General features: G+C 50.5%; 5 protein-coding genes and 1 long non-coding RNA gene across 8 annotated transcripts; 2 read left to right on the forward strand and 4 right to left on the reverse strand.

The window, feature by feature from the left end:
• Positions 1–9,230: 9,230 nt before the first annotated feature.
• Positions 9,231–22,571, reverse strand: LOC122207121. Its single transcript, XR_006196666.1, has 3 exons — positions 21,891–22,571; positions 18,168–18,275; positions 9,231–10,135 (listed from the first exon to the last, which is right to left on the reverse strand). It is a non-coding gene; the product is annotated as an uncharacterized LOC122207121 (long non-coding RNA).
• Positions 22,572–30,550: 7,979 nt separating this feature from the next.
• Positions 30,551–71,994, reverse strand: IGF2BP1 (insulin like growth factor 2 mRNA binding protein 1). Of its 2 annotated transcripts, none has more exons than XM_042915135.1 (15): positions 71,741–71,994; positions 70,448–70,508; positions 46,413–46,461; positions 45,829–45,880; positions 43,465–43,528; positions 41,572–41,853; positions 40,508–40,642; positions 39,735–39,857; positions 38,295–38,430; positions 36,897–37,019; positions 36,446–36,562; positions 35,785–35,859; positions 34,603–34,734; positions 34,241–34,354; positions 30,551–32,398 (listed from the first exon to the last, which is right to left on the reverse strand). In XM_042915135.1, the coding sequence occupies exons 1-15, from the start codon at positions 71,913–71,915 to the stop codon at positions 32,306–32,308; spliced, it is 1,731 nt and encodes a 576-aa protein (XP_042771069.1). In that variant the 5' UTR covers positions 71,916–71,994; the 3' UTR covers positions 30,551–32,305. The 2 variants fall into 2 exon arrangements, with proteins under 2 accessions (XP_042771069.1, XP_042771068.1); XM_042915134.1 differs by having other exon boundaries at positions 36,446–36,565.
• Positions 71,995–94,225: 22,231 nt separating this feature from the next.
• On the forward strand, positions 94,226–97,841 carry LOC122207197 (gastric inhibitory polypeptide). The gene is made up of 4 exons (XM_042917073.1): positions 94,226–94,449; positions 96,086–96,232; positions 96,843–96,935; positions 97,624–97,841. Exons 1-4 carry the CDS (start codon positions 94,364–94,366, stop codon positions 97,826–97,828), a joined length of 531 nt encoding a protein of 176 aa, XP_042773007.1. The 5' UTR covers positions 94,226–94,363; the 3' UTR covers positions 97,829–97,841.
• Positions 97,842–103,342: 5,501 nt separating this feature from the next.
• SNF8 (SNF8 subunit of ESCRT-II) lies at positions 103,343–112,587 on the forward strand. The gene is made up of 8 exons (XM_042914842.1): positions 103,343–103,489; positions 103,859–103,909; positions 106,777–106,915; positions 108,700–108,804; positions 109,450–109,522; positions 110,463–110,604; positions 111,480–111,554; positions 112,357–112,587. Exons 1-8 carry the CDS (start codon positions 103,436–103,438, stop codon positions 112,492–112,494), a joined length of 777 nt encoding a protein of 258 aa, XP_042770776.1. The 5' UTR covers positions 103,343–103,435; the 3' UTR covers positions 112,495–112,587.
• A 1,427-nt stretch (positions 112,588–114,014) lies between these two features.
• On the reverse strand, positions 114,015–128,820 carry UBE2Z (ubiquitin conjugating enzyme E2 Z). The gene is made up of 7 exons (XM_042914841.1): positions 128,389–128,820; positions 126,305–126,377; positions 124,178–124,365; positions 121,994–122,105; positions 118,985–119,097; positions 118,456–118,546; positions 114,015–116,081 (listed from the first exon to the last, which is right to left on the reverse strand). The coding sequence occupies exons 1-7, from the start codon at positions 128,703–128,705 to the stop codon at positions 115,911–115,913; spliced, it is 1,065 nt and encodes a 354-aa protein (XP_042770775.1). The 5' UTR covers positions 128,706–128,820; the 3' UTR covers positions 114,015–115,910.
• Positions 128,821–135,201: 6,381 nt separating this feature from the next.
• On the reverse strand, positions 135,202–138,292 carry ATP5MC1 (ATP synthase membrane subunit c locus 1). 2 transcript variants are annotated; one of them, XM_042915346.1, is made up of 5 exons: positions 138,200–138,292; positions 137,599–137,646; positions 136,632–136,709; positions 135,758–135,936; positions 135,202–135,423 (listed from the first exon to the last, which is right to left on the reverse strand). In XM_042915346.1, the coding sequence occupies exons 2-5, from the start codon at positions 137,635–137,637 to the stop codon at positions 135,309–135,311; spliced, it is 411 nt and encodes a 136-aa protein (XP_042771280.1). In that variant the 5' UTR covers positions 137,638–137,646; positions 138,200–138,292; the 3' UTR covers positions 135,202–135,308. The 2 variants fall into 2 exon arrangements, with proteins under 2 accessions (XP_042771280.1, XP_042771279.1); XM_042915345.1 differs by having other exon boundaries at positions 138,130–138,207.
• Positions 138,293–140,233: the final 1,941 nt, after the last annotated feature.

The following is a 140,233-nucleotide window of genomic DNA, read 5'->3' on the forward strand; positions in this document are numbered from 1 at the left end:
GTGTATTTCATCCTCCTTTTGCCCCAAACTCGCTGCCTCTTTCTCAGCCTCCCGCTTGCAGCCACAGTCTGCCTCCCTGAAGGTCCCCTCTCTCTCCCTGCCTAATGGTAACCCTTCCCCCATTTATTTCTCCCTCTGGAACACGGCCCCCAACTGCCTTTAGGGAACAGGGCCGATGACCGATCTGGCTTCTTCAAGCTGATAAAGGGACGGGGCTGGGGGTACGGCAGTCAGAGTCCACCCAAGGGTCGGTGGAGTGGTTTAAGGTATAATTTTATGGGAAGGCTGGCAAGCAGGAAGCGGCATAAACATTAGTGGACATAAAGAGAAACACGCACACTAAAGGTGATATTGACCAACAAGATGACATCTCTGAGATAATGTCCCCAGGTTCCAAACCAGTTCAGCAATCCAGGAGAGACACGAACTTTCTCCAAGGGTGCCCGAATGTCATCTATTCGTTGTGAGACTCTGCGAGAATTATTAGTCGTATTGAAACAACGTTATGTGAGGGAATTTCTCATAACCTAGGGGATGGAGGAGCATAGAAGACGTGAGGTGCCCTCAAGAAGGCTGGTGATGGGGGCGCCTGGGTGGCTCAGTCGGTTAAGCGTCCGACTTCAGCTCAGGTCACGATCTCATGGTCCGTGAGTTCGAGCCCCACGTCGGGCTCTGGGCTGATGGCTCAGAGCCTGGAGCCTGCTTCCCATTCTGTGTCTCCCTCTCTCTCTGCCCCTCCCCCGTTCATGCTCTGTCTCTCTCTGTCTCAAAAATAAATAAACGTTAAAATTGAAAAAAAAAAAATGCTTTAAAAAAAGAAGGCTGGTGATGGATAAAAGCCCAGAGGATAGAGAAAGGGGTCTCCCGGTCCTAAAGTCTGTTGGCTCGGATAGACGAGCACAGAATTTTTTTCTTTTTTCTTCTCTTTTCTTTTTTTTTTTTTTTTTCCAGTCCCGGCAACGATTTTAATCAGGTTTTTCTGGTTAAACGTGAATAGCAATATGGCATGCGTTCCGGGTGTGTAAATGAGCGATCTTTATTGGGCCAAGAGCATTTTTTTTTTTTTAAGCAGCGCCCTGCGCCCTCCCAAATCAGCCAGTTCAAGGGACCCCTCAGCGGGCATTGCTGATAAATTCTGCAAAGCAGTTGGGTTCAATCTGTGTCTGGGACCTTACAACCCGACGAGTGCAAAAGCACATGGAGTTGTTCCTTGCGTACATTCTGTTTGGATGGTGAAACTCCCGTGACAGGCGAACAGGAAAACAAAAGTGAAAGAAACAAGAAGACGAGGGGTTCTGCACGCCTGACTGGAACAGGAAAGACTGGGGGTATTTTTCTCGTCTCGTCGTGGGCAGGACCGTCCTTTTCCCGTTTCTAGGCTTGAGAGCCGAGGTTCGCAGCCGGGAGCCAGTCGATTCTGCAGGGTCCCTGTTCAGGCACCGCTTGCAGCCGAAGGAAAAGTTCTCCGACGCTTGGACGGAGCGGACGTGCAGGGCTGTCTCGGCCAGCGAATCAGCCGCAGCAGCCAACGGCACCGGGTCTTTCTTTCGTGTTCGCCGGGTGTAAACATCAAAGAGTGCGAAAGCATGGGAGGGAAACACTAAGAGCCTCCGGACGTAGACCAAGCACACATCTGATGTTTACGGGGAAAGCACGCAGGGAAGATGTGAGGTTCCAAGGACTGCTGGGCTATCACGGTGGGGCTGGTCCCTAACTGGCTCCGGGAGGCTCTCGGGGCTCTGGCCCTCCTAGGGCTATCGCGTTCGACGGCCGCGAGACCAGAACATCGCTGACGTTTCAGCAATTACCCCGTTCACCTTCCCAGGCCTTATTACCATGCACTCTCTAGAAATAACTCCACGCAGAGCAAATACCGGGAGCGTGGTATTGAGTGAACCAGCCACAATTACCATCAAAGCGGCATAGGAGGGTCTCGTCTGTGTTTAGAACCCTTCACCCAGTACCCAGGGGACCCCCCTTCTCCCCCGCACGCCGCCACCACCGGCTCCCAACTTCTGCTGTGCCAAGGCCCAGAATGACCTCCCCCTCCAAAGGACACCCTAATGGCCTTGTCCGCCTGTAATCTGACTCCGCGGAGAATACTACCCAGTTGTGTTAGTCCAGTAGCGAATTCGAAGGCTCCGTGCAGACCCAGGTGGGCAGGTAATCCGCGTCTAGAACTTGTTTGCAGTTCACTGTGAGCGTACTTTTGACCTTTATACTTTATAAAGGGGTTTCATTCAACCGGGTGACACTGTGTAAACCTCAGGGTACCTGATACAGTAGGGCTGAGTCGGGTGCTTGGTGGCACTGTTATACGTCCCAGGTCTGGACGCAGCAGGACTAAGTAGAGGTGGTGAGCCTCAGTGGAGTTCACCCTTGGCCTTCAGATTGAAGCACAGGTAAAGTTCTGGGAGCTTCTGACCACGCTCCTTCATCTAGCATAGATTCAGTAAACAAGGGTCTGAGCTGCCCCGTTATTCAGTGTTGTAGAGACACTTAGCTTATATACACGATCTCAGGAGCCCAAGTTCCTTCCAGCATTCGGGCACTTACAAGGAAGCTGCTGGAACCCCAGCCAATCTGTCCACCTACCGGATGACAGGGAGGAGATACACTGAGTATCTGTGAGGAATTGAAATCCTCCCCAAGAGGGGCGCCTGGGTGGCTCAGTCGGTTGAGCGTCCGACTTCGTCTCAGGTCGTGACCTCACGGTTTGCGGGTTCAAGCCCTGCCCTGGGCTCCGTGCTGACAGCTCAGAGCCTGGAGCCTGCTTCCGATTCTGCGTCTCTTTCTCTCTCTCTCTGCCCCTCTCCCACTCTCCATCTCTCTCGCGCAAAAAGAAATAAGCACTCAAAATATATTTTAAAAAATAAACATTAAAAACAGTTTTAATAAAAATAAAGTAAAAAAAAAAAATCTTCTCCAAGAAATAGAGACTCTCAAAAGTGTGGCGGGAACAGCTTAGAAATCGTATTTAGCTTGTATAACAAGAAACCCAGAGGAAGGTCATCCAGAGCTGGGCTGGTGGCTTTACACCAGGGACCCAGGCTCGTCGATACCTCATTGGCCAGAATCAAGTCACATGACCGCCCCTACCTTAAGGTAGGCTGGGAAATGTGGTCCTCTGGCTGAACTCACTGACACCCTGAATATATCAAGAGCCTATGATGAAAAAAGAAAAGGAGAACGACTATTGGAAGACACCCAGCAGTCCCTGCCATACCCAGAAATGACTTTGTCCCTTGGACTTGGGGTGCACAAAACACGGAAGAGGTAGGAACCTACACTAATTTCCTCAATGGGAAATGCCTACTTGTTGCCCAAGGCAGGGCTTGAATTTTGACCTCACCCTTTTCCTATAAGGCCAAGTATATAAATTTCCTTGATTAATAGACTAAGTTTGCAACGCATACCTGTCACAGCTCCTCACTGACAAACTAATATACAAACGGGTTCAAAACAGGTAGTTCCTGAATAACTGCAAAAGAGGCAACTGTAAGAAGACACCCTAGGGGCGCCTGGCTGGCTCAATCAGAAGAGTATACAACTCTTGATCTCCGGGTTGTGATTCAAGCTCCACATTGAGTGTAGACATTGCTAAAAATAAATAAATAAATAAAAAAAAAAATTTTTTATTTTAGTCTTTATTTATTTGACAGAGAGAGAGGAGGGAGGGAGACACAGAATCCAAAGCAGGCTCCAGGCTCCGAGCTGTCAGCACAGAGCCTGACACGGGGCTTGAACCCGTGAACCGTGAGATCATGACCTGAGCTGAAGTCAGACGCTTAACCGACTCAGCCACCCAGGTGCCCCCAAATACTATAAAGCATAAAAGGAAACCCAGCACCATGAGGGACAGCAGATGCAACCAGTTGTGAACTAGAAAGAGGAAGACAATTTTTTAATTAAAAAAAAAATTTTTTTTTTTAAAGTAGGTTCCACACCCAATGTGGAGCTCAAACTCAACAACCCTAAGATCAAGAGTCACATGCTCTACTGACTGAGCAAACCAGGCAGCGCTAGAAATAGGAAGACAATTTAGAATAGACTTTAAAATAAGTATATTTGCATTTTTCAAAGAAGATAAAGAAGACATTGAATCCTTACGATAAAGCCAGAACATCATGGAAAAAACAACAGGCAGATTTGGAAACGATTCCAATAGAAAGCATAAGTGGGAAAAGGCATCAAAATGAAAGCCAGTGGAGAGAGAAAAACAATTTGGACTCAGCTGGAAAGAGATTCCATGAACTGGAGACTGAAGACAGACCTGAAGAAATTCCCGAAAATGCTGCATAGAGAGTTAAAGAACTTGAAAGAAACTGCAAAGTAGGTTCAGCGGCATGAGGGTTAAGGAAGAAAATCCAGAAGGCATCAGATGGGAATTCTATTAGAAAAGAATAGCAAAGGGGCGCCTGGGTGGCTCAGTCTGTTAAGCATCTAACTTCGGCTCAGGTCACGATATTACAGTCCGTGAGTTCAAGCCCCGCGTCCGGCTCTGTGCTGACAGCTCGGAGCCTGGAGCCTGTTTCGGATTCTGTGTCTCCCTCTCTCTCTCTGCCCCTCCCTCACTTGTGCCTTGTCTCTCTCCCTCAAAAATAAGTAAACGTTTAAAAAAAATTTTTTTTTTAAAGAGAAAGAAGACAGATCAGCCTTGGTAATGGGAGCCCTTGCATAGCTGCATCCCTGCCATTATGTCTATTCTGCTCATGGGCCCACTGGTGAGCACTACAGTGGGGAGGGGGAGGATGGAAGGACAGAGGCTGCCTGACATCCACTGAATGACTTAGTGTATCCACCCGGCTGTTGAGCGCCTCTGGGGCGGATGCTCTCTGATGGTTATTGATGGAAAACACAAACCTAAGCACACTAATGCCTGCCCCCATGGATCCATGCACACGTGACTTCTCCAGACCTCCTCTCTCCAGCCTTTCAACTCCGCTCCTTCCGAGCCCAAGACCATTCAGCTGAGAGAGCCAGTCTTCATTATTCAGAAGCTCACGTGTATCTTAACCTCTGACCACTTTTCCATCCATACTAATTTAATGACTATGTGAGGACTCAGGAAAAAACTAGGATGCTGCCATGAAGATACAGCCTGTATCAGTTAGCTGTTGCTGCATAACAAACAGCTCCAAATTGTAATGGCTTCAAACAGTAAGCATTTCTATTTCTCATGATATTGTGGGTTGATAGGGCAGCTCTTCTGGTCTGGACTGGGGCTGGATGATCTAAGAGAGCTAAGAAAGCTTCACCTGCATGCCTGATCACTGGCAGGCTGAGTGGTCTAAGGAATCCTTGGCTGCAACTGCTCTTCTCTGCTCCATCTGGTCTGTCAGTTTCCAGCAGTTTTCTTCCCGTATGGCAGAGGGTTCCTAAGTTCAGCGAAAGCCGGCCAACCCTTCTCAAGTCTCTCCTTTCATCACTTTTGCTGATGTACCATTGCATAGAGAAAGGCACCTGGCTAAGAGCAGATGAGAAGGGAGAGAAATAGACTCTATCTCTTGAAGGGAGGGTAGTCACAATGCAAAGGGGCGTGCCTACAGCCACTGATGGAATTTGTGGTCATTACTGCAATCGACCACAAGGCTTTAGCACAAAGACTAAGCCCAGGGGATGGCTGTCACACCCTTTTTTCGGCTGCTGAAAGGATTAAGCTGGTGCCTGTAGATCCATTCAGCTAGACAAAAGAGTTCCTAGAATGATTAACCGTAAACCCACAGAAGCCTGATAGCCGCTCTTAAGTATCTGAAATTAAGTCTAGAGAGAAATGCAGGAAAGAATTGTGGGTGGGGCGCCTGGGTGGCTCAGGCAGGTTAAGCATTGGACTCAGGGTTTTGGCTGAGGTCCTGATCCACTCTTGTTTTGGTTTTGGCTCAGATCACACCTGATCTTGCGGATTTGGTTTTGTAGGTTTGAGCCCAGCGTCCGGCTCTGCCTGCTGGCGGCACAGAGCCTGCTTGGGATTCTCTCTCTCTCTCCCTCCCCCTGCCCCTCCCCGATTCACGTTGTCTGGATCTCTCAAAATAAATAAACTTAAAAAAAAAAAAAGAAGAATTGTGGGCATTGCTTTTGATCCATGAAGTTGTCTGAAATGAAAGACCTAGAAACTATCCAGTTTTGAGAGAACTACGTTGGCAGACTGTCCCCCACTCGGACTGAAAGGTTCTGGAGATACAAAAGGACCTCTGTGCCCCCAATTTTCTACAGACAGAAAGGCGGCTTAAGAAAGCTTCTCCACCAACACAGAGGGCATATTTTCAACGCCCTCTTGCAATGTGACCAAGGAGGAAGGCGAGAAAGGAAGGACCTGGTGAGTACTGAGGGGGATCTAACAGGAAGGATGCTCAGGTAGTAAACGCTCCACTGAGGTTCTTTGCTACACTCCTTGTATTTGTCTTCTTAGGACCTTTTAACACCGTTGACCGTTCCGTCTTTCCAGGAATCTAGTCCTCTTTGGGCTTCTACTGAGCCACATCCTTCAGATTTCCCTCCTACATCCCTGCCAGGTGCTTTCTAGTCTCCTTTCCTGGCTCTTCTTCTGCTCAAAGCACCTTCAAGGTCATTCCTGAGCCTCCCCTCTCCAGCTATACAGGACCCGACACCATGGCATTGAAGACCATCTCTGGGCCGGCGACCATCAAATAAATCTCTATCTCGGCCATTTCCCTACACTCCAGACTCCCCAGTGTTCTGCAATCCGGTTCTGACGCTAATCACCCGGAGTTAGTACACACATTCCACAGGTTTAAAAGCACAGTCGCCAAAACCTTCGCTTCACAAGCCAAATTCAGGGGTACCCAGACCACCCACACTCTGACCAACTGGGTACACATTCAGGGGTTACCATTGCCCCCCTCTTTCAGATTTGATAATTTGCTAGAATGACTCACAAAATTCAGGAAACTCTATATACTTCTTATCACAGTTTTGTTACAGAGGATGCAAATCAGAACCAGTCAAATGGAAAGACATACAGTGAGGGGCTTGGAAAGGTCTTAAGTGCGGAATTTCTTCGTCCTCTCTCCACGGAATCAGGACACTACCCTCTCAGCACGTTAATGTGTTGACCAACCAGAAAGTTCAATGAGCCCTGGGTATGCAGAATTTTCACTGAGGTCTTATTACATAGGTAGGATGGATTGATACATTAATCATGTGGTTGCATTCATGATTTGGCCTCCCCTGCCTGGAGGTGAGGCTCAAAATTCCAACCGTCTAATCCCATTTGCTCTTTCTAGCCAGTCCCCATCTGAGTCATCTTGATGTGAAATATTGGGGTCCAGGAGTGAACAGCTAAGGAAAAATTCTTTTGGGGCGCCTGGGTGGCTCAGTCCGTTAAGCGTCGACTTGGCTCAGGTCATGATCTCGCGAATTTTTTATTTAAAAAAAAATTTTTTTTTACATTTTATTTATTTTTGATAGACAGAAAGAGACAGAGCACAAGTGGGGGAGGGGCGGAGAGAGAGGGAGACACAGAATCTGAAGCAGGCTCCAGGCTCTGAGCTGTCAGCACAGAGCCCGACGCGGGGCTCGAACTCACAAACCGCGAGATCATGACCTGAGCCAAGTCGACGCTTAACGGACTGAGCCAGCCAGGCGCCCCTTCAAAGGGATTTTCATATATTTTTTTAAATTTTTTTAATGTCTGTTTACTTTTGAAGGAGAGAGACACACAGTGTGGGGGTGGTGGGGCAGAGAGAGAGGGAGACACAGAATCTGAAGCAGAATCTGAAGCAGAATCTGAAGCAGGCTCCAGGCTCCGAGCTGTCAGCACAGAGCCCGACGCGGGTCTCGAACCCACAAACCGCGAGATCATGACCTGAGCCAAAGTCAGACGCTCAACCCACAGAGCCACCCAGGCGCCCCAAGGGATTTTCATATGTTAAAGAAGACTTACAGGGTCCTGGAGGTGAGGCGAATGTCAGGTTGAGGTCGTCTTTTGCCTGGAGCAAAGCATTAACACCCAGGCAGCTGAGTTCCTGGGGGAAGGTCACCCTGCCTGTCTCCAGTACTTGTCAAGGGCTGCAAGTTTCATTTTTTTTTCTGTATTTCTTATGCCTTCGTTTTCCACGTCAGTCTCACACTAACTCAGAAATGGCCCAGGACTCACAAAGAAAATCCCGTCACTTGGGAAATCCCAAGGACTTAGGGGATACCTCCCCGGAACCACAGCCAAAGACCAGCCAAATTCTTTATTCTACACCACTTGCACATCCAGCTATCTCCTTGACACAGCTAATTGCCTACCCGACATTCGAGAGTCTAGAAGGCATCGCAAGCTTCACATACTGAAAACAAATCGGAATTTTCCCCACACTGGATCGTCCCCCCCGGTCTTCCTGGATTCAGGAAATGACATGCTCTTTCAACAAAGTTCTCGAGACAAAAATCTGGGGATCGTCCTTTATTCTTTCCTCCCCCTACTCCCTGGTATCTGACCTAGCAGCAAGTCCCAAGCCACGCGACAGACCTGTTCACATCGCCTCATTGTCACAGGTGCTACTCTGGCCCACAACACCATCGCTTGTTTCCGGTCTGGTTTACGCAAGTGTCCCAGCCGGTCTCTTTGCGTCTTCTCCTGCTTTCCAGGCCATTCTTCACATCGCAGGGTGAATCGGGTGATGAGACTCCCCTGCTTAAAAACCGTCCAGTGTCTCTCACTGACTCGGAATAAGGCTTCCTACCATGGCCTGGGTGATCTGATCTCTGGCTGTTTCTCAGACTTCAGCTTCTATTTTCCCACCACCCTTACTCCACTCCAGGCCCACAGGCCTTATCTCATTTTTTCAAGCACATCGAGTTCCTTTCCCCTTGCAGCCTTTATACCAGCTGTTCCCCGGCCTGGAATATTCTTCTTCCAGGTCACACGGCTGCCCCTTTCTGGTCACTCAGGCCTCAATTTAATGTCACCTCCCAGGACGTGCGGGTACTCTTGATATTAATGTGTTTCCCTAATCATACCCTGTTTATTTTTGGATAGCACTTATCACTACCAGATAGTTATTTCTTCTTCTTCTTCTTTTTAATGTTTTTATATATTTTTGAGAAGAGAGAGACAAAGCATGAGCAGGGGAGGGGAAAGAGAAAGAGGGAGACACAGAATCAGAATCCGAAGCAGGCTCCAGGCTCTGAGCTGTCAGCACAGAGCCCGATGCGGGGCTCAAACTCACGGACTGTGAGATCATGACCTGAGCTGAAGTCAGACACTCAACCTGGGAGCCACCCAGGTGCCCTCCGGATATTTACGTGTTAATCACTTTCTTTGTTTATTACTTCCTCGCCTCCTGCAGAATGGAAGCATCAGGAGAGTGGAGATCTCATTTATTTTGCACTATCCTATGTCCTCAGTACCAGTGCAAAGGCTGGAACATAATAAGCATTCGATAAATGAGTGAAATTAGGTGAGTTATTCTCGCCCAACTTGAGGCGGGGCTAGTTTGCCCGGAATAAGGGACGTTTTTGTTCTGGAACAACATATATTAATGGATTAATCGGCTAAGGCCATTATAACAAAATGCCATCAACCGGGTGTCCTAAAGAAAGTTCTTTTCTCACAGTTCTGGAGCCTGGAAGTGTGAGATCAGGGTACGGGGATAGTCAGGTTCCTGTGAGAGCTTTCGGCCTGGCTAGCAGACAGCTACTCTCTCACTGCGTGATCACATCACGTCTCATTAGGGCACTTATCCCATCTTAAGGTCCCCTGTCTCATGCCATCATCTAAACCTAACTACTTCCCCCCAAAGCCCCGGCTCCAAACACCATCACATTGGAGGTTAGGGCTTCCTTTTAGAGAGGACACAATTCAGTCCATAACTTTGCTTTTTTCTGTCCTCTTGTTTTCCTGCAAGACCTATGTATCTCACCGATATCTTGGTGGTTTGTGATCCCCCCAAAAAAAGAATGTTTTGGGCAACTGAGAAAGGACCTGGGTGTCTTGAACTTCTTTGATATTTACTTGGGCTTTCGATCTCCGGCTGTATTGTATCCTTTGTCATTATTCCATCCTATGTGAGTATACTTTGCTGAGTCCTTCCGATCTGACCTTGGGAATTGCTGCTTCTCCTTCCTGCCGAGCCACCTGTTTGGCCTCTTCCGCTTCTGTGAACTCCTTCCCGAAGGTCAGATGCGTCTAAGGGGACAGAGGGAGCGCGAGATGAGGCGGCGGGATTGTTCAGGCAGCGCTGCCGCGCGGGGCCCCCGTGGCCGCTGGAAGGAAGGGGCCAGGAATGGCTCTAGCAGCTGGAGGCCTCTGTGAGGCCAGAACGTCCTTCCACCTCCACATCCGGGTCCAAACCGAGGGCACACCCCGGAAGCCTCGGCTGCCTCCACGGCTCCCGCACGTCCTTCTGTCGCCCTCGGCGAGATCTGAAGCAGACAACCACCCGTGGGCACCAGAAGGCACCTACTCAAGTGACCACCTCCCAAGGGGAGGAGGCTGCGGGTTCTAGGACCCCCGTCCTCCGACCAGGGCCCATCCTTTGATGGCCTGTTGGAAGCCCCCAGAGAGGCCAGATGGAAAACTGAGCCCCTGAGAGCGAAGGAGGCAGCCGGTTCTCAGGCATTCAAGGGCGTGACGCTCTCCGCTTATGGATTAACCATCCCCGTCTTTCGCACGGAAGCCCCACCACCAAACAGGAAGAAAATGAGAGAAGAAACTTTCCAAATCATGATTTTGCAAATCATAGTATTCCCTATGTGTGAGTGGTTCTTAGTGAAGAATTTAAAAGAAAGAGAAGGTAGGCAAATCTATTGCTTAGGGTGAGCATTTAAATTTCTGATTATCCAAGGCCTCCCCTAACAACATGCATAACTGAGACTTGGCTAAAATAAACATCCCTGATGATAGTGCAGTCATAGATGGGTAGACGATTCTTAATGCCTAGCTTATAGCAACTTACGGACCAATCGAATTTTTTTTATTTTTTTTAATGTTTATTTACTTGTGAGAGAGAGAGACAGAGACAGCGTGTGAGCAGGGAAGGGGCAGAGAGAGACGGAGCCATAGAACGTGAAGCAGGCTCCAGGCTCTGAGCTGTCAGCACAGAGCCCGACACAGGGCTCGAACTCACAAACGGTGAGATCATGACCCGAACCAAAGTCAGACTTAACCGACTGAGCCACCCAGGCGCCCCTGACTGATCTAATTTTTTATTAAAGGGGGAGATAGCATTTGTTTTTCTATCAAATTCCATTTGCTTTGTTTCTTCCTTCCATTCTCCTAACTTCTGCTTTTTTTAATTTAATCTCTTCACAACTTCCACCAAAGACTAAATCTCGGCCCCTCTTCTAGAATCTTTGACACCTTTAACCCCCCAAACTACACCTGTTCTGTTCTATCTGCCCAGTTTCTAGACTTTTGTTCAAAGTCTGAGGAAGAAAATCCCATCCTGAGAAATGAAAAGCGAGGCATATTTAAAAAAAAATCGGGGCGCCTGGGTGGTCAGTCAGTTAAGCGTCCGACTTCAGCCCAGGTCACGATCTCGCGGTCCGTGAGTTCGAGCCCCGCGTCGGGCTCTGGGCTGACGGCTCAGAGCCTGGAGCCTGCTTCCGATTCTGTGTCTCCCTCTCTCTCTGCCCCTCCCCGATTCATGCTCTGTCTCTCTCTCTCTCAAAAATAAAAATAAACATTAAAAAAAAAAATTTAATAATAAAAAAAAATTCTCTCTAGAAGGGCCAGCGGAGGGCAGCAAATTTCCCATAAAATCTGAAGTGTTTTTATATTTTATTTTATTTTATTTTCATACATATGGATTTTTGTGGTCAGCCTGGATTGTGCCCTGTACAGAAGGAAGAGAGCTTGGCAAATAGTCTGAACTCTTCTAGCAGTAATGCTACATACACTCTAGGGATAAAACTGAAAACTGAAATAGACCCATTGTAACAAAGCCTGAAACCATGCCTCAGCAAGACAGGGTTATCTATCTTCCTGTCTTCCCTCAGGAAGTAACTTAACTTCCTGCCAGAACAAAATGTAATATTCTTTTTTTTTTTTTTATTTTTTTTTTTAACGTTTTATTTATTTTTGAGACAGGGAGAGACAGAGCATGAACAGGGGAGGGTCAGAGAGAGGGAGACACAGAATCTGAAACAGGCTCCAGGCTCTGAGCTGTCAGCACAGAGCCCGACGCGGGGCTCGAACTCACGGACCGCGAGATCGTGACCTGAGCTGAAGTCGGACGCTTAACCAACCGAGCCACCCAGGCGCCCCGCTTTTTTTTTTTTTTTTAACGTTTTATTTATTTTTGAGACAGAGAGAGACAGAGCATGAACAGGGGAGGGTCAGAGAAAGGGAGAAAAATGTAATATTCTTTATGGGAAGATAAAGTAATTCAGAACCTCTACAACATAGTACCACAATGTCCAACATACAATAAAAAATTACTGGACATGAAAAGAAGGAAAATGCAACCAATAATCTGCAGACAAAAGAGCCAATAGAAGAAACTTCTTCCTTTTGTTTGTAGCTACTTCAGACAATTTCTAACTCCGTGATAACCTAGAGCTCTCTTTTTACACTCTGAGCGAACTCCTTAACAACTTTATACCTGGTTCACACGGTATTTTTAAATTATTATTGAGGTATATTTGATAGACAACATTATATTTGTTTCAGGTATACAATAGAATGATATCTATCTATCTTTATAGTATATAGTGAAATAATCACCACGCTAAGTCTAGTTAACATCTCTCACCATATATAGTTACACAGTTTTCTTTATCTTTTCTTTTTTTTTTTCAATATATCAAGTTTATTGTCAAATTGGTTTCCATTTTTTCTTTATCTTTTCAACCACTGGTGGACACCTAGGTCATTTCCACCTTTGGCTGTTGTAAATAATGCTGCCTGGGTAGCTCAGTCGGTTAAGAGTCTGACTTCAGCTCGGGTCATGATCTCACAGTTCATGGTTTGGGCCCCGCATCATGCTCTGCACTGGTGGTGTGGAGCCTACTTGGGATTCTCTCTCTCTCTCTCTCTCTCTCTCTCTCTCTCTCTCTCTCGTATATATATGTGTATATACACATGTGCTCTCTAAATAAAAAAATAAATAAATAAATAGGGGCGACTGGGTGGCTCAGTCGGTTAAGCGTCCACCTTCAGCTCAGGTCATGATCTCACAGTTTGTGAGTTCGAGCCCCACATCAGGCTCTGTGCTGACAACTCAAGAGCCTGGAACTTGCTTCGGGTCTATGTCTCCCTCTCTCTCTCTGCCCTCCCCTGTTTGCACTCTGTCTCTCTCTCTCTCTTTCTCAAAAATAAATAAACATGAAAAATTTTTACAAAAAGAAGCAAAATAAATAAGCTTAGAAAATATTTTTTAAGAAAAATTTTTTTAATGTTTATTTATTTTTGAGAGAGACAGAGACAGAATGCGAGTGGGTTAGGGGCAGAGAGAGAGGGAGACACAGCATCCGAAGCAGGCTCCAGGCTCCCAGCTGTCAGCACAGAGCCCGACGCGGGGCTGGAACCCACGAAAGGTGAGATCATGACCTGAGCTGAAGTCGGACCCTCAACCGACTGAGCCACCCAGGCACCCCAAGCTTAGAAAAATTTTTTTTTTTTTTTTTTTTTTCAACGTTTTTTATTTATTTTTGGGACAGAGAGAGACAGAGCATGAATGGGGGAGGGGCAGAGAGAGAGGGAGACACAGAATCGGAAACAGGCTCCAGGCTCCGAGCCATCAGCCCAGAGCCTGACGCGGGGCTCGAACTCACGGACCGCGAGATCGTGACCTGGCTGAAGTCGGACGCTTAACCGACTGCGCCACCCAGGCGCCCCTAGCTTAGAAAAATTTTTAAGAGACAGACTGATGCTTGCCAGGGTGGGGGGTGGGCAAAACGGGTGAAGGGGATCAAAACATACAAACTTCCATTTTTTAAATAATTTCCAATTATAAAATTAATAAGTCATGAGGATGTAATGTACAGCATGGTGATTACAGTTAACAATAGTGTGTTGCATATTTTGAAGTTGCTAAGAAAGTAAATCTTAAAGTTCTCATTACAAGAAAAAAATTTTCTAATAGGAAACAATGACATGATGCTTAACATCATCAGCCATCAAAGAAATGCAGATCAAAATCACAGTGAGCTATGACACCCACTAGCATGGCTATTATCAAAAAGACAGACAATAGGGGCGCCTGGGTGGCTGAGTCCGTTAAGCGACCGACTTCGGCTCAGGTCATGATCTCGCGGTCCGTGAGTTCGAGCCCCACGTCGGGCTCTGTGCTGATGGCTCAGAGCCCTGAGCCTGTTTCAGATTCTGTGTCTCCCTCTCTCTCCGCCCCTCCCTTGCTCACGCTCTGTCTCTGTCTCAAAAATAAATAAACATTAAGAAAAAACATTTTTTTTAAATTTATGAATGCATAAACAAAATGCACTGTATGGCATATTCATACAGTGAAATATTGTTTGGGAATAAAAACAATGATGTATTCAAAAGATATAGAAATATCGAATCATTATGCTGTAAACTCGAAACTAACATAACGTTATATGTCAATTACATCTCAAAAAAAAAAAAAAGCACAGGCATACCTCGGAGATATTGTGGCTTTGTGTGCAATAGCATTACGTCTAAAAAAAAAAAAAAAAGGACACATCTTAATTTTAAAGTGCTTTATTGCAAAAAAAAAAATGCTAACTATCTTTTAGCTTTCAGCGGGGTTGTGATCTTTTGCTGGTGGAGGGTTTTGCTTTGAGCCGGACAGCTGGTGACGGATGAGGGTGGCAGCTGCTCAGGGCTGGGGTGGCTGTGGCAATTTCTTAAAATAAGACAGCAAGGAAGCGGGCTGTGTCAACCGACGCTTCCTTTCACGGGTGACTTCTCTGCAGCGTGCCGTGCGGTGTGAGAGCACCATCCCCAACAGAACTTTCGAAATTGTGGAGTCATGGCTTTCAAGCCCTGTTTTATCAATGAAGTTCGTGTGATATTCCAGATCTGGTGTTTGTCGTTTTGACAGTCTTCCCGCCATCTTCGCCGGGAGTCGGGTCCATCTCAGAAGCACCCCCCCTCATCTGTTCAACTTAGTCACGAGATCGCAGCAACGTACTCCCATCTTCTGGCTCCCCTCCTGCTTCTAGTTCTCTTGCTTTTCCACCACGTCTGCAGGGACTTCTTCCACTGAAGTCCTGAGCCCCTCAAAGCCATCCACAAGGGTTGGAATCAAGTTCCTCCAACTCCTGTGAATGCTGATATTTTGACCTCTTCCCGCAAACCACAAATGTTCCTCGTGGCATCTAAACGGTGAATCCTGGGACACCCGGGTGGCTCAGTCGGTTGAGCGTCCGAGTCTTGATTTTTGGCTCAGGTCATGATCTCAAGGTTGTGGGATCAAGCCCTATGTCAGCCTTTTTGCTGAGCATGGTGTCTGCTTAACATTCTGTCTCTCTCTCTCTCTCTCTCTCTCTGCCTCTGTTCCTCTCCCCAACTCGTGCTCTCTCTCTCTAAAAAAAAAAAATTAAATGGTGAAACCTTTCCAGAAGGTTTGCAATTTACTTTGCTCAGATCCATCAAAGGAATCACTATCTAGGAGAGCTGAAACCTCACAAAACGTATTTCTTAAACAACAAGACTTGAAAGTCAAAATGACTCTTTTATCCAAGGGCTGCACAATGGATGTGGTGTTAGCAGACATGAAAAATCATTAATCTCATTGTACATCTCCACTGGAGCTCTTGGGTGACCAGGGTGCATTGTCAAGGGGCAGTAATCTTTTGGAAAGGAACCTTTTTCCTTTCCAACGCAGCAGTTCTTTAAGTGGGCTTAAAATATCCGGGAAACCATGTTGTAAACAGATGTGCTGTCATCCAGGCTTCGTTCCATTTCTACAGCACAGGCTGAGTGAATCTAACGTCATTCTGGTTTTTTCTGTTTTGTTTTGTTTTAGAGAGAGAGCACACACGAGCAGAGGAAGAGAGAGAGAGAGAGAGAATCCCGTGCGAGTCGATGGTCAGCACAGAGCCTGACTCGGGGCTCGATCCCACTACCTTGAGATCATGACCTGAGCCGAAATCAAGAGTTGGAGGCTCAACCGACTGAGCCGCCCACGCGTCCCTTAACATAACTCCTCAGGGCCCGAGGGTTTTCAGAATGATAGGGGAGCACTGGCTTCAGCTGAAAGTCACCAGCTGCGTTAGTCCCTCACAAGAGAGTCACCCTATCCTCTGAAGCTTTGAAGCCTGTTATTGACTTCTCCTCTCTAGCTATGAAAGTCCTCTTCCTCCAAAGAAGGCTGGTTTGCCTCCCATGGACATCTGGTATTGAAAATCTGGTATCAATAATTATCTTAGCTAGATCTCCAGAATCACGTGCTACAGCTTGTACATCAACACGTGCTGCTTCACCTTGGACTTTAATGGTATGGAGAGGACTTCTTTCCCACGAGCCAACCTCTGCTCGCCTCGTATTTTCCTTCCGCAGCTCCCTCACCTCTCTCACCCTGCACAGAACTGAAGAACCCTGGGGCCCTTGCCCTGCATGAGGTTGTGGCTTACGGGAATGTTGTGGCCGGTTTGATCTTCTCTCCAGACCGCTAACACTTTCTCCATTATCGGCAATAAGGCTGTTCCACTTCCTGACTCCCGTGTTGACCGCAGCTGCCACTGTTCATTTCCTTCCAGAGCTTTTCCTCGGCATCCACGACTTGGCTAACTGTTTGGCACGAGAGGCCTGGCTTTCAGCCTATCTCGGCTCTCGGCATGCCTTTCTCGCTGTGCTTAATCATTTCCAGCTTTTGACTTAAAGGGAGGGATGTGAAACTCTCCCTTTCCCGTGAACCCTTAGAGGCCACTGTCGGGTTTTTAACGGGCCTGACTTCCCTATTGCCGGGTCTCAGGGAACAGGGATGCCTGCGGATTAAGTTCACTGTCTTACATGGGTGCTATTGGTGGTGCCCTTAAAACAGGCACAGTAAGTGACATCAAAGATCACTGGGCAGACGTCATCGTAACAAACATATATAACCGAAAAAAGTCTGACGCGTGGCAATAATTACAAAAAGGTGACACGGAAACACAAAGCGAGCGAGCGCCGTTGGAAAAAATGGCGCCATCGGCTTGCTCACTCCAGGGTTGCCACAAGCTTTCACTGCAAAAAACGTGGCAGCGGGGCCCCTCGGTGGCTCAGTCGGTGAAGCGGCCGACTTCGGCTCAGGTCACGATCTCGCGGTCCGCGAGTTCGAGCCCCGCGTCGGGCTCTGGGCTGACAGCTGGGAGCCTGGAGCCTGTTTCAGATTCTGTGTCTCCCTCTCTCTCTCTCTGCCCCTCCCCCGTTCATGCTCTGTCTGTCTCTGTCTCAAAAATAAATAAACATAAAAAACAAAAAACGTGGCATCTACAAAGTGCAATAAAACGAGGTATGCCTGTATTGGTTTCGTCTACAACCTGAACAAACCTCGAAAACACTGGCTAGGTGAAAGAAGCCAGTCACCAAAGGCCATAGCTTGTTCGGTTCTATGTCTATGAAATGTCCACACAGGCAAATCTAGGGAGACAGATTGGTTGCCGGGGGCTGGAGGAAGGGGGCAATGGGGAACGACCATTAACGGGGTTTCTCTGTGGGGGAGGGATGAAAATGCCCTAAAACGGGGCTGCGGTGATAGATGCTGAACTCTGACTGTGCAAAACCCAAGGGATTACACACTTCAAGTGGGTGAATTTTATGGTTCAGGATGATATGGCTGAGTGGAATTGTATTTCTTTTAAAAAAAAAATTTTTTTTTTAACGTTTATTTATTTTTGAGACAGAGAGAGACAGAGCATGAACGGGGGAGGGGCAGAGAGAGAGGGAGACACAGAATCGGAAGCAGGCTCCAGGCTCTGAGCCATCAGCCCGGAGCCCGACGCGGGGCTCAAACTCGCGGACCGTGAGATCGTGACCTGAGCCCAAGTCGGACGCTTAACCGACTGAGCCACCCAGGCGCCCCTGTAGTTCAATAGCGTTACCGGAAAAACCAAAAAACCTCAAAAAGAAGCAACGATGGCCTGATAATATACGAAATAATGCTGCGCCTCACAATCGATGTCATCTTATTCGCAATCGATGTCATTGATTCAGTAGGGCGTTTGTTTTCTTAATTATCAAAGCGATCCTTTGATAACATCCACATCGTAGAGGCCGTTATTCGCGCTAACGAGGGTAGTATTAATATCCTTACCTTGTAGATTAGTGAACAGTCATTTTCCCGGATTTGAGGTCAGGTCTGTACGGCTCCCACGCTCTGCCTGCGGTGAGTGGGGAGTGATTGCAAACCCCAGGTTGGTGCCTGGCAGGGAGAAGGTTGTGATCAGAGGAGCTGAGGTCAAGGCTGAGCCGACCAGGAAAGTAGAGCTGATTTTGACCCCAGGAGTCCAGGTGGAGAATTAGGCAGGTGTTGGTTTTTCCTAAAACATGGTTCTTGGCTACGGGGAGGAAAAGCAGAACGAGAGGGCTACTTATGTGGTTTGGGTCTCCTACATTCTGGCCCTCTTCCCCAAACTCACAATGGAATGACTTATTTGTTTTGTTTTCATGTTTATTGGTTTTCGAGGAGGGGGGCGGGGAGCGCGAGTGGGGGGAGCAGCAGAGAGAGAGAGGGAAACACAGAATCCAAAGCCGGTTCCAGGCTGGCAGCACAGAGCCCGTCCAGGGGCTCGAACTCACGGACCGCGGGACCATGACCCGAGCCGAAGTCGGACGCTTCACCGACTGAGCCACCCAGGCGCCCCCTTGAATAACTGACTTCAGTGGGAGGTACCTTCCAGGGAATTGCCACATGCAGAGACCGAACCCGTCTGAAATCTGTTCTGCGGGGAGGTGACCCTCATCTGGCCGGTTAGTTATCATTTCTGGGTTTTCCCTTTTCGGGAGTCCATCCGTCTTTCAGGGCCACCTGCCGCCTGGGGATGATGCCAGCTTGAAAGGTCCAGCGAATGTCCCAGGTGCCGCCCACTGCTGGGTACTTTTTGCTACCAAGGGTTGTGCTCAGGAAGCCCCAGAACGTGACGCAGCCCATCTAAGAGTCCCTGAGTGATATGACACCCATTTCCCATGCAACTGACCTACAGCCTGGACCTTCGATTCGTTTTCTCCCCTGCAGCCCGAAGGGGGATTTACCTCAACCCGTGTCTGGGCCGCCATTTGGGGGGAGCTAGTTGCCCAGGGGCTGAAGTTTTCTGGATTTAATTGTCCCTGACAGTTGGTGCCAACTGTCAGTCCGACCCCCGAGTGGCTACCTCATCATCTGGGTGCTTACGTTTTCCATTATAAATCCAGGCTGAGGTCACGGTGACTCGGAGGGAAGTTACAGCTTTCCCTTCCTGTCGCCCACGCGGACCTCTCAGAAAGCTTCTCTCGGGCAGGCCAGTGCTTCCTCGTTGAGGTAAAGACCCACTGAGATCGGGGCCCTTGTAGGAGACCCAAGAGAGCTCCGTCGTCCCCCTCCCATGGGAGGACAGCTGGAAGACGGCTGTCTAAACCAGGAAGCTGCTTCTCGCCAGACACCCAAGCTGCCTATGACTTGACCTTGGACTTCCCAGGCTCCCGGGGAACCAGGACTGTGCACAATAAATTTCCGTGGTTTATAAGCCACACCGTCTGTGGTATTCTGTTACACCAGCCCAGGGTGACCAAGACATTCAGCTTTTGGGGCGCCTGGGTGGTTCAGTCGGTGGAGCGTCCGACTCTTGAGTTCGGCTCGGGTCATGATCCCAGGGTCGTGGGATCAAGCCGCGCCTCAGGCTCTGTGCTGAGCGTGGAACCTGCTTAAGATTCTTTCTCTCTCTCCCTCTGCCTGCCCCCCCCCCCCACCCTGCTTTCATGCTCTCTCTCGCTCTCTCCCTCAAAAAAAAAAAAAAAGAGAGAGAATCAAGCTTTTGCTCCAAACCATCCCCAATGTTCCTCCCTTCCCACTCATTCTAAGAGCAGACCCTAGTACAGCTCTGCATAAATGACTGCCCTTGACCACCAGGGAGTATTTGACCTACAGTCACAGCCACAGGTTGGAGGGAAGGAGTTCTTCTCTCTTGTGCAAGAGGAGGAACAATTATGAAGCCCCTCCCCTTCATCTGTAACTCTAGCCAACCCAAAACATTGGGGTCTTGGGGCCACAGTAAAGTACCACCTGTCCCCCTTGTCACCAAATGCTTCAGCAACCAGAGTCACCACCATCCAAACATCCTAACCCATAGCTGGTGAATTGGGCTGCAGGGTCTCACCTATGTCTTTCCAAAAGGACACTGCGATCTCCTCAACTTCCAGAAGAAGAGGTGTTAAAAATCCAATATAACCAACTTGTCAGGGGTAGGTGGGCCAAGCCCCATGAAGTATGGCCTCTGTATGGGTTCAATGGCATCCTCCTAAATGATATGGCCACCGTGAACCTTAGAATGTGACCTTGTCTGGGGGCATCTGGCTCAGTTGGTTAAGCGTCCGACTTCGACTTAGGTCGTGATCTCGCATTTGTGGGTTCGAGCCCCGTGTCGGGCTCTGTGCTGACAGCTCAGAGCCTGGAGCCTGCTTTGGATTCTGTGTCTCCCTCTCTCTCTGCCTCTCCCCTGCTTATGCTCCCTCTCTCTCAAAAATAAACATAAAAACTTTTTTTATAAGGGGAGCCTGGGTGGCTCAGTCAGTTAGGTGCCCGAGTTCAGCTCAGGTCATGATCTCACTGCTTGTGAGTTGGAGCCCCGCACCGGGCTCTATGCTGACAGCTCAGAGCCTGGACCTTGTTTCGGATTCTGTGTCTCCGTCTCTCTCTTCCTCTCCCCCACTCATTCTCTCTCTCTCTCTCTCTCTCTCTCTCTCTCTCAAAAACAAACATTAAAAGAAAGTTAAAACAACAACAACAAAAGAATGTGACCTTATCTGAAATAAGGGTTTTTGCGGATGTCTGTAAGTATCTCAAGATTACATCATCCTGGATGAGAGTGGGCCGTTAAGTCCAATAACGACTGTCTTCATAGGAGACAGAGAGACAGAGACAGAGCCACAGAGAAGACCATGTGAAGACGAAGGCTGAGACTGGAGTGATTTGTCTACAGGCCAAGGAGGGTCAAGGACCGCTGTCAAGCACCGGAAGCTGGAAGAGAGGCGTAGGTCTAAGGGTCTCCAGAACTGACCTACTGACACCTTGATTTCAGACCTCCGGCCTCCGGAACCGTTTTAAGCCACCAGCTTCGAGGGAATTGTAACAGCCTCCCTAGGAAACTAATAGAGCCTCATTTTTTTTTTTTTAATTTTTTTTTTAACACTTATTTATTTTTGAGACAGAGAGAGACAGAGCATGAACGGGGGAGGGTCAGAGAGAGAGGGAGACACAGAATCTGAAACAGGCTCCAGGCTCCCAGCTGTCCTCACAGAGCCCGACGCGGGGCTCCAACTCGCGGACCGCGAGATCGTGACCTGAGCCAAAGTCGGCCGCTTAACCGACTGCGCCACCCAGGCGCCCCTAATAGAGCCTCTTTACAGCAAGACACATAGGCCAACTTTGACCAACTTCTGCTGAGAGTTACAAATGTTGAATTAGGAACATGGAATTTTTTACTTTGTAAAAAAACAGCCGCTTTCCCTGGACTGTCAGGGAAACTCACTGTTTCAAGACACTCTCCCTGGCCGGCAGGCCTCGAGAGTTGCTGGGATTACTGGTTGTGGTCGCTCCCCCTGGCAGGCAGCCAAAGCCATGAAGACTGGGATCTCTAACTCGCCAAACAACAAGGCATCATTATAAAGACAAGAAATAACAAGAGTTGATGAGGATGTGGGGGAAAAGGGAGCCCTCGGATGCTGCTGGTGGGAATGTACATTGGTGCAGCCACTAAGGAAAACAATACGGAGGGTCCTCGAAAAATTACAAGTACATCGATCATACGATCCAGCAATTCTAAGTCTGCTTCTGGGTACTTACCCAAAGAAAGGGAAGATGCTAACTCGAAAAGATGCACGTATCCTTACGTTCATTGCAACGTGATTTCCAACAGCCGAGATATGGAAGCAACCTGAGCGTCCATTGGTGGATGAATGGATGAGGATGTGATCTGTATCGGCAACGGAATACCACTCGGCCACAGAAAAGAATGTTGTCGCCATTGGTGACAACATGGATGCACCATGAGGACATTAAGCCAAGTGAAATACGTCAAAGATAAATCACATATGATTTCACTTCTACGTGGAATCTAAAAAGCGATCCGAACAAACAAAACTCAGAGACGCAGAGGATACAGTGGTGTTTATCAGAGGGAAAGGAGGGAGGGGGTGGGTGAAAAGGGTTTGGGGGGGGGTCAACCGTATGGTAAGGACTTACTGTGGCGATCACTCTGCAGGGAGTATACACGTGTCACTCTGCTGTGCCATACGCCTGAAACTAACATAACGTTATATACCAATTTGACCTCAATACAAAATAAAGGGGCACCTGGGTGGCTCAGTTCAGTGAAGCGTCCAACTCTTGATTTCGGCTCGGGTCACGATCTCACAATTCGTGGGTTCGAGCCCCGGGTCTGGCCATGCACTGACAGCGCTGAGCGTGCTTGGGATTCTCTCTCTCCCTCGCTCTCTACCCCTCCCCCACCACGGGCAAGCAAGAGTGTACTCTCTCTCCCTCTCTCAAGAATGAATGAATTAGGGGCGCCTGGGTGGCTCAGTCGGTTGAGCGTTCAACTTCGGCTCAGGTCACGATCTCTCGGGTTCGTGAGTTCGAGCCCTGCGCCGGGCTCTGTGCCGACAGCTGGGAGCCTGGAGCCTGCTTCCGATTCTGTGTCTCCCTCGCTCTCTGCCCCTCCCCTGCTCATGCTCTGTCTCTCTATCTCAAAAATAAACATAAAAAAGAATGAATAAATAAGTAAATAAATATTATATAACTATACATGTTTATTATAGACAAATAGAGCAATATAATGTACGATGGAAAAAATAAAAACCTTCCTATGCAGAGATTAAAAAAAAAAAGATATCATCATAGACTGAAAATTTTGGACACCCGAAGAATTTTCTAGCACTTTGTGTACATTCACAGTACAGCCTGTGACACATTTCAGTCCCAGTTATGACAGTTCACACTGTAAATGGTCTGGACCCTTCACTTGCAAAGTTACTTTATCTTTACCTCGGCACCACCCCTCCTACTACCTCCCACCGCTTTCCTGCAAGTTTTTGGCCCAAATCCATTAGGTGTTTAAAAAAAAAAAAACAAAACAAAACAGAAACACAAACCAGGGAGTTTTAACACAGACACTGTGGGAATTACGCAGCAACTTGCACAACTTTGCGCTTCCTTTTGGGTTTTGTTAATGTTTGTTTACATTTGAGAGAGAGAGAGCACGCATGAGCACTGGAGCGGGGGTGGGGGTAGGGGAAGGGAGAGACAGAGACAGAGTTTGAAGCAGGCTCCAGGCCCCGGGCCATCAGTGCAGAATCCGACTCAGGGCTTGAACTCATGAGCTGTGAGATCATGACCTGATCTGAAGTCGGATGCTTGATCGACTGAGCCATCCAGGCGCCCCGCACTTCCTTTCGGTTTTAAGTGGCCATCAACTCAGCCTCAAACTCACCTTTAACACCTGAAAGCACCGATCCTCCCTCTCGCCGCTTGACCTCCAAACGTCTATCCACAGGTGGTATTAACCATGAGGTTCCAGAAAGTCCTATACGCCAACCTGACCCACGCAGTTCCCGAATAGGTAGGACACCTGCCCTCTCGCCCACGACTTAGGTGAGGGCTAAGCTACCAGACCCTGGGGCACGTGTAGCACCCCCTACCCTGCCATGCAGCCTCCAGTCTTTTAAGGGCACCGTACCTTCATGGGCCCCACACCGGGCACCAAAGTTGTCAGGCTCGTGCACACATGGGAAGGCAAGGCCAAAGCCAGTTCTGACCGATTCGACCAGGAACGATACAAAAAGCCGCTTTTGTGCATTTACCACTGATTACTTACACAGATGGTGAAAAGAAGGGTGTTCTCGCAAACCGTCAGCAGAAGTAGCTTCCGTGTTTCGCCTACACCAGCGAAGGTTCCTCTTGTAGAGATGGGTGGTTAGCTGTACTGGCAAAGGTCTGGGTTCTAGAATCAAACGCTTTGTGGCTTGAGTAACATAACCTGTCTGATTTTCGGTTCTGTGTATAAAAGGGGAGTGACATTCATTTCAGGATTGTTGGGAGAGTTAAACACGCTGTCACGTAAGGCCCCGAGTGCCTTAAATGGATGTAAGCACACTGTTGATTCCAACAAACGTTGGCCATTATCAGCAAAGTGTCCACAGGGCTTCATCCCCGTGTTTCAGCCACCTTAAATGATTTCAGAAACAGGGCAGGGAACAAATAAATATTCACCTCCTGCGTGAAGTTTCCAGCAAGACTGGAAAATCATGTCCCGACATTGATCTCCTTATGTGGGAGGGCACAAATAACCGCCAACACTAAACCCAGCCTAAAGACTTTTAACTTATCCAGATCCACCTTAATTAAACCTTTCGCAAACACGATTGGATTTGGGGAGCCAGGGTGGCTCAGTCGGTCGCGCATCCCACTCTTGGTTTCGGCTCAGGTCATGACCTTACGGGGTTCGTGAGTTCGAGCTCCGCGCTGACAGCATGGAGCCTGCTTGGTTCCCCCCTCCCCCCACTCTTGCTCTCTGCCCCTCCCCCACTCACTCGCACTCTCACTCTCTCAAAATAAACTAAAAAAAAAAAAAAAAAAAGATTGGGTTACGTAGGGAAAAAAAGAAGAGATGTGGAGAGAGAGGATTAGGAGAAACGACAGGTATAACCATTCTTAGCAAATGTTCCCCACCGTCCCGGAGTGGGGGGAAGTGAAATCTTCACAGATCTGCCCAATACCCAGGACAGACATAAGGAGGAGGGACAGATCATTCCATTCTTAGCGTGTCCCCTTAACATCAGACTTCACAACACCATTAACTGGCGCTAGACCCATCTATTCAGGGTCCAAACAGCCCTAGGTCTGAACAGATGGCCTAGAACGTTTCTTTTAAGCATGGTATCGCCCTGTACCATCAGGTCATCTTTGAAAGATGTCAGGGCAGAAAGGGCTGGACCAAGAATCCGGGGAGCCACGCTTGGGAGTCTAGGTTGTGTCCCTCCACCTTGCTGACATTCAGAAAGGAAACTAGGCGAGGGCAGGGTCACGGTAGCTGGTGACGGAAACCCGGAAGGAAGAAGCCATTTGCGTAATTTTTCTTGGGGCAGGGGTCAGGAAGGGTAATACCTCTTCCTGACCTCCAGAGCCACCGAGACTGCTCTGCACTGATTCTCCAACATGCACCGATTCTGCAACACGGCGGAGGCCGTATTCCAACATGCAAAAGGCGTTAACAGCAAGGCACCATCTAAAGGCCACTCCTTGTTGGCTGTCAGTGAATTTAAGCAAAAGGCCTCGTCTGCATTTGAGTGACTCTGGTCCCTGGGAACCAGGACTCTCAACACTGAAGTCGGCTGCTGGAGGTCTGAGCATCTCCGCTACCAGACCCCAAAGACCACCACCACCAGCTCCCCCCCGGCCGAGATGACACAGACACACACGCGCGCGCAGCTTTCGATAGAAGTTTCCTTTTTATTTTTGAAATTGAAACAGCAGAATGAAGTGGTCTGTAGCTTAAACAACCTTCATGGGAAAAGCTGGAGCGCCCATCCAGCAAAAGAACAAATTCGCAAAGTCTGAGTCAGCTGCCCCACCTCCCCCGACAAAGCAAAGTACAGATTAAAGGGTGGGAGAAAGGGTACAATCAAAATACCGTGGCGATGGCTGGCAGACTTCCAGCCAGGTACAATTTTCAAAGTGGCCGCGAATTACAAAATGGGATAGCACAGTCACATGCAGGAGCCCCTTCCGGCCGCCACCAGGATCCGCATTCCAGAAAAACACACTTTCCACTCTCCTGAGTTAAGAGGGGTCTCAGGACTGGATGCGAATTCACTTTGCGCTGGGGAGGGGGCTCCTTTGACTTATTCTGGTTTCCGGGACCAGGAGGAAGATGCTGGAGCAAAGGGGAGCATCCAAGTGGCGACAGAGGATGTTTATTCATTATGCTAACTCATCATCTGCTGAAATTCATTTTGAACACCTTTACATTGCAGTGGGTTACATAAAATGTACACGGAAGTGTTACAAGTGGCCTCCCAACCCCCACAGGGGGAAAAAGGTGAGTCAAGACTTAAGCACCCCAACACACACACACACACACACAGTCTTTATTCTTGCTGGGGGGACGGAAGTCACCTGGCCGGGAGGGTGTCAGGGGGAGGAGCGCAGGTAAAACTCACTGGTGGGAACAGGGTGTAGGGGTGGGACAAGCCAGGGGGGCAGACCGTGATCGCCGTCCCAGTTAGGACAGCACATTATCTTAAACAAGTGGAGAAACTCGCCAAAGAGTGAAACTTATTTACGGGGGAAAAAAAGAGAAAAGTCTGGGGAATTAAAACAATCCAGTGGTCACTGGAAAATGTCTCCCTCTTTCTTTCTTTCTTTTTTTTTTTTTTTTTTTGGTTTTTTTTTTTTTAATTTTTTGGAAAGTATTTTTAAGGTAATATTTTTTTTTTTTTCCTTTGGAAAAAGAAATCTTTTTCCCCCCCTAACCTAAGCAAGTGGAGTTGCCACTACCTAATTTATCTCTATTGTCTTGCTAAGAGGTAGATAAAACAAAAGTGAAATGGGGCTTCTATGAGGAGGTCCATTAGAGGGTGGGGAGGGGCTGGGATCGCCCAGTGGACTCCCCGACTACAAAGACGCCTGAGCGACCAGAGGACCGGGGGCCTTGGACTCTCTCAGGGCAAAGGATCCCGCACCACCTCTTCTAGAGCCAACTGTCCTCCCCCCTCCCCCCCCCGCCCCCCCGTGCGAAGACTGAGGACACAGCGGAGGCGGAGCATCTCAAAGAAACCCTGTTGAAGAGGTCTTAGCTCTGGCTTCCCCAGGCTTCCTGACGCTAGGGCTGAGTGATGGGTTCCAGGCCAAAGCCCCGGATTTCACCTCCAGCCAGCCTCTCTGGTCCAACGAGATAGGCTAGAGCAAGTGAGCGGAGGTCAAGCCGGAGGGAAAGGGGTGACACGCTGGACCCCCGGGCAAGGAAGGCGGAAGGGGAGGGGGGGACCTAATTGCCAGACCGCCCAGCCCCCTGGACAGGGGTGGGGGGAAGTCCTGGCAGGCCTGCCTGTTCCTCAAGAACAAACCTTTTTTGTGGCACAAGCCTCAACTCACTTCTCCTGGCTAGGATTCATACCCTTATGCACGAGTCCCTGCCCTCGGTTCCAATCTTATTGTAAGGATTGAGGTAGTTAATCCATTTCTACTCGTAGCATCCATCACATGTGGTAACTCGAAAACACACGCTCCCGAGGAGCTTCCTGCTGTTTAAGAGAACGAAAACTTCTTCCAATGTCTCGTCAGTCCGGATTCAACCACGCTAAGACACCACGCTAACGGTGCCCACATCAGGCTGTGCCCCAAGGAGGTGCACGGGCCCAAGGGTCAAGGTTGGGATCTGGCCCTCGCCCTCTACCTTCACCTTCGGTCACGAGGCCTCCTCCCTGCCCTGTACCCCGACAGAGAAGCCTTATGTATCCAAAGAAACCGAAGCTTCCAGCTGGCGTTACTCGAAGTCTGGGTACCAGAGAGACGTTTCTGCGTCTACGGCATCGAGCGTTTGGAAGGGAAATGGCTTTATGTCCCCTGGCATGGAGGTCTCCCATCTTCCTGCAATTACCGTGGTCAGGCTGTGCTGTCTTCCTTCCACCAGTTTGCAACAAACAGGCAAAAAACAGTGGCGCGGTTTGAATGTCAAAGCCACTAACTAGGGTCTCCCCGGAAAACACTTCAGGAGAATGAAAGCAGATCGCCTCCCCGCTCCCCGCCCCCCCCCCCCCGGGTGGGAGGTGGGAGGAAAGGGGTGACTAGAGGTGCCGGCTTTGGCTTCGGAGTGAACTGGAAGCCTGGGCGGTCCCTCTGGGGCTCTGTGAGGTAGTTACATAGCACTGCTCGTTCCCAGTTTGGCAGAGGGTTATGTCTGGGGTGGGAGGAGGGGAAGGCACCCTTGAGAGCTAACTGAGGCCCCTCCTCGCTGCCAGTCTGCCAGGCCTGAAGGGAACTCGCCATGCTATCTCTGCGGTGGGGGCAGGGGACAGAGAGCAGTCCCACGTGGAGGAGCCCCAAACTTCCCCTCCTTCCCCAAAGTGCAACCAGGAGCCAATGGACCCCTTTCTCAGCTCCCTACCCCCTTGGCAAGTTAAGCACCGCCCCCACGTCCCCCAGGAGCCTCAGAAGGGAAGGGACGGGTCTTTAGCTCGCACTGTTTCCAGGAGCCCCTCTCAGAGGGCCCAAGTATACGTTGAAAGATGGCTACTGCTTGGCTTCAGAAACGGCCTCTCTCAGCCCCCGTCTGTCTGTCTGTCTTTGGCACAGAGGAAAACGGACACAGAGCCACCTGGAGTGTTCCCCGCAGTGCTCTCTGGGTTTTACATGGGGTCTTTCCTGCCAATAGTGAGGCATACCTAAGAATAGCTCCCAACCACCACCACCCCCCCCCCCCCCGGAGGTGGAGAGCTCACGGGAAAGGAATAAGGACTTGACAAGGACCCAGGGGAGGGCAGGAAAGGGCAGCAGGAGATAAAACTCTGTCCCTACGTATGGCTCTCTCCTACCCAGACCCTTCTGAGGAGCCGAGTCCACAACCCAAACTGCAAAAGGCAACCAGACCCTAGAGGGGATTAAAGCCATCCGGGTGTAACTGTCAGATGCAGCTTTGAAGTTAAGTGAATCAAACCATTTTGGTTTTTTGTGTGTTCCACAGAATAAAAAATATATCCTAAAGAGATGGTCCTTTCTTAAAAATATATATGTAGCGCACACACACACACACATATATATATCTCTCTCTCTCTCTCTTCAGTATAGAAGTGGTTTTCTAAAAGTCACTTTTCTCTGATCATCCAAATCTCCCAAGTGCTTTCCGCGTTGACTTATCTCGCCAAGGACGGGGAAATGGAGGTGATGTGCAGGAGGGCAAGGCGCTGCCCCAAGACCTAGCCTAAGGGTCAAAGGCGGGCCCACCAAGACAGGTCCCTTTATCCCGCTAAACTTTAACCACCAAACCATATTCCTTCTGCTTCTGATAGGGTAACTTTCACAACTTTCCTGCTGGGCAAATGTCAGCGATGAGTGGAAGCTGTGCCTAATTCAACTAACGTCTGACAGTCCCTCGCCACACTTCCTGGTCTCTTCCGGGAGCTGAACCAGCCAAAGGAAAAGGACGTGGGCTTAAGGTGTGACGGGAGCAGGATCCCAAGGAAACTGAACACTGCAACAATCACATTTCAGGTACTGTGGGTGGTTTTTTTGTTTGTTGGTTTTTGTTTTTTGTTTTTCTGCTGGTAGTTTGAACCGGATATTAAAGCATGCTTGCTGCTGGAAATTCGCCTTAAATCACCAAATGGCCGATGTCTGAACGTTATCTGCTTCATTTTGGGCTAAAGCATATAGAGCCAGAGATGGAAGTTGGGAGACCCTTTTTTTGTGGTTAGGGCAGGTGGGAAGCTCAATTACAGAGGCCTGATATCACCCCTAAATGCTCTCCTGCTTCTTCCTCTCTTCGGGGTAGACAGTTCTGGAGGTTGTAAAGGAATGTCATGGGGACGCAAGGATAAGACACGAGCGAGGCAGGAACCTGCCCCCCAGTCACATTCCCATACCCCCCGACTGCTTCTTGCACGCACCACCCTAAATCAAGAATTCCTTTAGGTTTGGGTCCGCTGTTAGAACCAATCAGATCAATCTAAAGATGACAGGAGACGAAGGGGCAATCATCTGAGTGTCTGTCTGCTCCTTGGTCTGTTGACGCAGACCCAAAGGAACAGCAAGATGGGACTGAAATGAAAACAACACCAAAAAAAGAAAAGACTGCAATGACAAACCAGGTGGACCTCTCTGAGGGTAAGAGAGCAGCTGTGTCTCTTCCACCAACGGAATCTTGGCTCCCATACTTCTAGAAAGAGAAATAGAGGGTTTTTTGTTTTTGTTTTTTTAAGTGGGTATACTTTTTAGATATTATTTCACTCCTCGATAAAACGGAGGCAATTATTTAAAAATATCTCAACAGCACCACTGGTGGGGAGAACTGGCTGGGATGCCCTTTAACCAAAAAGGGAGAGAGGAGACGCCATGAGCAGGTGGCTGGGGACTGCTGTTCGGCCACCGGAGGCCCACGGCTCTGCTAGGTCTCTGAATCCCCAGCAGGCGGGATTTCCCAGGAGAGGCCAGTGGCTTAGGAATCTGGGAGTCAGAGATCAGGGCCTCACCCCGGGCTCTCTCCACCTTGGGCCGCTGAGCCCCAGCCTCCTCCCAAAGAGCCAGCCCCTGCTGCCCTTCCCATAGGGCCTGTTCTCCATAGAGAGATCCTAAAGGCTTACACTGGCTCATGTTGTAAGAAATTATGAAACATAACTTTCTCGTTTTTTTTTTTCTTTTCATTAAAAAAATAAAATATTCAAGACTATCAGCTTCTCTTTTGCTTTGCTTTTCTTTTTTATATAAAATATCAGCAAGCCGCAAAGAAAAAAAAAAAAAGGTTAAAAAAAGGTGGGGGGAACAAAAAGGAAAGTAATTGCTGAGGTAACTTCATACCTTGAGGTAGTTTACTTCGCGCACAGCATTACCTGACTGACTCCGCCCACGTGTCATGGTTGTCTCGTTGTTACTACTGTTGTTGTTGCAGTGTCGGAAGGAGGGGACTCCACGCATGGGCTTTTCCACATGCAGAGAGGCCTTCCTCCCTTCCCAGCACACTTGATAGCATTGTCCAAGGTAGCTAACTAAAGTGCACCACCTGGCTGATATGCGTTGACAATCAGTATATTAGGAGGGGAGGCCCAACCTCATTCAACTGATGGCTGCTGTCTTCCACAAGGGCTGAACTTCCAACGGGATCTTACTGAGCCTGGGAAATTAATAAATTAAGCTTATTTACCCCTTTGTGCATAGGGTTGCTGGTATTTTGAACTTTGTTTTTAGGCACAACTTTTGTCATGCCGGTGATTCACGGAGGCAGAAGCCATCGGTTAAATCATGCCTCTGGGATAACAACAGAAGCAAATACTCTCCCATTTACTGGATATTCATAACGTACGCCAGACGGTGGACTTCAGCTTCACCGGGAGCTCGGGGTTGGGTTCCACATCCCACCTCCACCAAGGGAACAGTGCCGTGGCGGGGGAGTGCCCCACAACCCCTGCCTCTGGGAACCAGCCCTTATAGGAGCACACGGGCTGGAGTGAGGGCACAGTGGCAGCCTTTGGGGCCACTCAAGTCCTCCGTGGAACTGAGACTTTATCAAGGGGAGTTACGTCCCCTTCCCAGTGCTCATATCCAATCATTAAAATAGACTTTAAAAAAATATAAAATCTGCCTGAGAATGGTGGGAATCAGGGACAGTACAGTGGTCAGCCCCTACCCTGCCGAGCATTCACTACCGCCCACGTGCACCTAGATGGGGAGAAGGACGTGAATGGGGCAGGGAATCTCAGTGGGGAAGTCCCGACAGAGTGGAGAACATTTTCATCGCGCCAATTTTTCAAGATGGCGATCTGGACTAGATCAGCCATAAGGGCACTCCTTTTAAACGTGGATTACTATACAGTTTAATCACATTTCTCCCCCGTTCTTTATTCCTTGCTGTTCCTACCGGTTGGTTAGGGAAGGAGTGGACTTAAACTATAGATGCTGGTGTGTCTTCTCCTCTGAGTCAATAACGTAAGCAAAACAATGCACTGGTTCCCACCTTTTCTGGTAGCAGTACAGATAAAACAATTAGCGTGACTTCAGGAAGAGGCTATATAGGAAGAGGTTATGTCAGGGCACGAGAGTAGAGGTATTTTAATCAACGAACCAAGTAGGAGAAGGCTGGAAGGATTTTCGGGTTGAGAAGCAAACCATCCTTTGAGGCTGATTAAAACACCCCTCTGCATGATTTAAAAACCTGAAGGAAATTTTATTTCTCTTCCCACTGGGGCCTGACCCACTCTCTTGGTGGGACCTGGAGAACTTACTTCAACAATCCACGTTTAAAAGCACCCTGAGCTAGAATTTCCACGGTGACACCCTGAGGGGCGGGCAGTGTCGGGCCAATTGGTTGGGCGTGTGGGGCCGAGGGATCAGGGTTCCTCACTGGAACGTCTTTCCTCAAGCCAAGCGGGCAAACCTGGTCTACATCCCGGCCCAAGGGTCCCTGATTCCCACTCATTCTCAGGCCTGCTGGGGAGAACGCGCTCTCGACTTCAGCCCGTTGTCCTTGAGTCGCCGCGAAGGGAAGGGGCTGGTCACTTCCTCCGTGCCTGGGCCTGGTTACTCTGTCCCTTTTGGTGCAGCTGTTTCACTTGGGCCAGGATGTCTCGTATCTTCCGCTGGGCCATCTGTAGGAAAAAACAGACGAGCGGCAAGAGTGAGGGCCTCCGGTTAACAAAGTTGCCACGCGTACTGCGGAACCCCGAATCAACCTCCTGGAGTCGCCAGGAGCGTGTGCTCCCTCGGAGGGTCATAAACTTCGGAGACCTCCTCCCCACTGACCACAGCCCCACCACACACGTCGACGTTCCCAGGAGAGAGAACGAAACGTCCAGAGACGGATTTAGAAACCAGCAGTGACACCGAAGCCCCACCGTACAAAATGGATCGGTGTCTCTCCCCTCCCCTTCTCAAAGGCGCCTTCCCCAAGAACACGGTTCCACGACGGAAATCAACAGCACAATGCGACGCCCGGAACCGGTCGCCAGAATCGCGTCCTCCCACCCACGGCGTGCTTGGTTTCTTGGTTAAACAGAAAGGTGGTCTAGGTTGAGGCAAGACGGTGGACTCCCTTTTTTTAGATCACTTCCTATTCGGTCAGCCCCGAGCGGACGGCTTACGTAGCTTTTCTCTCTACTCCTCATCCCAACAGATGAAAACCATCCCCGCTTCGGTACTGAAAACCTCCTGGCCCTGTGCATCCTTGCGTACGTCCTTTACCCTCTTAAGCTCACACCCCCATCCGTAAAATGAGGCTATCGTGGGGCTTACGCGAGTTAATATATGTCAACCACACAGAATGGTGCTTGGTGCAGCAGACTCGGCCACAGACGCTACCGTTCATACTTCTCAAAAGACGGTCCCAGAAAAGTCAGCCAAAGCCATACGGCGCAGAAGACCACGCAAGGGGGGTTCGAGTTCCAAGGCCACTGCCTCCAGAACCCACGTTCCTGCTGCTGCACAGCCACACCACACTGGGAACCAAGAGCCCGGGTTCCCGGCTCCCGTACTGCCTTAGACAGTGTCGGTCGGGCCACAAGCCTGCTGTGAAACGTCTGTCCTCTAAGAGGAAGGGGTTGCGTCCAAAGGCCTCCGTACCCCTTCCGGTTCCGACACTGGAGGATGTTAGGAAAACCTCACTCCCTTCCGGTCATCCTTTGCCTGACTTTTCAAAGTACGGAGCATTTGACCCCGACATCCACTCTCCTTTGCAGGCTCTGGGGTCAGTCCCAATGCTGGGCAGTGCCGACCGGCTCCCTGGAGGTGGGGGTGGGGAGTTCTGCAATGGGACGGTGGAAGGACTGGAAGCAGGGATGGAAAAGTCATTGTGAGAAAGGCTAAGGGACTGTACTGGGGAAGGGCCATCCAGAATGTGGTTATCGGCATTATTATTTCACAAACAAGACTTGGCGGGGGAAGGGGGTGATACCAATTTCCTTTCTCATCCTGTGCACAAGGTGTTAGCGAAGCACTAACGTTAGACAACAGGAAGACTCTTAGTTGATGACCAAGAATATAGAATACATACTGGCTATTATATAGGATATATATCATACATGTAATCCTCAGACCGCTCTCCCTACAGCCTCAAGAGGAAATAAGACATCTACACGTCACACTCCTACACTTAGAAAAGAATGACCCAGGGGCGCCTGGGTGGCTCGGTCGGTTAAGTGTCCGACTCTTGATTTCGGCTCAGGTCACGGTCTCACAGTCTGTGAGTTCGAGCCCCACCTCAGGCTTACGCGACAGCACAGAGATGGCTTGGGATTCTCTCTCCCCTCTCTCTGCCCCTCTTCTTTCTCTCTCAAAACAAATTAAAAGGAAACTGAGCCAGCCCGGAGGCAGGCAGAGTCCACCGGATTCATCCAGGCCATGGAGGTCAACATCTGGAGTCTTCCCTCTCTGATCCCCGGGCTCCTGCCACCCTCCCGCAAAAGGGCGGCGGGGGGGGGGTGTGCCACGTGTACCTGGCTGGCATAGAAATGCCCGATGATCTTGACGATGACCTGGTCGTTCTCATCTGGGGTCTGGTCTCTGGGCACCACCACCTCGGCTGCTGTCAAATTCTGCAACTCGTTCACCTGCATGGCCAGGGGTGAAGAGAAGCTCAGGGCGCCATCAAGAAAGGGTGGGGTTGGAGGGAAGGACAAGAGGCAAATTGCTAGCAGGTAACTAGAGGACTCCAGAGCTGGGCTGTGGAGGAGAATTAGGTCAAGGAGCACGTCGGGAGTCCTCAGGTTGTGCGGGGTAGGGGAGAGGGAAGCCAGAGCAGAGCTGTCGGGTTTGAGGACAAAGATCCAGAACTTTCAGCCTGGCCCTCAAGGCTCACCGTTTTGCCACCTTTGCCAATAACCCTGCCGGCAGCTGACGCTGGCACCCGGATATGGGTCTCCAGCTTTACTTCCTCCTTGGGACCAAAGAAGTTCTCCTCCTTGAGTTTTCCATAAATTCTTCCCTGAGCCTGAGAGGAAGAGATCCTTGTTAATCAGCAGGCCATACACGCGACGAAAAGGGAAGCGAGGTAAACAGAGACGTCCGGTCCCCAAGCTCCAGCCCCTCCCCTGCTGCCCCCCAGGCCCCACCCAGGAGTAGATCAACCATCTACCCAGGCGACCGAAAATGCCACTGTCGTGGCATTGACCTGTTCCTTCTGATTGCTTGTAACACTGGAGAGCCGGGGCAGAGTTAACTGAACCCATACCTCCCAGAACAATTCATAAGCTACAAATCCCTATAGGGTCTGGGATGACCCCATTGACTCGAATGAGGCCGCAGAGAACAGGCTGTGGGCCGCTGCACACAGCCTAAAGAGCCTGTCCCCATTCTCCATCCCTGCCTCGGTCAGGATGTGCTCACTGTCGGCTCTTGGGCTATGTGACCAGAATTGCAGGCACTTAGCGATGGATACAAAGGAGAGAAGGAAATTTGGCATCAAAGGTCTACCTTTGATGTAACTAAGGCAAAGCCCAAGGAAGAAGCCAAGCCCTAGGGTTTCCTTCTGTCCCGAATTCCTGTTCACCTTCAGACGTAAAGAAGGAAACAGAAGTCAACAGAAATTAAGTGTGATGCCCAACTGGAAGCTGCACTGCAATGCTTTATCCTGCAGGGGCACCTGGTTGCCTCAGTCGGTAGAGCGGGAGACCCTTGATCTCGGGGTCGTGAGTTCGAGCCCCGCGCCGGGTATAAAGATTACGTAAAAGAAATCGGGGCGTCTGGGTGGCTCAGTCGGTTAAGCGTTCGACTTCATCTCACCGTTATTGAGTTTGAGCCCTGCGTCCCGCTCGGAGCCTGGAGCCTGCTTCAGATTCTGTGTCTCCCTCTCTCTCTCCTCCCCTCCCCCCTCACGCTGTCTCTCTCTTTCCCCTAAATAAATAAAAACGTTTTGAAAAATAATGTTTAAAAAAAGATTACTCCAAGAATTGGATAAAAACCGTTTTTAAAAAGCGTGCGGATCTGCACTCCCACCCGGCCTCAGCTCCCGGGTCTAGCTTGGAAAAACAAAGATGAGAACCTTGAATTGGGCCTCCGGGGGTCCAGTGATGATGACCATACGAACTTTGGAGTCAGGAGTTTCGGGAGGAGCAATCTACAAAGCAAACAGAGGTGGTCAAAGAGGCGCCCCCTACCGCCCACACTTCACCAGAGAAGGATCATTGCGTCTGACCAGCTCCTCTAAGACCACAGATGGATTCAGGCTTGTGAAACTTAACCGCTTAGTTTCACTAGGAGAGATTCTCCCTGCTCTCTGCCCTGGACCCTGGCCGACCAAGGTGTAGAGCCAGCCTGACACTTACCAAAGCAAGCACTGTGCGCCAGGCGCCCTGAGCCCGGGGCCTCGGCTTCCACAGTCGTGAGCAAACTGGAGGCCGAGGTCCTTGGCTTAGGGGCGGGCGGGGGCTTGAACCCACATCAGTCCGTGCCAGAACCCAAGTTCGCTTTCTACGCTGCAACACCCGCCCCCTCCCTCGTCTGAGAGCCCGGAAGCAAGGAAGACCCTGGCAAGGGGAAAAGCAAAGGGGGGGCTGCGATCCCTCAGGGGAAGAGGCCCCGCCCCAGGGCTGGCCACCCGGGGCCTCGGGAAAGAGAGGTCTGAGCCCTCGGCAGCGAGCGAGCGAGCAAGCGAGCGAGCGCTCCCCTCCTCGCGGGACCCGGAGGCAGGCAGAGCAGGTCACCTTGATGGAGGCGCTGGCGAAGCGGGAGAGCTGTTTGATGTGCTGTCCCTTCTTCCCGATGATGGCGCCCACGGCCTGTGCGGGAATGAACACCTGCACCATTTCCTGCTCCGGAGCCTGCTGCCAAGACAGGGGGTGCCGTTAGCACGGGCGAGGGGTGCAGCCCTCCCGCACCCCGGGCACGCGTCCTCGAGGCAGAAGGGCGCAGGCAGCGGGCGGCCAACAGGGGCTACGCCCTCCCCGGCTCTCCCTCTGCCCAGTAAGGACCGAGAAGGCGCCATCCACGCAGCGGGGCACCAGCGGCCGGGAGTGCGCACGAGGGGGGCATCCCAGACCTCCCTTCCCTCTCCCTGCAAATGCATCCCCAAGCATCGGGCCCCCACGGGGGGTTGGGCCCGAAGGGAGGCCACAGAAGGGCCCGGGGACCCCTGGGGTGAGATCTTGCACCTACCATAAAGGAGCTGTACGGAGCCGCTCCAGTGACGCTGCTAGGCGGTGGCGGGACCGCGCTGGACGAGGCTGGAAAAAGACCCACGGCCGCCAAGTTCAGGCCGGGGATGAGGTGCGACTGCAGCTGGGGAAGGAAGGTGAGGAGGAAGAGGTCAGCTCACCCTGCAGGGGCCTGGCTGAGCCCAGAGGCGGGCGGGGTGGGGGGGCCAACACAGGAGCGCTGGGTGCTGTACCTGCACAAAACCGGCCTGTCCTTGTGGTTTTCACACACGCTCACGTACACACAGAGCGTGGACTTGTGAGCCGTGGCACATTATCCCTGGACTAAGAACCGGCCACCCCCCCCCCCCGAAGGGTCCAACAGAGCCTCAGATGTCATCACCCCCATCTCTGGTGGTTTACCCCACTGAACCCTGCACTGGAACATTCCTATGAGAAGGCACAGCGAGGACAGATGTCCATTAACTTCCAGGACTCACCTTTCTTCCCGTACCCACCATCCTCCCTCCCCTTTAAAAATCAGATGACGGGGGGGGGGGGGGGGGGGGGGGGGGGGGGGGGGTGCCTGGGTGGCTCAGTCCGTTAAGTGTCCGACTTCGGCTCAGGTCAAGATCTCACAGTTTGTGGGTTCAAGCCCAGAGCCTGGAGCCTACTTCAGATGCTGTGTCTCCCTCTCTCTGTGCCCCTCCCCCACTGGTGCTCTGTCCCTCTCTGTCTCTCAAAGATACATAAACGTTAAAACAAAATTTACAGCCTGTTCATCATAAATAAAATAAAATTTAAAAATACGATAAAAATCAGACGATGGGCTCTGCGCTAACAGCATGGAGCCTACTTGGGATTCTCTGTCTCCCTCTCTATCCCTCTCCCACTCACACAGTCTCTGTCTCTCTCAAAATAAATAAATAAACTTAAAAAAAAAATTTAGGGGCACCTGGGCGGCTCAGTCGGTTGAGCATCCGACTTCGGCTCAGGTCATGATCTTGTAGTCCGTGGGTTCGAACCCCACACTGGGCTGTGCCGACAGCTCGGAGCCTGGAGCCTGCTTCGGATTCTGTGACTCCCTCTCTCTCGCTGCCCCTCCTCCCCCTCTCGCGCTCTGTTTCCCTCTCTCTCTCAAAAATAAATACCAAAAAATTTTTTTTTGATCAGATTAAAATAACGGACCCTTCTCCTCACCGAACTACACGCCGACACCAATTGTACAGGAAGATCACGGACCTTGAAGCCCAAGAGGGGACCCGCCCCAGGAATCCGATAAAGAATCTCAATTAATTACACTTAAAAGACTCTGAGGAATGGAGGTCCAAAAGCACGTGGCCTCCCCACCCCACATGGAGACCCCCTTCTGCCGTGGCTCAGGCTCGGAGAGCGGTCAGCAGGGGCATGCGGCACTCACGCTCATGGCAGCCACGTCGTTCTCGTAGGCCTCCCGAACTTTCTTCATGATCTCCTGCTCGGCCCTGCAGCAGTTCTCAATGGCCCCCTTCACGGTGATGGTCCTCTCGGGGTTGTAGAGGGTGAGGTCCTGCAGCCTGGTGGGAGAGCAGAGCTGAGTCACCCTTCCACACTGACCGGCCGGGGCCAGGAGCAGGCCCCGGCTCGTAACTAGCCACAGAAACCGTGTCTGCAGGCTGTTTCACTTTTGGCAAGCAGCTCCTGGTCTCTGGCGTTCGGTCTGGAACCCAGGCCGGGGGCACGGTGCCAGGGAGAGGAAAACACCCCTCCATTTGCAAGGGGTCCACTCAGACAGGTTTTCACCACCGGTAAAACCAGGAAAGGAAGATGCTCAGGACCGGAACGTTCCCCCGTGGTCCAAGGCAACCCACTTCCTGTGCTTCTGGAGCAGAGCAAGTCCACAAGGCACAGCGCTCACCAAAGACCCACCTAATCGAGCTGCTTGGCCTTGTTTCTTGCCGGAGAGGCAAGGCCGCTGCACAGGGAGAGCACGCGCTCCGTCCCCGTTCAGAATAGGACCTAGGTCGGGCCCCTTCTCAGCCTGGCAGGTAGGTCTGAAACCCCGAGGCCCTGGCTCCTGGCCACAGGCTCTCTGAGACGCAGGCCAGAGGGCTGAAGGGAGGCACTCCCACACCACCAGCCCTCACGGAGAGAAATGCTCTCTGCCACTTCGCTGACTACCCTTCAGTAGGCAGAAACCACATCCAACTTGAGGGGCCAAGTACTGAGGCTCAATAATGAAATACTGCTGACCCGGAGCCCCTGGGGCATCCCACTCATAAAGAGGCGCCTGGGAGGCTCGGTCAGTTGATCGTCCGACTCTGTGACTGGGGCTCAGCCCCACATCAGGCCACATAAGATTCTCCCTCAGGGCGCCTGCGTAGCTCAGTTGGTTTAAGTGTCCGACTCTTGATCTCGGCTCAGGCCATGATCTCACGGTTCGTGAGTTCGAGCCCTCTGTGCTGACAGCACAGAGCCCGCTTGGGATTCTCTCTCTCTCTCTCTCTCTCTCTGCCCCTCACCTGCTCGGTCTCTCTTTTAAAAATAGATAAACATTACAAAAAATACTCTCGGGGCGCCTGAGTGACTCAGTCAGGTAAGCGTCAGGCTTCGCCTCAGGTCACGAACTCGCGGTTCGTGGATTTGAGCCCCGCGTCGGGCTCTGTGCTGATGCCTCGGAGCCCGGAGCCTGCTTCAGATTCTGTGTTGTGTGTGTGTGTGTGTGTGTGTGTGTGTGTGTGTGTGTGTCTCTCTCTGCCCCTCCCCCGCCCATGCTCTGTCTTTCTCAAAAAAAAAATTTTCAAACAAAAATCTCTGCCCCTCTCCCCTGCTCGTGCTCTAAAAGTCCTTTGATAAATAAAGAGGGAAATGAGAGCCTTACGAAGAGATGGTGATTTTCGTCTCGGTGTCCTGCTCCACTTTCTTCAGGTTGCGCCCTTCCTTGCCAATAAGCCGCCCCACAAAGTTATTATGGGCCAGGATCTTCAGGGGAACCTCGTCGGCCCTTGGGAAGAAGTGAGGGGTAAGAGATCCTTAAATGGCAGGCCACGCTCAGACTCGATCATCCTGCCCCCACAAGACGTGGGGTTTCCAGGACAAAGCACGCGACAGAGTTACATCTTAAAAGATGACGAGAACCAGCACAGCGGTGGCTGCTGAGGGCTACGGAAATGTGGGAGTGGGGCTGGGCTGCCAAGGGGAAGAAGGACAACCAGAGCGATGGCTACGCTCGTTACAGAAGTGGGGCGATGGCTTCGCAGGTGTATGCCTGTTAAACTCATCCAACCGTATACTCGTGTCATCGCGGACTACCGAATTCCAGGCAATTAAAAAAGAAATAAAAAGAATGAGGTGGGTCTAGGATTACTGATCCACATTAAGTGCAACAGCCAACTGTAGAACATGTTCATCAGGACCCTATTTGTGCTACAACGTACGTGTGCACACATACACCTGTGCACAGCACGTCGACGTACAAACACCCGTGAGTTCACGGGATCGCTAAGAGGATACGTACAGGGTGTTCCTTGTGGGAAAGAGAACCTCGTTTCCCAGTTTATGTCTTATTTATCGCCATTCTTGCTAACAGTTCGTAGTTGGGGGCGGGGAAGTGGCAATCCTCTCGTTACAAGACACGCCGGGCAAAAGCCTTACGTTTTGGTGTCCTTTGCTTCCTTATGCATAATCTCCAAGATCATCTTACACGCAGAGGAGCAGCCCTCGGGGGTTGAGTGGACACTGATGGCCTTCTCCGCAGCGCCTGCATTCTCCTTCCTGTGCACGTCGATCCTGAGGACCACAAGGTCAAAGACGGTTAGGCGTCCCTGGTGAAACCCGGGGTCGTCTTCGCACTCCTGGCCACCTTTCCTCAACCGAAGGTACAGAAGGGGCCCTTGGAACACGTCCAAGTGAAGAATGGGAGGGGCAGAGAAAGGGCCAGGGAAACCCGGCCAGCCTGCTGCTCCGGATTGTGTCTCAACCAGGAGGTGGGGAGGGACAACGGTGGCGTCTGGGGTGGGAACACGGGGTTGGCGGATGTCAGCCCACGGCTCTAAAGCTGCACTTCTCCCTTAAATTCTGGATCCCCCCCCCCCTCCACCGCCCCGCGTACAACTATAAAAGGAAGGCGCACTGTCCCAAATTAAAAGTAAATAATAAAGGATGCCTTCGCGTTAAGGACACGACGTGACCCATTCTTTTCCAGAGTATGCTGATCAGCCATAAAGATTAGAGAAGAGGGTCAACTATACGCGACTGGAAAAAAAAAATTTTAAAAAGGGATTAGAGGAGCAGCCGCGGTGGATGGGCGATGGGGCAGTATCATGACCTGTTACTGAGGGCCGACTTTGGCCAGGCTGCCCAGCCCTCCGGCCACCAACAGGCAGTACTGAAACCACAAAACACCAAGGAGGGGCTGACTCACAAAGACTAGGTTTGCTTGATGAGACTTTCCTACAAGAAATTACAGAACCCCTCTAAGGTCTGTGCGGCCCAGCCGCTGCCACCAAATGGCCCGCCCCAGGCCTTTTCAACCCCCTCCTCCACCCCTACCGGCCCCTGCCTTCCTAGGAGGCCGTGACTGGAAGCAGCGACCCCCGAACGAACACAGAGAAAAGGGAACGCGTTCCAGGCGACATTTCCTAAGAGGTCAATACTGACGCTCCTCGGTGTGCTTCCCGGAGGCACCCGACCTCCATCTCCCAGCAGCCAAGACTCACTTGGACTGGGTCTGTTTCGTGATGTTTCGGATGGTGGCCCCCTCCTTGCCAATGATGGCACCCACATACTGGGTGGGCACCAGGAGCCGCAGGGGTATGTCCACTTGCTGCTGCTTGGCCGGGGCCCCCGCCGCCACAGGGGAGCCCTGGCGGGGCTGACCCCGAGAGCCAAAGCCTCCTCGGCGCCCGTTCTCAGGACCCTGTGCTATCTGCTCGTCGGGAATGTAGGAGACCTTTAAGGCGTGGTTCTCCAGCTGGTGGCCATTCAGCTTCATGATGGCTCTGGGGACAGAGGGAGAATCTACCGGTCACACCAATCCATGCCAGTCACAGCAAATGCCCTCCAGCGTGTAAAGCACGCTGGGTTCCAAACTGGAACCCGCTAAAAGCCAGGGAGATGACCACGTGCCCCCCCTCCCCTTTCCAACCTCCACCTCAGAGAACTTTCCAGGCGAAATGGCTGATGACATCGAAGGGAAACCTACGTAGGCGGTTCCCATCGGGCTTATGAATTTCAGCCACATAATAATTTCAATCATAAGACTCATGTGAGAATCGCAGGTCGTGATGGTGAATAAACGTTAACAGATAGAAACAGGATGGCACAAGAGGCTTGTTTTTGCAACTGCTGAGTCTGGCACCTCCCATGTTTGAGGAAACCGTACGAAAAAAAAAAAAAAAAGAGAGAGAGCGAGCCACAGTGCCCTGCTTACCACTTGGAAGCAGGAGTTTAAGTGTATCTGGAAATGTCTGCAAACCTGGGGTGTTCTTCACCCCTGTGCAGGAAGACGTGCTCCATCCAGTCCCACACTGGCTGACGCAGGTTAGAAATCTCAACAAGGCAACAACAGCCAGAGGAGAGTGTTGCCGTGACGTTCAAAGCCAGGCTAAGGACCATACACTGGCCACAAGGGGCAGTAGGGACTTCCAGAAAATTCTGAGCCGTCTGAGCCGATGAGCCAGCCAAAAGGAAAATGGGGGCAGGACGCCTGGCTGGCTCAGTCGCCACCAGAGTATGCTAACTCTTGATCTCAAGGTCATGAGTTCAAGCCCCTCGCTGGGAGGAGAGATTACTTTGAAAAATATTTAGGAGCGCCTGGCTGGCTCAGCTGGAAAAGCATGCGACTCTTGATCTCAGGGTCGTGAATGCAAGCCCCACGTTGGGTGTAGAGATTACGTAAAAATAAATACACTTTTATAAAAAATAAATAAAGAAGAAAAGACAGTGGTTATTTGAGGAAGTAGTGGCATTTTACGACGTTAACACTAGGTTGGAGGGCACCGAAAAGATAAAGGTGGCCTGCCGCAGGAAGAAGAAAGCCACCAAAAGCAAAATGTGGCAGAAGGCCCGTAACGGGTCGGATATAAATGAGTACATGCACAAAATGTACAAACTCTGTCAGCACCCGTGGGTGAGAAGTGTAATTGCTCAGCCCAAGGGCTTAAGGAGCTAGAAATCGTGGGTGTGACGGGACAAAAAGGATCCTGCAAAAGGCATAAACTGGGCTCGTGGCATCACCGCAATAAAATGTCTGCCCCCGCCACATCAGAAGATGAACAAATCCCTTTTGTAGAGCTCGCAGTTCCTCCCGACTACCACTGGATGGAGCCATCAACACAGCAAAGGCCCTCTGCAGTTCCAGGGTATACCTTTCCTGGGAGGTCTTTGGGTCCGTTCCCTTCCATGTGTTTGCTATCGATTCCTGAGTTTCTGAGTTTTTGTACCTCTGAGATCCCTGAACCAACAGACAAGAGTCTGGGATTGGCTATCACCATAACCGAACCGAAGGAGTAACTCCCGCCTGCCAGGACCCCAACCCTGTGGAAGCAGGGGTACCTGGCTCCCAATACCCCACAAAAGACCCTCCCTGCCCCACTTTCCGGCCCACTCACTGCCTGGTCTGTTCCCGGTTGGAATAGGTGACATTCACCACTGCCGTCTCACTCTCGGTGTTCACTGGGGGAGCAAAACAGAAGCCAAGGTTAGAGCCGTGAGATCTGGAGATGCCATCAATGAACCCCAAGTGTTAAAAGCTCATCTTTCCAGGTTATGAGAAGTTACATGTGTCATGAGAAGGAAAGAGCTGAATGACAAGGCAAAATACTTCCCCTAATTTAGGCCCCTCTCACCAGAACTGGAAAATTGAAATTAACCTTTTTTTGCATTTTCCTTTCTGTGTCTTCCTTTGATTGTCCCTACCCAGCCCCTCAGAATCTGGGCAATAAAAGGGTGTGATCAACACATCAGCAGTTAGGCGGCAGGAAAACACAGACACAGACACACACACACACACACACACACACACACACACACACACCTGGCTTGGGATACAAATTTATTCGCGGGAAGTTAAACTAGTTAAAACTCCACACACACAGAGACTGGCAAGCCAATGCCTGACGGGGCATTCCAAAGATCTTGACAGGGGAAACGCACATGCAATCTATCATGACTTCATGGCACATGCCATTAATCCCATCAACGTCCTAGGCTCTCATCATGAAACCCCTTGGTCTTCATTTGATCACCATATACTCTTTCCTATGGGAGACTGGGCTGGACGTTAGAATTCCAGGCAATCCGGGGACATACTTCTCATTTTAAATTAATAAAATTAACCTGTCTCGTGCACCACTGTCTTTTGATTTGGGGTCTCCTGGGCCTGCTCAGCCCTGGGGTGGAGGACACTTGACAAAAACCACGCCTCTCTCCCAACCATGCTGAGAATGAGTCAGTGGGCCACAAATCCTTAAAGCAGACCACTCTTTAACCCCTCTGGCCTTCCTCCACAGAGCTCTCCCACCACAGTGGTGAGGGAGATTCTCCAAGAATCATCTTTCCAGTTAAACTGACACACAGTCATGAATGAAACCAACGAAAGTTCTGCCTTCCCAGAGCTTACGTTCCAGCTGGAACAGACATCAGTAAGCACAATAAGCAAATTCTACGGGAACATCACAGATTGATCAAGGCCATGGAGAAATGTAAATCAGGGTAAAGGAAGCGGTGGTGAGGGGTAACGATCTTAAATGCGGTGGACAGAAAGGAAAATTGACACTCGAAGACTCTGCTGTCCAGCAAAACCAAACATTTCCCACTCTCTTCTCTCCTCCAGGTAGCAGGCGTCCCCTCCTGATACAGTTCCTTGGGTCATCGCTCCCTGGTGAGCCCCACACAGATTTAAACTCATGTGGGCTCCTGCCGGGCTGCCCGGTGAGGCTCACGATGTGCTCCCAAGCCAGGGCTCCGTCTTGCTGTTTGTCCAGGAATAACTCCGTCATTAGTCTAACGCATGAGCAGTACCGGACAATGGTTATCAGTGTGCCCGGTCGTGTCCTGGCAAATATTTATGATAAAAGGGCAAGCTACAGGATCAGAGCAGGAGATCCTGTTTGATGGGCCTTGACCTTGGTACAGGCACATATTTCCATCTAGAGTGATTTCTAGCTCGCACCTTTCCATAGAGACTTGAGAGGAAATTTTAAATCTTCACGAGCTGATGATGCACATTCCTTGAAGAACTACAAACTCAAATAGTATAAGCTTTTCTATTGGCCAAGCTCTACCATTATATGTCCAACCAAAATCACTCCACATTTTAGCTCATTTCGTCTGAAACTTATTTATAATCTTAAACAATGGAGAATCCTCAGAAATCGTAGCCAAATGTGCTCTGACCAAGACTGCTTTCTTATTATTTCTGCTGTGGGCCCACTCTTGAAAGACTATGCCTCCCCATCACTATGTGCCAAGTAATAAATCCTCGGCTTTTTTGTGTTTTTTTTTTTTTAATTATTATTATTGACCCAAGACATGCACCTGACAATCAGAGCTTCTAAAAAGAAACCACCAGTTGACGGACGAGTCCAGCCGAACACAAAGAATCACGAAGCTTTTAAAGTAAAAGGGCTGCAGACATACTCAGGCCGAGCACACAATTTCCATTCTTAAACTACGGCTTTTAAAACAGCGGGACCTCATTCTACTGTGCTTGATCCCTATGGGGCCTAGGGACACCATGCTGGAAATGAGCCACCTTGCTCACTCACAGGAGAAACCCGTCCCAGAGATAAACGGCCCAGTCCAAGCTAGGAGAACATGCCCACAGCCCCTGTGTGGTGTATCTCCCTCCATGCCATATTCTGCCTATCTTCTTTCAGTACACCAGGCAGATGTGGTCACGGAAAAGGAAGCAAAGAAGATCCCCCCCAACTCCCACCCTCCTTCCCCGCCACCCACCCCCTCTGCACTCTTACCTTGCTCGCAATTCTCCACTGTACCATATTGGGCCAGCAGGCTATCCAGCACCTAGGAGCACAGAAAAGGGAGGAAGGCTACTCTGGGCATCCCAGGAACTGAGACAAAGCCAGCCCCGAACACCCCTCACCCCAAAGCACAGTGGCACAGGCCGAGCCTTAGATGGGGACTGAATACTACCCGTTCGGCTTACCCTTTCTGGGGTATCGACACTAGCAGTGACCTTTCGGGGTATCTTTACAGAAATGTGCTTGAGCACAAAAAAGCATTTAAGGGCCGTTCTGGAAGTGGACTTGGGCCGCCAGGGTCCCTGAGTCAATTTCTGCCATCATTAAGTTTGGGGCCCGAGGAACATCCTACCCACCTCCATAATGCCTCTCACCACAGGGCCAAGCCCAAAGGGCTAACACTGGTAGTCCTAGGCTGAGGATGAGATCCAAGCAACCTTCCTCAGCACTAGCAGCCCTGGCCTACCCCCAGGCCGCCAGGGAACCTCCCCAGTCGTCTCTACCAACTCAGACTGACCAGGACTTCCCTTCCAGTCTCCGCTAGCCCACCCACTGAGTCTCCCCCAATCACTTACTTCCCAACGAAGCTGGGGTGGGATATTTCGAATCTGGATTTTCCGACTCCTGAAATTAGAAGGAACAGGATTAGCGACGGCTCCGGATGCTTCAGGAGCCTCTGACCTCGCAGTGTTTAATCCCTGCCTCAGTCTTTAGCTCCCTCCCTTCTGTTCAACACCAAAGTCTGAGAATCCAAGAATGATAACCTTTGGGGATACAGAATTGGTGCAGGGGTGCCTCACTCCGGAGAGTAAATTATCAGCGTTACCACAGATGGGAAACCTGAAACCAGATGCCCTAAGCACCAGGGCCGCGGAATTCCCTAAAACTCACATCTGCTGTGTCTATCCCTCTACTGAGGTGTTACTGATTCTTTTCTCCAGTAAGCGTCTATTACCTCCCACTCCGTCTCAGGCACTTGGAAGGCAAAGCTGCTACAGAAAACATCAGTCACTGATCTGCTACCTATTTAATTGCTGCCTACTTCGCGCTGGACTTTGCTCGAGATGCTGGGGACTCGGCGATAAACAAAACAAAGTCCCTGGCCTCAAGGTGCTCACCATTTATTAGGGGAGACATACGTGCAGCCAAATTACAGCAGGATAATAGTGCGGTCGTCAAGTGGTTTTTATACAGGTATGGATTTAAATCCGTATTCCACTTTTAACAGCACTGTTCTTAAAATTTGACCTCTTTGAGGCTCACTTTTCTTTCTTTGTAAAAGGGGAATAATCCCTATTCACAGGGTTTAAGGTGCTGTTAGGTAATATTAGAGCTTAGCAAAGAGCTTCAAGTACTCAGAAGTGTTGTAACAGAGGCATCTTGGAATGCTCCGGCCAGAACGGTTAACACACAACACATCATCACGACCACTCCTCCTCCCAAATGACTACACCCTCTCCTTCCCAGCTTTCAAATACCTCTTAAAAATGTAGTATCCCCACCACCCCTGCCCCCCCCCCCCCCCCTGCCCACGACACCTGCAGGAAGGCTTTTAGGTTCAAAGTTGACTCCCAGGGCAATTAACTGCTCACCACCCAAATCAATGCCCTAATCCCTGGGCTTACAACATTTCAATTGACTTGATCTTCATCGGTCAACTGTCATTTGGTCTTTGCATATATCCTGGATCACAAACTTAGTTCAGGGACAAGGTCCAAGGAAATTCTAACGGCATGAGGGAAAACTGGCCTGGGAAGCAAGAAAATCCAGTTCTAGCCCTTAAATTACCCTGACTGGGTCTTCAACTGACTAAGCCAAGTAAGTTTCAGGCCTCAGTGTTCCTAACAAGGCCCATGTCGGCTCTTGCCAGGCTGGGGGGGCGGGCGGGAGTGTAAACACATGGGAACAAGAGAAAGGATGCTAAGCTCTAACTGAAATGGTTCCCTCTTGGCTCTGTCCTGAGCCAGCTCACTCACCATTCCATCCCTGTGACCTCAAAGTGTCTTCAGCTGCAAAATGGAAACCAAAGGGTCTCTAAGATCCCTTCTAGCTATGCAGCTCTGAGCACATAAAGTCTTTGTTGATGAAATACACTAAGGAAACCTCTCCCGGGGACGAAATAACTTCAGGCCAAAGGAGGACAGGTGTTGAGAATCAATGTATGGCTTTCTCGATTGATTGGTTCGTGAACCTGACCTAAAGTCAGACAACTATGCAGGACAAAAGAGTAACCGTAAGAAGTAAGTCCAGTTCTGTGGGTCCTCAGATCGCACACCGGACCGCCTTCTTTGATTTCATTCATAGGCAAAAGAGGGAGCCCCACGGTCTCTGCCCCCGCGAGGGATGTCCCATACAGCACTCATTTTGTGCCCAAATGGGCAGAGAAAACTCAAGAACCCTCACAGTGCAAGTCCAACTCTTGGAGGGTTGAGGTTACACCATTCAAAGACTGAGGACACTGATCTAGCCCGATGCCAATGACAGGAGTCACTCAAGCTGAGGGAGGAGGCCCTAACAAACTCTTCTGGATGGAAGAGGTGGGGGCTGCCTGCCTGGGAGTTCAAACCTGCAAGGGCTTAACGCAACCCCTGTGCAGGAGCTCAGTTTGAAGATGGCTCCTTCGAGAGGGTGCCTTAGTGTAATCTCAGGTCAAAAGTCAAAAGTACCCTCCCCCCTCCTCCTTCAAACTCCCAGTTTTAGGGGCTTTCTTTTCAGGGTAGGGAAGAGTTGGGGAGGGGATGAGGTGAGGAAATCAAATCTCGGTTTGGGATTTTAATCCATATCCTGAAAGCAATGGCAGTCTGGAATGTCTGGAATGTTCCAGGAGAAGGAGGGGGAGGAGGGCAGGGCCACACGACCAATGAAAGAAAAGACCTCCTGGCAGCCCCCTCCCACCCCCAATAGGCAGGGACTCACCCACCCCTCCAGGACACCCTGCTTAACTCCCAAACTATGTAGGCCTGATGCAAGCTGGGCCGGGGCAGTGCGCTGAGGGCTTGGGAGTCCATGGAAGAAGCTAAGAGCATTTGATAGGGTACTTCTTTGCTCTGTACCTTGGTTTCTTCCTGTGGAAACTGATGAAAGCTTTTGTGAGGGCTTAAAAGAGACAAGGCATGTGAATTGGGGCACCTGACTCGGAGGGAGTGCTCAATCCCTATCCAGGTCCTCAGGAGCCTACAGGGGTCCAGACAAGGATGGGAGGAGAGCGGCGGGTAGGGCCGACAATGAGCACTCAACGTGATGGTAACCGTTTTAAGTCTTCAGGTTGCCGTGCTGAGGAAATCGTGGGAAATACCATGGCCTATAGTCCCACTCCCCCGCCTCCCTTGACAACTAAAGTTCTAGTTCGGCCGAGGGACCCACTCACATTCTAGAGCATCAGCTCCCACTACGGTTGCGCGGTACCTTTACTCTACAGGCAGCAGGGCTCTAGAGTCTGAGCGGAGCCTGGAGGGCCTAAACCCCAACATCGCTTGTTCAGAAAAGGCCAGAGAATGCCTAGAGGTACAAGAACCACCACCCGTCCGTCCACGAAGGAGCTGATAAACCTGTTGAGTGATAGCTCTTGGCAACGAAGGCAATGGTTTCCACCAACCTCATTACTTCCCTGGGTGCCAACACCCTGTGGCTTCTGACCTCTTTGCCTGCCCGGATCTGAAGGCATTGCTTGCCCTGACCATGTCCTGGGGCAGCTCCCAGTACAGAGCAACCACAGGGGATTGATTTCTCTAATGGGGGTGGGGGAGAGGGGAAGGCCACAGAGCCAAGTGACCATTTCTTTCTAGCCCTGGGAAGATTCCAGGAGAGAACGGAGGGAGAGAGCACCCATTCAACAGTAGGCGTAGGAGTTAAGCAGCAAACCAAGAATTTCAGGAAGTACAGGAGCTGGGTATCAGGAAAGGGATGTGGTTGGGACTTCTCCCTGGGAAGGAAGCTCTCCTTTTCTCCTTTTCACCTTTTCAGAGAAGTATACATGGGGAAGGAAAACAGGTCAATTAGGGAAGGGCCTAACACTTGAGGAATACTTGAAAGATTCCAAGCTGAGATTCTGCACTTGCTAGAAGACTCCCATGACCCATGATGCTGGGGGTCCATGGCTCCCTTTTAGAGACCAGGGCCCCAAGAATGGGAGATTGATTGAGTATCTTGGCCAAGTCACACAGAGTCAGGCTTTGAACTCAAAACCTGTCTGATTCCCGGCTCGGTGCACTGTCCCCTGAGCTGCTGTCTTGAAGGAAGAAAAGGAACAAAAAGCCTTTGCCAAAATACAGTCAAAGTTAGGCCGCGGGACAAATTAAAAATATTCGGAATTCATACAACACGGTGAACAATGGGCCTGGCTGAAGTGGGTACTGTTCTCCAATAAATCAGAACATTCCGCCCGTAATTTCTTGAGCTTAGTAACTTTCCCTAGCTGCGTATTTCCGTAAGTGGGTGAAGTGATCCTATGGCGTAATTGAACACTGACTAGATACTTGATTACACTATTAAGAACTAATGATTCTTCAAGTTCTCATATTTAAAAAAAAGACCGTTACAGATAAAATAAGGTGTCCAGAATTTGCTCCAAAATAATCAGGGGATGAAGAAAACACTGATTAGATAGGAGTTGGTAATTTTTTGTTTGTTTATTTATTTACTTAGAGACAGGAAGAGAGAGAATCAGAAGCAGGCTCTCTGTTGCAAGCGCATGGCCTGATGCGGGGCTCAATCTCACGAACCAGGAGATCATGACCTGAGCTGAAATTGAAGAGGCGGACGCTTAACCAACTGAGCCCCCCAGGCGCCCCACGGGTTGGTAATTTTTTTTTTTTTAATGTTTTATTTATTTTTGAGACAGAGAGAGACAGAGCATGAGCAGGGGAGGGTCAGAGAGAGAGGGACACACAGAATCCGAAACAGGCTCCAGGCTCTGAGCTGTCAGCACAGAGCCCGACGTGGGGCTTGAACTCACGGAACTCTGAGATCACGACCTGAGCTGAAGTCGGACGCTTAACCGACTGAGCCACCCAGGCACCCCTTGGGTTGGTAATTTTTAAAGCAAGGTGATGGGTACACGGGAGATTTATTACGTTATCCTTTCTACTTTTTTGTATTTGTTTCCCATCATTAAAATTGTTTTTTAAATTACTCTAGCTCACCCGGCTTTGTTTTTTAATGTTTATTTATTTTTGAGACAGAGAGAGAGCACGAACGGGGCAGGAGTAGAGAGAGGGGGAGACACAGAATCTGAAGCAGGCTCCAGGCTCCAAGCTGTCAGCACAGAGCCCGACGCGGGACTCAAACTCATGAGCCGGGGAGATCATGACCTGAGCCAAAGTCGGATACTTAACCGACTGAGCCACCCAGGCGCCCCATAGCTCACCCAGTTTTAAAGTCACAGCAGGTTCTAAATGAATGCATCCAACAAATGAGGTTTTCCAGTTGGAGTTGTATTAGCAAGAATGCGAGCCTTGGCTGTGAGCCTGCGGAGGACGGAATGGGGGCTCCCTGCAGGGCAGAATGCACCCTAGGTATAAGGAAGAACTCCAAGTCTCCTGGAGAAAAGCTGAAAACTGCCCCAGGGAGTGTTGGATTCTTCTTTCCGCCCCCAGAGCCACAGGGGAAGGTGCCGTCTTCAGTCAAGCAGATGACCTCACCCCTCTCTAGGAGGGGTTCCTTTAAACCAGGGTGGGGTCAACCAGCGGAAGGTGGGGGGAGGGAAGCAGCAACAGGTTTTGGAAATCGTGTCGAGCTCTGGGCCCCTTATCAAAAGTCAAACCTGGACTTTCATCTCTGCAGAGAACCAGGATTAAACTGGGATTTCCAGATTAGATCCTGCACCTCTACGCCTCCCCCTGGCTGTGATTTTCTGACTAACAGGCTATGTGGCCTTGGGCAAGTCAAACCTTCAACTCTCTGGACCTCAGTTTCTCACATCTGGGAAACAAGGATTCGGATTAGCCTTTTACCGAGTCTTGTGTTCCCCAGACGGGGATCAAGTCGGTCCACCTGTAGGAAAAGGCTTTCTTAATCAGAGGAATTTTCTGGGCCCTGATGGTCTTAGGGTAAGTGGTTCTTAAGATGCCCCCCTGCCTTTTTTGAGACTTGGTTTCCATCAGGAATGTGAGAAAAGGGAAGAACGCTCTACACCAGAAAAACGCCAACAGTTTGCACACCATTTCAAGATTTCAGGAGCTAATGAGAACTTCGGAATCCATCCGTATGTCCCAAATTAAGACATCCTCCCACACATCTACGCATTTAACTCTTCCCAATGACGTCCAAGTCTTCATTCGAGCCTACAGGTATCTTCTCAAAAAGCTGGGAAGAAACTAACCCAAGGCAATTAGAAAATAAGCTTGGCTGGGGATGGGGCTCGAGTTATCACGTGCACGTTGGAAAAGAGCAAAGATGTTACACACCGGCAGACGCATCATGCTTGCTCAATCCTAATAAGTAGTCAAGAAACTCGCTACCGTGACTTGCCCCAAGGTTTCTGTAGTCCAGCTGCTGTAGTCATTTATTCCATAGATTTTCCTGGCACCTACTAAGCACTGGGCCCGTGCTGTCTACACCACAGTAGCCGCTAGTCACATGTGGCTTTTGAGCAACTGAACTGTGGCTACCGCAACCGGGATCATCATTCTCTTGTCTTCTGTGTTCATACAACTTTAACTTTTCCTCCGTAAAATTTGGGAAGTCTAAATACAGATCAAACGTTTCCGATGAAAACTTACTAGCAACTGAATCAGGACAGGCTCTAAGCGTAAAAAAACATGCACCAGATTCTTTACCACTTTGTACCCCACCCCCCAAGATAAAGACCTCATTATTACATTGATGGCATGTTGCACGAATAATACTTTGAATTTTCCAGGGGCACCTGGGCGGTTCAGTCGGTTAAGCGTCCCAACGCTTTGATTTCAGCTCAGGTCATGATCTCATGGTTCGTAAGATCAAGGCCCGAGTCGGGCTCTGTGCTGGCAGTGCAGAGCCAGCTTGGGATTCCCTCTCTCAAAAAACAAATAAACGTTAACGATAATAATACTTCGAACTTTTCACTTAATATTAGAATTAATCCTTTTCATTATTTTCACTCTTTTCTGACATGGGTCTTAGAAAATTCCAAAAATCAAAAACAATCTAAGCGAAAAGGAAAGAAAGAGAAAGAAAGGAAAAAAAAGAAAATTTACTTACGTTTGTGGCTCTCACTGCATTTCTACTGCAGGAGGCTGAGAAGTGCTACAGTGCAGACCTAACATGATGGAAGACAGGCATGCCTTCTGCTCTCATGGAGAAGACAGTCCAGGAGGAGACCCCATTTTGTTGGGGATGGGAAGAGGGAACAGACAGGGTTAACTGGAGAGGAGAGGGCGGCTGTCCACTGGATCCCTTCAGAAGTGGGTGATGCTGTGGACTTCTCTCAACAAGAGAGTCCCCTGTGACTAGTGCTGGAGTAGAAGCACCCTCCCGAAGCTGGCTCTCCTCCCAGTTTCTGCCAGCTGGAAGTCACACATAAAAGATGTCCCAAAGTGCCAACCTCTGCCTTTTCCATAAGATCACCACTGACCCCATCCTTCCTCCCCACCCTGCCCCCGCACCCCTGTAGGGTGGAGAGGTGAAGAAAATAATGGTCCAGGAAAGCCGCTGAAGGAGGCGGACCTGGCACGCTCCAGGCATGGCAGTAGCTGAGAAAGGGGGCGGGGTTGGGGGGGAGGAGGAGCTGGCACCGTGCCCAGGGCTCCATGCCAGGCTGATCCAGAGGCAGGGCAGCCAGACAGGCAGGCTGTCGGGTGGGCTGATGGGCAGGGTAGGGGCTGGAAAGGAAAATATTAACCTACTGAAAGGTACAAGACCGGGCAGCGCAGATGCACCACCCAGGTGAATGCCAGGGTGTAGGAGGGGGTACGGGAAGGCAGGAACACCACTGGGTGTATCTGTGGTCCCGTGAACATGGTCTTTTTTTTTTTTTTTTTAATGTTTGTTTATTTATTTATTTAGAGAGAGAGACAGCGAGCAGGGCAGGGGCAGAGCAAGAGAGGGAGACAGAATCCCAAGCAAGCTCTGCATGGTCAGCGCGGAGCCTGATGCGGGGCTCGAACTCACAAACCCGGCGATCGTGACCTGAGCCGAAACCCAGAGACGGACGCCTAACCGACTGAGCCACCCAGGCGCCCCAGTGTGAACATGTTGTTTTAAATGGATGTAGCACACATGTACTGTCCCACATGTGCTGATTCCTGTGCTAATAATGCCGGAAACAAGCAGAAGGGAAAAGCAAATCTCCAGAAGAGACTCTGAAATGAACTGAACCACACAGCCTTCTCCTTCGTAAGGCTCTGTACAGTGTTTAACGTGCTCCTGGCCTACCTGGAGGCCAGAGAAGAAGGGTGGGGTGAGGGATCGCTAGGCTTCTTATGGGACCAAGGACACACACATGCATGCATGCATGTGCACGCACACACGCACACACACACACACACACACACACACACACAGCCCGTAAGCCAGCACCGGGAAGTTCCCGTTAAAGGAGATCAGATTCATAGACTGAGCAGGAGAGGAGTAAGCCCCTCGAGGCTGAGAGGGTCCTCAACCAGTCACCTTCATTTGACAGTTGGAGAAACGGGGGCTCAGAAAAAAGGAAAAGCGCCTTGGCAGCTCTAAGGCAGAACTAGAACTCAGCTCTCCTTCCAGGCTGGCGTATGCTCATCTCACCAAACCTTGCTGCTTTCTCTCTGACAAGAAGTGTTAACACAGCAGAAGCCTGTATAGCCCCCGTGTCAGCAGCAGGAAAAATGCCCATATTCTGTATGGCTAAGTGCGTGCCAACTGGCTTTTACTGCATGCGGCTCTAATTTGGGCACAGGGTTTAACTCACAGAAAAGCTAACTATACTATAATACGGCTGGATGACTGTCAGAGAAACGTTAGCAGCGTAAGAGGGTAGTCACCAAAAAACCTTGCGAATTTTCGTGTACGTCTAGGGACAGGCGAGGAAGCAAAGGTGAGACACGGAGCAGGGGACGCGTTCGCTGTGTTAGCAAGCAAACCTCAAAGACGAATACTTTGCTCAATTCACTCATCTTGGAAATACATGGTTTGACAAGACAGCCCACGTTTTTTTCTCGCCCATCTGGGCAGCACCAGAGGAAGCCAAAACAGAAGCTCTGAGACAGTGGAGCTCTTTCCAGACAAATTTCAAGTCCGCCCGGGGCCAACTGCCTCTCCCTCCCTCCACCTTGCTCTCTGCCTAGAACTGTCGTCTTTCACCTGAGTGGTTCCTAGAGCGGAGGGGCGGGGGGGGGGGGGGGGGCCCGCGTGAGCTCTAGCTACGCTAGTTAAGTGTGAGGAAGGGGAATCTGGGGATGGGGAGGTGGGCAGAAGCAGCCTTCGGAATAAACCTACTGTGCAGGGACAAATGATAAGGAGGTGACCCCCGGTGAGCAGCGCAGCCTTCCTAGTGGAGGTAGCGATGGTGTGGGATGACAAATGAACTGTCGCGGGGGCGCCTGGGTGGCTCAGTCGGTGGAGCGACCGACTTCCGCTCAGGTCACGGTCTCATGGTTTGTGGGTTCGAGCCCCGCGTCGGGCTCTGTGCTGACAGCTCAGAGCCTGGAACCTGCTTCGGATTCTGTGTCTCCCTCTCTCTCTCTCTCTCTGCCCCTCCCCAACTCGCGCTTTGTCTCTCGATCTCTCAAAAATGAATAGATGTTAAAAAAAATTTTTTTTTTAAAGAAAAGAAACGAACTGTCGCGGACATTGTTCACCACCTTCTTCAGGCTAGCAGTGAGACCCTTCCAGCATCTTCCACCATATTACCAGTGGGGTAGGCTAATATACTCTTGGAGGGCTAGAAAGACTATTTCCTGCCCTGACCGCACGAGGGGTGCAGGTTGAACTCTCACCCTCCGGTGGGGAATCTCAGCATTTCTCCAGAAAGCTTAAGAGCCAGAAGATCTGGCACTCTGGGACCCAGAGACCTGGCTGAGGACGGAGCTGGGGCTCGGTGGAAAGCATCATGGGGCATGCCTTGGGAATGGAGAGAGGCTGAGCCTCTCCTCAGCAGGGAATGGCAAACCTGGAGAGCCCAGTTCAAGACAAGATTTTGCGGGGGGGGGGGGGGGGGGCCTCTCAGAAGCAAGGAAGAGGAAACTAGACCAGCCTCAAGAGAAATCACTCTGCAGCAACTCCATTCCACCCGGAAGGGAAGAAAAGACCCTATGGGACTTAGCATTAATTCTTGGAATCGCGAGTGCTCCCTATGAAAGGATGTAAATGCCTCCCAGTACACATTTTTAAAAATGAACATTGATCATCCTGTTAGTGGCAAGGGGCGCTGGCTGTGTCCCTCCTGCAGGAGGGTAACCACCTCAAGGGATTCACTCCTGTCTCCTCTCCGGCTGCCGGCCAAGACCTGCTGTTGGTAGTCGCAAACTTCAGGAAGCTGGTGTTTGTTTCTTCCTCGTGGGGTGAGCAGTTCATCGGAACAACTCTCCTCGGACCCGGACACCCATCCTGCCTCTCTACCCTTCCCCAGCCCGGGGCAGAAGGACCGCGGCCGGGGTGGGGTGGGGTTGCACCGGCGCGTCCCAAGATGGTGCAGCAGGCAAGGTCGCAGGCCTGCCAGGAGCCCCAGGGTGGCGAGCGGGGCCTTCCGGCGAGGAGGGCCGAGGAGGGCCGCGGAAAGCGGGGGCAGGCAGGGCAAAGGAGGAGAAAGAGGTGCCTGGGAAGGGCGGCAGCAGCTGAGGGTGGGGGAGGGCTGGCAGCAGCTGGGGGGGAGGAGGGGAGCCCTCATGAACGGGCAATTGAGAAGGCCTGAGCAGCTGAGCGGCCGCGCTGGCGTCGCCGGGCCTGCGCCCCACAAGGGCGGCCCCTTCCCCCAGCCCCTCACCTCGCCCAGGGAAAGCTGAGCGCGCGGCCTCCCACCCCAGCCGCTGGGTGGGCCCTGTCGGCAGAGCTCAAGGAGGGGGCAGGCGATGCCCCCGGTCCCCCCCTTCCCAACCCCCCCCCCCTCCGCCCCCGTCGCAGGCTCGGCGGTCTAGAATGTTCTGCCGCCAGAACCCCCTCGGTACCCCGACTCGCTGGGAGCGGGTCCCGCCCGGCCCAGGGTAGGGGGTGGGGTGGGGGCCTCGCCTCCCCGGCGGGGCCCAGAGGGGGAGGGGACAAGCGCCCCCGGGCTGCCGGGTGGGGGTGGGGACGGGACTTTGCCCTTTGTCTCTCTCTCCAGAGCCACCGGCCGAAACCCGACCCCATGAGCGAGCCAGGCAGCCAGCGAGGGGCAGGCTCCCCCTCCGGGGTCCTTTAGTAAATCCAGACCCGACCTCCCTGTGGTCAGGGCTGTGACTGAGGTGGTCCTGTGGGGGAGGGGGCTTCCCGCCTGCAAACAGGCCTGCAAGCATTTAAGTGGGAACCGGTTGGGGGTAGGGGGCCGGGAGAGGGCTGGAAGTGGGGCCGCAGAAGCTGGAGGGGAGAAAATGGCCCGGGAGGCGGCATTCCTTAGAGACCTCGGCCGGGCTGCGGGAGGAGGCAGGACCAGGCCAGGGAGGCCTCCCACCGAGAAGGCAGGAACTGAGGCCCGGGAGTGGGCTGGGCTGGGCTGGGCTGGGCTGGGGGCAAGGAACGAAGGGGCCTTCCGGGCCTGGAGAATAAAAGACCCTCTTCCCGGGGCGTCCCAGGAGCCTCCTCTGAAAAGTTACAATCGAAGAGTCATACCCCCCATGCAGCGTAGGGCATTCGTCTGGGGGTGAGAAGGACCTTCTTTGTCTGCCCTCTTGGGGTGTCATCAATTCATGATGATCTTATTAATAACTCACATTTGCACGGTACTTGAGAGTTTACAAAGTCCTTTACACTCGCACCTCCTAGGAACCCAGAACAGCGACAAGAGGTTGACTTGAGCCTCTGAACCACCACAGAAGACTGTTTTGTTTCCATTCTGCAGCTCAAAAACACGGGCCCAGAGAGGTTAGGTGACTAACGCCAGGTGACGCTAGCCAGCGAGGGTCGCTGTACGTGAAGCCTAACTCCTGCTTGTCAGCCAAGGGCAGGTACCTGGGCTCTTGCCTCAAAACATACGTAAGCTATGAATTATGGTTCTGTAGGCTCGTTGCAAAGGTCAACTCTTTGTCCCTTCCTGCTAGGAGGAGGGGGGTGGGTGAGAGGGGAAGCGTCTCAATCCCTGCCCTTCCCCCCAGCCTCCCATTTTCTCCCAGTTGAACCCAAACAAAGGTGGGGGAGAGATAGGCCACCGGCTCCTGGGCTGGTGCCTACCAGCACGCCACACGATGGAGGCCCTTGTAACTCAAAATTGTAACTCAAAATACCGACACAGTTTATTTCATGGGGTTTCACGGAGGCATTAACGTTGGGCATGTTTTCATTTGCTAACCTTATGCTCTTCCCCCCCAAAAAAGCTCAAAGTAAGATTCAATTTCTTTTAATACTTATTTATTTATTTATTTATTTATTTATTTATTGGGGGGAGGAGCAGAAAAAGGAGGAGGGGCAGAAAGAGAGGGAGAGAGAGAATCCCAAGCAGGCTCGCACGCTGTCTGGGCTCTATACAGCACAGAGCCTGACACAGGGCTTGATCCCACAACCCCAGGATCATGACCTGAGCCTAAATCAAGGGTCGGACACCACCGACCAAGCTACCCAGGCGCCCCAAGATTCAATGTCTTTGAAGCGCTAGGGTGCCTGGGTGGCTCAGTCGGTTCAGCATCCAACCTCGGCTCAGGTCATGATCTCACGGATCCGTGGGTTTGGGCCTGAGTCGGGCTCTGTGCTGACAGCCCAGAGCCTGGAGCCTGCTTCAGATTGTGTCTCCCTCTCTTTCTGCCCCTCCCCCACCCAGGCTCTCTCTCTCTCTCTCTCTCTCTCTCTCTCAAAAAGAAACATTAAAAAAAAATCTATTAATAAATAAAATTCCTTTGAACTGTTAAAAGATCACCTGTTCCCACCTTCTTAGAAAGCTCAGCCTTAGAGCTAAAAAGGCTTGGGTGTGAATCCCAGTGCTACTCCCCATTCAAGGTACTGACGAGGTATTGACCAGCTAAGTTACTTGAACCACTCAGAGCTTCAGCTTCCTTCTGGAGAATGAAGATACCTGCACAGGGTTCTTACGAGAATTCAGCAAAGTGACGTTGGTTAAATGTGAACAGATACTCCATAAATGCTCCCTGTAATTGTCGAAGGAATTCGTCTTTTGACCCGAGTCGCCTCGAACAGAACTCTGGAGCAAAGAAGATGCTCAGCGAAGGAAAGCAACAGGGATATGTGCCCTACCCTGCCTGAGGCCTCCTCACTACAATGCTACCTACCCCTTTCTCCCAGATGAACTGTCTTCCCATCAACATCTATCTCCCTGTCAATCCATAATGCTCTCCTTAATCCGCTATTTTGTCTGCCTATCCTCCAAAACACAGCTTAGCTCACTCAAAGCCTCCCTCCTCTATTTTAGTCCCTGAGGTTGTGTGCCTCCCATTTTAATACGTAGTCTCTTGGCCTCTGCTGTCCCACAGCTTTTCCTGGATCTAAAGTGAAAATGCCGGAGGGCAGAGATTTCATCTTGTACCTCTTTTGTGCAGCACCCTCTCGACCCTTGTTTCTCTCCCCCACCCTGAAAAAGACCCAATAGTGCTAAATAAAAACCCAATAATTAGTATTTAATGCAGCGCGGTGGGGGGGGGGGGGGGGGGGAGCAGGGCAAAGACTCCCATTTTATTTTTTTTTTCTTTTTTCTATTTATTTTTGAGACAGAGAGAGACAGAGCATGAACGGGGGAGGGGCAGAGAGAGAGGGAGACACAGAATCGGAAGCAGGCTCCAGGCTCTGAGCCATCAGCCCAGAGCCCGACGCGGGGCTCGAACTCACAGACTGTGAGATGGTGACCTGAGCCGAAGTCGGACGCTTAACCGACTGAGCCACCCAGGCTCCCCAAGACTCCCATTTTATATAGGATGAAGAGATGACCACCATGTAGGAAAATGCAAAACTGGCAACAGTTGAAATCCCCCAGAGAGGGGCGGGGGGGTGGTTTCTGTTCACTGGGTACAGTTTCAGTCCTGCAAGATGAACAGAGTTGTGGAGACGATGGCTGCACAACACTGCGAATGTTCTTAATGGCACTGAACTGCACACTTAAAAATGGTTACGTTGCTCGAGTGCCTTGGTGGCTCAGTTGGTTAAGCATCTGACTTCAGCTCAAGTCACCATCTCGTTGTTCATGGGTTTGAGTCCCACAGTGGGCTCTCTGCCGACAGCTCACAGCCTGGAGCCTGCTTCAGAATCTGTGTCTCCCTCTTTCTCTGCCCCTTCCCTGCTCATGCTCTCTCAAAACGAAATAAACGTTAAAAAAAATTTTTTTTGAATAACGCTTACGATGCTAAATTTCATGTTACGTATGCTTCACCACATAAAATTATTCTTTAAAAATATTTAATTGACTTAAATTATTTTTTTTTAATTTTTTTTTTAACGTTTATTTATTTTTGAGAGAGAGAGAGACAGAGCATGAACAGGGGAGGGGCAGAGAGAGAGGGACACACAGAATCTGAAACAGGCTGCAGGTTCTGAGCGGTCAGCCCGGAGCCCCGACGCGGGGCTCGAACTCACGGACCGTGAGATCATGACCTGAGCCGAAGTCGGACACTTAACCGACCAAGCCACCCAGGCGCCCCTGACTTAAATTATTTCAAAATAATTATTTAAGAGGCGCCTGGCTGGCTCAGTCAGTGGACCATGGGACTCTTGATCTCCAGGTCATGAGTTCAAGCCCCACTGTGGGCCTAGAGCCCACTTAGAATTAAGTAAATAAAAGGTTAAAAATAAAAAGCCAAATTAAAATATCTAAAATTCTTTTTTAACGTAAAAAACTGAAATTTTAAATTACAAATATTTCAGAGGTACCAAACTTCACCGCAAAACGCAAGCAAGCTATCCCACCAGTCCGCACCATCTTGTTAAAGATTTTCTTATGCCGCATTTGGTTGTAACCACGTATCTTTAAAGTCTCTCCATCCCCCTGCAGAAAATGGCTAATGCCAGAATGCCAGAGCACCCCCCCCCCCACACACACACACACACACACACACGCCCAGGCTAAAGTTGCTGACCATGGGATGTTCTGAAGAGACCAAAGGAGCCTGGGCCTAGACAGGCATGGCTCTTCCTCCAGTTAGAAGTTTAAATTTAGTGTGTCGCCTGGGCGGCTTAGTCAATTAAGCGTCTGACTTCGGCTCAGGTCGTGATCTCACAGTTCGTGGGTTCGAGCCCCGCGTCGGGCTCTGTGCCGACAGCTGAGCCTGGAGCCTGTTTCGGATTCTGTGTCTCCCTCTCTCTCTCTCTCTCTCTGCCCCTCCCCTGTTCATGCTCTGTCTCTGTCTCAAGAATTAATAGACATTAAAAAAATTTTTTTTTAAGAAAAAAGTTTAAATTCAGCCAACTACTCATTCAAGATAGCCCAGTGAGGGGCAAGGGTAGGAAAGTGAAAGATTATCTCATGAAGACCTAGGATGTTTGGGAAGATCATTTTATTCCACTGCCTGCCTGCCCCCAGCTTACTCTGGACAGGTCTCACTCTACCCTGTTCTAAAAAGCCAGCAGCGGGGCACCTGGGTGGCTGAGTCGGTTGAGCTCAGGTCATGATCTCACAGTCCGTGAGTTCGAGCCCCGCGTGGGGCTCTGTGCTGACAGCTCAGAGCCTGGAGCCTGCTTCGGATTCTGTGTCTCCCTCTCTCTCTCTCTCTCTCTCTCTCTCTCTGCCCCTCCCCTGCTCATGCTCTGTCTCTGTCTCAGAAATAAGTAAAAACATTTAAAACAAAATAAAAATAAATAAAAAAGCCAGCAGCAGCGGCAGCCGCTTTGGTTCAAAATGGTAATGACCACATTCAGGAAAACCCTCTCGGTAAAAAAGCTAGTCAGCTAGCTAGATTTTTTCCCTTCTTTTACGTTCGGTAAAAAGTTGCTGGTGTGGGGGACCCTCCACCAAAGAACTCAAAGAAAATACTCTTCTGAACCCTGCTGCCTTCCTTCCCAAGCCAACATCCTCTGTCTAGTCCTTGCTCAGAACATACTGGCTGCAGCCACCAACAGCCTGGTCTGCAGAGGATCATCTTTACTCTTTAATTTAGGGTTCTGTCTCCAAATCCTGCCAAAGCAAATGCTCTGTTACAGACGGACTTCTCCCAAGCAACTTAGAGACCTGGAGGAGGAAGTAGAATAAATATTTCTAGCTCCGAACACACATCCTCAACAAGTTCACTCCACCCGACAGCCCCCAGCCCAGTTCCTGTCTCCCCTCATTTTCTCCTCTTCATCTTCAGAGCACCTCATGGGAAGCTGAGGAGCCCCAAGCAATCCCAGACGCCACTCCAGGAAAGAGGCAACACATATCATTCCACGTCAACTAATTGTAAAAACCCTTTATGGTAACTGATTAAAGTCACAAGCCTGTTAAATGGCCAAAACCCACATCCGGATTGGAAGCCCTTCCTCTCCCCAGCCCGCTAAGAGAAGGTTCAATCCTCAGTCCCTACACTGCGATTTCGAAAGGGGCAATAGGTCCGCGCGAGCGCGTGTTTGTGCACCCTTTGAACAGGGAGCACCAGAGAGAGGAAGTGGATGTTGGGGGGCGGGGGTGGGGGCGGGGGTGGGGAGTGCTCCCTTTCCAGTCCAGGGGGCCAGGGAAAGCGAGGCCATTGGAGCTTTGCCGTCTACAAGGGCCCAGGACGGGGAACAGTGTATGCAGTCACTTCCCGGGCATCCAGGGATCCCCAACTCCTGAAAGGCTGTTTTGTGAGCTTACAGAGACAGAGAGAGAGAGAGAGAGAGGAGCGTTGAGGCAAAACGCGCCCATCTCCCACCAGGTGGGGGAAGCTGCTCTCATTTCTTCCTTCCTCAGACGCTCCAAGGACTCCCACTGTCCCCTTCCCATCCTGAATTCTTGTAACACTTACCTCATCGGCAGCACGAAGGTGGCTCCTCACTCACCAGTATCCCTACACCACATGCCCCTTTGACGGTAGCCCTCAAGTGTGAAATTTCACCTGGCCCGGGCTCATGGCATCAACAACAATAGAATCTGCGGCCCCCTCCCCTAAGGAATAACCAGCAGCAGCATTCTCCCCCATGCTCGCACCTTCTCTTCGAGCCTTTTGTCTGACAGGAGGGGTAAGAGACTTGGCAGCGGGGTCCACATCCCAGGGGGTCTGGGGGGACTGCCCTGGTAAGCCTCAGCTCCCTCTCCCAAAAGGGGGCTTTTCCTTTCAACATGCAGGTTATCAGAGCTCCCTACACACAAACTCCCTTCCATATGCCTGCCCCTCGTTGTCCCATGTAAACTACAGGCCACGTTCACAGAAGCACGCTTAAACACCCGACCTACTGCCTTAGAGTATATGCCCCAAGCTGCCAGTCCAGAGACAGAAGGCAGAGGGGTCCCTATCTAAAACAAGTAACAACAGCAATAATAATAGTTAATGTGTAGTAACACCGGTTTACGGTTCCAGAAACTTGAGGCTTAAGAAGATTAACTTCTGCGGTTTCATAGTCATTGCCTGACTCCAAAGCTCTTGTTTTTTAAACACCGGGCTCTCCTGGGAGACCTTTCCTCCACAGTCCAATAGAGGGTGGAGGGAGGGACCCAGGGTAGGTCACGAGACCCTGACCTAATAGAGCTTCCTCTCTCCTTGAGCCTCAGGAGCTCAGTGATTCCTGTCCACCAGGTTCCTGTTGCCAAAGAACTCAGACCCCACAAACAACCTTTACACAAAACAGTTTTTTCCTGAATTCTGATTTCTCCTCTGAAAGAGTCTAACTACATCCAATCAACGGAACTATCCAATCAAATTTCACGCAGACTTAACATTTTCCATTGCGAGTGGCCAAAACATCTGGATGAAGGACTAGTTTTTCAACTGAAACTAACGCTATATGAATAAAAAAACTGAAGTTTTCCTTAACCCTCTTCTACAGAAATACTGAGAGGGCGGACGAGAATCCAGGGAACAGACACGGTGTGGGAAACAGGTCCCCTCCTGTCTCCTCTCAAAGGGACAGTTCTCCATTCCCTTCCCCTACGCTAGGAGCGAAATTCACACCCATCCATCCTGACAGGTCCCTTAGGTGCCTCGAGCCACCTAAATGCCACTTGTCTAATAATCAGACTTGTCCTTAGGGGCTTTGAAAATATCTGGACATACCAGTCAAAAATTCTTCTCATCATCTAGCTGTTTGCTCTTTCACTCAAAAGCAGTTTACTGATGGGTCGCCATGCTCTATGCTCTCTGCCATACAACTGGAAGACTGGACTTCTGCGACAGGACTCCAGACCCTGGAGGACTGGACTTCTGCGATGCGACTCCATTTCTGGCCCTGTCTGTTCCGTATACAGTTACATTTCAGTGTCTTGCAATCAGGTTTTCTCTGACTGTATCACAATGATGAGGTGCAGACCGGTCTACTTTTCTCCTGCGATTTACCCGTAATCAACATACATTTGATTTCGGTGACCTGTCTTTAGGATGAAAACTTGTTTGAACCTGCTGTGCCTTTCATTCCTTGACTCTTTATTGCAAACCTACTGGCTGCGAACATAAGGCCTTACAAAGCTGGCTCTGCTTGTTCAGTATCAGGATGACCCCTCCCACTCACTAAAAAAGCACGTAGGCCCCTTTGAACAAAATCTGAGGGGACATCCAAGTTTTTCTACCGGAATGGAATTAGCCAACTGGAGACTGAATATCTTCCCGCTGGCCGTGCCTTCCTTCCAAGGGTATGTTAGCACAGACGCTCCCCCGAAAGATCTCTTCCTAGCCAAATCAAACTTTTTATCAGTTAACCAAAAAAGGCTGCACTCTCTCCAGTGCATGTTTTCTGAGACCTTTCCTTGCTTTTGTTTTGACAGGCGTTTTAAAAGGTGTGGGCGAGGAGGGGAAATGTGCTTCGCACAGGTGGAAATGGCGTGCAAATTTTACGTTCACATGAAGTCAAACCCCGGGCTGAGACCCTGAGAAAACTCTTCAAGGGCCAGTCAGTGGCCCACTGGAGGGCCTGTCGTCCACCTTTTACCCCGGGGGGAACAAAACCCGTCCTAGAAGCCCGGGTTGACTACCATTACTCCCTTTTGTGGTTGTTTCCTAAAGCCTTTGGAACGGGGAGCCAGTCCATTTTCTAAAGATTCCTGGACCCTGTTGACTCTTCCATCCTTAGGCCCCATTGCCAAGGGGCCTCAGCTACTGGGAGAGGGCCACAACAACCACATGCACCTCCATTTTCTCTCCACCTCTCTCGCCCTTTTCTCCTTCCCCACCCTCCCTCCCCAGCCCTCTTCGATCCTCCTTGGCCTTTTGCTTCTGCCTTGGAGTGGAAAGGTCTAGGGACAGCCCGGGCGCTGGAAAGGGCTGCGCCCAGAGCCACGGACCGCTCCACGTGGGCGAGGCTGGGGATCCGGGGGCTCTCAGGTCCAAGGCGAGGCTGTCTGGCCGCGGGCCGCGGCCGGGGGTCTCGGGCAGGGAAGCCCTCCTGGGAGACCCCCCCCCCCCACCATCCCCGGGCCTGCGGGCGCGCCGGCGGCCCCCCTCCCCCCCCAGGAACGGAGCGGGCGGAGATTGCGGGCGGGGAAGGCGTGGGGCAGCGGGGCCGGCGCGGGCCCTCCAGGAAGCGCAGCCGGCGCCGCCGCGACTTTCTCGGCTTTTTTGCAAAAAGGGGAAGGGCAGGCGGGCAACCCCGCCGGCAGAAAGCGCCTTGCCCTTCGCCCCGATCTCCCACCCGTCTTCGAAAGCGCCCGCCTGCGACCCCCTCTGTCCCGTGGGGCGCTGTGCGCCTCCGGCCGCCTCTCTTTAAAAAGGGAAGCGGGGACTCCACCCCAACCCCCATCTCTCTTTCTCTTTTTTTCCCCCGTCTGGAATTTCCAACCCGGGACTAACTCGTCTGATTTCTCCAGTCTCCCCTGCTGCTGCTTTTTTTTTTTTTTTTTTTTTTCCCCGTCCCCTCCTCTCCCCTCTCCCTCAACACTCCCATCCCAAATTCTAAGCTGCACTTTCTGGAAGGCATCGGCCACGTTTTAGGAATCTTTATAGAGGGCGGACAGAGAACGAGACTGGATTCAAATCCTAACAGCTGGCAAAATGTCTGTTCTTCAAACGCCTCTGGTTCACACTTTCATTCTAATGACAACATTGCCACCCAAGAGATAGAACCCGTATATGTCTTTCAGCAACTCCCCCCCCACCCAAATCTCACACAGCATTTGCTGGTCTCCCCACCCCCCCCCTTTTTACTCAACCAAACCAGATCTGAAATTGTTAAGAATATTTTATAACTGTATCCTCCCTAGCCTATCTCAGTGGTAATCTTTGTCAGCTGGCTGCTACACATTAAAGTATAGAATAAACTCTTAAAAAATAAGCCTTAAGAGTACCCAAACACATGACATAGATTCAAATGATGTATATTAAGGTAATTTGAAAAGATTAGAAGCTCAGAACCTTTGAATCAAGATTTTTCCAACTGCTAATGTCATGTATTTCATCTCTGAAACATAATTACAAGAATGTTTTGCTCTTTTTCCACCAAAAGCTATGCCATTAAAATTGTACATTTGGAAGAGTTGACTATACTTGGAATAAATTAGCGATGGGAATTACAACTCTTCCCCCTCCTTTCCTCCAAAGTTCTCCATCGGGGAAAGCACTGAGGTAAAATTTCATCTTTTGACTTTGGGTCAGAAAAGAAAAGATTCTAGAAACCCACAACTCTTCCAATGGACAGTCAAACACCACTGTCCTTGGGAAAGGATCTTGAAATGCTGTGCACTAAATGGCAACAAGTGAAGGGTTTCTCTGGGCAGCGAAGAAAACATAACTCACGAATGTGTAAGGTTTACATGCTAGGTGGAAATTAAGTGAGTGAATTGATTCCCACCTTCCCTCTCCAAAGAGTGCAGACAAATTTAAGAATCAACCATTTTTAAATTTATATCAAGGCAAAAAAAAAAAAAAAAAAAAAAAAAGCCCTAACCATATACTCACAAGAAAACCTTTTACTAAAAGTGTGAAACTTACTGGCTTAATACAGGTCAGATGTATCTTTCAACTGCGACCACTAAAGTAAAAGTGCCTGAAAATCCTCCCACCCTGTACTTTTTACTCCTTTGTTGTTTTTTTAAAGACATTCCCTTGCTTCTTAAACCCCTTATAATTCACTTTCAGCCCCTGAGAACACTGTTTATTAAAGACAAATCCATTTCTGAAGGCGAAATCTTTTTGCTTGTTTTGAAAACACTTAGTGATCCAATGACTTCAGAGCAAATCACTTAAAATTAAAAATAATATTTTTGCCACTTACAGGACATCCCCTTCGCACAGATTTCCAAAGCTGCTAACTTTGGGAAGTTCAACTGTAAAATCGGAATAAAGCTGAAGCCCTTTTGGAGGGTTCCCACGCTTCCGTGGCTCTGACACCCAATTTCTGTTTGGGCATTTTTGTAGTAAGAGTTGGAAAATTAAAGGGAAAGTGGTTAGCCCGCCTCATGTTAAGTCAGCTTAGAGAAAAGAACCACCATTAACCTGCCTAGGAAAATCAATCTTTTAAGTTGAACACATTTCATGCAGAAAGGCGGTGCACCTCTTCCATTTTACTCTTAACAGCCAACACCTTTCATTTTTATGACAGCAGTTGACAGTAGGTATGCTGTCTTTACGTCACATTCCTCCAGAAAAAGGCACACACAGTGGCAAATGAAATAAAAGTTTAATTCCCTTAAAAAAGCAAGTCATTTCCCAAGGTAAACACGTCTAAAATGGGACCCCCCCCCTTACCTTAAAGGACTCTTATGTCTCTCAAAATAAAACACATATATGAACCCTTTCCACAACTGTTTTAAAAATGCTCTTGGCTTTTCTCCGTTGTCCTAACATTTGACAGTGAAAATACACAAAGTCTCAGCAAAAAGCCAAAACTGTTAGCCAGAATTCCAACACTGTCTAAGAAGGGGTTTGGAAAGGTGGAAGAAATCGAATGTCACCCGATTAAAAATTAAAATTAAACATGTTTTCAGTGTAAATACATAGGGCTCGGTCTCTTGGGTTCTTAAAAAGGTACAAATTATATTCAAATAGATATAAACTTAGAACAAAATAGATGCATACTTCAGAGTCAGGGATGCTAAGGTAACTGCTGTAACCTTCTATCATTTGTTTGATCCCCGCCCCCCGCCAAAAAAACCAAGCAAACAAACAAAAAACAGGAACACATAGGGTTTAGACTTTCTTGAATCTCTCAGAAATGTGTCAAGTCATATCTCATTTGGAACTGAGCGCACCAAAAATAGTTACTTCTATTTCTTTAAACAGTGAAAAGAAGTACATATACACAAAATACACATGCACAGTTGTTCATCTTGCTTCAAATATCAGTTATAGTTAATTCACTAGATCCTGTTTTATACAGCCGTGAGATTTGAAAAGGCCAGTCCCAGACCAACTGAAGAACTGGTTTTCAGACAGACTAACTAAAAACACATACCACAAAATGCTTCCTTCAAAGAACTCAAAATGATAGAGCAAACGGACTTCATGCAAACAAACTCTTTTTTTAAATCCTAAAACTTCAAAAATTGATTCATTTTAGAAAAATGAAGTGCCTTCTCACCACCCCGCAAACACACACACACACACACACACACACACACACACAACTGACTCAGTGTTTGTGCTCAAAAAATTATTTCAGGGAAGGGAAGAACACACAAAAGATGGAATTTAATATGGATGGGGAAAGGAAGATTTTGTACCCACTCTTCTCACAAACCCCACCCCTTCCCAACTCAAAAGGGCCCTAAGTAATGCATTTTGGAGGGAACAAGAAGGAGCCTAAAAATGGCTTGAAAGCAAACAGATGGCTTAGGGGGTAAGATCCATAAATACAGAGCACCATGGAAATTAAAGTATAAATGTTTTGGGTCCCATTTCATCACGTTTTGCTATTTCTCTTGCCTTCGATGCATTCTCTTTACAATTTAAACCATCCTGAAGCGCCAAAGGGAAAAAAAAAATCCTACATATTTCAGAATTCCAGTTATTCTGGATCTCTCTCATCAACATGTTTCAAACACTCAGCTTTCAGTTCAATTAGCCACAATCTTCTCAATAAATCTACTGGTGTCAGTATGCTGCTCTCATTCCCATCTCCAGGAAATGTTTCAAAATAATAAATAAGCCTTTTTTTTTTTTTTTTGCCCCCCGTCCTTCCGATTTTATTGCCTCTTTACTCCTAACTCTAATTGCCTTTCCAATAAGAGTATTGGAAGCACTGTGAGGTTAAATCACAGACTCTATAAACATAGTTACAAGCCATATTGATCATCTATAGATACAATAGCTCCAAGTTACTTAAAATATCTCAAAGCAAAAAACCACGGAACAGATTTTTATCTGACTTAAACTTTGCAGTTAAACTTCACAGGCTCAAAAACAAAACAAAACAAAACAAAAAAACAAAAAACCAAAGCCACCCACCTACACCTTCCCACCCAGGAAAAAGGCCAGGGATTATTCTCAATGCAGCAAGTTTCCAGTGAAATGAGGGGGAGAACACACCTAGGGAGGGGAGAGGGTAACACAGGGCTCAAAAATTTCCTGGGAGCTGCCACAGGAGGGAAAACTGCACTGTCAACATGTTTAAAGTCAGATTTGAGAGAGCCGACTCTGTTCTTATAATTTCCCAACCAGAGTTCAATGAAAAGATCTGGAACCCCCCCCTCCATGAATCACATTTGGGGGGAACATCATAGAGGTACCCCACTTTTTGCTTCAGTGAGAACAGAAAGGTACTGGGACACAGACACACACACACACTCTCTTTCTCTCTCTCTCTCTCTCTCCACTATTCATCCAGGGAGTTCTAGACCCTCCAAAGAGCCCCAGCTCACAGCCTGAACACAAAGCTCTCACCCCAGATGGTCCCCTTGTAACAATGGACTGAAGGGGGGGGGAGGGGGGGCTCAGAAAGGATAGCACACAGCCAAAGCATATTCTTTGCAAAATGCAGTTGGGAGGGGAGGATGTGTAATGTGAGGGACTAAGAGTAGGGGTCTGAGAAAAAAAAAGGTCCTTGCCTGTTGCAGAAATACATATAAAGCACAAGCAATTCTTTTGGGGACAGGAACTCCAAATCCACCTCCCCTAGGGAACTGGAGGGGACCCCCCCCCCAATCCACTTAAGAATTATGCTAAGGGATGGGTGGAGAAAAAAGAGAAAATGAGGCCTGCTAGAAGTTGCAGCAATGTCCAGGAGTTCCAACTCTTCAACGATTTTTAGCTTCCCCACAAAAATGGCCCCATACACCTTGAATAAACTCCACAAGGCTTCTCCCCTCTTGATTTTTTTCCCTTTTACTTCTCCAAATACCATCTCTCCCAGCCCACCCCAAACCCGGCTTATTTTTTACAAGCTGTAAACCACCCATTACAAGATCTTAGCCAATCTTCCCTCCCTGCCCCCAACATCCGGAGTTGGGGGTGGGAAGGCCAGTAATGGGTTTCTTCCACTGGAGACACTATGGACCCCTTAACACAGCCTCTAAGCGCCCCCAGGTTGCCTCCCTTCTCAAAGGGCCCTTTCCTACCTTTGTTTTTTGGGGACCGAGTGTTCAATCTCTAGGCGTTTTCCTTGCAATTCGACTTTCCCTAAAGATTAAAAAAAAAAAAAAAAAAAAAAAAAAGACAATGTAAGAGCTGGAACAGGAGCGTGGGGTGGGAAAGGGACGGAGAAAGAGGGGCACTCAGGAGTTCCTGGGATTTGAGATCTGCCCAGGAATCCAGGCAGTGGGTTCCGCGGCCGGGACGCGAAACGGCCGCTCTGGGAATGGTGGAACCTATAAATTCGTTATTGTGTTTTGTTAATTTTCGTTTCGTTCTGTTCTCCCACCGAGGCTGGCTGGGCAGTGGCTCGCTCTGGGAGCCGGATCCGGGAAAGGGGCGACGAGGGCGTTCGTGTGGGCGGGCTGCCTGCTCGACTCCCAGATGTGGGGAGCAGGGACCGGGAGAGAAAGGGCCCCCCGATGCTCCCAAAGTGTGTGGCGGGGGAGGGGTGCAGAATGAAACTTTAGTTTCCCGTCCTGCCGCGGAGAGGGGCTCCGGGCGGCGGGGCGCTCACCTGTCGGGGCCGGTGGTGGGCAGAGGCCCTGGGGGAGCGGTGCGGGGCCCCGCGGGGAGGGTCCCCGGCGGCCGCGACGCGCGCCTCTCGGCCCAGCCTGGGCGTCTCGGGAAGCAGCATGGCGACCCGGCGCCGCCGCCGCCGCGCCACCCCGCTCACGCCCCACTTTCAAATCAAAATGGCTCAAGCCCAGGCCCTGGGCGGGAGGCGGGACCCCCTCGTCTCAGGTCCTGCCCGAAGGCTGCAGTCCCCACCGGGCTCCCGGGAGATCGGAGACGGAGCGGGGACCCCTTTCCCCGCCTGGAAAGGCCTAGGGCGGAGGAACGGGAGCAGGGGGTGTTCGCACAGGGGGCCGAGGGGGGTGGGGTGGGGTGGGGGGCGGCCAGCCTCGGATAGGGAGGGGCGGACGTGAAAATAATGCCCGGACCGGGGCCGCCAGAGTGGGGACCCCCCCCAACACACACACACAGCCAATGGGGCCCCCCGCCCCGTCGGTGGGGGGCAGGGGCGGCCTTGCTAAAGCCTCCAGCTTCTGCTCTGGGGCTGGGAGGAAGGGGTGAGGAGGTCCGGGATATTTCCGCGCGAGGGGCGAGTCGGGGGGATGCAGGGGGCGTCGAAGGAGGTGGGCGGACGGTGGGTGCCCAGGCCAAGACCCGCAGGCCGGAGGGACAGAGGAGTTGGCGGGCCAGGAGAGAAGAGGGGCAGGTCTCCGTTGTTCGGGGATTTCGTTGTGGTTTTTCCGGGGAGGTGGGCGCACTCTTACCGGAGAAAGTTTCGATGGCCTTCATCGCCCAGTGCTCGTCGGGGCAGTCCACGAAGGCATAGCCGGACTTGACCAAGAACTGGCCGCTGTAGGAGATCTTGTGCTCCGCAAACACTTTCTCCAAGTCCGCGGGGGTCACGCTCTCGTTGAGGTTGCCGATGTACAGCTTGTTCATGGTGGCGGTCTCGGGGCGGGACGCGGTCCCTGGCAAGGCCGAGCGGGCGGGCGCGGGCGGCGAGCCTCCTAGGCCGAGAGGCGGGAGGCCGGCGGCAGCAGCCGCAAACTTTCTTCGCACCCCACCCCTGAAGTTGTCCGGAGCCCGCGGCGGCGAGGGCGGCCTGAGGGCGCGCAGAGGTCGCGGGAGAGTTCGGCGAGGCCCGGGAGAAGTGCCCGCGGCGCGCTGGGAGGCGGACGACTCGGCGCTGCTCCTTCCCTTCTGTCCGAAACCCCTCCGAGCGGGCTGGTGTGTCACGTTTCTCCGCGGCCGCCCTGGCGCCGCCTCTAAATAAAATCGACTTGAAAAAAAATGGAGCGGAAAAAAAAAAAAAAAAAAAAAAAAAGGCGAAGCCACGTGGTGAAAGCCCCCACCCACCCTGCTAGGGAAGACCCCCGACGCCTCTGGGCCCATCGGCCCTTCAGCCCGGCCCTGCCCACCAATCCCTAGCCTGGGGTGCGGGGGGAGGGGGCACTCAACTCACCCCCGGGGGGAAAACAGGGCGGCGGGGGCCGCGTTCCCGAGGCTCGGCTTGCCCCCTCCCCCTTGGCAAGAATCTGGCCCCTAGGGAGGCGCCCCGCCCCCACCCATCCCCCTACCCCGGCCCCGGCTGGGGGAGGGTGGTCGGGCCCTGAATCTCCCACCTCTTTATGGGTAAAATGTACGGTTATTTTTTTATTCGTGTGCAGGCTGGGGGGAGAGTTTGCCCACCCTACCCCGGTTAACTGCTAGCGACTGACAGGCGGGGAACGGCCGAGATAGACAAAGAGAAGCTGAGGACTCTGGGGTCTTCAGGCGGGGGTCGCGCGAGCCGGCGATTTTAAAAAGAAAGGCGCTTTTCCCCTGGATTTTTACGTGAGGGGTCTCGGCCTTCCCGGCCCCAGCCCTGGGAGACTCCCCCGCCTGCGGGGATCCGGGACCGAGGGACCCTGCGAGCGCGGGACCGGGAAGCCGAGACCGCGGGGGGACCGCGGCTGGGAACGAGGGAGCCGCAAGAAATCATGTTTCGGGATTCCCACGGGGGAAGGGTGGCTCGCACCCGGGGTTCGGCTGCTGAACGAGGCCGTCTCAAGGTCCTGGGGGAACGCGCGGCTCCGGCCCAAGCTGACCCCAGGAGAGGGAGGGGTGGAGAGGAGGAAGAGGAGTGGTAGCGTGAGCAGACCCGAGCGAACCGAAGGGGGAGGTCTCAGGGAGGGAGTGACCGGGTGGAGAGCCGAACGCTCCCCTTCTCCCTCCCTGTCGCGGGGGCAGACAGGTGGAGTCCCCTCCGCCCGCCCCACCCAGGCCGGCGACCGCAGCTTTCCCAGCGCTGGGTTAGGGGCTCGGAACTTTGTTTGGGGTGCAGCGGTGGGATCCGGGCGGGAAGGCGGGAGAGGGGCCGGGGGCGGGGGGCCGAGCGCGAAGCCCCGCCCACGTCCCCAGGTCAGACCCGCGGGGGGAGGGGGTAATTTCCGCTCGGCGCTCGGGGAAGCGAGGGGCGGGAGCTTGGAGGAGGGGGCGGTGGCCCCTCCCCCGCCCGTTCCTGGGGAGGGGGAAGCGGATCCGCCCTGGTCCCTTTCCTCGCCTTTGACCAACTCGCTCCGGATCCTCCGGCCCCGGGAGCCCGAGGGACGGACCCGACTGGGCTAGGGGCGACACGTGGGCGGTCGCACCCCGTCTCGGCGGTGGGGGAGGGGGCAGTTCGCCGCGCGTTTCGGAGTCCCGGATAGGCGGCGGAGAGCGGGACGCGCGGTCCACGCGCAACCGGGATCCCGGGCCGAGTGGCGGGCGAGGGCAACGAGTTTCCAGCGGAGGGGGCTGGGACGGCGCCGGGCGGGGGGGGGGGGGGCGGAGAGCGCGGCCCGGGGACCTCGGAGCCCCCCAGGCCCGAGGGTCGGGAAAAGAAGGGGGGAGGGACTGGACCCCCGGTAATGCCAGACTCTCCCTGCACTGGGCGGAAGCTCGGGTTTTGCTCCGGGTTCTGCGGGAGGGAGAAACAATTCTGTCGGGGGCACGCGTGCTGCGAGGGCAGGTGAGGAAGGGGGTCACTCTCCCTTTCCCCGTCCCCGACCCCATTGTCTCAGTCGCCTGCGGCCCGGGCCGGCTCCGCAACACGTGTTGGCTGCACTGATATGAATGCCTTGGATTTTTTTTTTTTCCTTGTTATTATTTTTTGTTTGCAGAGTCAGTGAGCTGACTCCCCGACTTGGGCACACCGCTCTTCTGTCAGACGATTTGATACCGTTCAAAAAGTCGGGAGTTAAAAGACCACACGCCGCACCTTTGTCCCCCTCCCGGTTTTCCCCGCGCGCTGCAAAGAAATGGGGCTTGGGCGTGGGGGGAGGGCTTCCAACTCGGTTTTCTCCATCACCACCTTCAAAACCCACTCTCCAAATCCGCGTTTTGTTCTAGCCAGCCACGTGTTTGTCGGATTTGGGGGGTTGTGACGGGTTGTTGGTTTTTGTTTTTTTTTTTTTTTCCTCTGCTTGGGGCAACAGAAATTAAAATACTATGAGCTGTTAGTTGCTGAGTAGAAAAAGAATGTTGTTTTCTACGCAGGAAGGTGGGCGACATCTGTATCCTACCCCCCCCCCACCTCTTCCGACCCTCGCCCCCCACCCCCCGCCCTTCCCCGCAGATTCTGACTCTTAATATTCAGTCAGCTCTTGACCATAATTTTCACACAAACCCACGAGCTGGAAGCGGTGTCTGCCACGTAGTAGGCATTCAATAAACATTTAAAAAATGAAAGACCAGCTAATGCAAACTGCAGAGCAAAGAGAATAAAGAGGAAAATTGAGAGTCCAGGGGAAAAAAAAAAAAAAAAAAAAAAATCTTGCCAGAATGTGTGTCTGTTGCCCGGGGACTTTTCTTGGTGATGTGTGTGGACTTTTGAAAGGGCTAAAAGATGGTCTCAGAAAGGCTGTTGTGTTCTTGGCCTCTTCCTAAATAGGAGCCCCAATCTGCTGAAATCTTTGCTGTTACATTGGGGAATAAGGAAGAGGGTCCTAGACAGGGCATTGCAGTTCCCAGAAACTTTAAGTACTGTTTCCTCCATTTAATTTAAATCTCTAAGAATTAATAGAAGCGCCTCTCAGGGTTTCTCCCTGGGGAACATAACCCACTACTCTATCTCTTTAGTCCCAAAACAAAAGCAAGTTACACCCCACAAAAATTTCCATCCAGACCTCTAAACTCCTGTAAAATGCAGCTCACCTTGTCCTACCCTGGATTCAAAGGAAAACAAAAATTATGAACGTAATCATGGAATTCAGTTCACTTGTAGGGGTTTTTTTTCCCCCATTTAAAAAATACAATGGAAGTCTAAATGTGGGTTGAAATTAGTTTCTTTTCAACGTTTTAAAATGACAGTAGAGGAGAAGGTACAAATTTGTGAAAATAAACATTGACCAACTATTGCTAAATTGAAACTGATTAGTTCTTTTAAAAATCAGACGTCTGGGTGAATTCTAATCCTCCCCCCGCCCCTGCCCCCACCAAGGGATTCTGTGTATAGTCAGAGGCTGCAAGAACACAAGAGAGAGGAGACAGCCCGGGTGAGATGCAGACCTTTTTAGCCCCCAAATCAGTTTTGCCTCAGTGATCTGGCTATTTTAGGCTGGGGTTGGGGGTACTGAATGATGCTGATTGGTGCTTCGTCTCCCCTCTGAGTGAGCCCAGCACTAAAATTAACCTGAGAGAAGGGTTATTTCTTGTCAAGACTCACATTCCTAGGATAGGAACAGGAATGGGCCAACTTGCAATGCCATAATTTATCATTCTCCTTTTCTTTCCTTCTTGCTTTCTTTTGTTCTTAGAGACAACTAATAAACATTGTATTTGTCTTTCATATTTTTTCCTACACAGCTTTTTGGGGAAGGCTTAATCTTCAGTGGAGAATTAAATTTAGTTTGTGAGAGTTAAAAATACAGCTGCGGGGGGGGGGGGGGAATATATATATATATATATATATATATATATATATATGGCTGCAGGATAAATTATTTCTTTAATAACACTATTCTGATTATTTTATTCCACTTTATTATTGTTGTTACACTTTTTTTTGTTGTTGTTCTTGTTCTCTCCCTCTTTTCCTCTTCATTTTTCCTGAAGAAGTATGTGGTCTACTTGTAAGATTCAAGTCTCTGAATCCAGAAACACTGAAACTTGACTCCATTTTAAAGATGGGATTCTGATCCATTTTCCTTCAGTGTGAACATACAAATTCAGAGAGAGAAAAACATTGAGGACAATAAAATAACTTTTTTTAAAAAATGGATTTCCTTTTTTTTTTTTTTGAAGTAAGAAAATCAACAATTCCATGGTCATACAATATGAATTTTATTTTTAAATGTATCTTCCCCATATTTGTCCATTGTTAATAGGTTTAGATTTTCTCATCTTATGTGTATATCTTCATTTTTCATTTGCTATTTTACCAGAAGTATTTCCCCAAGCTGCCTCAAAGTTTTCATAACTATCATTTTTTTGCCAACATGTAACATTCAGTCCACTAGATGTAAGTTAATCATTAATCATTATTTTTAGGTTTATAAGTTACATCAATTTTTTTTTTTTTTTTTTTTTTACTTTTGTAAGAAGTAGTGAATAGATATTTGGGGGCATATAACTTTTTCCTCTTTTAAATGAGCTCACTTGAATAAATCCCCAGAATATATACTGCATTTTTAATCTTACATTTATCAATGACTTTCTTTTTAAAAGTTCAGCATATTTTACAAAAGAGAGGACACAAAACCTGGAAAGCAGTTAGGAAGGAAATATATTAAACTAGAACTTTTCTGTATTTTATTTTCAAATGAATCCTAATCAATTTTGAAATAGAATTATGGTTTCTATGAAATACAGAAAAAGAAAAAAAAATCACATTTATTGACACATGGCTACTTAGACTAAACAGTTTTTGGAGGAATTTGGTTTTTTGCTTAGTTTTTATTTATTTTGCTGCTGTTTGCTTGTTTTTGTCCTTGTTAATTGCCTTGGGATATTTTGTTTCTTCCTACAACTTGAAGTCTTGGTGTGGTTCTTTTAAATGCCTATAAACTTTGAAAAAGTGTAAATTAATCCCCATTTAAAAGCACATGAAGCATTTTCTCCTGTCAAATAAGTAAGGATAATTATGTGTTTAAGATAACTCCTAAAATGTAAGGGAGTTGTAAGCAGAAAAGGAAAATTTCCTCCTTCAAATTATTAGAGAGAAGTATTGTATGTTTAAGACCTTAAAAAGAAATGTGTTTATTCCAGAGGTAGAAAAGACTCAAAGAGAAAAGAGAACTTTTAAGAACAATCATTTGTTTTCCTATGGGTCACATAGCCTATGTGACTAAACTGCTCAGTTTTTTGTTTTGGCTCAGGTTTGCAATGTAGAAAGCTTTAGATAAGGAAGGGAATCGTTTATTTTATTAACTTGTTAAAAATGGATGTTTCCAGAGTCAGTTTGTGAGTAAATTAAACTATACCACACTAGCCCCTATTGACACATGTACAAAAAATGGTCAATAACATTCATCACACTAAATACTAACACTGCCTTTTGCATTTTTTTTTTGACTCTAAAATCATTTGGTTAAAAGATAATGAACAATTTTGTTTAGTCCCTATTTTGCACAAAGTGCAAAATGAAGCACAGGTTATTTGGAGGAAGACTGTATAATTCAAGAAAAGACAAGGAAATGTTATTTTTCACAAATTATAAAAAGCAACAAAAGATTATTGGAAATATTATTTAAAGTGGAAGTAATAATAAGAAAACTTGGTACTTGAAATCCACATCTTCGAAGTATGTAAATGATTTTAATTCAAAATGCATCAGTTACAACATCAAGCTGCACGGTGTTAATTCGATTTTAGCTACATAATATCTAAGCTTTTTAAGACTAAAAGAATTTTTCTATCTAGAAAGCAAATTATTTTTGTTTGCCTATTTAAAATTTTATTCCTGATGATAAGATTAATTTTAATTGCTTTTACTCTTGTTTCTAGTTAGGATTTTCTTTTTCTTTTTTTTTTTTTTTCCAGAAATATTTTCTCAAATATTTCAAAGTGCTTAAGAGGGGATCCTGCTATGATTTTTTTATATTTATGTTTAAAAATTTTATGCATATACTATTTCACGAAAATCTCATCACCAAAATACTCCTCAAAAGCACTTCATCTGTCTTTGTAACACAAATCAGTTTTACAAAGAAAAGGGACCCAGACTAATAGAATATTATTTTGGTTGTTTGATTAAACTGAGATATAAGTCTAAAATGATTTCTGATTGTCATGGGTTAACAATCTAGACAGAGTCTGGGTCCACTCCCCTCTCCAGAAAACACTCCCAAATTTTTAAGAGTTACTATTAACACAACTTAACTTCCATTCTTAAAAAAAATAACCTGAAAAGTACTTGGTTAGGCATTTACATGGTAAATTCTTGAATAAAATGTTTATGATGATCCTTTCATTTCTAAAATGTGTTTACAAATTGTGTAGGAAACAAACATTAATGTTATTTCTAAATTGCTTTGAAATGAGGTTCATGAAGTCCTTCCCCATCTTCCTCTTCCTCCCCGCCCCTCCCCCCCCCGCCCCTCCCCTTTCTCCCCCCCCTTTTTGTTCCTCCATTTTTCCTCCTACTCCCGACACTGTCCATTCCTTTCCTCCTCCCCCTTTCCCTGTACCTTCTTTTTAATTTTTCTTTTTTCTTTGTTACTTCTCTTCCCCTTTTTATTATTCTCCAGCTCCTCTGCCCCCCAAGCCATTTCTTTCCTCTTTTTAATCAATATACCTATCCCAACTTTCTATACTTTTCTTCGCTCTTTCCCTTTTCCTTCTTCCTGTCCCTCTACCATTAACCTGCTGTCATTCAAACTGTTACTTCTGGTGAAGTGAAAGGCTATAGCGATGCTTGGATTATCTCATACACCAAAAAGACACCCCGAAAAGCGTGTTACATTTTTGAGGTGAGCATCTTTGTGATTCAGACCACAGAGCTCTGGGCTCTGGCAGCATTTTTTGTCTGAAAGTTCACTGGACACTTTTACTTCTTTGTATCATTTTTCTGCCTTATGTTGCTTGTAAACGATTTTGTTATTAGCATTTTATGTATCAAATCCTGAGGGCAAAGCCTGTATATCACCCAAGGCGTCCCACACAATGCTGACAGGTGTCCAAAAATATATATTAAATAAGTATCTTTTGATGCTCTCGATGAAGACATGGTCAGTGCAATCAAATAAAATGCTGTGTTGTCTGTAAGGGCTTTTTCTTTTTGTCTTTTCTCTTCTTTTCTTTTCTTTCTTCTTTCTTTCTTTCTTTTTTTTTTAATTTTTGTAAATACAATACTCTGCAATGATCAAATTGAATACAGGTAGATGAAACCACTCAAAAGGCTGATTGGTCTACATCAAAAACAGCAACCAAGGGGTATCTCTTGGACGGTCACTCCCTAGTCTTGTACCCACGACCGTCCTGTGCCACATGTCTCCCTCCAGATAAGCATCACCTTCCCGTTCTGTCTGGTAAGTAGCCTTGGAGTTCTTCTCGACTCAAAGCTTTAGGCGGTCAGTGTCAACCGTCAGAATTAGTTGGCACAACCCTCTGCTATCCTTATCGCCCTGGATGCCATCCGACCAGATGACAACTCAAGGAATGGTCCGCATGCACCTCCTGCTGACAGATCTCTCAGGATCTTCTTTCTAGGAAGGTACCTAGCACCCCATCAACCATCTGAACATTTATTATGTTGTATGTCATCCAGAGCACAAGTGTCACCCCCAGACAGCCTTCCATCTCAGTGATTTCCCAGGATGTCTGATATACAGCCACCTGCCATAATACACGTTGACTGAAGACCCACCTATCAATAAAGCTATGAACACTCAAGAAGAAGGCAAACCGATTTTTTATCACAGGCTGAATTAAAATCAAATTTAAGCAGGTCGTGAAAATAGCAAAGTGCTTTGTTTTGTTTTTAATTTATAATACTCATTACTAGCAAGAATGTAGGGAAATAAAACATTCCATGTGGCTGGGTGGGACAACAATGTTAAGGCAACAAAAACCTTGCCATTTCATATTGTTTGACTTAGAAGTTGCACTTTTTAAAAGTTTATTTATTTTGAGAGAGAGAGAGAGAGAATGTGCATGCACATGTGAGCTGGGGAAGGTCAGAGAGAGGGAGAGAGAGAATCCTAAGCAGGCTCCATGCCTGATGTGGGCTTGAACCCACAGACTGAGATCACAGAGCCTGATATGGGGCTTGAACCCACACACTGAGATCGTGACCTGAGCCAAAACCAAAAGTTGGACGCCCAACCAACTGAGCCACCCAGGCGCCCTGAGAAGTTGCACTTTTGAGAAATGTTTCGACCAAAAAGCCAGTACGTGAAACATTTTATTCATCCTTAAAAAACAATGAGATTCTGATCCCAGCTACCACATAGATGAACCTTGAAAACATTATGCTAAGTAAAATAAGCCAGGCAAAAAGGACAAATATATTATTCTACTTCTAGGAGATACCTAAAATAGTAAAGTTCATAGAGGCAGAAAGTAGGATTGTGGTTACCAGGGGTTAGGGGGAGTTAATGTTGAATGGGTACAGAGTTTCAACTTGAGAGGCTGAAAAAGTTTTTGAGATGGATACTGTGATAGTTGTATAACAATGTAAATGTGCTTAATGCTACTGAATTTTACACTTAAAAATGGCTAATTAGGGGGACCTGGGTAGGGCTCCCTACGGTCAAGCATCTGCCTCTTGATGTTGGCTGGGGTCAAGATCTCACAGTTCATGGGATTGAGCCCTGGGTGGGGCTCTGTGCTCAGCACGGATCCGCTTGGGATTCTCTCTCTCTCTCTCTCTCTCTCTCTCCCTCTCAAAATAAATAAATAAACATTAAACTTGGCTAAAGTTATAAATTTTGTTATGTATATTTTACTATGACTTTTAAAGGCAAAAAATTTTAACCTTTTCAAAATTAAAAAAAAAAAAAAAAACAACCCTGAACAAATATGTTATTTGCCACTGTCAAGGAAAAAACAAACAAACAAAAAACTGTTAGCAATATAAATGCTTACAAATAGGGAGATCTTCAAACAACTTCCAACCTAGCCAGATGGTAAAATATGATGTAGCCATTAAAAATCGTGTCCAAAGGGGGTTTAGAAAACTTGGGTGAAGGTTATTTTAAAAAATGCGTATCACACAATTTAGCATTTGTTCTCATATAGTCTGTATGATTGGAACCATCTTAACAACAATGATGAAAGCTACATGAACATAAAAGACAAGAAATCACCTTACGGAAACTCTTGCACGTGGCTACACAGAGATGTGCACCAGAATATTCATAGCAGCATTGTTTATAATACTAAAACCTAGAAATCCTACAAATGTGCATCCACAGGAGAATGGATAAGCAAAACTGTATAGTCGAACAATGGAATTTGGGGCCAATAACATTGAAGGAACTTCTGCAACAGGGGTGAACTTCCCAATTCTGACCAACAACAAACAAAAACAAAAACCTGGAGACTGATGAATATGCACAGCATGGTTCCATTTATAGAAGTTCAAAACTATGCAAAACTAACAACGTATTATTTAGGGATGTGTCCAGAAGAGGTTAAACTTTAAAGAAAAGAAAGAGACCTGCAATCACCAGGCAGCTTTTAAACCACCCTGGAGCCCTCTCCCAAGCCTTGGACCAAATGGAAACAATAAAGGTTTTTGCAGTGAAAAAAGAAAAAAAAAAAAAAGGAAGGAAGGAAGGAAGGAAAGGGAGAGAGAGAAAGCTAGAAAGCAAGAAAAGAAAGAGAAAAGAAAGGGAGAGAGAGAAGAAAGCTAGAAAGCAAGAAAAGCAAGAGAACAAGAAAGGAAAGAAAGAAAGAAAGAAACCAAAATCCATTGAAATAATAAAAAGTCTGGAAACCCGTGTCGATAGTAAGTCTCTGGTTTTGAGATTAGTAGATTTCTTTCTATTCCTGTCTTTGTTTCTCTCTCCCTCTCTCTTTCTCCCTCCCTGTTTCTCTCTCTCGACTCTGCTATATTTTTCAAGATTTCTAGGCTATTATATTTTTATAACAAACTTAAAAAAAAAAAAGGCAAATGGATGTTCAAGTGAATCACCCCAAAATACCTTTACAAACCAAACAGGATAGTTTGGGTTCATCCGCTGTTTCCAGGTTTGATGCAGCCAGAAATTCTCCTTCCATTAGTAACCAAGGTTGAGGGTTAACTGCCACTCACCCTGATCAATCACGGATGTGGCTTGACTTTAGCTAAAGGTCTGATTAATTATACATGCATTCCTAATAAACTGAGATGGTACAAGCACCCCAATTCACACCTGCCCGGTCCGTCCCAGTTCTTGCAGACACATCACTCCTTTTAACTCCCGGGCACGAATATTTTTGTTTTCGTGTGCATTCACCGGACACCTCGAAGGATGAAGCCCAATTCTTCCGCATCGGTCTGGGAGTTTCTCGTTGTGAGATCATGTCCTTCGACGCACTGGAAACCTCAGGGCAGGATCCATGTTGTTTCCTTTGTCTAAGTGAGTGGTTTCCATTATTTTCACCAACTAAGATCTCCTTTGTTAGTTTTCCATGAGCCCAATGCTTTTGAAAAATGTTGCCCATCAACAAATTCCATTGATCAGGTGGTAATAGATTGTTCTCGTACTGAGCGGCTAAGCAGAACTTCTACACACGTGGCGAGAAGTTACACTCTTCCCACCAAAAGTAAAGGGACTTGGAACTGGGCTTTGTCCATACAGCCTTGCCGGGAGCGAATGTCTGATTTAGATGTCCTAACTGACTGAAAATAGTTTATGGATACCACTGTGCCCATCACCCTTTCCTTCCTTCCTTCTTAGATCCTGGATCTGGGGAGGCTGGGCTTCGAGAGAGAAACATTCCTCAGGACTAGCTTTCAGCTCCAGGAGAAGAGCAGAAGAGACGAGAACAGGGAGAGGACATTGCAAAACGTGGGGAACGCCCGAGGTGGGTAACTTCATGGCTTTTACTCTATAGGTCAGTTGTGCCCCAGACAGGCAGCAAAAACAGGATTCCAACCCCAGTGTCTTAGACCCCCGAGTCTTTGCTCCTACACCAGTGCAGCGTTTCAAAATGCTAGCGCATGGGGCGCCTGGCTGCCTCAGTCTGTGGAGCATGCAACCCTTGACCTCAGGGTTGTAAATTCGAGCCCCACATGAGGTGTCAAGATGACTTAAAAATAAAATATTTTTGATTGTTTAAACATTTTTGTTTGTTAGTGTATATATTTTAAAATTTTAATGTTTATTTGTTTTTGGAGAGACAAAACACGAGCAGGGGAGGGGCAGAGAGGGGGGGGGGGGGGGACACAGAATCGGAAGCAGGCTCCAGGCTCCGAGCTGTCAACACAGAGCCCGACGCGAGGCTCGAACTCACAAACCGTGAGATCATCACCTGAGGCCGAAGTCGGGCGTTTAACTGACTGAGCCACCCAGGCACCCCGCTAACATTCCTTAATTAAAAAAATAAAATAGGGGCTCCTGGGTGGCTCAGTCAGTTAAGCATCCGACTTTGACTCAGGTGATGATCTCACGACATGTCCCCCCCCGAAAAACTTCCTTCCACATCCCATCCTATATACAGAAATTAACTCAATCATACACTTAAATGTAATCATGTAGGTCAACTATAAAACCAAAAGCTATAAGGCTTCTAGGAGAAAACCTTTGTGACCTTGAGTTAGGCGAAGATATCTTAGATATGCCACCAAAACCAAACTTCATAAAAAGCCAAATCGATAAATTGGACTTCATCAAAATTTCAAAAAGAAAGAAAGAAAAAAAAAAACCCTCTTGGCTCTAGAAGGTAACTCTTTTTTTTTTTTTTTTAATGTTTATTTATTTTTGAGAGACAGAGAGAGACAGTGGGAGAGGGCAGAGAGAGAGAGAGAGGGAGACCCAGAATCTGAAGCAGGCTCCAGGCTCCGAGCTGTCAGCACAGAGCCCAACGCGGGGCTCGAACTCACAGACTGTGAGATCACGACCTGAGCCGAAGTCCAATGCTTCACCGACTGAGCCCCCCAGCCGCCCCTCTAGAAGGTAACTCTTAAGGCAATGAAAAGAACAGACACAGACTGGGAGGAAAAATTTATAAATCATGTATCTCACAAAGGACTTGTACCCAAAATACACAAAGAACTCTCAAAACGCAATAACAAGAACACAAACAACCCTCTCCCCCCAGAATGGGAGAAAAAATTGAACAGACATTTCACCAAAGAAGAGCTACAGGTGGCAGATAAGCCCATGAAAAGACAACATCATTAGAGCAGCGCAAGTTAAAATCACAGAGATACCGCTACGTACCGATGAGAATGGCTCAAATTAAAAAGCCTGACTGTATCTACTTTTGGCAAGACTGCAGAGAAACCAGAGCTTTCTTACAGCTGATGGCAATGAAACATGTTACAATCACTTCAGGAAAACAGTTTGTCAGTTTCTTTCCTTCTCTTTCTTTCTTTCTTTCTTTCTTTCTTCTTTCTCTTTCTTTCTTTCTTTCTTTCTTTCTCTTTCTTCCTTCCTTCCTTCCTTCCTTTCATTCTTCCTTTCTTTTTAAATGTTTATTTATCTTTGAGAAAGAGAGAGACAGAGCATGAGCAGGGGCGGAGCAGAGAAGGCAGATTCTTAAAAAGTTCAACACAACCCCAATCCTTGGTATTCACGAAGAGAAAAAGAAAGCATCTATCCACATAACAACTTGGCCACAGATATTCACAGCAGCTTTATTTGTAATAGCCCAAAACTTGAAACAACGTAAATGTCCATCAACAGGTGAATGGATAAACTGTGATCTATCCATATGACGGAAGAATATTACTCAGCGATAAAAAAAGAACAGACAACTGATCGTGCTTCAATTACATCTCAAAATAAGTACGCTGAATGAAAGGAGCCAGATGAAAAAAGAATACATACTATATAATTCCATTGGTACAAAGTTTTAGGAGATGCAAACTAATCTATAGCGACAGAAAGCGGATCAGCGGTTGGAAGAGGGGGGAGCACGAGAGAGAGAGTTGAAGGAAATTGGGGGGTGGGGGGGGTGATAGGTATGTTCACTACACCCAATGTGGGGCTCAAACTCACAACCCGGAGATCAAGTGTGGCATGCCCTTCCAAATGAGCCAGCCAGGCGCCCCGGTGTTTATTACTTTAACTGTAGTGACGATTTAACGGGAGAAGATGTATTTCAAAACGTCAAATTGTGCCCCTTGGTTTTTCTAGATTTTCTCTTTTTCTTTCTTAAAGTTTACGTGTTCATTTTGAGAGAGAGAGCAAGAGTGTGTGTGCAAGCGTGAGCGAGAGAGCAGGGGAGGGGCAGAGAGGAAGGGAGAGAATCCCAAGCAGGCTCTGTGCTGATATCTAGGAGCCCAGCTCGGGCTCAATCTAGAACAAACCGTGAGATCATGACCTCGCTAAAATCAGGAGTCGGGCGGTTACCTGACCGAGCCACCCAGGCACTCCAAGATTTTTTATTTTTAATTAATCTATACGTTCAACATGGGGCTTGAACTCACAACTGCGAGATCAAGACTCACATGCTCCACTGACGAAGCCAGCCAGGCACCCCTCACACTGTGCACTTTATTTTTTTTTTTTATTTTTTTTAATGTTTATTTATTTCTGAGACAGAGAGAGACAGAGCATGAACAGGGAAGGGTCAGAGAGAGAGGGAGACACAGAATCTGAAACAGGCTCCGGGTTCTGAGCTGTCAGCACAGAGCCCGACGCGGGGCTCGAACCCACGGACCGCGAGATCATGACCTGGGCTGAAGTCGGACGCTCAACCGACTGAGCCACCCAGGCGCCCCTGTGCACTTTAAATTAAATATATGCAGTCAATTATGTGTCAGTTATACTTGGATAGCACTGGGGCGAATTGGAAAATGAGCATTTTTCATCATCATCGTGAGAATGGGTTCAAGCAAGAATCATCAATGGTTGTTAAATAAATCTGAGGGTGGGGGAAGTCTAATGAGGAAGGAGGTATTAGATTCCTTATTAGTTATAAAGAGGAAAATAGAGGGGCGCCTGGGTGGCTCAATCGGTTACATGCCTGACTTCAGCTCGGGTCATGATCTCACGGCTTGTGAGCTTGAGCCCCGTGTCAGGCTCTGTGCTGACAGCCTGGAACCTGCTTCAGATTCTGTGTCTCTTCTCTGCCTCCCTCCTGCTCACACTCTGTCTCTCTCTCTGTCTCTCTCAAAAATAAACATTAGAAAAAATTTTTTTAAAAAAGAGGAAAATCGTAACTATACAGCGTGAAAATCTCCATCACTCATGGGCAGGTAGACATCTTGATCCTCTAAGTGCAATCCCTTAGCAAGGACACGCTTTAAAATTTTTTTATGTTCATTTGTTTGTTTGTTTTTGAGAGAGAGAGATGAGAGCAAGTGGGGAAGGGGCAGAGAGAGAGAGGGAGAGAGAATCCCAAGCAGGGATCCCACACTGTCACCACAGAGCCTGATGCGGGGCTCGAACTCACAAATCGTTGAGATCATGACCTGAGCGGACACCAAGAGTCGGTTGCTTAACTGACTGAGCCACCCAGACACCCCAAAAGGGCACACTTTAAATTGTATAGTATGCTGGCCACCATGCATAACCCGAATTTCATCTGGAAGAGAGATCAGACAAAGCCAAATTAAGAAACGTTCAATAACACAACGAATTTGTACTCTCAGAAATGTCAGTATCATGAAAGACAAAGAAAGGCTGAGAAATTGAAGGAAAATAAAGAGACATGCCAATGAAATGCGATACATGATCCCGGGGTGAATCTGACAACGAAGGGAAAATAAAATACCCCAGAAGACACTATTGGGACAATTGAAAAAATTGCAATACGGACTATATGCTTTAAACCAATGTTAAACTTGTTGAATCTCATGATTTACTTATTGCGGTTATGTGTGCGAATATCCTTGTTCTTAGGAAATACATGTGGAATTGTTAAGTGGTAAAGGAACATGACATGTATAACCTATGTTCACACGTTCAGAAGAAAAATAATGGAATGATACCACAAAAGTGGCAAATTGCTAAAAGTGGATGAATCTGTGGGTATATTGGAGTTGTCTGTATTATTTTTGCAACTTCCAGCACAGAGCCCGACTGGGGCTCAATCCCACAACCCTGGGACCGTGACCTGAGCCAAAACCAAGAGTGGGACACTCAACTAACTGAGCCCCGGTTTTAAATTATTTCAAAATAAAAGCTTTAAAAAAAATCTCCAGGGTCATTACATCAGAGTCTTTGGGAATGGCGCTGAGGCATTGGGATTTTTTGTTTTTTTTTTTTTAAGTAGGCACCACACCCAACATGGGGCTCGAACTCACAGCCCTGAGATCAAGAGTCGCATACCCTATGAACTCAGCCAGCCAAGCACCCCGAGGTATTGGGGTTTTAAAAAGCTTTCCAGGCCAGGGTGCCAGATTTGGCAAATAACAGGGCAGGATGTGCATTTAAATTTTGTAGAAAATATATCTGAGAGAGAGAGAGAGAGAGTACAAGTGGGGGAGAGGGGCAAAGGGAGAGACAGAATCTTAGTCTCCATGCTCAGTGCAAAGCCCAACATCGGGCTCAATCCCGTGACCCTGGGATCATGATCTGAGCTGAAATCAAGAGTCGGAGGCTCAACCCTATGAGCCACTCAAGCTCCCCAAATCTGAATTTCAGATAAACAACAATTTAAAAACTTATTTTAGGTGGGGTGCGCGGGTGGCTCAGTTGGTTAAGCGTCTCACTCTTGGTTTTGGCTCAGGTCGTGATCTCACGGTTCAAGCCCCGCATCGGGCTCTGTGCTGACAGCACAGAGCCTGGAGGCTGCTTGGGATTCTGTCTCCTTCTCTCTGCCCCTCCCCTGCTTGCTCTCTCTCAAAAATAAATAATAAATAAACATTAAAAAAATTAAAAACAACAACAAACCACTTTTATTTATTTATTTATTTATTTATTTATTTATTTATTTATTTATTTATTTATTTTGGTGTAAGTATGTCCCAAGCAGTATTTTCTGCCTAAAAAGCAAGTACAGGCTTGGAATCCAACTCATTTTGATGTCTGTACTCTGCTGGGTCTTTGTGGAATATCAGCGAAATTACTTGCTTTGTCTGTCTTCAGGATGCAAAATCATCTCAGTTCTCACTCTTGCAGAGGGAAGGGGACTGAGATGAGCATAAGTAGATATGAAATGGCCAGAGTTTACGGCCATGAAAAGAAATGCTTCGTGAATCTGGTTGGTCTCTGTGACCAATAGCATAAAGCTGGTGGGATGGCATGTCATTTGTGAGTTTCACCTAGGCTGTCATTTTAAGTGCGTGACTTTGCTCTGGGGGAAGAAGCGCAGAGAGGTCCACACGGGGAGGCGCTGAAGCCTTCCGTCTACAGTCGCTGCAACAAGCTTGGAAGGTGTTGGAAGGTGATCTACGGCCCCAGGGTTCTGGGGGTGTCAGCGACTCGACTGACAGCTGACCTCAACTTTGTGAAAGACCCTCAGCTAGAACCACCCAACTAAGCCACCGCCAGAGTCCTGATCCTCAGAAAGGGTGAGAGGTCAACGGTCTGTGGCTCTGAACTGTTAAAGTTTGGGGGCGCCTGGCTGGCTGAGTGGGTGGAGCGTGAGACTCTTGATCTCAGGATTGTTGAGTTTGAGCCCCACGTTGGGTGTAGAGACTGCTTAAAAATAAAATCTTTAGGGGCACCTGGGTGACTCAGTCGTTCAAGTGTCCGACTTCGGCTGGTCACGATCTCACGGTCCGTGGGTTCCAACCCCACGTCGGGCTCCGGGCTGACAGCTCGGAGCCTGGAGCCTGCTTCGGATTCTGTGTCTCCCTCTCTCTCGGCCCCTCCCGGACCCGTGCTCAGTCTCTCTCTCTCTCTCAAAATAAATACATAGATACATAAATAAATAAAAATAAAAAATAAACTGCTAAGGTTTGGAGTAATTTGTTCCCCTGCAAAAGATCAGGAATGTATCAGCATACAAGGTAACACAATGTATCTGCTCAGTAGACATGTTTTCCAAATCAATTCTCTGAGGCAGGAATCATGACATTCCCCATTTTCCAGAAAGCTGATCCGAAGCACCTTTGATTTAGTTGCTCTAAACCACCCTGCTGCTAGCCTAGGCGGGTCTGTCTCCACAGCCCTCACCCCTAACAGGCGGATGTCATGAACCTTCCCTGCGCCAGGCGAAGGGCCGAGTCGGCCTGGATTTGTTATTCCGTCTTACTGAATTCTCGCCATTAGAGTGAGGTGGAGGAGATCTTTCCAGAGAATGCCACCTGCCAACACTGAAGGCAGGATGCCTTCAGGCGAACCAGACATCAATGCCACACTTGCCCACGGGGTAGGGAGGACCGATTCTGTTTTTGTTTGGGGGGGGGGGGGCGGCGGCTGTTCGTGTGCTTTTGAAGGAGGCTCTATGCCCCACTGTGGGGCTTGAACTCACCACCCTGAGATCAACCCTGCTGAACCAGCCAGGCGCTCCTGGATTCTCCCGTCTTATCTCCAGTTCCAAGATGGGCAGACGAAAGCTCAGCGCGGATAAGGGCTTTGCCCAAAGCCAGACCTCACCTGGGGAGGGGCGGGCGGCTGGAATGCCCCCTCTCCGCCCCACAGGCTACTCCCTAATCTACTTAAAGAAGGGCGTGATTGGTTGGTGGCTGAGGTTATAGAGGGCTCGCCCCTCGCCTAGCCCAGGAATGGGTGTGGTGGGGGGGGGGAGGGGGGGAACTCGCTAGGGACCCTGGAAGTTGTCCCCCTGCAGGGAAAACGAAGGGCAGGCCCTCTCTTCTCACCCCCTCACCTCCCTCCCCCCTGGAATGTGCTCCCACCTGGGGCAGAGAAAGGGTCAGGAATGCAGCTTTCTCTGGGAGGCCCAGCCCTTTGGCTTTTCATCCTAAAAACACCTCCAGCTTTTCCCTCTCTTCCTGGGGGCAATGGGGGGGGGGATGAGAGCCTTGTGTCCCCCCCACCCCCCACCCCCAGTTCTGCCTCTTCAGCCGCCGCCGCAGCTCTCCTCCCACTGATTAGGCTGCGACTACTAAGGGCTGAGCCCTTTTCTTGACCAAGGCAGACAAAAGAGAGCCTTTGAAAACAGCAAGAGGGATTGGGGTCGGCATTGAGAGGGACTTCCAAACGGATTCCTTATAGCAGCTGGCCAAGAGAGGCGGTGGGTAGTACATTCCCTGTTTTTAACGAAGAGTTTTATTTTATTTATTTAAAGTTTAGTTATCTATTTTGAGAGAGAGCATGAGCAGGGGAGGGGCGGAGAGAGAGGGAGACAAGAGAATCCCAAGCAGGCTCCGAGAGGGCAGGGCGGAGCCGGACACGGGGCTTGAACTCACGCACGACCCGAGCCGAAGTCAAGAGAGTCAGAGGCCTGACCGACGGAGCCACCCAGGCGCCCCTTTATTTATTTATTTTCATCAAAGTCTAGTTCAGATATTGGTCTGGGGTGTATGGCATAGTGACCGGACAATTATAATCCATTAAAAAACGCTCACCGCCGTAAGGGTGGTTAACCTATCTGTCATCATGCCAGGGTGTTACGAGCTCCTGGACCAAGTATCTTCTTTCTCGAAGATTCCTCCGGCAAAGGACCTATCTTGACCGGCGTGGCACCCGGGCTGGCGTGCACAGAAATGTTTGGGCCCACGACCGCGCTCGAGATGTGACTGGGGAGGCAAGCTGGGGGGTGATCCTTCTAGGAACTGGCGCAGAGCAGATGGCTCAGCAAAGCTTGCGTCTCTGTCTCCTCTGCAGGAGAGGAAGTATAAATCTGCCACCTGGTGTAAGAGAGATCAGAGAGGGATATCTGCTTTCTGAGTCAGCCGATGGGCTTGAAGCCCGAGTCGACCTCTGAGCCGGAGTCCCTGGCAGAGAGGCTACAACCAGCCCTCTGAGTCACCCTGGGCTGGCTGTGGTGCTGGGCCTGGAATGTCCGCTGTGGCCCTTGGGCTGTGGGGGGGTTGGAGGGTTGGGGGGCGGGGGTGAGTCACCACCTTCCAGTTTTTCTTGCTGGAAGAGCCGGCAACCCCCAAAGCCTCTCTGCTGCTCGGGTTCTCATCCTGGGGCCTCAATCCAGAATCAGGAGGCTCTGGGGAGCAGGACCCTGGGTTCTCTTGCGACAATACTGCCATTATCCCTTCCTGTGCTGATTCCCTGGCTTCTGTGAGTCCTTAGGACACCCCCCCCCAAAAAAAATACACACACACACACCCGCTCTCCACCTGTCTGGGCCATTGGCCTTTGTATCCGGGCTTCCTCCTGCCTTCCCGTCCCCTGTGACCTCTCTGACCCCCCACATCCTGGAAAGTTTCCCCAGTGGACTGAGGGTCTGCCACGTCCAGGGTCCCCCTCCCTGTCCCCACGGCTGCACTGTGCTGGAATCTGCACCCTCGGGCACTTATCGTGCGTGGACGGGCTGGTGGGGTTGCAGAGGATTGACTGAACTATTTTGATCAAGATCAGCAGGCTCTGATCCCCGGAAACGCGGAAGGCCATCTTTTCCGTTCTCTAGCCTCCCAATATGCCCTGGGCTGGGGGCTGGGGGTCTCCCTGGGCATCTGGCATCTTCTCTGATCTCCTCCTCTGGCCCTCCCTACATTCCTTCCTCCCCCAGGGCCCAGGGCACATTCTCTCTAGGCTGTCCACTGCCTGAGAGCCAAAGATCAAAGGGAAACAGGTTGGGGGACTGCAGAGAGGTCCCCTCCAAGACGGGGTGACGTGCGGGTTTGAGGCACAACTGGCCTTCGGAGGAGCCTGGCCCCCAAACAAATCCCCAGAGCACCAGGCAGGGGCTTAGGGCTCCCAGGACCCATCCCAGAACCCTCCTCAAGTCTTGTTGGGCATTAGACCTAGGGGTCCCAGGGCATGATGTTCACCCTTCCTGGATACCTTGTGCCTCCAGGCAGGGGTGCCCAGGTTTTGACACAAACCCTTCCGAGCCAGCCCATTAACTGTTGCTCAACAGGAAACAGGATCACAAGCACCCCCACATCCCCTCTGGAGGCCACATCTGAAATGATGCCTAATCTCTCCCCATTGAGAGCCGGGAGATGGAATTTGTAGAGCTTGCCGGGAGAGAAGTTCTTCTCGACGGTGAAACATAGGCGGCGGGTGGGCGAGGTTTCTAGGGAGCAGAGACGAGTTGCTCCCCTAGTCCAGTTACCCCCTCGTCCCACACAAGCACTTAACTTCACGCTGGAGCTGCTTCCCGGCTGCACGGTTTACCTGGAAAGGAAAGTGGCCTTTATCAGCCGAGCCTGGAGCTAATAGGCAGGGCATGAGCTTGGTTGTTTGGGGTTCAAAGTACCGCGGAGAAGGAAGGGCCTAGGAAGGAGGACTTGGGGGTCTGCCCCAAATGCAGTGTCTGCCCTGCCCCTTTGAGCCTGAGCCCTGAAGACAGAGCCATGTGCTTAGTGCTTGGAGAGAGTCAGAGGCAGCTCCTTCAGGATGACATTTAGCCTCACTCCGGAAGCTTCTGTGGGATGGGGAACAGGTAGCCTTTGGTTCATACTCCTGATCTCAGAGAGCCCCCCCGCCAAGTCTGATCAGGGAGACAAAGCCGTGCCCTGGTGAGCCCTCCAGCCTGACAGGGACAGCATACCCTCAGATCCCCCAGTCTGATGGCAGAGACAGAACCACAGACTTCTCTTGTATAGGGCATTCTCTTGTATAGGGCATTTGAGGAGAGAGGCTTGGGTCTCATAACTTTTTTTTTTTAGGATTTATTTTATATTTTAGAGAGAAAGAGTATGTGAGCAGGGGGAGAGGGGCAGGGTGGGGAGGGAGAGGGAGAGAGAGAATCCCAAGCAGACTCCACGCTGTCAGCGTAGAGCCCCGTGAGGGGCTCCAACTCGCGGACCGTGAAATCATGACCTGAGTCGAAATCGGGAGTTGGACGCTTAACCAACTGAGCCACCCGGGCGCCCCAATAAATCTTTACAGATAGAATTATAGCTGCCCGCCTTCCCTCGAGTTCCCAAGGGGTAAATGTACCTCTTCCCCCCCCCCACCCCCCGCCTCTACCCTGCCCCTACGGAGGGAGGCAGCTTGGCTGTAAGTTTGTGGTTCCCAGCTACCCCAGGAACCCCCCATTCTTCGTGTTCCCTCAACGGTCTCACTCTCCAGCCCTTTCCCCCAGCCAGCTGGGATATCCCCCTAGATTTCGCAGCGGGGACATTGCTTCACTGCCAAAGCTGTGAGGCACTATCCAGGGCTGGGGTTCAAAGGACTGTGCCCCGCTCTCTCTGATCCAGGGGCGGCCTGTGGCCTGTGGGAGCGGTCCTACCCCAGGCAATGCCACCCTACTCAAGTGTGCCCTCACCCAGGGCATCCTTTCTGAGAGCACCTGTAAAGGAAGTGGGGCGGGAAGAATACAGGGCCCCCCTGCCCAGAAGTGGGGGCGGGGGGAGAAGAAAGGGGACCCTTAAGGTAGCCTGCCTTCTGAGGCAGCTGGAGATACCCAAATGTTAATCATCGATTAGCACAGTTCAGGTGGAAAGGGCAACTTTATTACGCGTAAAATGGACTTAATGTGGCAGGAGCTGCGGACTTAATTTTTTGAGATAAGATGCTTTTAGGCTAATCAGCAGGTGTGCGATGCCTGGATATAAAGGAGCTACCGCCGACTCTCTTGAGAGAGGCTCCAAAGGTCCAGAAGGTGGGAGGAAGAAATCCCTGCCCTGTCCTCGATCTAAGGAAGAGCTGGAAAGGAAGCCAGGTAAGAGAGCAGCTGGGACAGGGAACGGACGGGATACTGGAGGGGCAGTGGATCTTGGCACCCATTAATGCTCAGCACCGTCACCCCTGCACCTCTCTTTCTTTTCCTCTACATGAGAAATAAGGCGGCGGTTCTCACGATTCCTGTAACACCCAGGTGGCCAAGGCAGGAGGGCACAGCAGGACTGACCCCATTTCATCCGGGGGTGGGGGGGCGTCTTGAAAAGGGGTGAAAAGCAGTAATGAACCTTCCTCCCAAGCCCCGAGAAACCCAAGCCAGACCTAGAGATGTCTGGGTTCGTCTTCCTGCAGGGGGACCCTGGGTAGAAACAGTGAAGCTCGAGAAGGAGAGGATGAGACGGTCCGGTCCTGCTGGTGGCTTTCACTCGGGGCAAGAGGTTCTGTGATGGTTTAGGTGACGGCCGATCTGAGAGCCCCTGCCGCTCCCCAAGGCGAGGCTCCAGCCTCCCAGAAAAGCCCTGATCCCCAGAGCTCAGTGTCCCCAGCTTTCAGAACCCGCACAACGCTCTGAGGCGTCAGCGGGACGCGGCCGGCCACCCCGGCTGTCCCTGAGCACGGTGCTTCCCTCATCCCGGTCCCCTTTTGTCTCTTCGCTCAGGAAATAACCCTTGGAAGATGGGAGCCACGAAGATCTTCAATCTGCTGCTGGGGTCCCTGCTCCTGGCCGCGGTGCTGGCAGAGAAAGGGGAGGGTCACTCCAGGTAGGGGTGCAGGGGAGGAGGCCGCAGAGGATGGCCGGGTTCTGGCTCTGAGGGGGCGGAGGGGATGAGAAAGGGAGGAATCCCAGGCCAAGAGGGAAGAACTGGAGGGACAACCTGCCAGCAGTGTGTGTGCGCCGAGTGAGGACAGAACCAGAGGGTATTTATTCCGAGCTCCCATTGCCGCAAGAGAGACTGCGGTTAGATCTCTGGAAGGACTTCCTCAGTGGCTCAGTGTCTGAACTAGAGGACGGCGCCTCCCTTCCTAGCGAAAGCCTTCAGCGTTCGCGTATGTTCATTCTTCGGTCAAACTGTAGAGAAGGCCTCCTGGGCGCCACCCACAGGACATAAATGTGCCGAGTGGTCCACAAAGGCCTCGCGGAACGTACAGGCCCAAGGTGGGGGACAAAGAAACACCTAGGCGAGTTGCAGGCTGTCCCGAGAGCACCGCGAGGAAAGGCAAAATGTTCTGAGCCCGTGGAGCACGGGGCCTCTGTGCTCTGGAGGACCAGGAGGGACTTGTCTGAGCAAAGAGCTGGGCCTTGTCGGAGGCAAGGACTAGCCGTCTTCCCCACAAATCAGCCACGTCACATGTGGACGAGGACGGGGGCCGTCACATAGAAGCTGGGAACTTGGGCTAAGTCTGCCCGAGGGTAGATCCTAGATCTGCCCCCTGCTCTGTGTGTGCTACATCAATCTCGCTGCACCTTGGTTTCCTCGTTCCCAAAAAGGGATAGAAAGAGCGTCTACCTGGGGTGCCTGGGTGGCTCAGGGGGTTAAATGTCCGACTGCGGCTCAGGCCGTGATCTCATGGTTCATGGGTTCAAGCCCTGCATCAGGCTCCACACTTGGCACCTGCTTGGGATTCTCTCTTCCTCTCTCTCTCTCTCTCTCCCTCTCAAAATAAATAAATACACAAAAAAATATGGTGTCTGGGGGCACCTGGGTGGCTCAGTCAGTTGAGCGTCCGACTTCGGCTCAGGTCACGATCTCACGGTCCGTGAGTTCGAGCCCCGCGTCGGGCTCTGTGCTGACAGCTCAGAGCCCGGAGCCTGCTTCGGATTCTGTGTCTCCCTCTGTCTCTTCTCCTCCCTCACTCATGCTCTGTCTCTGTCTCTCAAAAAAATGAATAAGCGTTAAAAAAAAAAATGTTTTTAAAAATATGGTGTCTACCTTGTAGGGGTGTTATCAGGGTCACATGAGTTTACGCAGTAAAGGGCTTATAGAGGATCTGGAACACAGTAAGTGCCGTTACGTGAGGGCTCACTACTGTTGGTATGGATCAAGAACAAAGACTTGAATGGGGTTGGGCCAGGCAAGAGGAGTAAAGGAGGGACCTGAGATCAGTCCCCTGAGATCAGGGGGGGCCCTGATCCCTCTCTGCCCAGAAGCGACAGCCACACCCACTAAGGATGCAGTGGGCCCTTGGGCTGAGGACAGAGTCCCAGGGGCTTGATGCTTAGACAACAGGGTGTCTCCATAAAAACTGACTCCCAAGAAAGGGGGAGGGTTGTTTTCAAACATCAGCCTCCTATTAATGACGATCGATCGTTTGTCCCCGCATCGTGAGTCCCCTCGCCCCCTGCCCCTCCCACGGTGTCCTGCTTTCTCTCTCATCTCCCCTCCCTGCCCCCCCCAGACTCCACACTAGGGTCAGTGGCTCCCGACCTCGAGGCCCCAGGTACGCTGAGGGGACTTTCATCAGTGACTACAGCATCGCTATGGACAAGATCCGCCAACAAGACTTTGTGAACTGGCTGCTGGCCCAGAAGGGGAAGAAGAATGAGTAAGTCAATGCACCAGCCCTCTCTTGGCCCCAGGCTGGCCGTGCCTTCGTTCGTGTAGACCGGACGTCACATGTGCCACGCGGGCCTGTACTTCAACTCCAGGCTGTGCCTTTCCCTTAGGCACCGATGGGGAGCTGGACAATATGGTGGCCCTGACCAGGGCTCAGGCGATAGCCCAGTCTGGCATGGGACTAAGGCAATTTTCCGGTCTTCTTCTAAGGAGAAGGATCAGGGAAGATGGCGGGCAGGGGGTGGGGGGGGGGTTGGGGGGGGCTCACAGAGGATCTCCACTGGGCTGGGGACTAAGACAGAGATCGCTGAGCTGCTGACAATGATGATTTGGTGGGGGTCACTTCGGACTTAGGAAATAGGATACACTGCCCTTGTCCTTCTTCTCTTGGCCAAGTCCCTTCCCTTGCCCTCGCTGTTTGCTCAGCACGGTAGACGCCGAAAAGCTCTTTGGCAACTGAAGACAGGCAGTGGGGCGGCTGAACAAAGAAGTCCCCTCTGCGACTTGGGTTAAGGTCCCCAAAGGTCGGAGCGCTTGGGGACTGGGGGACATCTGGAGTCTCCCCAGCCCCACCCACCCCCTAATCTTTACCTGACCAGCTGGAAGCACAACATCACCCAGAGGGAGGCCGGGGCCCTGGAGCTGGCCCATCAATCTAACAGGAAGGAGGGGGCGGCGAGGGAGCAGCAGGGGTGAGTCAGCCCACAAGGGAAGGAGTGGGGGCAGGGCCTCATTGTTCCCTCTCCCAGACCCTGGAGCAGGGCAAGGCCCCAGATAAGCATCCCCTTCCACTCTCAGTTCAAAGAGGGGTCTTCTCTGAGTTCCCGGAGGCCAGCCCAAGCTTAAGGGGAGAAGCCTGGGAGAAATCGGGGCTGGGGTCCAAGGAGGGGTTTGGGGGCCAGAGTCCTGATGACCTAGTATGCAGAGTCACAGAGGCAAGGAGAGGGGGCAGCGCCAGAGGCCTCAGGGATCTGGCTTCCCCACTTCTCCCCGACAAACTTCAGGAAGGCCGTGTTTGAGGAATGGGGACCCTTCCAAAGCCAGTCCCTTGACATCAGTGGCCCCCTCTCCGAGAAAGCTGAGGAAGCTTCGGATCATTCTAGAGAGTGAATGTGCCCTAAATCACCTCTCGGGTTTGGGGAAGGCATTCTGGGTGGGTGGGTGGGACATCTGTATTGAAGACCCCCTATTCCCCTGGCCTGCAGACCAGGGTGGAGCTTTGAAAGCTGAGATGAGAGAGAGAGAGCAGCTGTGTTGACTCCCTCCCCCCCACCCCCGCTGCCCCTTGGAGTCCCGGGCCCTCTATTTACTCACTCCGGGTGGGGCCGAGGCTAAAAAAAAAAAAATGGCCAAGCCCGCCGAAGGCTTTCTTCTTGGCAGCTCCCTACCCAAGAACCCCAGTGATGAAGATCTGCTAAAGGTTTTACTGATTCGAGAGCTGCTGGCTTGGATGGCGGACCAGATGGAAATCTGCAGGTTCAGGTGGGGGCGGCGGTCGGCGGCTTTGGGCATCCTACACAGCGCTCATAAGCTTGGGCTTCGGGGCCACACATGGGTTCAGATCGTCACCCCAGCAAACCCATAAGCCTCTCTGAACCTCCGTGTTTTCACGAAAATCAAGGCTTATTCAGACCACTCCATGGGACTGTTGTCAGGTTTAAGCGAGATAATCCAGGGAGAGAGCCGAGAGCAACCTGTGAGGAATAGGAGTTCAGTGATGTTGGCGGCTATTATCCCTTCTTGAACTTCTGTCTCCACTGCGTCCAGGTGACAGGCTGCGCTCACCTCCCCGCCCACCCCATCCTATTCTCGGCTTTCCCACTGTACCCTTGTCCCATGGCCCCTTCCCAGTGACGGCGCTGGTAGAGTTGGAGGCATGTTTCCTCTCTCTGTGGGTCTCAGTGGTCCTTGAATCGACCTCACCAGCTAGGAAGTCCTTTAATCTATTATGTCCCAGAAGCAAGGGATGACTAACACCGCCATGAAGAGATCCGCCTACCTAAAGGACACTCATTTCAAGACGCAAACACTGAGGCGTGGAAACCGAAACACATCTCAGGCTTCCATGCTGGCAAGCCGGGGACCAAATCTGGGATGGCTTCCGGTAGAGGGCAGGAAGGGAGAGGGGGAGGGGGGCGGGATCAGAACAATGGAGAAGAGTATGAGAAATTCTCCGTAGGAAGGTGGGTGCTTTCTGGACTTACTTTGATGACTTATAATTAAGAAGGTAATTAGGAGGTAGGAGCTGCTGAACCATGGCTGAGCACCAGGATGGATTTGCTTTGCCGACTCTAAGTGGATAATGACCCCCCTCTCCAACCACTACCCCTCCTCTTTCCACTCTCCCCAGGTTTCAGTGACTCAGACCAAACCCGGCTCAGGTCCGGACTCTGCCCTTCACTTGCTCAGGCCTCAGCTGCACCCCAGGGCCCCCGAGAGAAGCCAAACCAATAAAGTTTAAGCTGAAATGAATCCTTGTGCCCACGGTCGAAACTTATTCCAACGTCTATCGAGCGCTACCAGGGAATGGTCTTCTGTGTGTGTGTGCCGCCCAATGCAAAGGAGCTATGGCTCCCACCGGCACCCATAATTCATCTCTTTAGTCTACAAACACTTATTGGAAAGCTAACATTGGCAGGGACTGTGGTCACCACTGGGAATATGGCAGCCAAGGAAATGAGCACAGTCCTTGCCCTTGAGGAATTTGCAGTCCCGTGATGGAGACAGACTTTAATCTTCAACATACATACACACACGCGCGCGCGCGCGCGCACACACACACACACACACACACATTAATAATCACCTAACATCCTAAGCCATGTGAAGAAAGAGTAGGGTGCTATGAGAAAGAATGGAGCAGCCTCATCTAGATAGAGTGGGGGGGGGGGGGTCGGAAGGGCCTCTTTGAGAACGTGACGTCCAAGCGGAGTGAACTTGCAAGGATAAAATGGCCAAGGGATGAGGCGAGCCTTAATAAATATCGCCCCAGTGTTCTCACAAAGCAAAACAGGCCATGGGAGATTAGCAGGAACAGATGCTGGTTGGGTAGGCAGAGGCAGGGTCTTAAAGGTCACACTGAAGCTTTTGGAGTTTATCCTCAGACCAAGGGCAAGGTCCTGAAGGATTCTGAGCAGGGGCAGGTTGGAAGATCTAGAAGCGTTCCCAAACAATCATGAGTGAGGACTATATACTGAGATGAATAGAGATGAAAGCCGGAAGGGAAGACCACTGCAGGATTCCAGGCTTACCCTAGCATGATGGTGGTAGGAATGAAAGGAAAGGGGCCAACTCCGTTTGTCCAAACGTCAGTACCTTTCTCTTCCAGTGTTCAAAGCCCCCCTTCCCCCCTCCGCCCACCGCCTTCCCCCCAGTGCCTGGTGTCCACAGAAAACAGGGCTGTCTACCCACCCCTTTCACTCGGGTTATCTTACCTGGAATGCCCTCTCTCCCCTCGATCTAGTCCTATTTTAGGAGACAAGAGTCAAACGCACCTCAATTCAAAGATTCAAATCGCTTACTCAGTCCGTGACTTGGCAAGTTCGTTAGTTCTTCACTCTTGGCCTGTTTCCCGTCTGTGAAAAAGAAGATTCCTAACTACCCAACTCCTAGGGTTAAGGTATTAATTCAGATAATGCCTGGCACAAAGTAAATGGTCAATAAAAGTTAACTTTTGTTATCATTTACCCACCTAAACCTCAATTTAGAAATACAAGGGTATTGGTTTTAAATCAGGGAGTGGCCAGCTGGATCGGCTGAAGGGCCGGGCCAGTAGCATAATTGAGAAAAGTGGGGAGGCTGTAAGACAATGGGAAGGATGAGGACTGTGAAAATGGAAGAGACACGCTTTCTGCTGACCAAACAAAACGCTTTTGAGAACTGAATTTGCCTGAGGGCTGCCAGGCACTGTCTTCCAACTCCGATATTGTAGATTTCCTCTCCCCTGAACTCCTTGAGGTCGGAGAGAATGTGTGTCACACAATTCAGAGCATGCCTTTGCTCAGAGGATATAGTTTAGTGATTCTCTATGGTAGAGCTGGTTGTCCTGGGGAGAAGTTGGATCTCTGTCTCTGGAGTCTTGGGTTCTCCGGGGGTCAGCGAATCAGAAAGGGCGATTTAAAATAATCTTGGTACAGTGTTCTTATTACGGGCCAGGCATTGTGCTCGGTACCTTACAAACATCACTTAAAGCCTCATGACATCATTTTAAGAGAACGTAATAGCTGTTAACCATGCACTACACTGCCTCCGTGAGGTAGAGAACTGAAGTCCTGTGCTCCGGCTAAGGCCAGTGAGTCACTGAAAGCAAGGGATGGCAAATGTGATGGGCTGCACACAGCGTATACTGGGGCTGAGCGCTTCTGGGAGCCGTGGTTAAGTTGTCAGGAATTTTGTGAGCAGGTTGTAGAATCATTGTTAGCTTGAAATTGGCCATGGCCAGGGTGCACCGTGGAAATTGACAAGTGCCATAAATCAGAGCTCCTCCCTCCCAGCCGGGAGAGGGGCTTGTTAAACATTTACCAGCACATTACTGGTCAACATACTTTCTCTAAAATTGTAAGAGAGAACAAACGTGTCCGAATAAGGGAGTGAGGGTGTCCGCGTAAGTGTGGTCACAAGGTTTGTCTCGGGCCAGTGTTTGCACCTATGGGAGTGAGTATGTGTGTGTGTGTGCATTTGAGGGTATGAATAGTTCAATTTGAAGACATGGGTGTGAGGGAGGGATCAGCGCATGTATCTTAAGGGGTCATACGGTGTGAGTCAAAGAGTGAGAAATGAAGCAGGTGTGTCTATTTGTGTCAGTGAGTCACGAAGGGACCAAATTTTTGTGTCAGGGAGTGGTGTAGGAAAAGTATGACGGTATGAGGGGCACCTGGCTGGCTCAGTCAGTGGAGCGAGCAACTCTTGATCTCTGGGCTGTGAGTTTGAGCCCCACGTTGGGTGTGGAGATTACTAAAAAATAAAATCTGGCTCAGTCAGTCAGGCGTCCGACTTCGGGTCAGGTCAGGATCTCACAGTCCATGAGCTCGAGCCCCGCATCAGGCTCTGTGCTGACAGCTGGGAGCCGGGAGCCTGCTTCAGATTCTGTGTCTCCCTTTCTCTCTGCCCGTGCCCCGCTCCCGCGCTCGCTCTGTCTCTGTCTCTGTCTCTCTCAAAAATAAAGGTCATCCAGAGGCAGGGAGCTCACGGCTGGTGTGACAGTGACAGTTCCGCTGCATGAAATCCTGACGGACCAGGCTCATTGGCTCCTGGCTCCATAATCCCTTAAGGACCAAAATGGTGGCGGACGATCGCCCATCCTCTTCTAATCCTTTAACTTGAAACCTCTGGTAACATCCCTCACATTCACGATTTTACCTTGCTGCGGATTCTGGATCTGTGTAGCTCTGCCCAGCTCTTTCTGTGGACCTTCCTACTAGCACATCCAGATGACCACTGGCCATCTCTCCTGTGATGTTACAGAGACCTCGATTTCAACACGTTCAAAACCACTCTTAATTACCTCTCCAGCTTCATCCTGTGGTGTCAGTCCCTGTCTCCCCACGCCCCTTCTCTGAATAGCACCATCCTGTTGCCCAAGCCAGTAAACGGGAGCATTTCCCCCCACCCACACCGCCCTCATCTATCGGTTTTACCATTCTGCCTTCCAAATACCCGTCTGTCCCATTCTCCCTGTCCTCGTGGCCACTCTCTTAGTCCTAGCGTTCACCATTTCTTTTTTTGTGAGTTTTATTTATTTAAGTAATCTCGACACCCTGTGTGGGACTCAAATCCACAACTCTGGGATCATCCTGGGGCTGAGCCAGCCAGGCACCCCCTAGCTCTCATTCCTAGGTTGGATTGCTATGACTGACTTAGGTCTCTCTAGGTTGTCACTGATTTTTCTGTTTCTAAAGTTTATTTATTTTTAGAGAGAGAGAGAGAGAGAGAGGGCGCATGTTAGCAGGGGGAGGGGCAGTGGAAGGGGAGAAAGAGGATCCCAAGCAGGCTCCCCACTGCCAGCGCAGAGCCCCATGTGGGGTTTGGTCTTGGGAACCAGGAGATCATGACCTGAGCAGAAATCAAAAGTCGGATGCTTACCCAACTGAGCCACCCAGGAGTCCTGGGCTGTCAGTTTTTAGAAAAAACCAGACTTTGATCTTCTTACTCCCTGACTTAAGAATCCTTCACTAGTCCTTTTGTTAGGCTCAATGCTATAGAAATCACTTATGGAGGGGCACCTGGGCAGCTCAGGTCGTTGAGTGCCTGACTTCCAGGTCATGATCTCACCGCTCGTGAGTTCGAGCCCTGCATCGGGCTCTGTGCTGACAGCTCAGAGTCTGGAGCCTGCTTCGGATTCTGTGTCTCCCTCTCTCTCTCTGCCCCTCCCCCACTCATTTTCTATCTCTCTCTCTGCCTCAAAAATAAACAAACATTAAAAAATTAAAAAAAAAAAAAAAAAACTTATGGAGCTTCCTAAACACACAGACGGATTCCACCCCACATCTGGTGAATAACAATCATAGCGGATGTTTACTTATGTGTCAGGCATCGCCCTAAATGCTTGGTTACACATTTTCTCCCTTCATCCTCACAACCACCTCACGAGTAGGTTACTCTAAACCAACCGTGGCCAGTAGACCACGAGAGGTTCAGGACTTTGCCGGGAGCTACTACATCATAAGCAGCGGTCGTGGGCTCTGGGGCCAGGCTTTCCGATTCCAGAGTCCCAGTTCTTAACTGTAAGGCCTGCCCCAGTCAGAACCTCCGCGTTTGCCTCCAACGGGGTCGGCTCCATTAGAGCAGAATACGTTGGGTTTCATGCTCAATGTGGAAGCTTCGGGACGACTCCGCGCCTGGCCCCGTATCAGGCGGCCGGAGGCTGGGTGGCGGCGGAAGGGCAGCCGCGCCAACAAGCGACGGTCTCAGGCACCCACGTGGGTGGGGGAACTCGCGGCCGACACGGAGGCCGCCGCCACGCGTCCTCGCCGCCTCGTCCTTCCCCGCCGCGGGGCTCCGCCGGGGCTTCTCCCAACCCGGCCACCCGAGGAAGGCGGGGCCGTTGTGCCCCGCGGCAGGAAGTCGGCGCGTAGCTTCCGGCGCGCGGAGATGACGCGCGGCCCGCGCTTCCGCGTCGGGAGCCGGCGGCGGATCCCGGGACGCGGAGACCCGGGGTCCCGGCAGCGGGGCGGCCCGCGGGCCCGGGGCTGGGATGCATCGCCGCGGGGTGGGAGCCGGCGCCATCGCCAAGAAGAAGCTGGCCGAGGTGAGGGGACGAAGGCCGACCCACAGCCACCCCCGACCCGACAGAGACTGAAGTCTTGGAGCGGAGAGCTCTGTACCCTCAAATCGCACCCCCCATCGCAGTCTGACAGCAGGCTGCTCGGGTCCCGGGGAACTGAGACTCTTCAGCTTCCGGTGGGTTGGAGTGTCAGCATCCCCGGGTCCACCAGCCCTTTCCCCCCCGCGTCCCCAAATTTGGCTACAGACCAGTCGTCTATTGTTCTTCCTCATCCCTCTCCCTAAGGAAAACCATTTCAAAGACACCCTCCTCTTTTCATACTTCAGCCGGGGCAGTACAAGTGGGAGCCCCCAGTGCCCACTCTCAACTCACGCCGGTCTCTTTGTCTGACAGGCCAAGTACAAGGAGCGAGGAACTGTCTTGGCTGAGGACCAGCTGGCCCAGGTGAGTCGGTTGGAGGACTCCAGGCAGGAGGGGAGACCCGACAGGGTGGACAGGACGCCTTTGATGTAAACTAGATTGTGTGGATTAACATTTTGAAATCTCTATTTATTTTTGAGGGAGAGACAGAGTGTGAGCGGGGGAGGAACAGAGAGAGAGAGGGAGACCCAGAATCCGAAGCAGGCTCCAGGCTCTGAGCTGTCAGCACAGAGCCTCCCGCGGGGGGCTGAACTCAAGAACCCCCGAGGTCGTGACCTGAGTCGAAGTCGGAGGCTTGACCGACTGAGCCACCACCGGGGTGCCCCTAGGTTGTTCGGATCAAACTAAAACCCGACTCTTTGGCAAATCTTGGTTTCTGGACTGCTCAGACCATTTGCCGACTTGCTAACGACGGTGATAGCTGACATCTTTGAATGATTACATGCTTTCATCCTCCCATGCACGTGCCCGTTTTTTCTCGACCCTGTCTTGTTCATTCATCCTGACAGTCCTATCAGGAGAGAGCTCTGTTCTTCCCAGTTTAGAATTGAGGACATTCAGGGGATTTGTCCAAGGTTACCTGGGTAATAGTTGGTAGAGCCGTTTGACTTAGATCTTTGGAGGCTTTCACTTGATGTGCCGGGGGATAACATGAAAATATTGCTTACTCTGTGCCATCCAGCCCCACCACTGTCCCCTCCAGAAGTGTGTGTCAGTGATGGGGCGCGGGGCCTGCGGTTTCCTTTTCTAACACTTCCCTTTTCTGTCCATGCCCCAAGTTTACTCAGTTATGACGACTGGGGAAGGAGAGGAGGAAGCAGTTAAGCAAGGAAATGGGGGTCCTTGAACTGAGGAAAGAGACACAGGCTGTGCTCTTCAAAAGCTCCCACTCATAAGGGAGATGACATACAGGAATCAACTGGAAATGGTGATTATAATGTTTCTAATATGTAGCAAGTGAAGTGTTGGGCCAGGAGCGGTTACTCTCCCGGCAGGTAGAAAGTAGGCTTTGTTAATTAGACAAAGGGAAGGAGTCACAGCCATAAGTCAGAAAATCCCCAAATCATTAGTACCTTAGCTTTGGAATGCAGTCTGGTAGGCCCCCACCCCTCCCTTAGGGATTCTTTTTTTTTTTTTTAATTTTTTTTTTTTTAACGTTTATTTTTTGAGACAGAGAGAGACAGAGCATGAACGGGGGAGGGGCAGAGAGAGAGGGAGACACAGAATCGGAAGCAGGCTCCAGGCTCTGAGCCATCAGCCCAGAGCCCGATGCGGGGCTCGAACTCACGGACCGCGAGATCATGACCTGAGCTGAAGTCGGACGCTTAACCGACTGAGCCACCCAGGCGCCCCAGGGATTCTTTCTTTTGGAGTTGATTCCAAGAAGGTCCATGACTGAAAGATTAAACAGTCACTGCACACCTAATTCATTTTCTCCTATTTAGCCTTTCTGTCAGTGGCTGGAGATTTCCCTCTCTCTGAATGCTGCATTCCCTCGTTTTTAAAAGTTTATTTAGAGAGAGAGAGAGAGAGAGCAAGCTTGCGAGTACTCCTGAGTGAGACAGAGGGAGAGAGAGGATCCCAAGCAGGTTCCTCGCTGCAGGGCTCGATCTCAGGAACCATGAGATCATGACCTGAGCTGAAATCAAGAGTCAGATGTTTGACGGACTGAGCCACTCAGGCAATTCCCCCCCACCTCATTTTTAAGACAAAATGGATTATGAGGTGCACCTTCAATGTAATGACAGTTTCTGTGGGAAAAAGAAAAAGAAGGCACTACATTAGATGTGCCACTGATTGTTAGAGGCATCCTGTCTTTAGAACAGGAACACGTGGGGGGATAAATGTGTTTTATTTTTTATTTATGTTTCTTTTTAAAATATTTGATTTATTTTTAAAAATTTTAATTTTTTTAAAATTTATTTTTGAGAGACAGAGGGTGAGTGGGGGAGGGGCAGAGAGAGAAGGAGACACAGAATCTGAAGCAGGCTCCAGGCTCTGAGCTGTCAGTGCAGAGCCCAACATGGGGCTCGAACCCGTGAACCGCGAGATCATGACCTGAGCTGAAGTCGGCCGCTTAACTGACTGAGCCACCCAGGCGCCCCTAAAATATATTTTTTAATGTTTTTTTATTTATTTTTAAGACAGAGAGAGAGAGAGAGCATGAGCGGGGTTGGGGCAGAGAGAGAGGGAGACACAGAATCTGAAGCAGGCTCCAGGCTCCTAGCAGTCAGCACAGAGCCCGACGTGGGGCTCAAACTCACGAACCGTGAGATCATGACTTGAGCTGAAGTCGGACGCTCAACTGACTGAGCCACCTGGGCGCCCCTAAAACATTTTATTGTTAAGTAAACTCCACCCAATGTGGGGCTCAAACTCACAACCCTGAGATCAAGAGTTATGTGCTCCACTGACAGAGCCAGCCAGGCGTCCCCCAAAATGTGTGTTTTAGAATTGAGGAAACATTATAGCATCCAAGTCAGCTGACAGCAGAACCACGAAGGAGAGTTAGGGATAAATAGAGAAGGAACAAGGGGCGCCCGGGTGGCTCAGTCGGTTGGGCATCTGACTGCGGCTCAGGTCATGATCGCGGTTCGTGAGTTCGAGCCCTGCATCGGGTTCTGTCCTGACAGCTCGGAGCCTGCTTCGGATACTGTGTCTCCCTCTCTGCCCTTCCCCTCCTCGGTCTCTCTCTCTCTCTCAAAAATGAATAAACATTAAAAAAAGATTTTTTTTTTTTTAAAAGAAAGGGGGGATAAGAAACAGCATAATAGTAGGCCTGGAGGAAATGGGTTATTTTAGCCCTTGCCCTGCCACTGGGCCAGGAACTTATTTTTGACATCTATCACTTAGCTGGGCTGCCCCTAACCTCCTCCTTGTCCACCCTACAGATGTCAAAGCAGTTGGACATGTTCAAGACCAACCTGGAGGAGTTTGCCAGCAAGCATAAGCAGGAGATCCGGAAGAATCCAGAATTCCGGGTGCAGTTCCAGGACATGTGCGCCACCATCGGGGTGGATCCTCTGGCCTGTAAGGAGTTGACTGTAGGGGTGTGGTATTCTCCTAGGGACAGGAGCGCATCTCCTTGTCATCACTGTTGTCAGGGCATCTTCTAGAAGGGCCTGCAGGGAGAGCCAGAGGGTGTAGTCTTTGGTGTGGGCCTGGCAGGGTGGCTGAGGGCCCGCTTTGATGGGAAAGCTGGAGAGGCTGGAGAGTGGGCTGGTAGCCAGTGTGCCTGACCTCCCCTTCGATGATCTACAGTGGAATTTTTTAATGGGTTTTTTCCCCTATTAAAAAAGAATTTCGGGGGCGCCTGGGTGGCTCAGTCGGTTCAGCGACCGACTTCGGTTCAGGTCATGATCTCATGGTTTGTGGGTTCGAGCCCCGCATCGGGCTCTGAGCTGACAGCTCAGAGCCTGGAGCCTGCTTCAGATTCTGTGTCTCCTCTCTCTGCCCCTCCCCTACTCGCTCTTTCTCTCTCTCTCTCTCTCTCTCTCTCAAAAATAAATAAAACATTTAAAAAAAAAAAGAATGGGGCGTCTGGGTGGCTCAGTTGGTTAAGCGTCTGACTTCAGCTCAGGTCACGATCTCACGGTCCACGAGTTTGAGCCCCGCGTCAGGCTCTGGGCTGATGGCTCAGAGCCTGGATCCTGCTTCTGATTCTGTGTCTCCCTCTCTCTCTGACCCTCCCCCATTCATGCTCTGTCTCTCTCTGTCTCAAAAATAAATAAACATTGAAAAACTTAAAAAAAAAAAAAAAAAGAATTTCATTTTAATGAAAGTAGCATGTAATTATGCGGTCGGTCAACGAAGGAGAAAAGAGAAAAACAGAAAATAGAAGTCTCCTGATCCTGTCCCCTAATTGCAGGGATACATATTAACAGTCTAAGGTTATCTTGCTGGACACATACATTGTATTTATAAACTTTTTTTTTTTAACATATTGGATTATGCTATAATTACTACTCTATAGCCTGCATTTTTTACTCCATAAACTATGGCCTTCAATGGATTTTTGAATGCCCAGTCTGCATTTTTTTTTTTTTTTTTAACGTTTATTTATTATTGAGAGACAGAGAGAGACAGAGCATGAGCAGGGGAGGGGCAGAGAGAGGAGGAGACACAGAATCCGAAGCAGGCTCCAGACTCTGAGCTGTCAGCAGACAGCCCGACGCAGGGCTCGAACCCACAAACCGTGAGATCGTGACCCGAGCCGAAGTCGGTCGCTCAACCGACTGAGCCACCCAGGCACCCCTGCATATTCTTTTTTCTTAGCCTTGTCCCATCATATTTCCCTGTATGCTTTGGGAAAGGAAAACTCAGTTTCATAGTATCCTGGAGCCACTTAGCCAAACAGAAATGCCTTTTAGAAGGCCCACCCTTTACAACTGTCTGAGCCTGTTTTTTTTTTTTTAACGTTTATTTATTTTTGAGACAGAGAGAGAGCGAGCATGAACGGGGGAGGAGCAGAGAGAGAGGGAGACACAGAATCGGAAGCAGGCTCCAGGCTCCGAGCCATCAGCCCAGAGCCCGACGCGGGGCTCGAACTCACAGACCGCGAGATCGCGAGATTGTGACCTGAGCTGAAGTCGGACGCTTAACCGACTGAGCCACCCAGGTGCCCCTGAGCCTGTTTTTTAGCAGGAATTTCCAAGAGTTCCAACTGTTTGGGGATCCTGAGTAGTAAATGGAGCACAAGGAGTTAGGCTAGGCAGGGCAGGCTTCCTACAGGATAGATGTTTTAATCTAGCTTTGAAAGAAACTATGGGCGTAGGCTAACATATGACCTAGACTGTTGCCTTTCTGTCTTTTAGCTGGAAAAGGATTTTGGTCTGAGATGCTAGGCGTGGGAGATTTCTATTATGAGCTGGGTGTTCAGATCATCGAAGTGTGCCTGGCCCTGAAGCACCGGAATGGAGGTGAGTGTGGCGAAGTCTCTTGACTGGGCTTTGGGCTTCCCTGAGAGAGAGAGAGAGAGAGAGAACCCTGAAAGATGAGCTTTTCCAGCCTTCAGTCTGCAGGCCAGTGAGATCTTGAGAAACTGGTCTTCTGAAGTGTCTCAGCCGCTTCATGCCCTTGAATCTATACCACGTCTCCATGGCCAGGGGTAAATGGAATGGCCTGGATGATTGTCCCTGTTCTCTAGAGACCTTTGCCCTGGGGAGGTCCAGCCCCTGGTTAGTATAGAAAACAGTAGGGAGGTAGGAGCTAAGGCCTTTTCCCCTGATACACAACGTGTCTGGGTTATGACTTTATCACGAGGAACTCTAGGTCTGCCCTGCCACTCCCAGGAAAGTAGGGTGATGCCGAGTTTCTGTGCTCCCCAAAACGTGACCTCCAAAATGGGCCTCCAGCGGCGTCCTCTTAATGAGCGCATCGAATGGGCTGTGTTGAAGTCAAGAAAGCAAGCGAGCTTAGACCCAGTTAGAAATCACTGGCCGTAAATAGATAACAGCCTCGACGTTGAGCGAGTGTTTATAGCTTTTGGGAGATGCTGCCGCCTTTGCTTTTTTAAATTGGTTTGGTTTAGCGGACTTCATCTGCTTTCCTGTCCCCTCCAACAGGTCTGATAACTCTGGAAGAACTACATCAGCAGGTGTTAAAAGGAAGGGGCAAATTCGCACAGGATGTCAGCCAGTAGGTCGTGCCTTCCAGTCCCTTGGAGTGTAGAAAAGCCTTTCTAGAAATCACATGAAATCTTTTCTCTTCACGGCTCGTATGTCTGGGCTTCTTTAGGAATCATTTTATTCCAACATGTTTTTTTAGAATGCCAAAAGTGCACAGATATAAAAAACCAAAAACCACCTGTAACTTCTCCAGCGAGAGATTACAACTGCCAGCATTCCGGTGTATTTCCTTCTAAGCATCATTTATGTATTTTTTTCATGTCTACGTAATGTATTGTTGCTTTTTTTTTTTTTTTTTTTTAACTTGGGGCTGTGTAGACTCTGGATTACTTGGGGTTCAGGAAGCTAGCGCGCCCGCACGGAGAAAGGTTGGGGAGAGGGGTGGGGGCCAGAAGATGGGGGGAGATAGATTGATCTGGTTCGCCAGCCTCTCTGTGGGACTTCAGGGTGAGAAAAGTTTTAAAAAAACAAAAAGAAATGCTGTCAGCATGTGGGCTGGGTATGCGGACCCACCGTGTTGCGGGTTTTCTTTTTCCCTGGTTTGAGTTAGTGGGGAACTAGGGAAAAGCCACATGGCAGTAATCAGCCGGGTGGCCCTCTGTAAAATGGAGAAGCGTTTTGCACTTGGCCGTAGTCCACGCCGCTCCCTGCTGTCCCCTGCCTTTAGCTCCTTCGTTCACATTTCCTGACGGGCCCCTGTAGGCGTTATTTTTGACCTCTGTCTGGGGTTAGGATGGTTTGCTGAGTGCGCGGGCTGATCGCCGGGCACCGTCTCCTTTGACTGGCAGCGGCACCATTTGGTGCCCTCTGACCCCGCCTCTTCGCTAATGTCACTGAATGTCGCCCGCCCTCTTGGGTCTTCTGTCGGGGCGTCCCGGGGCCGAGCCGGAAGTGCGTCGTTGCCAGGTCCGCTCGGCCCAAGGTGTTTCAGCAGCGTTTCCTCCCCTCAGAGACGACCTTATCAGGGCCATCAAGAAGCTGAAGGCGCTCGGCACCGGCTTTGGCATCATCCCCGTGGGTGGCACCTACCTCATTCAGTCTGTTCCGGCTGAGCTCAATATGGACCACACGGTGGTGCTGCAGCTGGCGGAGGTACCGCGGGCCTCGCGAGGGGCCAGGGCTCGCGGGGAGGGGAGGGGAGGCGTGTGCGTGCACGTGTGTGGGCGGGGCTTCTGGAGCCGCGGGGCGGGGTGGGGGGCAGGGGGGCGGGGCGGTGGGGGGGTCTTCTGCCCAGACTGCCTAGCGGATGCACCAGTCAGACCTGACCTTCTTTAGGAGACGTTTATTGAGCAGCTACAGTGCCAAGCACCGGGCCAGGCTGCGGGGCGCAGAACGACGGGTACCACGTGGTTCCTGCTCTGCGGGAGCTTACAGTCTAGCGGAATAGGCGGACATGCAGACGACGAACTGTATTTTCTTGGGTAGACAGGTTCTTTGAGGTCTTCTTAAAACTGGGTGTCGATGCCGCAGAACAAATGTGTAATCTTGTTTACCGTTCCCCCTGTTCCTCAGCACGTCCCCCACCCCTGCCAAATCCTTACCATGGCTTTAGGAAAGAGGGGTTCGGGTTTCTTAAATCTATACCCCCGAACAAAACTCAAGAAGGAGAGGGCTTTTCTCCCTGGGGAATGGTCACCGTCCCTTCCTGTCCGTTCATTGTCCTGAATCAGATCATACTCCAAAGTTCTCTGAGAAAGTCTAATGTTTTAGTACCAGGGACCCCACTTTTTAAGACTCAACCCCCTCCCCCCCCCCCCCCCCCCCCCCCCCCCCCCCACCTCGTCACCCTGAAAGTTGCTTCTCTCTCTCTTTGCTGGGACTTCTAAACATTCTTTTTTTGTGCTCTCATAGGCTTCGCCCAAGGGCAGTTTTTTGTCCCGTGTGGGTAAACCCGTTGTTCCTGGGCGGATGCTGGGCTCTTAGGGAAAGTACGCTGTTACCTGACTCCCCATCCCTCCTTCCTTCAGAAAAATGGCTACGTGACCGTCAGCGATATCAAAGCCAGTCTTAAATGGGAGACCGAGCGAGCGCGGCAAGTGCTGGTATGTGAATTTTGGAATGGCCCAGCAAAGATGGGCCCCAGATGGGAGGAGGAGGGTGGACAGGCAGCACACGGGCAGGACCTAGCCTCGCTCCGCCGGCCTCTTGCCTTGAAGGCCCACAGAAGTGACCCCACGTCTCTGAGGGTGGCCCTGAGAGGTACAACCGAGGCAGGCTCCTGACTGCGGCAGGCGAGCCCCCCCACCCCGCCTCCTGTCTCCCGGCCTGGAGAGCCTGGTGAGACCATTCACGTAGTTTGTATCAGAAGTAACGCTGTTAATACAGAGTGAGAGGGTTGTGAACTACTTAATGACACATCCACGATCATATTCTGTTACATTGCGTGTTGTGGTTACAGTTTTATAGATACAGATTTCGTGGCGCTAACGAGAGGCCGATGTTACGAGAAGGAGTATGAGACCGTAAACCCTGGCCTTCAATACCTTCTTCCTCATCCAGGCAGTTAAACTAGATTTCCTTTTTTTCTGGAAAGCAGGGTAACAGAAACATCTATTTAATGCTGTGGGGCACAACCAGCCCCTCTTGGGCCTCTTTCCAGCTGTAGGAATCGGGAGTCCATTCTAAGCTAACACAGCCCTTTCGTTAACTTCTCCCTAAAGGTTTACCCGCGAGGTAACGGACACGGAACTAAGCACGGTGGCTCCCATCGTGTAAACACGTGAAGGCACTCGTGTAGATGTAGCCCGAAAACCCCACTGAAGCCAAAACAGGTGGGGGGGGTTGTCAGTCTACCCTACGGGGGCTCCCTTGTCCCAGAGGATTCTTCCTCCCCGTTCCCTCCAGGAACACCTGCTGAAGGAAGGGCTGGCCTGGCTGGACCTACAGGCGCCTGGGGAGGCCCACTACTGGCTGCCCGCTCTTTTCACGGACCTCTACTCCCAGGAGATTACAGCCGAGGAGGCCAGAGAAGCCCTCCCCTGACTCTGGGAGCGCCCGGGGGGTGGGGGCCGGGGGCCCGGCAGCTGGCAGGGAGAGGAGGGGAGAGCGGTTGGCGAATAAAACCCGAACAACTTTGCTTTTGTCTCTGTTTTCTTTCAAGAAGAAAGAGTTCCAAGTTTTCTTGCGCCCTCCGTACGCTTCACCCATTGACTTTTTTCTTAAAGTGCCTTCCCGTAGCATCTTTAGTGGAGAAAACCTCATTTATCCAGGAAGGAGGACCCGAGTTACACAGAACAGCGAGCACGGAGGGAAGGACCTCTACGGGCCGGTCTTCCAAGCTCACGGCGAAGCCGGGTCTAGGACGAAGGCTGTCCGCCTCCTGGCTCGACAGCCTAGTCTCTCTCTAGCCCTGAGGCATAAATCACAGCCCGCTGGCTCAAAGCTGGTCCCTAGGAAGATGTTTTGATCTCAAACCAGCAGACCCTAACGGACCCGTAAGTCATAGCCACTCGTCCGGTCTCATCCAGCTTCCTTGAGGGCCTGCAGGTTCTGACAGACACGGCTGAGTGTGAAGCAGAGGTCAAAGTCAAGTGGTGGTTAGAGGAAACCGTGGAATCTGGGGGAACTGACCGACAGTGGCCCTACACGGTGGTAGTTCTCCCGTTTCCTAGTGGGTTTCCCTCTCCCGTTGCTCACCGGGTCCCTCTAGCCTCAGTGGCAGCAAGGGCATTGTTTACTGAACACCTACCCCACGCCATTTGCGAACCCCCTCTAATCCTCACGACTTTACTTGGGTAAGTAGGTCTCCTTAATGTCTCAGGCGAAGGGTCCAAGTCCTCTACCAGAGGCCACCAGGCGGAAGAAGCAGAGAAAAGCCAGAGCTAGGTCCACTCCCATCAGACCCCCTCACTTTCCCGTATCCTGGCTGCACACGGCACGAGGCGGCATTTCGCGAAGTTTTCTCCCCACGCCTGTGGTCAGCCAGGAGGAAAAGCCTCTGCGCCGGAAAGCAGGGGCCTTGTTTACCCAGTAGGGACAGGGGTGTGGGGCGGAGGCTGCGTGAAGCAGCGTCTCCACAGTCTCGGAACGCTGGGCTCCTGAGGGCTGGTTGAGTGCCAGAAAACAGAAAACCCAGTGGTTTGGATTATCCCGAAAGTGGACACCCTATCCTTACCAAGGGACACTCGGGCCAAGCCCAGGTGCCCAGACTCGAGGCCTGCCCGTCCTTGTAGGACCTGCATCTCTCTGGAAGCAGCCGAGGCCAAGGTGGCACTCCTCTCCTTGGCGGCCCGAGGGGGGCTCACAAAACGCTCTTCTCCTTCTGGTAGGTGGGAAACTGGTCACCAGCAGCCCTGCATCCACCCAGGTCACGTAGCCGGGAGCTTCCAGCTTCCAGACGGTTCACTGACCGCTTTCTTCCTCCCTGATGGTTCCAGACCCAGGGGAGAGGTGTGGTTGTCGAGGAGACCCACGCTCCCTTCACGCAAACCCTCCCACACCCACAGGCGCTTCCTCCTTCTGCCAAAACAAACTTTATTGCACCAAAAAGAAAAAAAAAAACAAAAAACAAAAAACTTCATTTATGTACAGTCAGATATAAAGACATCTCTTTGACTCCTGTGCATATATTTCCTCAACTCAAGATTAGGGCGTAAAAGTCGGGCCGGTATGCCAGACATGCTCTGCCCATGGCAGGGCCAAGGAGAGGATTGTCACTTGAAAGTGGGAACACTTAAAATGGATGACAGACGACCACTGGACCAACAGACCAAGGGCATTCTTCTAAGCCCTGCGCTAGCTCTGGGAATGGAAGAGGGAAATGGGAAGCAGGGTCCCTCTTTTGAGTCTCGTTAAGAGACTCGGCCTTCGGTATCCAAGATAAACTTCCGTTCCCCAAGCCCACGTCCTGTCCAGTTTCTCAGCTTCCTGCCCTCCCAAGTAGGACATTCTCCTTTGTGCCCGACCCCCCCCCCCCCCCGAACTCCCCCAGGGAAGTCCCACCACGACCCCCAGGCAGCCGCCTCCACGGCAGCGGGCGGGGCAGGTACGCCGTCTCCTCTCCCCTCTCCCTTCTCCCTTCCACGTGGCTGGATGCTGCCTGAGGCCCTGCGTCACATGGGTCACCGACACCCCACTGGGAGCCTTAACGGGAAGAATCCGGAAAATATGGGGCGAACACACCAAAAAGGGGAAGGCTGGATTCCCTCAACGCCCAGTACCACGGGGCACCTAAAGCCCATTTTTCCGAGCCAACCGGCTAAAGAATCACCGTAGCTAGATACAGACAGAGAAGCGACACAGCCAGGGGACACCCCTTAGAGCCAGCGGCAGAGCAGCCGGGAGGGAGAGGGAGGGGAGTGGCGAGAAGGGGAGCCCAGAGTCCCAGCCATCCCCCCCCCCGCCCCCCCGCCATTGCCTACCTTGCTCCCCACAGGTTCCTGGGCATTGAAGTTGAGGCGGGGGGCGGGGGGCGGTGGCGCGGGAGGGGCTGGGGTGAAAATACACAAGGACAGCCAAACGGAAACGCAACAGGACGAGCATCAGTCTCCCCGCCGCACCCCGCCCTCAGAAGTGCCCTCGTCGTGGCTACTAGCCTTTTTGAAAATCTGTAAGAAACTATTCTATGTAGTGGCTCCAATCCCATATACACAGCAGCTGGCTGTGTGGGGAACTTCTCAAATCAGTGATTGCGGGAACAAAATCAGCCTCTCAGGGTGCCTGTGCGGGCTTTTAACCAAGACTCGGTTCGGTCCCGGGGCCAGTCCCCTTCTGTCTTCAAACCGGGAAGGGGCGCGGGAATGCGGGGCAGAGGAGAAAGGTGCTCAGGTGCTAGGTAAAGCTTACTGATCAGCAGCCTAGACTCCACCACTGTTCCTTCTCTTTGGTCTGTCTAGAACAGTGACTATAAATTAGGAAACACAAAATTATGCTGGCCCATGAGAAGTAGTGGGAGAAGAGAGGCAGGGGGGAAAAGGGCGCTGGGAAGCCCTGCTTCGAGACTGCAGACAGACAGACAACCACCCAGACTGCGTAAGTGTCACAGACAGCCCCCCCCCTCCCCAAAGCTCCCTTCCAGATAACCCCATACGTCGCGTGGGCACACTCCCTCTTGGAATTACAGCCTGTCTCCCACCTATCCCTAAGGAGCCGGCCCTGTGGAGAGGTGTGTCGGTTGCCGTGTTTTTGCCAGGGGCCCTCGCCCCGGGTGCTCCTGCATAGGTACCTGGGCCCCTGCTATGGGATGAACATGGCCCCGGATGCTCGAGAGCCAGGGAGGTCAGATCAGGAACGGCCTCCCCGCTCCCACACCCTGGGATCCGAGCTTGCTCGGTTCTTGCCATCTTGCAGGATGACGTCACGTCTGGAGGGAGATACACACTGCCTCTCCGTCCCTGGGGTGGGGGGGAAGGGACTTTGCCGGGACTCTTGAGTGGGGGAAGGGGAGAAGGGAGCAGGGTCTAAACCCTCAGGCTCCCGTGCAGGTCTGTCTCTGTCCCAGACGAACTGCTATCAGAGTCCATTTCGGCGTTCTCATTATGGAGCCTCTCCAGCACTTTCTGACGAATCAGTCCCAGGCGCATCAAGAGGGACTGGTAGTCAAAGTGGCCACGCTTCTCTCCAAAAGGGTCCTGTGGGGGAAAGGAGACAAGCGGGATGGAAGATTCGAGTCTGGACAGCTCACCCTAGAGACAGCAGCTCCGGGCCCACGCGGGACGCCCGCTCCGCTTCGGAGTCCCGGGAGCGGAGGAGGGCGTCGCACCGACGGGGGCCAACAGCGGACGACATGACACAGGACTAGTTCAGGAACGTTATGGCGGGTGAACCACCCCAGACAGGTCCGGCTGGGGCCAACGTGAAAACGTACTTTTGTTCCCTGAAAGCAAGCCACTATGCGGGAGGTCAGAGGAAAGGCGAGGTAGATAAGGAACAGAAATTGAAGACCAGAACCGTAATCATGAAGCGTGCCTGGGTTGGTTTTCAATTCACTTCACAAAAACCACACGAGAGAAGAGTTATCCTCCTTTCCCACACTCAACAAAGGGGAACTTGCTTTTCCAACGTCACAGGCAGGTCGAGAACTCAGGAGCTCTGACTTCCAGATTAAGCACCCGTGCACTCTTCCACGGAGACCTGTCACCACCTTCCTGTCCAGGTTTCTGGGCATGACTCCAGGGCCACCCAGCTCAATCCTAGATCAAAGATCTCCAAACACTCTGCAGAGAGGGGTTCACGGTCCCGAGAGTCTCGAGAAGAACTATGGTTGGAGCGGAGGGCATAAACAAAAGGAATTTAAAATGCCACAGAGAGGACACGGCGGCCAAGCAGCGGGGCCGGGGTTCAGGCGAGGGGACCGCCTTCCCCGAGAGTCCCGAAAAGCCAGCCGGTTTTCCCCTCACATTCTGCTTCTCGCACACAAACGCCTTCCACACTCTTACCCACACGTCACCCTCAGGGTCAGGGGCCAGGGAACACAGATCACAGTCCCCGGGGCGCCAGCGCGTTGCCACTTACGAGGGTTACGCTCCGCCAGGGCTGGACGCCACACTCCCTCTGAGGCGGTCAATTTTTCAAATCTTCCCTTTTTCATCCCGGGCTCCAGAGCCACCCACTTCCCTCCTCCCCAGACGCTGCTCCTCCCTCTCCTTCTCTCATCACGAGTTATTTTTCCTCCACAGGGTGAACGATGGAAATGCTTTTAAATACCAGCACTAAGGGTTCCTGAAACCATGGGAGGAAGCACCTCCCATGTCCTCTAAAAACGGGGTTGGGAAACAAGTTAACCCTGAGCCGCCCCTGCCCTCTGAGGTTGTTTCGTTTTGTTTGTTCAAGTAATCTCTACACCCAACGCTGGGGCTCAAACTTCCAACCCTGAGATCGAGTCGCACATCCTACCCACTGAGCCAGCCAGGCGCCCCTGCCCTGTGAGTCTGCACATGGCAGGTGGGTGGAAAGTCCGTGAAGGAAGGAAAGGGACACCGCCATTTCTAAGCAGCAGCGGAGGAAAGAAGACATTCACCCCTGCGGCTGGTGGCGAGGACCGGGCGGGGGAAAAGGCTCAGAACGAGCTGGGGAGGGACCTCAAGGACATGTCAGTCACTTACCCAAGTCAGCAGGATTCTAAAGCAAGATGGCCAGTAAATGACCCAAAAGACACAAGACCTGGTCCTCGGGAGAGCACGAGTCTCGTCCTCTTAACAACCGGGTTTTTTAATATTTGAGACCATTTACAATTTGGTTTAGTAAGAATCTCCTCTTGAAAACAAGTCTAAACTCTGCATTCTTTTTTTTTTTTTTAAAGGAGTTTTAAAGTTTATTTTAAGAAAGAGAGAGAGCACGTGAGAGAGTGCACTTGAGAGAGAGGGAGGGAGGGAGAGAGAGGGAGGGAATCCCAAGCGGGTTCCGCACTGTCAGCACTGAGCCTGACTCGGCGCTCGATCTCACTAACCCAGAGATCTTGACCTGAGCCGACGGAAGCCTAACCGGAAGCCTAACCGACTGAGCCACCCAGGCGCCCCTAAGCGCTGCATTCTTATTGCAAGTGGAAAGTACGTTTCCCCGGTAGAGGCAGAGACTACACAAGGGCTTGCTATCTTTTGCCACGGGAACCCTCCAACCCACAGCGCCACACATCCGACGCTTCCCGCGGCCTCGTTCTCTGAGCACCCCTCTGACCTAGGGACCGAACTCCAATAGGGGATTCGCCCTTGTAATCGCGGAGATTCCCAGAAGGCCGAAAGCTCTCGCGTTTGAAAAGACTACTACGAAGGGAAGGCATTCCAGACGAGCAAGCAGGACGGTTCGGACTCTACTAGGCCAAGAACGGAGAAGCGATGCCGCGTGTCTCAGGCAAGGCAGTCTCCTCTCTGGGCCGCAGCCGCTCAAACTGGACCAAGCTGCTCTCGGCTCTGACTTCTGAGAGCCGCGGGCGCTATCCTTGCCGGGGCGGGGGGCTTACAGGGTCTGCGGGAAGGCGTCTGGAGTCAGTGGCAGGGGCTGCGTTACCTGCATAGTCTGGCCCTGAAGGTGCAGCCGATCTTTGCAAGCCACCTCATAGAAGTCGTAATACTCCAGGAAGGACTTCTCCATCACCCCTCTGGAAAAGAGGCAGAGAAGCGGACGTGAGGAACACGGCGGGGGAGGGCTCCCCCCTTCGTCACCTAGCCTCGCTGCCAAACCAAGTAAGAGTTCCCGAGCCCGGGTGTGGCATCCTACAGAAATCTTTCGGTGGCAAATGGAAAAAGGAACAGCCGACGGCCCGTGGCTGATTTCTCTCCTACCTTAGGGATGATTCAAGGAGAGTGACTGTTAATACTTTCCCAGCAGGCTCGGCACTCTCCCAGGAAAAGAGAAGCTCTCCGAACTTCCTCTCGAGTAACCCTCGTGCACGAGCCACATCTTTCCTTTTTCCGTATCTCCCCTGGTGCCCAACGCTGGATTCTGCCCCGAAGACTCTCAAAGGTACGAACCAGCTAAACCTCCAAAAACAATACCGAGTACCAAGTGGGTACTGACTCTCCTGACGCATACATACCGTAAAGGTTCAGGGCAGGGACACTTTCCTTCCATCATGTCGCAGACCGCCACTCTGATGGTCTCATGCCGAATACATTCATTGTAATTTTTGCTGTCTCCTGGATGCCTCTCCTGCAACGTTAACAGATACCAGAGTATCCAAGTACAAAATTTAGGCAAAGAGAAAAGTCAACAGGAGGAGACTTCACGATGAGCACGGGGCACGTGACCCACGCAGACGAATCCAGAGAACACCTTTCCGGCTGGGTGGCAGATCCTCGGAGAGCAACCAAGTTTTTATTTTTGGGACCATTCACCTCCCCCGCCACTCGGGCCGATACCCATCCTCCGTTACGGGTCACTCGACCTGTAAGCAGCAACCTAGGTCCGTCACCGTTTTCCTAAGACTGAAACGAGAGGCCCCGGAGGTCGATTCTGTGGGAAAGAAGCACCGGGAGGGATGGTGGCGGGACAAAAAAGGCACACTTATCAGGAGTCTCAGTGAAGAACTCTATAGACACCAGGATGCTTCCCGGTTAACTCCTTTTCAGGTCTGCAGGGATCCCCCATCACTGCACCAACTGATATGAATCTATCGAAGGGGAACTTGAATCTTCCAAAAGAAAACCCCAACTTGGAGAAAGCCGGTACGAGCGCACGGGTATAAATGGAAGGGGGTACGGTTTTCCATCCTCGTAACTCTTCCTCTACTCTTCAACGCTCCTCCTGCCACCAGCCCGGCAATCAGAACCCTGGCCTCTGATTAAAAACCCAGCACGAACAAGAAAGAGATACACACCCTCGGCCCATTGCCACCGTTTCCAAAATGCACCATAGTGAGATCACGGGGGTGCCGTGGGGCGTGTTGAACGTTTTGAGGAGAGCCACAGTAGTCCCCACCTGTCAAACACCACGCAAACTACTAGCTGGCGCTCAGCGGGTCGGTTCTCTGAACCCCAAGCAGGCTCCACGCTGTCAGCACAGAGCCCGACGCGGGGCTCGAACTCACAAACCACGAGATCAGGAACCTGGGGCGAAATCGGGAGTCGGACACTTAACTGACTGAGCCACCCAGGCGTCCCCCCGCGGGTCAGTTCTTTTGTTACCCGCATTATGTTCTTTCTGGTGATACGTTATCTTTGGGACGCTGGACTGTCAGTGACTACTTTGATAAACAGCAAGTAGCACGTGAAAACGGCGGGGAAGACAAATGAGGACAGTGGACCTCATCTGATTCCGAGATCTTCAAAGTTGGGTGGGGCCCAACAAGGGTACTTACTCTTCCTGTCATTAAGCCATTTCAGTCACTTAAGAAAGAAGTTGCTTAGCCTTAAGACTTAAGAAATGGGGGCGCCTGGGTGGCTCAGTCGGTTAAGCATCCAGCTTTGGCTCAGGTCATGATCTCACGGTTTGTGGGTTTGAGCCCCACGTCGGGCTCTGTGCTGACAGCTCGGAGCCCGGAGCCTGCTTCGGATGCAGTGTCTCCCTCTCTCTCTGCCCCTCCCCGACTTGTGCTCTGTCTCTATCAAAAATAAACATATATAAAAAAAAAGACTTAAGAAATGGATCAGCTGGGCACTTCCTTCCTTCTGGGGAGCTGTGAAAAAGCCACCTGGACACCAGGAGGCTGTGAAGTGAGAATGTTTCGGGGTATTAAGAATAAAAGTCACAGGATGCCTGGCTGGGTCGGTCAGCGGAGCGTGCGACTCTTGATCTCAGGGTTGTGAGTTCGAACCCCACAGTGGGTGCAGAGATTACTTAAAAATGAAATCTTAAAAAGAAAAGAAAAGAATCAGTCACCTCTGTTAAATTTCCAAACAAGGAAAGACCTTAAAATCAGCTCCTTGGTTAGTGAGTAAGGCCCTTTTCCATTTCTACCGAAGCCTGAAATCAAATACACTGGAAAGGATGGTTGTGGGAATAACTTTTGTTCATTCTTAAAAGGTACTTCCCTTTGTTCCACATAGTTTAAAACTCAGTTAACTGTTTTAATCACCTAGACAGAATTATAATCTTTGGGGATTATCACTGGAACTCATGAGTTTCTTGTACTCACGAGTAATCCTGGCAGGCAGTTTTAAACAATGGAAGAACGCTGGGTTCCAGGCAAATGCTGGGTTCTACCATGATCTGGGTGTCTTTGTGAAAGTTAATCAACCTCTCCACGTGACCAACACCTCATCTGACAGTGGGGATAACAACAGCTACCCCGAGTAGAGATTAAATGAGATACTATATATAAAAATTCGGCAGTAGCTGGCAAATAGCAAACCTTTGGAAAATACGACTTTCCTCTGCTTTCTCTTCCGTAGCATTGACTAAAATATTCTTTTTTTCCTTTTTTTTTTTTTTTAAGGTTTATTTATTTTGAGAGAGTGCGTGCGCGCACGAGTGGGGGAGGGGCAGAGCAAGAGAGGGAAAGAGAGACTAGAGAGAGAGAGGGAGGGAGGAAGGAAGGGAGGTGGGGTGGGGGAATCTCAGGCAGGCTCTGCACCGCACCGTCAAGGCGGAGCCTGATGCAGCCTGATGCGGGGCTTGAACCCACGAACCGTGAGATCACGACCTGAGCCAAAATCAAGAGTCGGGACGCTTAACCGACCGAACCCCCCAGGCGTCCCTTGACCAAAAAATGCTTGCCCTGGCTAATGACTAGCTCCCGTGGCTCTTTAGGTAATAGCCCTTGGTAACTCCGGGAGTAGGAGTCACTAGGAAGTACCGTAAGGGGGTACTGGAGAATGGACACGTGCAGAAGAACCCACCGGCTGCAAAACAGCCCCCAAAGCAGGCTTAGAATTAATTTCCGGATGACTCCACTCATTCCCACGTTGTAGAGTCACCCAAGTCACGTGGCAAGAACTTGACGGTGTTATCAGGGCTTACGAGGAAAAAAAAGCCATTTTTAAGGAGCCCACGAACCAGCTCCCTTTTCCTCCTATGGTGACAAACAAATAGGACCCCGAAGCAGACCTCTCTGATCTCTTCAAACCCAGTATTCTGCCCACAGTACCGCGCCCCGCCCCGGTCTTACCTGCTCAAAGCCAGGCTCATTGTGATAGGGGTTCTCAGTCATTAGGGACTGGATGGAGATGAGCACAGAGGAGATGCTCTGGGCTGGGCTCCAGGCAGGGCCGGTCCACGTACTGCAAAACACAGCAGAGGGGAGTAGCCGGGTGAGGCCAGCTCGAAGGCCGCCACCGAAAGACTAGCGCACCAGTACCCTGGGGCCTGGCCACACCACAGCACCATCAGTGACTCAACGTTTCTCTTTCACTATTAATGCTCTGGAATTTCCCAGCCTGTCTCACCCTCATTCACCAGAAGTCAGTCAACTGCCTAATCCTCTTATCAAGTGGGACAAAAGAAAAGAGGGTAAAGCAAGCAAGATAACTTTGAAGGGATTTTCATTGGCCTAAGAAAGAAACAGTAACCAGGGAAGGTTCCATTCATCAAAATGAAAGGAATAAGGTAAGAAAACAGCCTCAAAGGCAGTCTAAATGTTAACCTCTGTGGATCTCAGAGCTTCCTTACTTAAGGGTGGCGAAGGAGTCAGGAGGAGACAGAAGCGGAGATACAGGCACAGAGGGGCCTGAAGCCATCTGATTAGAGGCCATGTTGGGGCGGGGGGGGGGGGGGGGTGTTGACGATCAGGGATCCCGTTCTGGATCCAGCCCCCAGAGAGCGTCGAATTCTCTGAAGACTACAGAACGCTGCCAAAGGACAGGAAGGGGGTAAGGGGCATTTCTACACTGCAGAGGGTCTGAAATAATAGAGTTGCAAAGCATCCAGAACAAGACCGGTCCTCTCCTCCACATACGTGACTGCGTATCGGAGGAGGAAGGCAGCTTGGACATGACATTTCTTAGCTCAGCTGGCACCTGATCTGGAGGCCGAACACAACTTAAGCCAGGACAGGCTTGTTCAAGCTGACTGGCCAATCTTCTACCCTATGACGCTTCATGGGAAGAGTTCACAATGTCAAGGTAGCTTCTCCTTTTCTACCCCACCCATTTCTGCCACGTTCACCCTGCCATCTAACTTCCCCTGTTTCTACTGTGGGCTGTTGTTTGTTCAAAACAGTTTTATCCTGGCCTAGCGGAGAACTTCGTACAGAGACGCTGTCACGCACAAATGTCACACGGAAACAACGGAGTGCCTTCACCACTGTGGGCTATATATACCGCTATCCTACCAGCAGAGACAAAAACCCCGATGACATAAAAGATCTCTTTAAGGGCAGCCTCTTTTGAAGGACTTCCTCACTGCCACCATCACAGAACACGTCCCTGGATCTAAGAGATTTAAAAAAAAAAAAAAAAAAAAGAAATCCTGATCTCCAGTTTGATTCAGCTGCCTTCTCCCCCACGCACACTGGGAAACATGCTGGACAAGACAGACATTGCTGGACGAGAGAGAAAACAGTACCGCCGGTTTGGGCAACCTTCCCAACTTCAACCTGTACTTGTTCTCTGCCCTAGGGAAATTCACCCACACGAGAAAGAGCTATCCAGAAGACATTAGAAGATGTTTCCACTCTGAACTGGTAACCCCCAAAGGGCAATGAAAGGGAATGAGTGAGAACTGCACGCAGCAAAATCTCAGTAGCACCCAGACTCAAAATGTTCCTGGAGCTTGTTTCTGACCTGATGTGATTTCCAACCTCGTTTTTCATTCAGCTGTTAACATATCAGAATCATGTTCATCACTACCACCGCCTCCAAAGCCACTCACTGAGAGACTCAGAAACGAGACACCCACAACCTTACATGGCACAGACCCGCGGCCTTTCTCAACCCGTTCGGGAGAGAGGTTAAGCCCTGAGGCCCTAAGGGAGTGGTTCTCAGGCTGGACTGCGCCAGACATCGCCTGGAGGGCTTGGAAGACACGGACTGCTGGGCCCTACCCCTGGAGTTTCTGATGTGCTAAGTCTAGGGTGGAACCCCAGAATCTGCAGGGCTACAAGTTCCCAGGTGCCGCTGGCGCTCAGGGAGAAATCGCTTCGCTGAAGCATCCGTTGTGGGTCATAAATTAACTTCTCTCTTTTGCACCTAGAATGATATACGGTTGTGTACCATCCTGGGGAAAAATGAGGAAACGGTCACTCCAGTCATTTGCTGTGTTCCGTGCTTCAGGCGAGGAACCCTGGTTGATACAGGCTGGCCTGCAGGAATTATTTGCTAACAACCAACTTGGCCACTTAGAAGTCTCCTCTTACCCTAGAATACTCAAGCAGACTTTCCCATTGCGGTAGAAGTTGGGGTTAAACCTCACTGTGTTATTGCCCGTTGTCATCAGTTTGACCCGAGGTGGGTGGATGGGATAGTCGGGCGGACACCGAAACACGAACAGGAAGAAACCCCCTTCATAAGGAGTGTCAAATGGGCCTGTGATCAATGCATGAATCTGCAAAATAAAACCCCATCTCAAAATTGTGAGGTGATGTCCCATCCCAACCCCTCCTGGCTTCCACTCGCTACCCACACCAGAGGCAGGACCTTCATCTGGTATCCATCCTCCATATCCTCACCGTGCAGGCCGAACAGCCTGTCCTCACTCATACCGAGAAGTTATGTCTGGAATTCTGAGAAATCCCACTCCGGTGGAGGGGCGCCTTACTCAGGGATTACGGTTCTAAGGTTAGAGCCCAAGGTGGAGATGGAATCGCGTCAACATCACCCTCCCTCGAGGGTCCCTTAAAACTCCCTCGCGGCGTGCTTTTTGTTTGGGCCTCCCTGATCAGTGTTAGATATACAAATGAAGATGGAACACCGCTGTGGAGTTAAAGTTGGCATGTGTAAAATATTATCCTAGCGTGTTTGATTTTAAGAAACGAATGCATGTTTTCACGGGAGTCCGTCCGTTTGGATCTGCGTAGGTTAAACATGCCTACGAGGCAACTCCACCCTGTTTACGTGGTACAAAGCTGGGCGTGGGGGGTGTAAGATGAATGGAAAAGAGCAGAGGGATTGGTGGCCACAGCACCAGTGGCAGTCACAGCGCAGAGCTGAGGGCTGTGACGGAGGCCGAGGGTGTCTGCTTCCTCCGCATGGGATCAAACCGACTGTGGAGGATGTGGCTCAGGCAGCCTCCAGCTGGGTCAAAGACACACAGAGTAACGGGGAAAACTCAGGGTCCATTTGGAGCCATCAGACCATCCCCAGAAATTTCCCCGATACTGTAGGTTAGTTTAAAAAGGAAAAAAAAAAAAAATCGGCAGCACTTAAAACAGAACGCTAAGCTCTTTTCCTCCGGCCACAATCACTGAATGAGCTTTCCTCTCCTGAAAGGAGGAAAAGGTGAACGGACCCCGTTACATTTCTGTTTCTACAAAGGCTCCTAGGCATTTAGGTTTGCTCAGAATTTTAACAGCAAGACGAAAGAGGCCCTGCAATCCAATGCCTCAGTCCCAACTCTGCGCGGGTGGCACCCCGGATTATCTTTTTGCCCTCAGTCATTTGGAATAACAAGCTCAAATGGCATCAACATGACATCAGTTCTGGGACCCGGGGGACTGGCATAGGAACAGGGACACTTGACTGAGGACAGGATGTCCCAGGAAAAACATTTCCAACCACATAAAAAGAAAAAAAAATCAATTTACAGGGAAACCTATTCAAAACAAAAAAATAGATATACCAACACTAGAATGTCTGAACTTTTAACTGTAAGGGAATGTGAAACTATGGACAGTTTCCTCGATTTAGGAAATCTGATTTCTTCACAACATCAGATCAAGTGAACATTGACTCCCCGGGGTAGAGCACTCAATGACAGAGAGGCCTAGGTATCCATGCCAAGGGAATTTAAGCTTCCTCCATGTTTATGTGGAGGACAAGACAGGAACGGTCTTTGGGATGGAACGGATATTCGACAGTAACCAGTAAGGACAGGAGCCTGAACAAGGCCCTTTAAGCATAAACTGCTTACTCAGGCTCGCCCCATCCCAACCTTCTCCGCATCTGATTTACAGCACCCTACTTAAAAGCCAAGAGTGGCAGGATGGGGAAGAACTGGGTAGTTAAAAGGAACAGGGTGATCATATCATTTATCAGCCAAACTGGAGCATTTTTGAGAGTGAAAGAGTGTCCTGACAATAGTCAGGCTGGGACAAGAGGCATCAACAGGGATTTTCCAAGCCAGACCGACTGGCACCCAAATAAAAGACACCTGTTCAAGTCTCTGCTCCACCTCACCGGGTGACCTTGGGCAAGCCACGGACTCTCTTGGGATCTCGATTTATTCATTTCTGTAATCAGAGGTGTGGGCTGGATACTCTTTTAGGCTCTTCCAACTTTCTGGGCCCAATTTCCCAGTAGCCCCCGACCCCTTCCGAGTTACATACCTTAGTCATGTCAACAGTATCAGGAACAACGAACATTCCTGGAGGAGGCTCCTTATAAATGGACATGATATCCCTGTATAACACCAAGAGGAGGTGGGGAAGGGAGTGAGGGAAAGGAGAAAAAAGGGGAATCCCTTGAGCAGAACAGTTGTTATCACCTCAATGAGGCCAGGGTTCGAGAAAGTGGTGCTTGGTACCACAAATGTCTGCACTGTCTCGCTGGCTGAGAAACCTCAGCTGAGTACTCGTCAGGCAAGCAGAGAGCGGAATTATTATCAAAAGGGCATTGTTTCCTCAGGGGGAGGGGGAAAAAAAAATCAGAGATCCCAATGGCATCAGATGTCACCCTGGAAAAGCCACATCCCATTTACTCTCTCTTCCTCCCACAGGGCAATTCATTCACTCCCCACCTCCGAGATTCCCAGGTACTACCGCTGAATGCTAAATGAAGAGTGCTCAGTAGCTGGGAAGACATCACCAACTCCACTAAGAAACGAATGCTGTAAACCATACAGCGGACCGTTGTTGGCAAGGGGATTGTAGGAAGCAAGTGAGCTAGCGAGGGGCAGTAATGGTCTGCCTGCCCAGGAGTCCAAGGCGGGGGGGGGGGGGGGGGGAGATCTCTTCAGACTGGAGGGGGGTGGAACGGGAGGGGGAGGAGGACCCTCTGAAATAGCCGAGAATCTCACACCGGGAAGGAGAGAAGGACACGCAGCGGCTGCTGTAGACGGGAGGATTTGTAGGGTGGATTGCACAACCTAGAATGCATCAGCCGTCAGCAAGGGTCTAAAGGACATTCTAGGTGGGAAAAGCCTGGGGACTTGCTAGGGTACATAGGGACATCAAGGGCAAACAAGTGACAGAGCAGAGGGGAAACAGTACTGGCGCAACTCACAGGTAAGTCGGGGATGGAAGACTGTATAGGAGTAGAGAGGGGGGTGCTGAGGTTCTGAAGTTAGAGGTGGCAACCCGGATGGAGCTGGCATGGCACTGGGCCAGACACTTCACACACAGCGGGCTGCTCAATTTTATCACCACCTTGAAAGGTAGGTAGAGACACGGGAAGGGACTCCGAGCGTGGGGGATGGGACTACCCAGGGGAGGATGGCTGCAGTGGGGGGTACGGGGAGAGGAAGAGGCTGGTCATCAAGAAACAGGTCTCAGGATTAGAAGCAGCTAAAAAGCATTACTCTTTTCCTATGCAGTAAACACTACGCCAAGCATTTTTGCAAAAAAACATTATCTATTAAATGATAGGATCTAAGGTCAGTCACCCAAGAAACAGGCACAGAAAGGACTTGGGCCTTTGTTCCTATATTTGAGCAGGGTGGATTTGCTTCGGAAAAGTAAACCAGATGACCCAGAGGGAAAAACACAAGAAAGTCCTGAGTGGGATATTACAAGCCAGAGTGAGACTCGGGTGGGGGGAGAAAGCGTGCGTTTCCTGGAACAGGTGTGAGAGCGGACAGCTTCGGGGTTCTGCAGAAGTGATTCAAGGGGAGACTGCGGGTACGTGAGGGAAGCGATCCAGACTTGGGGAGAGGGTCTGAAGAGATGGGGAATAAAAAGAAAGGTTGGCCTCGAGTCTGAAGCCAAGGAAAGCAAGCCGTGTTACAAACGGGGCTCCGGAGGAGACGACGCGGGGGTGGGGGGGGGGGGGGACGATGGGTGGGGCCTCCGGGCAGCATCTAGCGAGGCTGGGGTGGGGAAGGGGGGAGAGAGGCGGCGCGGAAGACGGGAGGGGGTGTTGCTGAAGCGCGAAAGGGTCGGGTTTCGGGCGGGAGGTATGGGGGAGGGTATGGGGCACAGAGACGAAGGGCTCTAGGGAGGGAGCCGAGGGGCGGGGTCGGACCTGGGCACTCGAGGAGGGGTTTGGTACGTGTGGAGCTGCGGGCGGGGGAAGAGGGGACTTGGATCGCGACGTTCCGGGCTGGCAAGACGTGGGCCTTGGAGCTGGGCCGCCGCGAGGGAAGCGCGGAGGCAGCGGGCGGCGGGGCGGGGAGGGGGGGGTAGTGGGTAAAAGCGGGGGCGGGGAAGGTCGAGCCCCGGAGCTCGGGGCTGGGGGAGGAAAAACCCCGGCTCACCGCTTGATCCGAAGTAGACACTGCGGCGCGGTTCGCTCGCCGTCCCAGTCGGAGCTGAGTGTGGGGTCCCAGTGGCTAAGCAGCGCGGCCCCGTGGGCAGCGGCCGAGGGCGGGAGCCCGGGCAGCGGAGCCAGGCCGCTCCCCGGCCCCCCGGCCCCGCCCGCCGCCGCCGCCGCCGCCCACACATCCGGCAGGAAAGGCGGCCCGAACCCGCTGCCGCTAACGCCAACAACACCGGCGACGCCGCTCGCCCCGGGGCCTGCCGCCCCGGCGCCCGCCGTCGCCGTCGCCGCCTCCTCAGTTGGACTCTCCGCCATCGCTGCTTCGCTTCCGGGACTGCTCGGCAGCACGTCCGCCGACCAGAGCGGCCGCTGCTCCCTCCCGCTCCCGCACCACCGAGAGCCGGGCCAGAGTGTCCCCACCCTCCGCTTCCACAGCCCGGGCGGCGCTGGCTCCGCCCACCCCCGCCCGACCAGCGAGAGGCGTTCTGCAAGAGCGTCCACCCACGGTCCTCCAGGGCGAGAGGGGGTGGGAGCGAGCCGGCTCCGCCAGGGCTACGGGCCTGCGTCGGTCCCCCGCTTTGTGGGAGGAGGATCTGAGGCGTGCCGGGACGTCGAGGTGCGGCCGAGAGCCCAGTGCCGTGGAATATTTTATTTTCAAGTGTGATAAGAGGAAGAAGGAAGGATCCTCTCCCCACCCTTAGCGGGAGCGACCCTCGGTTGTGTCCGTGGGATAGAATTGGGGATCCAGCTTCCTTGGGGGAGCTTCGAGTAGATGAGCCGACTTGCTGAGGGCTCTTTTACTGTCTGGAAACCTCTAATTTATCCTTGCTCCCCGCACCTTCACCCACGGAGGGCAGGCTGCCATTGCCCCCGGCGTGCAACAGGACCAAGAGGAAGGAATCCGAGCCTGCGAGTGAAAAACTCCCGCATTTGAGTGTATCCAATATACATTTATGGAGGGGCTACTAAATGCCAGGCACTGTTGCTAGGCGTTGCCATAGGAATAACGAAACAGACCTAGAGAAGCTTGGTAAAAGGAAGAAAAATCAGGCCTCCTGACTCCAGGCTCGTGTCTGGTTTTTTTTTTTTTTTTTTTTTCTTCCCACAAGTCCTTGAATACACAGGAATCCAGGGACTGTTGAGTTTCAATTCTGGGAGGCTTCCTCAAGACCCCTGAGACATGTAAGGTGAAAGACCATACTATGGGCTAAGAAAAACAGAAGCCTTCTAAAAAAAGCTTTCCCTTGTCTCCCTGGCAAGAACACAGGCTCATAGTCTTATCGGGACACCCTTGGCCAGATGTGTTTCAGAATTTAGAGTAACGCTCCCAGGAAGGTCTGGAGCAGCACCCAGTAACAACATTGGTATTTCGACAGCAAAGTGTATGAATATTCATACAAGCCAGACAACTAGCCGCACTCTATTATATTTAGCCGCCCGGCTTGTTTTTTAGAAGAGAAGTCCAGTTTTCACTGTGTCGTGAATTTTCCAGTAAGGGACCATGGACTTGCATGATAATGGGGAACATTTATTGAGGCTCGACGTTTGTTTCTTTAGCTGACATTTATTGAGTGCTTAATATGTGCCAAGTACTTTGTATACCTTGTCTTATTTATTCCTTTCAACGACTCTATGAAGTACTATTATTAGTCCCTTCTGATAGATGGAAAAACAGAGGCTTACAGAGGTTCTGTCACTTCACACAAGTCACGCTGAGAGCAAGCAACAGATTTGGGGCTGTAAGCCAAATCTGTCTGACTCCAGAGAAAAAGTTTTTTTGTTTTGGTTTTTTTTTTTTTTAATGTATTTATTTTGAGAGAGAGAGAGAGAGAGAGAGAGAGAGAGTGTGTGTGTGCGCGCGCGCGTGTGAGAGTGGGGGAGGGCCAGAGAGAGAATCCCAAGCAGGCTCTACCCGAGTGGAGCCCCGGGCAAGGCTTGAACCCATGAACCGCGAGATCGTGATGTGAGCTGAAATCAAGAGTCACCCAACTGAGCCCCCCAGCTGCCCCTCCAGAGAAAAAGTTCTAACCACTGTGTGCATCTATTGCCTATTCGGATTATGTTTTATTCATGTTTGGAGGATTCTGGAATTTTGTTTGGGTATTGTTTAGTTAGGAAGATGGTCAAAAGTCGACTCGCTGATAATCTCACACCAAGAAAAACAATACTCCATTACTCCACGGCTCCAGACTGCAGAGGCCTGAAGCTGGCCCACAGGGTGAGAGGGTTCCTCGGTGTGGTCCCCTCCTTACTACTGGACTGTTGTTTTCAATGGACACAAAACATTTACCTTAGATCCAGAGGAAAGAGACCCCAGCTCTTCATCTGTACCTCTCTGCAAATATCCTCTTTTGAGTCTATTTCTGCATCCAGAGGATGGTGAGGATTCCTACCTCTCAGAGCTTTTCTGAGGATGATGTGTGACAATCCCAGAAATGTTTTGTAGAGTGGCAAGCACCGTCCAAATAATTAGCCTCCCATTTGCCCATGTACCGTCTCTCCTCCAGGCCTTTGCTCATATTTTTTCTTTTTTTAAAAATTTTTTAATGTTTATTTATTTTGAGAGACAGAGAGACAGAGCTTGAGAAGGGAAGGGCCAGAGAGAGAGGGAGACCCAGAATCCGAAGCAGGCTCCGGGCTCCAAGCTGTCAGCGGCACAGCCCGATATGGGGCTCGAACTCACGAACCGCGAGATCGTGACCTGAGCCGAAGCCGGACGCTTCACCGACTGAGCCACCCAGGCGCCCCTTTGCTCATATTTTCTCTATCTGGAATACTCTTCCCCTCTATTCTACCAGGGGAAATCCTAGTTTTTGAAACTCTGAGCCTCTGTTCCTCATCAGTCATATTGGTAACATGACAGTAGCTATAATAAAGCAGAGATGATGTGATGATGTGAGAATGAATGTGCACCATACCTGGCCGAAGTGAATGTTCAATAATTATTAACTCTTATTCTTACTCATCTTCGAGGCAGGTTGGAATACTACGTTCTCTGCCAAACCTTACCACCTCCAGGCGTATTATTATTACTATTAACTAGTCATTTACAATTACTCCATCCTCAGGAGTAATTCATGCCTTTATTATAGCACCTACTTTTTACTTTAGTGGTTTGGTTACTCATCTGTCTAGCTACTGCATATGACATAATCGAGGGCAGAAAACATGGGGCACCCATCCTGTATCTCTAGGAACTGACATTCAGTGACTGCTGCAGACTTGGGGATAGAGAGGAAATGAGGCCACGGTAGCCAGTTGGCCTCCCCCACCGGCCATGAATGATCTCTAGAATTCTCCCTCCTTCCGCCGCCCCCCCTCCATTTTCTTTCCAAGGGGCTGGGCCAAGCTTGCACAATGAATCTTCAAGTCAAGGCCTGACCAGGCTGTAGAGCATGGCAGCTGCTTAAAGGACCAGCTCACCACTTACCAGGGGAACTCCAGGAAGCCTCTAAGCTGGGGACGAGAAGGGCCAGGAAGAGGCGAGCAGAATGTTTCAAGCTGGCATTACTTCGTCCAGTGTTGACCGGCTTGTAAGAAAACACCTGGCGGCTTTTCTGGCAACGTGGCCAGAGGGCAGGAGTGTGCCTTCTGAACCCTCTCCCATGTCCTCTGGGGACAGATGACCAACTAAGCGATCTTCCCACCTGAATTTGGATCCAAGCACTGGAGAGTGCCCTGCACTGAGCCATCTCTTAGTGCGACAAAAGTTGGTAGCACCTTGCTCATGACCTCAAGGCAAGTGTCCTCCCCCAAGGACAGAGGCCAGCGAGTGTCCTAGAGTTCAGGTCACTCCACCCTGTCTAAAAAAGCTAAATCACGAAGATCCTTCTCCTCCCTTCCCCAAAGTCCTGTGCCCCTCCGGAGCAGTCCTTTCCCTACAGGGCCCCCGGCCTTTGGTCTTGGGCTCGATGCCAGGGATAGATTAAGAGCTCCCATCCAGGTCATAAACCCTGGACTAAAAGGAAAACTCAGAACTTGGACTGGCGGTTTGAGGCTTCTGAGTAATAATAGCTATATTAAATTGTTTTTTGTATGTGTTTACTTGTATTAGCCCACGTGGTTGTCCCAACCACCATGAATTGTCCTCATCCCCATTTTAGAGATGAGGAAACTGAGTCTCAGGGGAGTGAACCACCCAGTTAGGAAGTGGCAGGGATGGCGTTTGCACTCCCCTCTGAGTCCCAAATCCATGCTGAACTCTTAAGGTAGTGGTCACTACCTCTCTTGAGAATATAATGAATATAATGAACATAATGGGTCCTCTCTCAATACACCTCTGTGTCTACTTACCAATATTTTGCACTAAGCAAAATGGTTCCGCCCACGGACCATAGACTAAAGAATCTCATTGGTAATGGACTGACTAGCCTTGCTACAGGCGGGGGAGCATTCTCCCCTGATTCTCTAGGGTTCCACGGGTCCACCAACTACCTTCTCAACTTGGCTGATTTAGACTCGTTAAGTCCAGCGATTCCAAGGCTGTTTGGAGCCGGTGACCAAGGTAAATTCCCGCCAGCCCCTTGGCAAAAACTATCTTCCCTGGAGGCCACGCCTTGATTACCATTAGAGGGTAGCGACCTGGGAAGGATGCCAGCCTGACATCCCTAAGGGTTACTCAGTTCCGTTTTCATAACATTACCAGTTAATCCATTGCTCCCTTGGGGACACCTCGGCGGCCAGTTCGACCTTAGTTCCATTCCTTGTCTTTTGCCTGGAGGTTCCTGGGCTCCGCTTCAGGGTCTGTCACTGGCTTGCTGTGGACAACCTTGAGAGAGTTACTTAAGGTAAAGAGGCTAAGAGGACCAAAGCAGGACAACCCACCACAACAATGAATCGTCTGGCCCCAGACGTGCCAAGGTTGAGAAACCCTGTGGCAGCCGACCATCGCTTGTTGAATGAATCTTAGAGGGGCCTGGACTGGAATCCATGGCCTGCTGTGTGTGATACGGAGCACGTCGGTGCACTTCTGTGAAGCTTAGAGGAATCGGCACAGTGCTAAGAGCCTGGGTCCTGGAATTTGAATTCCGGCTTCACTGATCAGCTGCGTGACTTTCACAGGTCCCCACACCTGCCTTTCTTTTTCCTTACCCACCAAATGACTTATTTCGTAGGGATGTTGGAAGCCATTCACAGAAAGTGCTTAGCACTATGCCAGACATACAGGTCCTCAAACGTTAGCTGATGTTATTACAACACTAGCTTCCTTGCTTTTCCTCGTCTATAGCACGCGGCTTTCATACCCAGGTATTCAACGTGCAGTACCGTTTACTGTTCACGGTCCTGCAATACTGTTCATGGTTTAAGGACTCTCTTCAGGCCCCAAACTCCTTAAGGGCAGGACCTTAGATTTCCTTGCCTTCCCCGGGACAACTAGCAGGGTGTTTATTTACCACTTGAGGATTGTTCTCTGCATATCAATTCAATCCATTCTTAATTTTTTTTTTTTAACGTTTATTTATTTTTGAGACAGAGAGAGACAGAGCATGAACAGGGGAGGGGCAGAGAGAGAGGGAGACACAGAATCCGAAACAGGCTCCAGGCTCTGAGCTGTCAGCACAGAGCCCGACGCGGGGCTCGAACTCACGGACCGCGAGATCGTGACCTGAGCCGAAGTCGGCCACTTAACCGACTGAGCCACCCAGGCGCCGCACAATTCAATCCATTCTTATTAAACTCAGTTTTTGGTCTTTAACCCTCTTTGCTAGCTGCCCTTCAGCTAAGAAGGTGTTCTTGACGTTAATTAGGGATATTCTTGGTTTCACTGTCTCCCCCAAGTTGTGAGTTAAGTTGAGGGATAGGGTTTTCACAAGCGGACCCCACTTTTACTCCTTTAGAAGCCATCCAATTGGAGACAAAGCGTGGTACATTTTGCTCGGGCTGTAGCTAATGGAAGCAGCAGCTATGGACTTACCAGCTGGGCCGTCAGCCCCGCGTTAGCCAAGCTGGGGAAGCCTGCTGGGCACAGGCTGAGATAAAGATGGGCACAAGGCTCTCTAACCAATTCGTTAGTTGGTTCAACCAAAAACCAACCAACCAACCAAAAAAAAAAAAAAAAAAAAAAAAAACCCAACAAAACCAAACAACAAACAAAAAAAAAAACCTCACCCTTCTTACCCCTCCCAAGGCTAAGATCGTAAATTCTCCAAGAAAAGGGACTGTACCTCCCAGAACGTTCAGACACTCAAAGGAAGGCTAATTGAGAATGAAAATGAAACGTACAAGTGGGGCTAAACGCAGCCAGGAGGCCCCCCTCCATTTCTTTCCAACGGGCCTCTGTAACTTCTTTGGGACGGTTTCCCTGTCCGTGCCACCTTCATCGTGTGACCATAGTGAAAACAGACGGGACAACACAGGCAGTTAAAGGGTTAAAGGCCTGAGGTGGGCTCCCCAGTTCTTCCACTGACCAGCTCTGTCACACTGGACGCGCGTTACGCTGCGCTTCCCTAAGCCTCGGTCCCCTCGTGTGCCCAACAGGTATAACCACTGTACCTAGAATTCTAGCGTGGCTGACACACACGTAAAACACTCGGATGAGACCTTGGTGCAAATTAGGCTCCTCGAAAGGGTGACCTGTTGTTGTATTAAATTTGAAGGGAAAAACAAGCACCAATCACTCAGGCAAGTCCGTGCTCCCTCCGGGGAGCGAAGGGAACCCTCCATGTTCTTACATCACTGCAGTGCTATTTCTCAGCCCTGGGGAGTTCCAAACCACCAACTGGTGACCCGCTCCTGCTCCCCTGTCCCTCCTTTCCACCAAGCCCCTCCCCCCCCCCGCCCCCCAGGGGCAAAGGAGAGAGGCGCAGGCATATGGGTTTACAGAAACGTTGTGTTTAATGGTAAAGCTTAGCACACTCCAGCACCAGGCACGGCCTGAAGTCCAAGCAGCAGGGACGGGTGGGCGACCCTCGTGGAACCTCACATGGCGAAGAGGATGAGGAAGGCGACCATCAAACAGAAGAGCCCCATGGCCTCAGACAGGGCAAAGCCCAGAATGGCATAGGAGAAGAGTTGCTGCTTGAGAGACGGGTTCCTGCCAGGGACAAGAGATCGATGCCAGCCAAGGGGAGAGGAAGAGGGGAGGGAGAGAGGACACGCGTCAGTTAGGTGACTGGGGGCTGCTGAAACTGGGAAAGGGCCTAGCCTGTCTATATCCTGGGGATCTGGACAGGGAAGCAGCGTGCCAACAAGGTTAAGTTTAAATGACTCAGGCTGGAAATGTATTTAAATTCTGATTCGGAGATCCCTGGAGAGAACAGGAGGTCGATGAAATCCCCCCCCCAAGCTAGTGGGAGCTCCCGCTGAGGCCTCCCCCAGACAGGGTGGCATTTATGTTAGGAGATGCTCTAGGCCACCCCCCATCTTACCTGGCATAGCCAATGATCAGGCTGCCAAACACTGTTCCGATGCCAGCCCCTGAGCCAGCCACACCAACTGTGGCAGCCCCGGCGCCAATAAACTTGGCTGCTGTGTCAATGTCCCGGGAGACGACACTGGTCTGGAACTCCCGCCGGGCCACCTGGAGCGGGGAGCTGCGGTAGGACGGCTAGAGGGGCAAGTCGGGAAGGAGAGGTAGTGAGGCCTAAGGACAGGTGGCTGACTCCATCCCGACCCGACCTACCGGGGCCCCGAAACCGTTGGCAAACTGCCTGGCAGGTAGGTTGCAGGGCATGCTGGGAATTAGTCTCGGGGCCCATTTTCAGACCAGGGGCCAGGGAGACCTCACTTTTGCAAACTTCTCACCTCCGGTGCTCTCACCTTGGGGCACTTAGAACTGTTAAGGCACCATGGGCTGTCTGTCCTCCCCCTTTGGCCTGCAGTCCACTATCTTGAAGAACCCCTCTCTGGAGAAATTAATTATTTCCCAAGATTTTATTTTATTTATTTTTTTTAATGTTTATTTATTTTTGAGAGAGAGAGAGACACAGCATGAGCAGGGAAGGGGCAGAGAGAGAGGGAGACACAGAATGTGAAGCAGGCTCCAGGCTCTGAGCTATCAGCACAGAGCCCAACGCGGGGCTCGAGCTCACAAACTGTGAGATCATGACCTGAGCCGAAGTCGGATGCTTAACCGACTGCGCCACCCAGGCGCCCCCCAAGATTTTATTTTTAAGTAATCTCTACACCCGTGGTAGGGACGTTGTCAAACGTACAACCCTGTGATAAAGAGTCACATGCTCCACCGTCTGAGCCAGCCAGGTGCCCCTGGGCAAATTTATAAGAGGGCCCATATTCCTTTACCTGTTTAGATGGGATCTCTGACCTACTCAAGAAGGATGCAGACACAGGCCGGATGAGATCCCTGGTACAACAGCGGATCTGTAAAGTGAAAGACACATGCTCCAGATCAAGCAAGGGGTACAGAAAAACCCACACGCCGAACTTCTGTCAAAAACAACTACAAGTACCGACAGGAAAGAAGCCCAATATATTTCAAGGTCAATTAATGTATTCCTGTTCCTACCGGATAGGCCTGCACCAGAGACCGCTGCCCTGAGACCCAGGTGTAGTTGGCGGTGGCAACTTTCCCATTTAAAAGCAGGTACCAAAGTTCACTTCCATGGGCACAGTCCTTGTCGGTATGTCAGAAGGGAACAAGAACCCACACTAACATCAAACCGGGTAGGAGGGTTTGGAGCCAGATCACCAATGAATCAGAAGGGGGAAATCTTATTTTGTTGAAGTGTACTCACTGTTACACTCCCTGAATGGACTGGGCCAGTAAGCCTGGTGAGGCTCCTGAAACAACAACCATCTAAGCAGAGCCCTCTGTAACGTGGCTTTCTTGAAATATTTCAGTGGAAGGCAGTGGTTCTCAAACATGGCTGAACATGAGAATCACCTGGGGAGTTCTAAAAAATACAGATGCGTGGATTCCACCACCATAGGGTGTAGCCTGGCCATCAGGATTTTTTTAAAGCTCCCCAGATGATTCCAACACGCAGCCGAGGTTGAGAATGACCGCCTCCGTGGGCTATCCGGCTATGGCCAAGCCAGAATGGGGGTAAAGGTCATATCCAGACTCCGATCACATTCCAAAGCCAAGAAAGCTTGGCGTACACGTCTCAATAAACAGGGGTTAACTGCATCACTACGGCCTCCCCAGAGAGCCAACATCATCAGGATGTCAAGCTCCTCTCAGTTCATTCATTAAACATCGATGGCTCCCACATCGGGCACTACAGATCACACCGGAGCCGCAGCTTACCAGAGCAGAAGGAATGAGTAGTGCCCCGGTGGTCTGCATTTTCTCACTCTGCAGAGGAAAAAAAGATTCATTGACAACCTAGTCGTTTGCTTATAGTGGCGCCCTTCGGTCGTCTCCTACACCCCGCCCGTCCTCCCTGGACCACGTTGTTCCTTGCACCGTGCCCCAGATGAGGAGGGCATTACAGGTCAGAGGATAGCGCGAAAGGATCTGCAAAGGAAGGTCACGGAGATCTTCGGTAGAGGAAAAAGGCCCGAACCCCAGGAAGGAAATGTTGCTAAAGAGGATGGTCTCCCGGGAAGACTTTTGGAGGCAGCTACTGGGTAGGTGCCGTGCAGAGTCTTGCCCATTTTACACAGCTGTCCTCGGCCCGCCTTAGTGGGGACAGTTAATCACTCATTACCGTTGGGAATTAACATTAATAGTTAAGGATATAGACGCCCATCGCTTCTCCCGGCCGTGGGGGCAAACGCCCTTTCGCACAGCCCAGCCCACACCCCTGCCAATCGCTGGCTTCCGGCCCCAAGTCACCTGCACTCCCACTGCCCCGCTGCCCCTGCTCGGACCACAGCGCTTGCCCCGCTCAAGGTGACTGACTCACCTCCCAGCTTTAGCTCTAGGTCTCAGCGTCCAGCTCCCCCACCCACGTGTCCCGAGGTCCCACCACTCTCATTGGCCGCAATCCCCCCGCATCCCTATTGGCTAGCGTCCTCAAGTCCTCCTTTCTTATTGGCTTTCCGCAGCTTCTTCCTCTCTCTCCACAGGAGCTTCGTGGCAGTTCCCGCCTCCATGCGGGTGAAGGCGGGGTTTTCCTCCGAGATCTGGCTTCCGATTGGTCGATCCCCGAAATGCTCAACCATAGAGTCGGCGGGGCTCAGAGGTTCCATAACCTCCCTCACAAAATGGCGGCCAAGGTGGAAGCTGCAGAAAAAGGCGTGGGAGAGATGACCGGGCGTCTTACGCAGTTAGACACATGACCTTGGACCTGAGCCTTCATTCGGGCGCTTGGGCCTTGAGGCGCATTGTATGTCGGGATTTGTAGTTCAGTCTGAGGCCCCAAGGACGGCTGAGATCCCGCGAGACGTTCCTCCAGAAGCCGGGAGAGCCAACGCCTTTGCAGCAATTCGCGCCCTCGTGATTTGTGGAAGCCTTGCTTCCACCTTGGAGAAAAAAGGCGCCCGCTGGTCTATAAAGTTCGCTAGTGGGCGATCGGGGTTTTGTGGTCTTTGGCCGGAGTTCAGCAGTTCTGGACTACCAGCCAGATTTTTTTTTTTTTTTGTATTTTTTTGTATTGTGAAAAGCAAATTCGAAGGATGAAACACTTAATACCCCTGTAGAAAAACGAGCAAAGAACAGGCACAGGCAATCCGCTAAAGAAGAAATACACATTGAAGGAAAGAATTTTTAATTCCGCTAATCATATAGTAGGTGAAGCACACCGTTTGACATCTATCAAAAGAGCAGAATTCTTTTTATTAATGGGAGCCAAGCCCTGTCCTATACTGTTGCCGGTGAAAGTATATGAGTTAGGAAACCTTTACAGAAAATGTGGATAGGAAGAAAATAAAATATTAATGGTTAATTCTGGATTGTGAAGAAAATAAAATGGTTAATTTTATTAATGGTTAATTCTGGATTGTGTAGTAAGGTTGATTTATATTTTTATGAGTATATTACATTTATAATAGAAAAATATTAAAAATTATACTCACCTGGAGAGTTGGAACTCTGGACTCTTGAGACTTAAAACAGCTTGCCAACATAGTATAATGGAAAGAGTGTGGATGACACAGACTTGAGTTCCTATGGTGGCTTCACCATGTAACTTGATTTGCATATCTCTGAGATTACCAACTCTCTCTTGGCTTTAGTGTTATAAACTACCATTGATAGAAGCCTCACCATATGGCAAGCATTGTGTCAGGTTCCTTCAACTGTTACGTGATTTAATCCTTAGGACAACCCTTTAAGTAGGTATTATGACCCCCATTTTACAGATTACCTCATTTCACAGAACGGCTTTCTTCAGTTTGACGTATTTGGTTAGGAGGTAAAGTCAGTATTTGAACCCAAGTCTGCCTGGGTCCAAACCAGAAGCTCTTAACCTAATGGTTAAGGGAGTTCTCGGGCCACGTAAAACCGAGGAACATGTTAAAACAGGGTTCATACTATTTGCCTTACAGAAATATGAACTCAAATAAATACGAGGCATAGGTCACTGGGTGGTGAATGTACTCTTTCTGTTCCAACTCTAAAATAAATTATATTTTCATGTGGATTATCTCTTTGTCTGCATGTTTGTTTGTTTTTCACAAACAGATTTATCATAAAGCTCTACTCCGACGTACTCAAAGTTATTAAGTTTATCCTGTGACCTGCTGGAAATCAGGCAGTTCAATGTCATGTTTAGAATGTGAATTTGGGGGTCAAACTAGCAGGTTTCGAATCCTGACATCATCACTATTGCTGTGTGATCTCTTTAAGACTCAGTCTTTATCTGTAAAAGGGAGATATGCCTTTTTCAACAAGATTGTTTATTTTATTTTTATGGTATCTATCTATTTATTTATTTATTTTTGAGAGAGAGCTCGTGTGTGCACATAGCAGGGGAGGGGCATTCTCTCTCTACAAAACT

Source organism: Panthera leo, chromosome E1 (genome assembly GCF_018350215.1).
Source record: "Panthera leo isolate Ple1 chromosome E1, P.leo_Ple1_pat1.1, whole genome shotgun sequence".
NCBI lineage: Eukaryota > Metazoa > Chordata > Mammalia > Carnivora > Felidae > Panthera > Panthera leo.

Bases quoted from the DNA above. Each gene is read 5' to 3' on its own strand.
- IGF2BP1 (XM_042915134.1), bottom strand. From the start codon at position 71,915: ATGAACAAGCTGTACATCGGCAACCTCAACGAGAGCGTGACCCCCGCG. The intron at 41,854-43,464 runs GTGAGTGGGCCG...CTCTGTCCCCAG, and splicing joins AACCGGGAACAGACCAGGCA to AGCCATCATGAAGCTGAATG. The intron at 34,735-35,784 runs GTTCTCATCTTT...TCTTCCTCTCAG, and splicing joins CCCCGGAGGCCCAATTCAAG to GCTCAGGGAAGAATTTATGG.
- LOC122207197 (XM_042917073.1), top strand. From the start codon at position 94,364: ATGGGAGCCACGAAGATCTTCAATCTGCTGCTGGGGTCCCTGCTCCTG. The intron at 94,450-96,085 runs GTAGGGGTGCAG...TGCCCCCCCCAG, and splicing joins AAAGGGGAGGGTCACTCCAG to ACTCCACACTAGGGTCAGTG. The intron at 96,936-97,623 runs GTGAGTCAGCCC...TCTTCTTGGCAG, and splicing joins GCGGCGAGGGAGCAGCAGGG to CTCCCTACCCAAGAACCCCA.
- SNF8 (XM_042914842.1), top strand. From the start codon at position 103,436: ATGCATCGCCGCGGGGTGGGAGCCGGCGCCATCGCCAAGAAGAAGCTG. The intron at 103,490-103,858 runs GTGAGGGGACGA...TTTGTCTGACAG, and splicing joins CCAAGAAGAAGCTGGCCGAG to GCCAAGTACAAGGAGCGAGG. The intron at 109,523-110,462 runs GTAGGTCGTGCC...TCCTCCCCTCAG, and splicing joins TTCGCACAGGATGTCAGCCA to AGACGACCTTATCAGGGCCA.
- UBE2Z (XM_042914841.1), bottom strand. From the start codon at position 128,705: ATGGCGGAGAGTCCAACTGAGGAGGCGGCGACGGCGACGGCGGGCGCC. The intron at 124,366-126,304 runs GTATGTAACTCG...TTTATTTTGCAG, and splicing joins ATACTGTTGACATGACTAAG to ATTCATGCATTGATCACAGG. The intron at 118,547-118,984 runs GTATGTATGCGT...CCTCTTTTCCAG, and splicing joins CCCTGCCCTGAACCTTTACG to AGGGGTGATGGAGAAGTCCT.
- ATP5MC1 (XM_042915346.1), bottom strand. From the start codon at position 137,637: ATGCAGACCACCGGGGCACTACTCATTCCTTCTGCTCTG. The intron at 136,710-137,598 runs GTAAGCTGCGGC...TTCACTTTACAG, and splicing joins TACTCATTCCTTCTGCTCTG to ATCCGCTGTTGTACCAGGGA. The intron at 135,937-136,631 runs GTAAAGGAATAT...TTGCCCCTCTAG, and splicing joins CAGAGATCCCATCTAAACAG to CCGTCCTACCGCAGCTCCCC.